Genomic DNA, 144,179 nt, shown 5'->3' with positions numbered 1-144,179 from the left:
TTGAATGTAATTCAGGAGTCTGCAAAAAGACCAACTTCCTCAGCTCATATCTCTAAAAATATCGCGCGAAAGGCTCTAAAATTCGGACCCAAGGTTCAGCGCGATTTCTTCTCAAATGGGTTTTTTCTGTGACTTCCGAAACATCACAGAAAAAACGTTATAGCGAAAATGCGACGATGACCTGTTTGGAGTAGCGAAATCCTAGAATCCAAAACTCTGATACCAAATGTTATGAAACCAGCTCAAGAAAAGATAGAAAAGATAGATAAACGCCTTAGAATTCACCCTCTTCGAGGGGGAAACCTCCTTTACAATACATAAATGAATAATTCTTGGATGATTCAAATGGCAAAACCTCCTTTCTATATATAGGAGTCTAAGGAGTCACAATATAATCCAGCCGACCTAACAATAATAATATAAAGCCACAAAAATAACAATAGAGGGATTCTATGGGGCACAGAAATAACAACATGGAGGTAATAGGGGAACAACAATATAAATAAGGGGTATAACTACAATAGTAATGGGGTAATCACTAGTATTATAGGGAAAACATAAAGCAGTGGTAAGAAGACAGAGAAGGAAGAGGAAGTTAGAAAATACACTCTCTCAGGATGCTGAGCAATTAGACGTCTTATGGAAAGATCCCGCCAATAATCCGACTGAAAACCTCACCAAAATATCTCAGATCGCAGGAGCATATGCCTCTACGACTATTGACAAAGCATCAGAAGTACAAAATTTTTTGAAAGAGCGAGAAGATCAAATACAGGTACTGCAACTACAATTGCAACAAGCCAATGATAATAATGAGGCACTCAAACAGCTTGAAAAGTTGCAGGAAGACTTCCAGCAAATGCAGATAAGTTATCAGAGAAGTTTGGATGAAAAGGGAAAACAGTTATAGGATGTACAAGAAATACATAGGGACGACCCTAAGCTTACAGAGTTTATTTCAGAATCTATTGCTCTGAATGAACAACTACTGCAGCAGCAAGAAGTGTTGGGACAAAAGATGTCACAGTGGAATGATTATTGCGAAATGAGTGATAAGATCACTAATCAAGTGGTCGAATTACGAAGTGAATATGATCTGATGGAGAAGCGAGTGACTGAGTACTTGGCTTGGCAGGATGAGGATGAGGGAAAAAGAGCAGGTGCACCCAGGATAAATGAGAATCATAAAGAGCTTCTCTTTAACAAGTGGGATGATCAAATCAGGGAGGCAGAACAAGCGGCAGAAACAACAGCCACTACAACAAGCATTCTTATTGACTGTGTAAATGAGAATTTTCATAGAGCTAATTTAATCACAGAAACCACCCCGCGGTATTTACCAAAAAAACTACAACTAGAGGCGGAATGGAAGCAGAGAGCGCAAGAAAAGGGAAAGGCAATTCAAGCACTAAACAGGTTAAATTGGGAATGTTACTGGACATACTTGGTGAAGCCGCATAGTCAGTGGATGACTGTGAAGTGCATCATAAATGCGGCCGAAAAGGTGGTACCGGTACTCATCGATTCCGTTTTCTCAGCCCATCTCAAAGCAGAAGTCAGCCAGCCGAATCTCCTTAAACCAATGATGGATACATGCAGTTTTAAAGACTAGATACATAAGTAGTTTAGTTCTGAATTTAATTTTCGCTTTAGATTTTGCTTAGAAAAAGGGCGGTCATTTGAAAACCGCATCCTGAATTTTTGTAAATAAACTATTATTAGAACTAGGAAGTAGTATTTAAACCCTTCTCATGCATTTTGAGAAGGGTCCATAAATTTATCAAAAACTTGTCCTCAGAACATGCACTTTTGCACCCTCAGAGGAGGTTTTGGTGAATGAATGGATCAATATTTGTTGATGTTTGCATTTGATATCTGCTAGTGATATTGCACTTCTGTACTCTTAGTAGATGTTAGAGCAAGGAGAAATAAATCATTGTTGCTTGAAGCTTATGAGTAGGACCAGTCATAAATGGTACTTTTATCTCTTGACCATTTCTGCTTATATGTTAAAGTGATATACAACTTTTAGTTGTTTATATGTTATTTCATGAATACTTGAGTTATCATTTGGCACTTTTGTATGGTGGTAGCTATTTATTTATCTTTAATGTATGAATAGCTTATTATGCGATATGCTGCTCACAATTGTTTTGCCTAACTTTTTATGTGAAATAGTTCATCTTAATTGATTTCCTTTCTTATAATCGCCGAATGATCTTTATTACCAGTTGTTATATGAAATCTCTTTAGATCGCATAATAGAAGAATTACATCTCGGGTTAGTATAGATTAGATGTGCTGTTTTTATTAGATTACCATAGTATAGAATTAGATAAAAGTTTGAATTAGAATAGCTTAGATAGTTACTGTTAGATCATCAACATCCAATTCTACACACACACCCATAGATTGGGAAACTGGTCCCATTATCCCTAGTCGGACCCGCTATACCAAATGGATAAGGAGCTGCCAACCAAGGTCCGGACTGGGCGGGTATCCCCCTTGTTGTCGACCTGATTTTCGGGGCTTCAACATATTTGGCGCTAGAAGGAGGGCCTGAACATGTTGTCTGTTGGAGTTTGTTTGCAATTGTAACATTTGAATTAGGATGGCTTCTCTCAAACTTCCCATTTGGAGTTGTATCCATGTTCGTGCCTCTTCCAACACTCCACCCGAAGTGGTAAGACTCTTGTCTCAGGTAAAATTCAATGGTAAGAGTAATTCTTCTGCTTTTAATCATGCCCTTCAATTTATTCAAAATGTTTCAAATTCAAATTTTCAAGGAATTGATGAAGGCATTTTATGCAGAATTTTTACTCTCACATTCATAGAGGAAGATAGAAACTGGTATAGAACCCTCCCAGTTGCCTCAATTCACAACTGGGACCAATTTGTCACGGCTTTCATTTGTAAATTTGTTTGCTATGATTACGACCAAGTATATGACGAAATTGAATATCTACGAAAAGAAGATGAGTCTGTTAGAGATTTTAATATTCGATTTCATCTTAATTTTTTGAAATATGATGTTGAGAATGAATTCATAAACGAAGAATCATTAGATTGTGTTGAGCATAACTATTCCCTGCCTCCTATCCCTGATCCAATAGAAATTAGTCCCAACTTTGTTCCATTTTCTTCTAATGTGAATGAGAATTACAATTTGGACATGTGAATAAGTCATGATGAAGGGAATTCCCAAAGCTTAGGGGACATGCCTGATCTAATACAAGAAGACGAAAGCGGGAATGCTAGAAGAAAGCCTACCTTGGAACCAGAAAGAAATTTTGAGACAAACTCAGATAATATGATCACAAGTCAACAAATGTAGATGCCAAGGTTAGAAAAGCAAAGTAATCCTCTTTCAAAAAACATAATCACACCAAGGTATGATCTAAATCCTGAAATCTACGATGAATGTGATGAACAAGGGTTTTTCCACGATGATACTTTCAAATGTATTATTTCATAATCTCATTTTTCTCTTTATCCTGATGTTTTTAATGATGATAATCCCCCCCCTCAGTATTAATGATATCTCAGAAAGTACCGAGGATTATCCAAATGAATCACCATTAGGTTTTCAAGATAAAGTGGTAGCTATAGAACACCCTTTTGCCATTAACAAACATGAACAACTTGACCCCCCTTGTTTGAATATACTGGATAAAAAAGAGAGATCTAGGGAATCCTGTAAAGTCATTTATGATAACTACTTTGATGATGAAGATATTGATTTATCTCGAGTAAATCAACAAAAATCTGGGAATGAGGGATATTCTAATTTAAGAATTATTCCAGTTAATCCTCATTCCAGAGTGGCAGATCATTTACATGATTTCACTATCCAAGGGAATATTCCAATCTATGATTCATATCATGAACAAACCTTCATGCCTCTTCCCAATCATAATTTGTTTTCTAATTCACAAGATGGAATTCGAAATTACTCGAATCCCATAATTCTGGAAAATTCTTGTGAAAGAGAAGATATTTCAAATCAATCCCAGTTGTGCTATAACTCTAGTTGTATAGATAGTCATCGCATTCTTTGTCGCTTGCACTCATCTTGTATAAAACCGGATTTTGCTTTAAATTTCAACTTTCATACTCTTGATAGATTGCTATGGGATACTAAGCACCTTACTGACAAACATTGGAGTGATGTTTTACCATTTTGGAAAATTCAATTGTGTCAAGGAAATCTAGAACTTTTTCAATCAATATCAGCTTTTCTTGAAAAACTTATATCCTCTCCAGAACAGCATAAACAAAAGAAGGTATTTCTCGAGAATTGCCCGGGTTAATTGTTAATTGTCTTTTGAGGAGTTTCCATCCATTCTATATTGAATCATTCAGTGAGATATATTTGGAAACTTTCCTTTTATTAGAAAAAGTTGAAGGCCTAACTTTCACGCATAATAAAATGCCGGCTATTAAAACCAAAAACTCATATTGACAACCCAACATGTCATCTTTTTTATTGAATGATTACCAACCCATAATGGCAACTCATCTTGATTTTTATGATCCAATAGATATCCAATTGGAAAAAAGATTTCACGAGAAAGAGATTTCAGACAGAATTCTGCCCACAATTACACCTTCTAATCCCACATTCAACATTTTCAGTCCAAGAAAAAATTTAGTCTTAATACTGATGTTTGAAAGGGACACACATCTAGGAATAAAATGGAAAGATGGTTACACTGGAAGTATCATCATACCTAGTTGATTTTTTTGTGTATAGTTAAAATAGGAGTAGAATTAATTTAGTTAGGTTGTTAGGTGGATAGTTTATTTTTAACAGTTGATAGGCAAAATAAGAGAAGTAATTATCCCTATCGTATACATAATCCAAGGGAATAGTCACCTCTCATTTCCTTTGACATGTTTTTCCCTAATAAAATTTGCTGTCATTGGCAGCATTTGAGATTTACTAAAAGAGGCCAACTCTCTTTCAGATTTTGAATCCTTCGCTTGTATAAATAGCAAATCTTTTGGAAACTTGACCTTTATTATTGGCAGATACAGTTAAAAGCTTTAGCCTAGATATGATACGAGTTTCAACTTCAAAAAATTTGATGAAAGCAACCTTTAGTGAAGAAATTGTTTTATATCAGCACAATTAAAGGTATCAATAACAAAATGAAGATTCTTTATAGAACAACTATTTTCAAAAACTCTATTATTGTCGTCCAGAGCTATCTTAAGGAAACAATGACTTCCTCCCTGCTAAGGAAAATCGTAGCTTTCAGAGGGATAATCCAAGGATGCACTATATCTTGAAGAATAAGAGGTCTCATCACGAGCCGGCTTATCATGATCACATATATCATAACTTGCTGACTTTGCCAATACTGTCTACCAAAACAGGGAAATGACTCAAGATTGTTGCAATCAAAAGACAAGGGGTCTCATCACGAGCCAGCTTGTTCAACAAAGTTATGAATCAAGTGAGTGACTGTGTCATAATTTGTCTACCAAACCAAGACATTGTTCTTTAAGAATAAAAAAGAAAATCAAAGCAATAAGTGTGAATATGGATTTTTCTTTGAAAGTTGTAGGTCACATTAAGTAGGATACAGGATCATTGCTAGGTAACCGGTAACCCTATCGAGGCTATAAACGCCTGCTGGCAGCGGAGGCTCTACCTACAACAAATGAGCATATTTAAAACTGTTATACAAAGGAGAATTTGTTTTATCTTTACAAAACCAAGTAATAGCTGATATAAATGCAAGGACTAGCTTAAGAAAGCCAACAGTTGAAGTAGAGGAAGCTTGAAACAAAATATCATTGACAGGTTAGAGAATAATATGCTTTATCTTTCCATAATGAAGTTTAGATTTTCTGAAAAATTTCCCGTTTTGGAAGTTTGAAAAATTAAACAACAAAACAGAGATAACTGGTTCTCCCAAGTGAATCGCCAATTGTTGTGACCAGCAACAACCCCCCCTTCTCATTTAAGTGTTATCCAAAATACTAAATGTGTGGGGACCCTTAGTTAAAATTTAGGAAAAGCAAGAGTAGGGCTTAGCTTTCTTTTCCTCAAAATAAAGTTACCATCTTAAGCCTAGGAAACTCCTTCGAATACCTAAAACCTAAAGTTTATGATGAGGGAGAAATATTTAAAACGCATCATATAAATGGTAGTAGAACCCCACCATACAAGTACAATCCTGGCATATGCGAGATTATGGTATTAAAGCAACTATCACGTCACAATAAGCAAAGTTTATAAGAAAAAACTTCAAGATTTACCGATCTGCGATGACGCCGATCGCAGGAAAACAGGTTAAATAAATTTGTCACACATAAACTTCTGCGATCTGCGATATTGCGATATCGCGATATAACAATGGTTGCAATGTCAAGCCACACCAGCATTGCGATATTACAATTGTACGATGTTATGATATTGCGATCTGCGATGTTTCGAAGAAAATCACAAAATCGCTCCATCGCAGATCGTTCGGGCACAATATTCAAGAAAAGCCACTTGCATAAGCTGACACATAATTATGCGCTTTAAATGCTAATACAAGAGTTAGTTGCCAGTTATTAATAAAATATGGATGCGTGCTTTTCAAAGAATCATTTCACGTAAGGTGGTGTATTTGGTATGTGTGCGGCATTAAGAACTCTCCCATCACCCGTCCGAGTCATTCATTTCTATTTTACTTGTGAATTGTAGGAACAGAGAATGGGGGATGATCCAAGGCAATACGCAAGTTGAAATGGGGAAGAAAAACAAGGCTGAGAGCTCCGAAGTGAAGGAAATGGCACCTTTATATACAGACACAGCCTGTAACAAAGACGCAGGAATCTCAACATGGGAAGGCATGCACAGACTGCTCGAAGAAGAAAATCCCATAATAATGAAGGTTACTGTTGTCGCGGACTCACAGGGCTCTTCCGAAGCATCCCTAGAAGAGCTTGCATGCTCATTCCTACATCGGATAGCAGCGAGGCCCAAAATTCTCCCATATACAGACATGATCAAGTGGATACTTGATAGCGCAAAAATGAGAAATCGACAGTTCAAGGTTCAAGGTCAAGGGCTCATCGAGTCATTTGCTACGCAAGATTTAAAGCTTATGTATCATCTGCCTGAGCCGCAGGAAACTTATAATATGAAATTCATAGAAAAATTTGTGGAGGAGAACCCGAACCTGTAGGAGACCACCAAAGATTGGTCCAGAGAAGATGAACCACTCAAGAAAGATAAACACGGTATGTACAGTACTGGTTCCCTTACCTCCCCATATTGTTTTGCTGCTGCCATGCTCTGTAGATTATTTGGAATGCCAGATATCAACAAATTTTCATCCGAATGGTTACCACCAGTAGATGCTGCCACAAATGCCACTATTGTAGATTGGGCCAAGATTTTATCTGATAACCTAATCACGACTATTGTCAGTTACCGATCCAAAAGATCTATGTCTCAAAGGATTTATTCTCCTTTTTACCTAGCCGCATATGTTATGGATTCAATATGTTATGTGTCTAAATTCCCTGTTATGGGTTAGAAGTGGACAACTCAAGACCCCTTACCTATCCATGTTTATCATAAGATATTGTGGGACTCTCAGTTCACTCCACATTTCTACTAGATTTGTCATGGACTCATGCTGCCCTTGTATAGAATGTTGTATGATAAAGAATCCCCGAGGTGCTCTCCTGAGGCACAGATAGATATCATCCCCATCAAAAGATGGTTCGGAGAAGAATTGTTTATTTATGTTAGAGTTTTTGGAAGTACTGTACCCCCTCATGTTCTACCTTTGTATATCCCTGATAAGTTCCTAGCTCGAGAAATTGCATATCAAACCTGTTCAGAAGGCGGCCTAACTAAAGACCTAAAGGACAAAAAGAAGGCCATATGGCCACAGTTTCTTGTGGCTTGTGGGGCCTTTTCGTTGTTCGATATAGGTCATGCTGTCACTGAAGTACAGAATATGATGTGTCTACAATTATTTAAATTCCCGGGAAGACCATTTGACCCAAATGAGGTTGCCCAGAATTTCACAACTACAGTCAAGATAAAAGCGTTATTTGGGAAAAAGGATTTATTTGATGATATATTCCAAAGTAAAAGCTCACTTCAATAAATTTTTCGGGAAGCCTAATTGCAATTGTCTCTAGAAGACCTTCAAAAATTCATGGTATACAGGGAAAGAAGACTAGCCAGTGTTCCTCTAGAAAAGCTGCGATTATCTGCCAGAGAACCGACTCCAAGTGTTAGCCTCAGTTGGAATTCAAGCATTAACGGATCTAAGTCTAAATCTGTATAAGAAATGCCTGAACATTCTAAAATATCCAGAAACGACCAAGATAGGAGCGAAGAGTCAGCTAAAGATACCGCTCAGTCAATGGAACTTCCACAATAGCAGGTTATCACATCCTCACAAAAAGATCCTCCCCCTCTCATCATTGAAGCACCACCCGTCACGACAGAATTAGATAAGGAATGGGAAGCCTTCAACGAACTGATCAATCTTGAAGGACAAGCCCCAAAAACACCTGTAAGCAATATACAGGCAGTACAGGAAGTGGTCCCAACCATAGTCAGCCATGTCTCAGAAATAGAGCATATTCCTATCGCTCCGTCTTCTGAGCTTCTACTTAATGTAGAAGAAATTCCCCCTATGGACATATTTTATAGTCCCCAGCATAAAGCAGTGGTAAGAAGACAGAGAAAGAAGAGGAAGTTAGAAAATACACGCTCTCAGGATGCTGAGCAACTAGACATCTTATGGAGAGATCCCGCCAATAATCCGATTGAAAACCTCACCAAACTATCTCAGATCGCAGGAGCATATGCCTCTACGACTATTGACAAAGCATCGGAAGTACAAAAAATGTTGAAAGAGTGAGAAGATCCAATACAGGTACTGCAACTACAATTGCAACAAGCCAATGCTAATAATGAGGCACTCAAACAACTTGAAAAGTTGTAGGAAGACTTCTAGCAAATGCAGATAAGTTATCAGAGAAGTTTGGATGAAAAGGGAAAACAGTTACAGGATGTACAAGAAATGCATAGGGACGACCCTAAGCTTACAGAGTTTATTTCAGAATCTATTGCTCTGAATGAACAACTACTGCAGCAGCAAGAAGTGTTGGGACAAAAGATGTCACAGTGGAATGATTATTGCGAAATGAGTGATAAGATCACTAATCAAGTGGTCGACTTACGAAGTGAATATGATCTGATGGAGAAGCAAGTGACTGAGTACTTGGCTTGGCAGGATGAGGACGAGGGAAAAAGAGCAGGTTCACCCAGGATAAATGAGAATCATAAAGAGCTGCTCTTTAAAAAGTGGGATGATCAAATCAGGGAGGCAGAACAAGCGGCAGAAACAGCAACCACTACAGCAAGTATTCTTATTGACTGTGTAAATGAGAATTTGCACAGAGCTAATTTAATCGCAGAAACCACCTGGGGTATTTACCAAACAAACTACAACTAGAGGCGGAATGGATGCAAAGAGCGCAAGAAAAGGGAAAGGCAATTCAAGCACTAAACATGTTAAATTGGGAATGTTATTGGACATACTTGGTGAAGCCGCATAGTTAGTGGATGACTGTGAAGTGCATCATAAATGTGGCCGAAAAGGTGGTACCAGTACTCATCGATTCCGTTTTCTCAACCCATCTCAAAGTAGAAGTCAGCCAGCCGACTCTCCTTAAACCAATGCTGAATACATGCAGTTTTAAAGACCAGATACAAAAGTAGTTTAGTTCTGAATTTAATTTTCGCTTTAGATTTTGGTTAGAAAAAGGGTGGTCATTTGAAAACTGCATCCTGAATTTTTGTAAATAAACTATTATTAGAACTAGGAAGTAGTATTTAAACTCTCATGCATTTAGAGAAGGGTCCAGAAATTTATCAAAAACTTGTCCTCAGAACATGCACTTTTGCACCTTCAGAGGAGGTTTTGGTGAATGGATGGATCAAGATTTGTTGATGTTTGCATTTGATATCTGCTACTGATGTTTCACTTCTGTACTCTTAGTAGATGTTAGAGCAAGGAGAAATAAATCATTGTTGCTTGAAGCTTATGAGTAGGACCAGTCATAAATGGTACTTTTATCTCTTGACCATTTCTGCTTATATGTTAAAGTGATATACAGTTTTTAGTTGTTTATATGTTATTGCATGAATGCTTGAGTTATCATTTGGCACTTTTGTACGGTGGTAGCTATTTATTTATGTTTAATGTATGAATAACTTATTATGCGATATGCTGCTCACAACTGTTTTGCCTAACTTTTTATGCGAAATAGTTCATCTTAATTGATTTCCTTTCTTATAATCGCTGAATGATCTTTATTACCAGTTGTTATATGAAATCTCTTTAGATCACATAATAGAAGAATTACATCCCAGGTTAGCATAGATTAGATGTGCTGTTTTTATTAGATTACCATAGTATAGAATTAGATAAAAGTTTGAATTAGAATATCTTAGATAGTTACTGTTAGATCAGCAACATCCAATTCTACACACACACACCCATAGATTGGGAAATTGGTCCCATTATCCCCAGTTGGACCCGCTATACCAAATGGATAAGGAGCTACCAACCAAGGTCCGGACCGGGCGGGTATCCCCCTTGTTGTCGACCCGATTTTCGGGGCTTCAACAAGGCCCTAAACGACGTTTTTTGGGAAAACTAGGAGCAACATGGGTCTATGGACCAATGTTGCTCTTCCCAAAGTTGTATTTCTCAAATAGATCTTTATAATGAGATATTGTACGTGTCAAATAGAGATCGTATGCCAAAGTTACGACCCTGGGAAGTTGATGTACCAATTTAACCAAATAGGGCGCACAATTTGGCATTTCATCTTCTAGGGTTAGGTTTTTGAATGTTTAGGGTTTTCCATTGTTTCTCAACAATAAATAGGCCTTCCAACCTCATTGTAACATAGTTCAGAGGCATGTAGCCACCACATCTCTTCTCAGAGATAAGCTACCATCTCCCTAGCTATTTATTTCCATTTTATGTTTGTAAGCATATCTCATTATTTTACATTAATGAAATGAAGTATTATTTCCGTTGCATCTTTGTGTTTATGGTTATCTCCATAATTTGTTGCGTTCTGGTTTAAATCAGGATTAGTGGTATAAAAGCGGTCTGCTTTTCCTCTATTTTTCTTTGCATGTCCCCACCGAAGTCAAGATATAAGGAGTTAGGGCTTGAACTGGTCGAACCTTTGCAAGACCAGCCTCACAAAACCTGACGACCTCCCATGGTGGATGAAAAGAAAGACGAGGGAGCAGGAGATCCTATCAAAATCTTGCTCGATGAATCCCTCGAGCTATAAAGGAACGCGATGATGGAAAACTTTGCCAAGATCCTTCAGCGGCTACCCAGGGGAGATGCATCGGCTTCCCATAGCTACTCTGGAAATGCCACACCATTTAAGGTACAAGTTAATTTTGAAATCCCCATATTCGAGGGTCAGATAGATGGAAATATCGTCAATAAATGTTTAAATCTGCTAGAGGGTTATTTTTCTATTCATGATTTTTCTAGTCGGGAAAAGATTATTTTTGCTCTTCTCAAAGCAACCCCCCACATCAAGGACTGGTGGGAAACCTACTGCGAGCAGAAGGATGAAAGTACCAGCTCACTATTTTCAGCCGCACGCACCTGGAATTCATTTTGGGATGCCATCAAGGAGCATTACTACCTTGTCAGAAGCTATGAGGAACAATACATAAAGTGGACCACACTGCGGTAGGGAAGGGACCAAGACGTGCCATAGTTTACCAATATTTTCCATACCCTTTGCACAAAGTTGGGCATTAAGGATTCGGAGCAGCATTTGATACTCAAATACTACAGCTTCCTGCACAAGTACATCCAGGAAGAAATAGAATTCTTGAACATCTCCTCGCTTGGCATGGCATACCGATATGCCGTCAAGGTCCAACAAAAGTTTATACAGAAGAAGCGAGACTTTGGATCTGCAAATCCAAGTAAGGGAAAGGTGCCCTCAAACCGTAGAACAAAGGACAAAGGCAAGTTGGGGTGGTCCAAGACAACCCACCAAAGTTGCAAGCAAAGAACGACGCCGCGAAGCCGAAAAAGGACACGAGAAAATGGTGTGAGTTCCACAAGAGCTCCACTCTCAACACAAGTGAGTGTTGAGGCAAGCAATCACTAGTGGCTGAGCTAAAGGTTTCAGAATCAGATGCATGTTCTGACTCTGAGTCAGAACCTGACAAGGGGAATGACAAAGGGAAGAAGATTATTGATGTGAAGCCCAACGCCATTGTTGCCACCACGAAGATCCAGAAGGAAGAACCCAAAGATCCAGAGGAGGAGGAGCATCTCTTCCACTCCCAAATGTGGGTAAAGGGATCCCCACTACAGTTCATTATCGACAACGGGAGCCAAAAGAACCTCATTTCAGCAATGGTCATGAAGTGGCTGGGCTTACTGACCACAACACATCCACAATCGTACACCATCAGGTGGCTTCACAAGGGATGGGATCTTCATGTGAGCCAGCAATGTTGCCTTCCATACAACATCAAGCCCTTCACAAATGAGGTATTATGTGACATTGCTCCCCTTGAAGTTTGCGATGTATTATTAGGACAACCATACTTGTGGAAACAACATGTTGTGTATGAATCAAGGCCCCGTGATATTATTATTACTTTGGGAAATAAGTTGTACAGGATACCGGAGGTAGAAATGCCTACCGCCATCTCTTTAGTTACTGCAAAACAATGTAGTAAGATCATTTCCAAAACCGGTAAATTTGTTTTCCTGATGATACGCCCTCAAGGAAAGAATAAGACGATGGCCATGACCTCCAGAAAAGACCCCTCTGCACGAGAACTACAGATCGACAAGATCATGGAGGAGTATGAGGTCATCTTCACCCCCCCCCCCACAAGGGTTCCTCTGCACTGTCAGGTCAAGCACTCCATCAATATGACCCCAAGTGTGCTGCTACCTAATGGACCAATCTATCGGTGCTCCGTTCTTGACAAGGATGAAATCAAGAGGCAGATTCAGGAGCTGCTATAGAAAGGTCACATCCATTCGAGTTCATCACCCTATGGGAGCTCGATCGTGTTGGTACAGAAGAAGGATGAGACTTGGAGACTCTGTATTGACTATCGGGTGCTAAACAAGATCATTGTCCATAATAGGTACCCAATCCCATGGATCGATGACCTCCTGGACCAACTGAAGGGGGGAAAATATTTCAGCAAGATTGATTTGAAGTCAAGATATCACCAGGTACCAATTGAACTCTCCGATGTGTGGAAGACTACCTTCAAATCCAAGGAGGGCCTTTTCAAATGGTTGGTTATGCATTTTGGATTGACGAATGCTCCTGCAACCTTCATGAGGCTAATGGATGACATCTTGTGGCCATTCACCAACTCATTTGTAGTGGTATACTTGGATGACATATTGATCTTCAGCAAGAGTTGGGAAGAGCACCTCCAGCACATCTGAAAGGTTCTCCAAACATTGCGGCAACACAAGTTATGTGATAATTTGGAGAAATGCACTTTTGGCATGACCCATGTTCAGTATCTAGGATACATTATTGATGAACAAGGGGTGCATGTGGATCCAACCAAGATCTAAATCATTCAGGATTAGCCCTCTCCAACCACTCTAATGGAGCTCCACAACTTTCTAGTTCTTGCCAACTTCTACCACAGGTTCGTGTTGAGATTTTCTCATATCACATGGCCCTTGAGTTAAGTCACCAAGGGAGGAGAAAAAGCAAAATTCTTTTAGTCTGAATCTCAACAGAAGGCATTCACAAAGTTGAAATACCGCCTCTGCTCGGCACCAGTGCTCGCATTGCCAGACTTGCAACAACCATTTGAGGTCAAGAGAGATGCCTCTGACTATGCTATTGGGGCAGTCCTTACTCAACACGGGCATCTAGTGGCATATCACAGTGAGACACTTTCAGACACAGTCCAGAAGTATCCCACTTATGAGAAAGAGATGTATTCCATTGTGTAGGCCTGTCGACAATGGAAACATTAAATTTTGGGGAAGGAAATGCTCATCCATGCAGATCACCGACCCCTCCAGTTCATACAGACCTAAGGGAAATTACAAAATGATTGCCATAAGAAGTGGTCCACATACCTGCAACAGTTCCATTTGAATATCAAGTATAAGAAGGGAACACCAATAATGTTGTAGATTTCCTCAGTCAACAACTGATCATGTCATTAACCACCGAAGGCTCTAAAATTTGAGTGCAAGCCAAAATTTTGGAGTCCGTTGCAGTTGCTACAACAACTTTATAGAAATTTTCCATGGAAGATTTCTCTATGTTTAAGCCTCCATCGATGGAAGGGGCTTCATGTGGAGTTTAAGTTTTCTTATAAAATAATGATTGAAATGGTTTCTTATAAGTTTTTTCTAGAGATGCATCTTTAAATTACTTGTTCCATTTGAGAGTTTCTTTACAATCCACTACAAACTTCCCATGTTTCTTGAATCCTTTTCTTTAGTTGTGGTGTTTAGTTTGATTAAGGAAAAAGGTTTCTTTAAGACCAATAATTTCTTTCTCCACATAATTTTTTTTTAAATTTTCTACCATTATGTTCATTCCAATTCTTTTAATAAAGAGTATTGACAAAGTGGATGTATAAAATTCCACTTGAATGATTAATGTTTTCAGGTTTCTTATATAAGCATGGAAGTAAATTTGTTTATTAAAGTCCCTTATCCTTTCCTTGGCATCAATTTCATTTTTTCATCTCTAAATATAGTGAAGAAATTTGTTTCAAATTATTCCCAATTTGTAATAGCCCTTGTAGATAGGATTAAGTAACATGTAAGTGATTAATTTCCAATTGTATATGGAAAAGTGCAACAAAAAAATATTCATATTTGACATTCATTAACTTGAATTCTATCATGAATGTTTTGTTGTGATATTCAAGAAACCTAAATTTCTTCATGATCAAATTTGGCTAGCAGCATTTTAGGACAATTATGGAGATTGTGAAGTTATCCTAACAAAGCCAAAAATTTCGCTATGGTGAATATTAGCTTGGGAGTTAGTTTCATAACATTTTGGGCTCTCATATGGAATCAAGGGAGGAATTTGGTTTAGTGCTTCAATTCTTTCTTCGAAATACAAGGAACGTATATCATACTTCAATAATTTCTTCCAAATATAAGTAAACTATATCATATGAGGTATAGACTATAATTTTTTGCTAAATCAAAATCATTGTTTGGTGAGTTCCAGTGCTTCTACATAACTATTGTAGAAAAAGAAGTTTTCACCAAATTTATCAAGAATATTCTCTAGTGGTGGGTCTTAGAGGCTTGGACATTAGAAAATGGAATTAAAAATGGGGCCTCATATTCATGTTTCAAATTATATTCTAATTAAAGTAGGTGTATACCTTTAGTTTCAAAATCAAGGTCTTGGAAAATTGGTTCAAGGCTAGGATTTTTTTTCACTAATCGAGTGAGATTGTCTACTTCATAATTTTTGTAAAGTGAACACATGGTTGGGAACTGCCACTCCAATCAGTTATAAATGTTGATGCCTAAAAATGTCCTTTTCCCAAATAAGGGATTTTTTCCAAAGTTAAGGCTCGATTATATTTTTCTTTGTGTTATGCAACCAACTCACAAAACAGAAGCGAAGATAGATCAATGACTTAAAAGTTAGCCTCTTTGAAGGGGAATCCTCCTTTACATTACATAAATGAACAATTATTAGATGATACAAATGACAAGACCTCCTTGGTATATATATATATATGAGTTTGAGGGGTCACAATATAATCATATATTACATAAAAATAATAATGTAAGGTCACAACAATAACATCAATGGGATTTTATGGGGCACAAAAAAAACAATATGGAGTCTACATGGGCACAATGATAACAATAGGGGGCTACACTAGTAATATAGGTACATAACATGCTCATATCCTTCAAAAAAAGTGTTGTCCTCAACGGTTGAGTAGTTTTGGATGCTTCTGTATAAAAATTCTCACCCTCCCATGTGGTATCTTCAACAGGTAAGTTCTTCCACTTAATGAGATAATCTGAAATTGATCGATTTCGTAGCTATTAGGTTGTTGTTTCTGTGACTTCTTTAGGATCCAATATGATTGGCATATTTCCTTTTTAAGATTTTCAAGGGTCTTAATTTCTTTTGGAGTCCGGAAAAATTAATATTTCTTTAGTAATGTTGTTAGAGGTGTTGCTATTCTCCCATAATTCTTAACAAACTTGTGATACTACCTGGTCAACCCAAGAAATCCTCAAAGATGCTTTAGTGTTGTGGGTATTTTCCATTCCTTAATGGTTTTAATTTTTTTAGGGTCTACCTCAACATGCTCATGAGATAAAATATGACCCAAATATTCCACCTCTTGTACTCCAAAGAAACATTTGGAGGTTTTTTCATATAATTGTTTCTCCTCCAATAGTTTGAGTACCCTGTCAACATGTTGAACATGATCGTTCCAAGACTTGTTGTAGATTAGTATATAATCAAAAAATATTAACACAATTTTTCAAAGGAAGGGTTTGAAAATGAATTCACCGAACATTGGAATGTGGAAGGTGCATTAGTAAGGCCAAAATGCATGACCAAAAATTCATGATGAATTTCATGTGTTCTGAATGTTTTTTTTCAGAATGTCTTCAGTCTTCATTCTAATTTGATGATATCCTGAACGAATATCCATCTCGGTGAAGTAAATTTCTCCATGTATTTCATTCAATTAATCATCAATGACAAGAATGGGAAATTTATCTTTAATAGTGAGCTTGTTGAGCTCCCTATAGTCCGAACACATACACCATCATCCATGCATCTTGTGCACCAATACTACTAGAGCAAAGAAATAACTTTTACTAGGTTCAATTATACCAGCCTCTAGCATTTCTGCGACCATACATTCAATTTCACTCTTTTGGGAATAGGGATATCTGTAATGCCTGATGTTTGGAGGAACACTGCCTGGAATCAAGTGAATAGCATGTTCATAATCACAAATAGGTGGGAGGCCTTTGGGAGTCTCAAATACATTGGAATGATTGTCCAAGACATTTTGTAGATCTGGGGAAATAGATGTTTTCGATGTTTGAGCTTCTAATGAGAATAATTGTGAAATTAAACCCCTTTATTCTTTATTCAAAATATTTTTCATGCCATTAGAGCTAATAATCTTCCCCGTTTTCCCTTTAATACCCCTTAATTCAATTTATATTCCTTCACAAAAATATTTCAAGAAAAGTTCTTAAAAATTAAAAGCTATTGTCCCTAAAGAATGTAATTATTGGACTCCTAGTACAACATCAGCACCACCCATTGGAATGGAAATAATTGGACTATTCAATACATATCCCCCCATGGTTAGTTCGATATTATGGCACTTTCTAGAGAAATTTATAGTTCCTCCATTTTCAACCATCACTTGGCACTATGGTGTTGTATATAGAAATAAGTTCAATTCCTTGGCTATCTTACAATGAATAAAATTATGGGTAATGAATGAATCAATCAACACTACTACCTTTTTCTCCTTGACATATCATTCTATCTTGAGAGTTTGAGGACTGGTAATTCTCACTAACGCATTACAAGATATGGTCAGATTCATTTCTTCTTTCTCTAATGTTGGTTCCTTTTTCATATCCTCTTCTTTTGATGTTTCTTGTTCCTTTTCTTCCTCTTCTTCACAATATATGTAAAATAATTTCTTCTTAGCACACTTATGACCTTTAGTGTATTTTCTATCACAACTATAACAAAGGCCCTTTTCTATTTTTTCCTTTGATTGCTGTGGTGTCAACCTTGTAGGTTTTTAAAGGCAAGGAGCAAAAACACTTCCATATTTGTAGTTGTGAGTGGAAGAATTTCTTATTGCCATAATTTTTCTTTCAACATTTCTTGCCACCCTGAATACCTTCTCCAACGAATTAGGTTCCTAAAGGCGAACTTCATGTTGGATTTTATCCTTCAAATTCCCTACGAAGATATCAATCATATGCTCCTTTGGAATATCAGTTACCCTAATATTCAATTTTTGGAAGTCCTCAATGTGCTCCACCATTGAACCTTTTTGTTTGAGATTTATCAATTAGCTAAAGGCTTTTCTCTTTGTATCCTCATAATGTGATATCATTTCCTCCATAAAAACTAACCAAGTGGCAAGTGGTTTATGAGAACAAAGTCATTGATACCATATAAACTATTTGGGTTCTAAATATAAAGATGGAGGACATACCTTTTTTGAGGGTTGCACATCATTTAGATCAAAATATTACTCCATTTGTAGTATCCATAATACCATATCCTTGCCATCAAAATTCCTCAAATCGATATTTGGGATGTGGTTGGCATTCAATTCAAAGTTAGAGTTTTTAAAATCATTATTAACATTCCTTTTTTTCTCATCATTAGTTTCATGGAATACATTTTCGCCATTAGGAAGCATTTCATGTAGCAACTTTGTCAAACCTTTCTTCAGACCTTCCATGTCTTCTTTTGAACCAGTCTTCAAACCATCCATCTTAGCTTCCATATCTACTTTTATTCCATCATTTAGACCTTCCATGTCTAGTTTTAGTCCATCGTTAAAAACTTTCATGTCTTCTTTTAAACCATTCTTCAAACCATCCATCTTGGCTCCCATTTCATTTTTGGTTACTCTTTGTGGGAGTGAAATTTGTTGCACTTGGTCGCATAATTTTGATATATCATGTTTCATTTCTTTCTCTTCTTCATGTGTCATAGTAAAGCTTTCTGGTTTCTTACTGGGAGTTTCCATTTTTTTTTGTGAGGCATACTGAAAATAATGATATATATTCTTCACTGTGCCCTTTGAATAACTTCAAACTGATTTTTCAAACAAAAGTTATCCAAATTTAAAGACTACACACTTTTTTGCTTGTTTTTGGGAGCTTGATCTTGAAACTATTTTATCTCTATAATTTATGCTCTCCAAGATATAAAATTTTAGCCTTATGGTATCATTCCAAGTATTCTTTTCAATGCCATAAGTCAGGCCAAGATTGGATTCTTCAATATAAAGTTATACCAAATCTCCTATGATGACCTGATTATGGGATGGTTTAGTAAAGTGATCTGTATGGGATGCCATGTGTCACTGTTTAAACCCTTTTCCCTGATATTGATATACAAGAAACTACAGTCTATGCAATTTTGGTAATGTTTTGTGGAATTCAGATCCGATGATTGAAACAAAAGTTATGACAATTTTCCCTAGGTCACCTATTTGAGACTGAATTCTGAAGCATGCAAAAACCCTAACTTCTTCAAACCATATCTCAGAAAATGTAGCAAACCAAGATCTAAAATTTATACATAAAGCTCACCAAGATTTCAACTCCATGTGGTCAAAAGTTCAACTTCTTAAGCTTCGTAGGAAAAAAAAAGTTATTTTAAATTTTATTATTAAATTTTTTTACAATTTCTGTTAGATTTATTCACAATTCAAATATATATATATATATATATATATATATATATATATATATATATATATATATATATATATATATATATATATATATATATATATATATATATATATATATATATATATATATATCACCAAAATTTCAACTCCACGTGGTCAAAAGTTCAACTTCTTAAGCTTCGTAGGAAAAAAAAGTAATTTTAAATTTTACTATTAGATTTTTTTACATCTACGTTCCTATTTAAATTTAATTAAAAACAAAGCAACAAAAAAAAAAAAAAAAACAAATACATAAAAAAACAAAAAACAAAAAAAAAACAAAAAAAGCGAACAAAATCAATACTTACCTTAAACCCTTCTTTCTGCAAAATTTCACCTTAGGTTCTAACTTCCTCTACCACTTCACAGTTAGGGTTTTCCATTTTCAGAATTTCAGATTTAATGGGCTTATGTACTATATATATATATATATATATATATATATATATATATATATATATATATATATATATATATCTATAGAGAGAGAGAGAGAGAGAGAGAGAGAGAGAGAGAGAGGTCATTTTTCATGCAAAAAGAATCACATATTGAATTATATCCAAACCCCATTTCCCCTCTCTATTTTTTTAAATGACTATATGTTATGCAGTGCACCTTGTGTAATACAACACATTGATACATTATAACATTGTCAATTATGTCCAGTTTGTTTATTGTTGCTCCTAGTGTAATATAAAGCATTGGTGCACCTCTTCCAAATAGAATTACAATCGCATCGTCATAATTTAAAATTATTTTAAAAAATTAACATGACGGCGTCGAACAATTAAATGCCCTGTGTGTTTAATGGGATAAATGCATCAGTGCATTTATTCAAATAAATGCACCGGTTACCAGATCTTTTTTAGATGAAAATTACTTGATTTATTTGTAAAATATATTTAATGGCTTTTATATTGAATGGTACAAGTTGTATATTGATAAAAAATGTCTCATAAGGTGTCAAGTAACAAAATATTGATCGACACAATCATATCACATCAAAAAAAGAAGATAAGGCAAATTCTTTGTAAATTCTTTACAAACTTAATATGTTTGAACTATATGTAAGTTTATCTAATATGTGTTTGTTGTTGTGTGCCATGCAGAGCCACAAAATGAAGAAGGTCGATAAGGTTATTTCTACTCTAAGTGTAGAAGAGCATAAAATCCTTATAGAAAATTACAAAAATATGAACGAGGTGAATGAAAAAATATGATTCAATATGTTTTTTTTTTAGTTTTTTTCATTAATAATATACTTAAGAATATTAGATAACATGTTTCAAACAATCTAGTAAATCATATATGCTTAATGTTCTATAGGGAGCAACAACGAATACGCAGATCAATGTTGTTCGAAGAAAGGAAAAATTATAGAACATATAAATGACGATGAATTGGTTCTTAGCTCATCTGGAGTGGTGCTGGAGGTTAATGAAAGGGGAGATTTTTTTTACAAAACTATGAGGGATCTAGCGGAACCAACATATAGACATACTTTCCACTGACAACACAAAAATAAATCTAATGATTTTAAGAACCAAATTATATATAAACTACATGAACGTGTCCAGAGCAATGGTCAATGAGACATGTTAGACTTGCAATAGAAGAAAAGATACAACAACAAAAAAGAATCAGTGAAAAGGTAATATTCCTAATTAAAATGATTTTCTAGAATTATATGTATATATCACTACAAACCATTTATTTATTAATATTGATTTTTTATTTAGCTTTCATATATCAATATAAAAACAGTTTATTACTTTTTTTAGGAAGATTATGAAAATCCCAAATGATCAACGAGTTGATATGCGGAACATGCCAGTAGTGATCCAGGTGGATACTAGTGGCCACCTTCCAAGTCCACCTGGACCCCCACCATTGTCTTTCTCAGCATTTTCAGTTTCCTTAATTGTAGCACAACTTACTATTTTTAGCAGTTTTTCGAGTCCTGAACTTCCGGAGCCGTTTTGAGGCCCTAAACGACGTTTTTTTGGGAATCTGGGGGCAACATCGGTCCATGTAATGGACCGATGTTGCCCATTCCAACAATGATAGTGCTCGGATAGATATTTCTAATGAGCTATTGTACGCGTCAAACGGAGATCATATGCCAAAGTTACGACCCCGGGAAGTTGATGTACCAATTTACCCCAAACGGGGCCCACAGTTTGGCGTTTCATCTCCTAGGGTTAGGTTTTGGAATGTTAAGGGTTTTCCATTGTTTCTCAACAATAAATAGGCCTTCGAGCCTCATTGTAACACAGTTCAGAGGCATGTAGCCATCACATCTCTTCTCAGAGATAAGCTACCATCGCCCTAGCTGGTTTATTTCCATTTCTGGTTGTAAGCATATTTCAGTATTTTCCATTAATGAAATGAAGTATTATTTCCGCTGCATCTTTGTGTATATGGTTATCTCTGTAATTTGTTGCGTTCCTGTTTAAATCCGGATCAGTGGTATTAGAGCGCTGAACAAGATCACTGTCCGTAATAGGTACCCGATCCCGCAGATTGATGACCTCCTAGACCAACTAAAGGGGGCGAAATATTTCAGCAAGATCGATCTGAAGTCAAGATATCACCAGGTACCAATCGAACCCTCCGATGTGTGGAAGACTGCCTTCAAATCTAAGGAGGGCCTCTTCAAATGGTTGGTCATGCCTTTTGGATTGACGAATGCTCCTGTAACCTTTATGAGGCTAATGGATGACATCTTGCGGCCATTCACCAACTCCTTTGTAGTAGTATACTTGGATGACATTCTGATCTTCAGCCAGAGTTGGGAAGAGCACCTCCACCACATCCGACAGGTTCTCCAAACACTGCGACAACACAAGCTATGTGCCAATTTGGAGAAATGCACTTTTGGCATGACCCAGGTTCAGTATCTGGGATACATCATTGATGGACAGGGGGTGCATGTCGATCTAGCCAAGATCCAAGTCATTCGGGATTGGCCCTCTCCAACCACTCTAACAGAGCTCCACAGCTTTCTAGGTCTTGCCAACTTCTACCGCAGGTTTGTGTTGGGGTTTTCTCATATTTCTTGGCCCTTGAGTCAAGTCACCAAGAGAGGGGCGAAAGCAAAATTCTTTTGGTCTGAATCTCAACAGAAGGCATTCAGGGAGTTGAAGGATCGCCTCTACACGGCACCAGTGCTCGCGTTACCAGATTTACAACAACCATTTGAGGTCGAGACAGATGCCTCTGACTATGCTATTGGGGCAGTCCTTACTCAACATGGACATCCAGTGGCATATCACAGTGAAACACTTTCAGACACAGTCCGGAAGTACCCCACTTATGATAAAGAGATGTATTCCATTGTACAGGCCTGCCGACAATGGAAGCATTACATTTTGCGGAAGGAAACGGGCATCCACACAGACCACCGACCCCTGCAGTTCATACAGACCCAAGGGAAATTGCAGAATGATCGCCATCAGAAGTGGTCTACATACCTGCAACAGTTTCACTTGAATATCAAGTATAAAAAGGGCAACACCAATAATGTTGCAGATTGCCTTAGTCGACCACCGATCATGGCGCTAACCACTGTGCTCAACTCTTGTGGGCACGAGACTTCAGATTGGCCACTTCTCTACAAAAGCGACCCAGAATTCGGCCACACATACCAGACACTCTTGGAGGGTCGGCATGTTGCAGATTTTCACCTCCAGGATGCCCTATTATGCCACCTCAGTCACCTTTGTGTTCCTTCAAGCGAGCGTGCCAAGATGATTTGGGAAGCACACTACAGTCGGGCTGCTGGGCATTTCGGGGTCGAGAAAATAGTGGCAGTACTGCAAAATTATTTCTATTGGCCGAATCTTCGACAGGATGTTGGGAAGTACATCCGATCATGTACTGCCTATGCCATTGCCAAACCGACCATTAAGAAGCACGGCCTATATACCCCGTTGCCTACCCCTAGTCGACCTTGGGAATCCATCTCCATGGATTACATGTCAGGCCTTCCTTCCACTAAGCATGGAAATGACTGTGTTTTTGTGGTCGTCGACAGGTTCTCGAAGATGGCCATTATGGTGGCCTGCAAGAAGAATATCACAGCAGAAGCCATTGCTAAACTCTTCTTTGAACGAGTGTGGGTGCACTTTGGGATCCCACAGTCTATCATCTCAGATCGGGACAGTCGGTTTCTCAGCACATTTTGGTCCAGTCTCTGGTCAATGCTAGACACCAAACTCACGAAGTCCACAGCCTTCCATCCTCAAACTGATGGCCAGACAGAGGTTGTCAATAGGATGATTGTGCACATTCTGCGCATGTATAACTCAAAACATCCATGCACATGGGACGAGAGCCTCCCCTATGTTCAGCACAGCGAAAACCGAGCTCTTCATAGCTCCACTGGCCATAGCCCTTTTCAGGTGGGTTTGGGATTCCAGCCACTATGCCCCATTGATGTGGTCATGCCACTTGCAGCTACTCACATGAATTCAGCTCATGTCCAGTCCGAAACAAATAAGGCCACTAGCTTCATTGAGCGCATCCAACATATTCGCCAGCAGGTCCATGACATTCTTGAGAAATCAAATGCCAAGTACAAGCAGCGACATCATCAACATCGGGTGCCACACAAGTTTTAGGTGGGCGACAAAGTTTGGTTGCAATTGCAAAAGGAACGCCTTACTGGAGCCTATCGGAAATTGAGACCACTCCGATATGGTCCTTACACCATTACTAAGGCTATGGGAGACAATGCATTTGAGCTTAGCATTCCCCCATTCCTTGGCCTGCACCCAGTGTTCAATGTGGACCGCCTTCGGCCATACTTTCCACCATTGCTAGAGACATCCAACATTGCAGAACAGCTCAAACCCACAGAATTAAATCCAGATTGCATGTAACAAGCTGCAATTGATCGGATCATGGACACACAGATCAAGTACACTTGCCAACAGAATATCCAACTGTATCGAGTTGTCAAAGCAGGCCAACTCCTTCAGCAGGGCAAGTGGCTCACCAGGGAACAAGTTCAGCAGAAGTTTCCTCATCTCATGGAGGAGCTCAACGCAATGGGGACCATTGCTTCCTAAGGGGGGAGGAATGATCCAGGTGGATATTGGTGGCCACCTGCCAAGTCCACCTGGACCCCCACCATTGTCTTTCTTAGCATTTTCAGTTTCCTTAATTGTAGCACAACTTACTATTTTTAGCAGTTTTTCAGGTCCTGAACTTCCGGAGCCATTTTGAGGCCCTAAACGACGTTTTTTTGGGATTGCCCGTTCCAACAATGATAGTGCTCGGATAGATCTTTCTAATGAGCTATTGTACGCGTCAAACGGAGAAAATATGCCAAAGTTACGACCCCGGGAATTTGATGTACCAATTTACCCCAAACGGGGCCAACATTTTGGCATTTCATCTCCTAGGGTTAGGTTTTGGAATGTTAAGGGTTTTCCATTGTTTCTCAACAATAAATAGGCCTTCGAGCCTCATTGTAACACAGTTCAGAGGCATGTAGCCATCACATCTCTTCTCAGAGATAAGCTACCATCGCCCTAGCTGGTTTATTTCCATTTTTGGTTGTAAGCATATTTCAGTATTTTCCATTAATGAAATGAAGTATTATTTCCGCTGCATCTTTGTGTATATGGTTATCTCTGTAATTTGTTGCGTTCCTGTTTAAATCCGGATCAAGTAGGAATGTCCAAAAAAGTGTACAAGGAGATGGTCAAAGAAATGGACATAATTGCATAATAGGAGGATCTATCTCAACAAAAATGTGCTTCAAATGTATGTAATATTCCTAAATGGAAATATTAAGTCTAAACAGAACCGTGCACTATGAAAAACAAGTAAATTTAACACACATCCATAAAATTACAATTTTGTGTAAGGAAAAATAAGTGGAAGTCGAGTCATTTTATTAATTCTGGATAAAATTGGGTAGAAAATGAGTTAAACAATGGCACTTGAGCTTTATATATAAAGCAATGACAAACACAGGTGGGAATAATATGCCCACAATGATGGGACCAGCCCAATACTTTACAAACTTTCGCAATTAAAATGATTGTGTGGTGATTATATGCTTGGTTAAATATTTCGGTTGTGATTACACGTGTGAGGAATACACCATCAGATATTTTGGATTTGTGTTATGTGGCATTCAATTACACAATTATGACTGAGTACTTGCCTCGGATTGCATCTTCCCGCTCCTTGCTATGCCAAAACCCTTTGTTCGTCGTTCATTTTGGTCATTTTCTATTGGGCTTGCCGAGGGTTTGTTCTGCTGTGCTCTACGAGTTTGAAAATGCAGCTTTGCTGTGAGTCTTGGGTGCGCCTCTTGGTGATTTTTGTACTGGTTCCTTGATGTATGCGTGGTTGCTCTTAGGCCTGGTTCATTGGACAGGTGTGGTTTTCCCTGTCGTCGCCTGGGTAAGTGGTTCTCTGTTATTGTTTGTTTTTTTGGCTATTGGTTCAACAGGCCGTCATGTACCGAGTTATGTACTGGTATTTCTTGGTCTTGTTGGCAACTCAGTGATTGGCTTGCATCCAGGCTCGAGTCAATGGCGCCCTTTCATCCTCGGTTTCAAATGTAGGTAGCCCTCCTTCCTTGATTCAATTCATGGTTCTCTTTCCTCAGCTTCTAACCTTGTTCGTTCCTTCGTCTCCGTAGTTGGTCGAAAATAGTGGGTAGAAATGGTTGTCCTCGACTCTCACTACAAATTCTCAGGTAAATTGAATGCAAATTCCATTACCTACTTCTTTTCAAGCTATGTAGTTTCACTTCTCTAACGATATATTTCTAACAACTGTGTGTCGTTTGCTATGCAGGTGTTGAGGGTTTACGGTTGGAGGTCTCGGCAATGTATGTCTCGGTCTTGTCCGGTAGGCTCTACTTATTTGAATTTCCTTCAGTACTCATTCTGGTTTTAACTTGGGCCTTTTGGTCATGTGGGTTTGTCACCCTCGTTACTTGTCAATTGTCCCACAATATGAGCAATATCATGTCGTATCTAGAGGTCTGAGCTTCCACTATTTGGTGATTTCTTTGGCTATAATTTCTTGTGTGTGGATGATTTTTTTTTTCGAAACCCTCGCCTAGGGTTTGTCATCCATGGGCTTATGTGTTTATGGCTATGTATGAGATGGTTTTGTTGGAACCCTCACCTAGGGTTTGTCATCCACGCCTTGTGCGTCTATGGTTTTATCTTACAGTGCTACTATGTAATTGTTATACACTTGTCTTTGCAATTTTGAAAAAGAAATTCTTCAGGAAAGAAAAAAAATGGTTTGGTTTACCTGAATGATATTGATGTAATCATGCCATCGTGTTTTTGGTTTACTCTGGTTTCTCAATCTGAACTGTTGTTATGATTCTTCGGTTTTCTTGTGATGTTCTATACAAACATGCGTGAACGCTGTAGGTGGTCCGGTTGTTTTGTCTCACAGTCAATTTGAAAGAATGATGGGAATTTTTGTTTGGCCTATGAGTGCTTGGCCTGCACTAGAATCTGTTTGTATCACCCTTTGTCTGTCTTCACTGTTTACTTCAAAGGAAATATAAGCCCTCGTCTGGCAACTATTCTTCTATCTCACTATTGTGATCGGTTCTTTTTCTTAGGAAAACAAAAGAGTTAAACTCAATAATCTGTGTACAGTAGGTTGTCTGTTCAGATGCTCATTAATTAGAAAACACGATAAAGATACAATAGGACATACAGATGGACTGAATTGGTTTCTCTGTTATTGATATTATTCGAGTGCAAGAAGGACTGAACCTTTTACATGATTTTTGTTGTTACATTTATATGTTTCTTGTTCCAATTAATGAAACTGTACATTTGCTTTTCAGTTGTAGGCTTTACAGTTACATGGTTATTAGTCATTCAGTTTTGTCCTTATGACAAGATTTTTCTTTTAGACACATTTGTCTTTTCCTTTCAAAATAACAAGACAATTATTAATCCATGATTTATTAGTAACAGACAAGCAAATAACCCTAACCGATCAAACTACCCTTGACTAATTTAGAGATTAAGACAAAAAATAAAAATCCTACCTCATATTCTGTCAAACTAACATAAAAGACAAATAAAATGTTAACTCAACTCTTCGACCTGGCAGAGATCGACACCCGGTCATGGTGCCTGAGCTGGATGCTCCTGCATTAGGCTCCCAGGAAAAAGAAAATCATGACTCTGGTCCATGAGCTCCTCAACTGAAGAACTTTTCTGCTCAATCTTCTTGGCATCAAGCCACGAACTGTCCTCAATAGGACGGTTCTTCCACTTGACCAGGTATTACAGATACTCCTTCCGCTGAGTTCATTTGGCCACCTGAGTGTCGAGAATGCGCTCAATCTCGGGAGGCTGAACGTAAGGCATCTATCTCATCCAAGCTTCTCCTCCATCCTGGGTATTCCATGTAGGCCGCGTGGTTCCATCTTCTTCCTTTTCTTTTGGGTCAGTTGTGTAGTGGAATAGGTCTGCTACATTAAAGATAGGTGAAATGCCTATTCTGGGTGGCAACTGCATCTCATAGGCATTCGTCGAAAATTTCCAGAGGACTTTGCAAGGTCTTATCTTCTTATACTTTAATTTATTGTATGTACCCCTAGGGAAGTGTTCCTTGCGCAAATGCACGAGGACTTCATCTCCCATGTTACACTGTACTTCCCTTCTCTTCAAATCTGCTTATTGTTTATACTTTAGGCTGCTGTCCTGCAATTTAATTTTTACCTGCTCATGCAAATCTCTCATCGTGTTAGCAAAATCTTCCCCATCTGCACTTCTCCTTTCCTGCAGTCCAAGATCCCGCAACTCATGCACTCCGCGAGGATGCATGCCGTACAGGATCTGAAATGGGCTGAAGCCTATGCTGTGGTTAGGCGAGTCATTATAAGCGAACTCTGCTTGTGCAAGCACTCGATCCCACATCCGCGAATTCTCTCCAACCAGGCTTTGTAGCAGGTTTCCCAGACTCCTGTTTACCACCTCTGTTTGTCCATTAGTTTGCGGGTGATAAGCAAAGCTGTAACTCAACTATGTATCCATTTTCTTCCACAGGGTTCGCCAAAAGTGTCCCGTGAACTTCACATCCCTGTCTGAAAGGATAGATTTAGGCAACCCATGTAACCTGACAATCTCTGTGAAAAACAAGTGGACCACGTGAGTGGCATCACTTTTCTTTCTACAAGGGATGAAATGCGCCATCTTCGAGAATCTGTCCACCACTACCATCAACAAATCATAACCTTGCTATGTTTTAGGTAGATCCAAGAAAAATTCTAGGCTGACTGAGACCCATGGCCTGCCTGGAACAAGTAACGGTGTGTACAATCCCGTGTTTTGACTGTGACCCTTCACCAACTGGCACACTTTATTCTAGCCACAAATCACTGTACATCCCTCCGCTTCTTTGGCCAAAAGTAGAAATGATTGAGCTACTCGAGTGTCTTGTCGATGCCGAAATGTTCGGCCAGACCTCTACTATGCTTCTCCCGAATAATATTCTCTCTCATCGAGCAGTCAGGTATGCATAGCTATCCTCCCTTAAACGACAATTTCTCCTGTAAGTTGTAGTCCAACCATGGACTGTTATCTCTCACCAAGGGATTTTGACATGCCTCATAGGCCTCCTTAAAATCTCTATCAGTTTGGTATAAGTCTCTTAAGCACTCAAAACCCAGCACTTGCACAGTACTTTCTTGCATAATTAAATCTCTCCTACTTAGTGTATCCGCCACCTTGTTGGCCTACCCGCTAATATGTTTCAACACGAAGTTGAAACTCTGCAAATACTCCACCCATTTGGTGTGTTTGTGGTTCAACTTGTGTTGTTGCATAACATACTGTAGTGTAGAATTATCTGAAAACAACACAAATTCGTTTCCCAATAGATAATGCCTCCAGTGTTTTAATGCCTGTATAACAGCATAGAACTCCTTATCATAAGATGAATATTTTTGTCTACTTTCATTTATCTTCTCACTGAAGAATGCTACAGGCTTATCCTCCTAGCTGAGTACAACTCCAATTGCCGTACCGCTAGCATCACAATGAACCTCAAAAAGCTTCTTGAAATTTGGAAATCTTAGGATCGGCCTCTTAGTGATCTTTCTCTTTAATAGCTAGAAGCTTCTCTCCACTGCCTCTATCCATCGAAAAGGATGACTAGCCTTTTTAATGGTTTCCAACATAGGTGCACAAATTTCGCTAAAATTCCTTATGAATTTTCGGTAAAAACTCGCTAGTCCAAGAAAGCTACGTACCTCGAATAAATTTTTCGAAGATGGCCAATTAACTATCGCCACAACCTTCTCTGGATCCATCTTCAGTTCATTTTCTACTATCACAAAGCCCAAATAAATCAATTCCTTCTGTAGAAAGGTACATTTCTTCAAATTTATTAGCAGTTTATTCTGTTGTAATTTCTCCAACACTTTCCATACGTGTTGAAGGTGCTCCTCCCTTGTCCTGCTGAAAATTAGTATGTCGTCCAGGTACACTATCACAAATTTTCCGATGAACTCCTTTAGCATCTCATTCATTAACCTCATAAATGTACTGGGCGCATTGCTCAGTACAAATGACATGACCAGCCATTTGTACAGTCCCTCATTCGTCTTAAAGGCTATCTTCCATTCGTCCCCCTCTCGTATCCAGATCTGATGATATCTGCTCTTCAAGTCTATCTTAGAGGAATATGTTGCCCCGCTTAAACAGTCCATCATGTCATCCATCCGTGGCAGTGGAAACCTGTACCGAATGGTGATTTTGTTGATGGCCCTTGAGTCTGTGCACATCTGCCACTTTCCTCCCTTCTTGGGATCGAGAACCGTTGGGACTGCGCAAGGGCTCAAACTTTCCCTTATCAATCCCTTGTTTAGCATTTCTTGCACCTACTTCCTAATATCTTCATTGTCCTTGGGGCTGGCTCTGGGTATGAAGTCAATATGATGACTTATGATTCTTTTGGAGGGTAATTTGTCTGGCAAGTCATCCACCACTATATCTGTAAATTCCTGCAACATTTGCTGGATTTCTGTAGGTAAATTTGATACCTCTGTATGCAACAACATTGTTTTTGCTTTCTTTACAACTGCATAACCCATCTCACTATCCTCAATTTGTTTCAGAAACTGTTTTCCGCTAACCAACAATGCTCTTGGTTCACTTGTCCCTGCTGTCCCTTCCTCTTTGATGGGCATAAGCGTATGCTTGATTCCATCCTTGACAAACTTATAACAGTTCGTCAATCCATCATGTACCACCTTCCTGTCATACTACCAAGGCCTGCCTAGCAGTATGTGACATACATCCATCGGCATGATGTCACAAATGACTTTATCCTTATATCTACCTATTTGAAACTCCACCTCGCACTGTTCATCCACCAGCAACTGATGGCCTTTTTGCAACCATGAGACTTTGTAAGGGGTGGGATGTTTCAAGCGCTTCAATTCCAACTTTTCTACCATCTCTGTGGACACCAAGTTATCAGTACTACCACTGTCAATAATTAACTTACAACACTTACCACGTGACTTACAAACTATTCTAAACAAAGCCTTCTGTTGTGTCTATTCGGTGACCTCCTTGACTAGTTTTAACAACACCTTGTGCAGCACTAGGGCTTCCCCTGTCTCTGGAGCATTTTCTGCTTCTTGGGGAGGTGCTGCTGCTTCCTCTGGTTGTGCAACATATGCACCCCTCTGTCTAGCTTGATCTGCTTCTAGACATTCAAATGATTTATGTCCCCATTTATGACACCTGTAACATTGATAACCAACCCCTATACCTCGGCCATTTCCCCTGCCTCGCTGGGATGACCTACCGCCTCTCGCATTTTCACCTCTGTCTGCTAATCCGGAAACTCTGGAACTACTACCTTCCTCATTACTATTAGCCATCTACCCTCTGCCATATGACTGGCCTTTTCCCCTACCGACTCCTCATCCTCTCCGGGCATTTTTCCTTCTAGTATTTTTCTCTTCAACTTTCATCGCACTTTGATACACTTCTTCAGTGTTCTTCAGAGATAAAATACTGATTTCATCTAAAATTTCTAGTCTTAACCCATTTACTTAATGCCTTCCTCATTACTATTAGCAGTCTTTCCTCTGCCATATGATTGGCCTTTTCCCCTGCTGGCTCGTCGTCCTCTCCGGGCATTCTGCCTTCTAGTAATTTTCTCTTCAGCTTTCATTGCACTCTGATACGCTTCTTCAGTGTTCTTCGGAGATAAAATACTGATTTCATCTAAAATTTCTAGTCTTAACCCATTTACCTACATGGCTGTCCTTTCTGCGGTATCCTCTGTATATCCGGCTCTTAAGTTCAATCAATAGAACTCCTCCATGTACTCCCTTACCATCATTCCTTTCTATCTTAGATTCTGCATTTGCCTGTGTAGTGCAATCTAATAGTCTTTTGGCAGAAATCTGCCCTTCAACTTGGCCACCATCCTTAACCTGGTTTTAATCGACAACTTGTTCAATCTCTTCCTCTCCATCTGGACATTATCCCACCACAGGGATGCACGTCCCTTCAATTTCGTCGCAGCGAACCTAACTCTGCGGTCTTCGCTCACTTCCTCACACTTGAAATATTTATCCATCTCGCTGATCCAATCTAATAAAACCTCTATGGATAGGCTGCCGTCATAGGTTGGGAGTTCTGGTTTGGGTTTACTGCTTGCCACTAAAACAAACCTCAAAAATCTCACTTCTGGGGTCTCACCTTCTGGTCCATCTGTTGCTACTTCAGCTTCCTCTTCAGCTTCCTCTTCACTTTCATCGCCTACCTCCGAGTCTCTTCTTCTCCCTATCTCTACTACCTCCAAACGGGCAGTAAGAATTCTCATCTCCTCTCTCAGCCCTTTCTCCGCTATCCTTCAAGCACCTCTACCACGACCTCACCTTCCTCTCTCCATTTCTTCAATCAATTTAACCTGCTCTGATACCACTATGATGGGACCAGCCCAATACTTTACAGACTTTCACAATTAAAATGATTGTGTGGTGATTATATGCTTGGTTAAATATTTCGGTTGTGATTACACGTGTGAGGAATACACCATCGGATATTTTGGATTTGTGTTATGTGGCATTCAATTACACAATTATGACTGGGTACTTGCCTCGGATTGTGTCTTCCCGCTCCTTGCTATGCCAAAACCCTTTGTTCGTCGTTCATTTTGGTCATTTGTTGTTGGGCTTGCCAAGGGTTTGTTTTGCTGTGCTCTGTGAGTTTGAAAATGAAGATTTGCTGTGAGTCTTGGGCATGCCTCTTGGTGATTTCTGTACTATTTCCTTGATGTATGCGTGGTTTCTCTTAGGCCTCGTTCATTGGACAGGTGTGGTTTTCCCTGTCGTCACCTGGGTAAGTGATTTTCTGTTATTGTTTGTTTTTTCGGCTGTTGGTTCAACATGCCATCATGTCCCAAGTTATGTACTGGTATTTCTTGGTCTTGTTGGAAACTCGGTGATTGGCTTGCATCTAGGCTTGAGTCGATGGCGCCCTTTTGTCCTCGGTTTCAAATGCAGGTAGCCCTCCTTCCTTGATTCAATTCGTGGTTCTCTTTCCTCAGCTTCTAACCTTGTTCGCTCCTTCGTCTTCGCAGTTGGTTGAAAATCGTGGGTGGAAATGGTTTTCCTCGGCTCTTACTGCAAATTCTTAGGTAAATTGAATGCAACTTCCATTACTTACTTCTTTTCAGGCTCTGTAATTTCACTTCTGTAACGATATATTTCTAACACCTGTGTGTCATTTGTTGTGCAGGTGTTGAGGGTTTGCAGTTGGAGGTCGAAGAAATGTATGTCTCGGTATTGTCCAGTAGGCTCTGTTTCTTTGAATTTCCTTCAGTCCTCGTTCTGGTTTTAACTTAGGCGTTCTGGTCGTGTGGGTTTGTCATCCTCATTACTTGTCAATTGTCCCACGCTGTGAGCAGTATCCTGTCGTATCTAGAGGTCTGAGCTTCCACTATTTGGTGATTTCTTTGACTGTAATTTCTTGTGTATGGACGCAATTTTTTTTCGAAACCCTCGCCTAGGGTTTGTTGTCCACGGGCTTATGCGTTTATGGCTATGTATGAGACAGTTTTGTTGGAACCATCACCTAGGGTTTCTTGTCCACGCCTTGTGAATCTATGGTTTTATCTTACAGTGCTACTATGTAATTGTTATACACTTGTCTTTGCAAATTTTAAAAATAAATTCTTTAGAAAATAAAAAAAATGGTTTGGTTTAACTGAATGATATTGATGTAATCATGCCATCGTGTTTTTGGTTTACTCTGGCTTCTCAATCTGAACTGTAGTTATGATTCTTCGTTTTGTTTGTGATGTTCTATATGAACATGCGTGAATGCTGTAGGTGGTCCAAACGTTTTGTCTCACAGTCAATTTAAAAGAATGATGGGAATTTTCATTTGGCCTATGAGTGCTTGGCCTGCACCGGAATCTGTCTGTATCACCGTTTGTTTGTCTTCACTATTTACTTCAAAGGAAATATAAGCCCTTGTCTAGTACCTATTCTACTGTCTCACTATTGTGACTGGTTCTTTTTCTCAGGAAAACAAAAGATTTAAACTCAATAATCTATGTATAGTAGGTTGTTTGTTCAGATTCTCATTAATTAGAAAACACGATAAAGATACAGTAGGACATACAGATGGACTGAATTGGTTTCTCTGTTACTGATATTATTCGAGTGTAAGAAGGACTGAACCTTTTACAAGATTTTTTCTGTTACATTTATATGTTTCTTGTTCCAGTTAATGAAACTGTACAATTGCTTTTTAGTTGTAGGCTTTACAGTTACATGGTTATTAGTCATTTGGTTCTGTCCTTATGACAAGATTTTTCTTTTAGACACATTTTTCTTTTCCTTTTAAAATAACAGGACAATTATTAATCCATGATTTATTAGTAACAGACAAGCAAATAACCCTAACTGATCAAACTACCCTTGACTAATTTAGAGATTAAGACAAAAAATAAAAATCCTACCTCATATTCTGTCAAACTAACATAAAAGACAAATAAAATTTTAACTCAACTCTTCGACCTAGTAGAGACCGACACCCGGTCATGGTGCCTCTGCTAGATGCTCCTGCATCACACAAGTTGTAATGACTCAACCCAAGAAATCTTTTCACTGCCCTACCAACTTTGGACATTATTTTTGAAGGGAAATGGATGCACTAGCCTCAAATGTGCTCAGAAAATTCTAAACTTTTAGCTAGCACCTCTCATCAATAAGCCCAAACAAACCCAAAAATATCTCACAGGTCCAAGTGGTGGAAATGGTCCTAGAGTGAACTGCACCCTTCTCTAGTAACTTCCCATAAACTTGTATAAAATTAACCCCGAACTCCTCTCACCAAATCCAAAAAAACCCAAAAAGGGTTTGGGAAAAAATTATCAACTAGTCGGGACTCCTCCCTACAAGATGCCAAATAACTTTGTTTTTTGGGGGCACCAAAACCCCTCCAAAATTTTTGTAAAATTAGGAGAAAACTTCTTGATGTCAGTCCAACAAAACCCAAAAATGTTTTGGGCTAATTTCGATCCTCCTCTACTGGTTCTGCATCCCCCTGAAGTTACTGCTACAAATTTTCCCCTATTTCCACCCTTGAATAGTTGTAGAATACTTTGCAAATTACTCTTGGAAGGTAAGAGGGAAATCCCTTCCTACACCTTGCATAACTCAGCTAGCAAAAACTCCACAAAATTATGCCTACCAAAAGACTGTGCAAACCCTAGGAATGGTGAATTTGGTTCTCACTGGAGTAGAAATATCCAACCCTGAACCTATCCACAAAATCTGGTCAAATATCAAGGGACTTGCACCTAAATTCTCGAGTTGAGTTTTCCCTTGAAGACCCTTCAACAAAGCAAATCAATTTCTACCACTATGTCCTCCTGGAAGTTCAGACTGGCTGAAGTATGGCTAGAAATAACCCACAATATCCAACAATCTCCTCTCTAATAAGATGGAAAATGCTCCCCAATAAGAGTTTATATTTTCACCTGGAAAGCTCCTTGTTCTAAGAAACACTGGTAGTCTTAGCTAAGTAGCTCAAGAGTACTCTAAATCAGAAAATCAATTTGTCAAAAGCCCCCAAGATGATGCCTCCTCCTTCTATTTATCTTGGTTGCCCCCTTTCTCTCCTTGTGGTTCCCACTAATTTGACTTCCTTCCCCCTAGCTTGATTTTTCTAAGAGGTTCGAATTCCACTTTTTGGGCAGCCCCACATTCCACTACCAATTTAATCCTTCTTTTTTTCTAATGTTGGTGGCCTCCATCTCTCCAAAAATTAAGTGGGGAATTCCTCTACCCACTTTTCCTAAGCTTACATACCAAAATATTTCCCAACACCCAATTGAAAAAATAGAAATTCATCTTAGAAAAAATAATTTAATTGGGGACATGTTGATGTCTTGAAAATCACTGCAACAACATGAGGGAAAACCACCCGGTTAGGGACTTGAATATCGTCCCTTATCCATTTGGATTAGTGGCTCCAACTGGTTTAAGTAGGTCCAGTTACCTTCTCTCAATGTCTGATGACTTAAAATATGAATTTCATCCACCAATGGAGAAGAGACATCAGATCAGTGCTCTTGCTGATTAGGCAAGAAAGTGATCCTTAAGCTGATCTGGGGCTCAGCCAAGCCATGACTAAGTTATGACTTACAATTAGCCTAACTTATTCTAACCTAACTAACTTTATGGTATTAAGTTAGTATTAATTGTTAATCCTATATGATACTATGATAATGTTATCACTATAAAACTTGTTAGTTTAATACTATTTATTAATCCTAAAGTAACGCCAAGTTAATATTACACTATCATTAAAGTCATGTTAGGTACTAAAGTATTCCATATTTATCTCATATGCCAAATATAAACTAATATATCATATGATGTTATAGTTATTAACTAATTATACTATATAAAGAAATATATCTTATACTATACTAATACTATTTTATAATAAAATTACTATAATACATTTATTCCTAAATATTAATAATATAGTTCTAACAATAATACTAAATATTTAATCTAGTTTATTATAAGATTATAATATATCTATGATAAACTATAAAATGAATGTCAATTAAACTAAATAATGTTATTATTATTCCAAGGAAACATTAAATTAAAATAATATCTAATTAAATAGGCTACCTAAGTAAAATTAAAATTATTCTAATTCTTTTAGGTTATTATTACTTATTGAAAGTTAATGTTAGAAAACTGATTAATAATTAGTATGCTAAAGTTAACTCTAAAAAAGGAAAAGAAAAGTAATTTCAAATGTTAAGTGTTATTGATTAAAAATAAATTAATATACAATATATTACATTAATCCTTATGATTTATTTTTTAGTGTTTTGAATAAAGATTGAAATCGATCATGGGGTTTGATTAATATCAGGGCTCAATCTTGTCACTGAGGAGGAAGATGTTTGCCTCTAACGAAAGAGGACTTTTATGAAGAATTAATTTACAAATGCAAAACTAATTTAAAATGAAAATCCTATCTTGAACTAGAACGAGATAGCCCTCTCTTAATTCAAGAGCCAATGAAATAAAACAGGGGGAAGGACTGGTTTATGAGTGAATTCACTATGTCATTTCCATTAATCAAAAGAAATAGTTCATATTAATTAATGGAATAAAAAGTAAATACATTTGTGATTAAATGATAAATAGTTATCATTTATCTCATATATACTTCAATGAATTCATTATAGATTCGATCTCGTTCTGCGTCTTGGAGATAGCTCCTGTAAAGCTTCAATAACATATCAAAATTGAATCAACAATAGTGTTAGATATCAACAAGAAATACTATTTAGAATAAAGATCAAAATCAATTACAAAACTTGACAAAAATAAAAAATAAAAAATTCAGCATTCCGGTAATAGTACCAATGAATGGAAATTCATTTAAACAATGCCAAATATTTTTACAAAATATGCAGTCCTTGAGAATTTGAGACCTATGCTCTTACTGCCTGCAATAGTGCTAAGCAATAAAATAGGGCCAAAAACCCTCTTTCAATCTCTACAATCACTCTCTCTGTGCAAAACAGAAGTGCATAAGCACAAATTGAATCATAGTAGAGAATCCCCTCTCCTGAATCGTGATCCTTCCTGTAGCGTAGATACTCTTGTGTCTAGATCCCCCACTGCTGTTGTATCCATGCTTCTTATATAACCATATAAGTTTGTTTCCTTCTCCTTGAGCTTAGGCTTCAAATCCTCCATTCCACCTATAATTCAAACCAACAAATCTTTTATTTTATTTTTTAATAAAAATGATTTAATTAAATCAAATAGAATCCAAATCTGATATATAAACTAAATTTAAATAACTATATTAAATTCTAGAACTAATATAATAATAAGGAAGATAAATTCTAATTTAAAATTAAGTTTAAAAACAAAAACAAAAATAAAAGTCGATTGAAAAGGGTGTATTTGACATGTCGAGCCGCTCGTTTTCATCATTAAATTTACAGCTTTCTTTGAAAAGTATGAAGGCTGCTTCCAAAGCTTGATCTGTTATGCCAAGAATTCACTTTCCAGTGATATATTTGAGTTCTGTTGTGGTTAAATTATCTTCTTGTATCCCAAGATTGAAATTGTTCCTGTAAGAATGCTGAAGGCGTCTTAATTTCATCGCATTGTCACATTTCCATTGGCAGTCATTTGTGCTACTTTCGTTGGGTCAACATCCGTTCCTGCATTCTTTTCTTGCCAATTCCACATCGTTTGGACTTGTAAATGGATTGTTTTGATGCGATGCATATGGAAAACTGATCGATTTTGTTTCCAACTGACAATAGTTGTTGCTTATTTCATTTGATTCGATTATTGGGGTAGATCAGAGATTATATCATACAAATCCTTTCAATTAGTGTTTTGTCAATTAGGCATTCATCATGAGACTCTCGTTCGAGAATGAAACTGGAGTGTGCCATTAATCCTCGTGTTTGCGTGGGTCTTGCATGGTTCTAGGTGGAACATTTGGCATGAATCTGTTTCAAAATCCATAATTGTGTGCCAAATCCCATTCCAAACGACACACACTGCACCTTCCACTGTGTGTTTCTTGTAAGTCTTGAAACTAGAAGTCACCGGAATCTTCATTCTTTGTATGAGGTAGTTTTAATGTATGTGGTGCGATAATTTGCTGCTATGCCTTTTTCATTGGAAAAATTGATTTTATCCTCAAACCTGCAATATAACAAAACTAATCACCATTCAACAGCTTAGAAAACTTTAGCATCACTCAAAATCATGTGGCAATAAATGAATGCAATCGGTATTTAAAATGCATCCCTAAGATCTAGTTTGACAGTAAATTGGAATTTGATGTTATTTGGAATGAATGCATAATTTCCATGTGTGCTGCATAATATGGACTGGGCGATACCTATATGACCTATCATGGGTTAGTTCAGATTGCGCTCCATGCAATTTAATGCGCATTTGCATGAAGAGAAATGCGATGGATAAATGAACGTCGATATTGTTTTGCCAAAATTGTGGTAATTTGTTTTAATGTATGCTTTTAATACGTTCCACAACAAACCTAGATTCGGGTGCTCCCATTGTCATTAAGGATGATTAGATGGAAGGAAGGTGGGAGGCTTGGCCACATGGCCGCCCGCGTCCCCTCCCAGGACAGATTGAAGCGAATTCATGGCAACTTGCAAGCACCATTAATATGGTGCCCAAGTCGATAATTTTGTAACAAGCTTAAGGTAATGGCCTCCACAGACCTCAACACGGTCTTCCTTCCTCTGATCAACAACATTTTCCCTCCTCTGGCTGCGAAGCCTTACTCTCACACTGTCGCTCGCAGGCATTGTTGGATGCTCTATTGCGTGGATGTGGGAAATGGGTACCATTTCTCCCAAACTATGCATTGTAAGTTGATTTCAGCACATAATCCCTTTGTTTTCCCTCTGAACAACCATTCCTTTGATTCCCGAAGTGATAACTTTGCAACGAATTTAGTCATGATGCGCATCTGCCACCGTATGTGCAGGAGAAGAGGGGTAAGTCGTGGCAGAAGCATTCATCCTCCCGCTATGCCCAACCCTAAATATGCTTCCCCCTCCTCTTCTCTGGTCATGCCACATCCCTATAGCACCTTCTCTAGTAGGCATCCAGACACCTGCACTGGCAGAGGGTAGGCTTAGCTCAAGGGTGACTGCAGGATGAACGCAGCCATCCATACTTTCAATTTTCCCCTTCCCCCTCACCCCGCTCCTCACACGACTAAATTTCTCTTCCACAGCACCCTTCACAGGCTTGTCATCACCACCGCTGTTACCATTATCTTCACTGAGGAAATTGACCTATAGGAAGCTCAGCGAGGGAACAACAGTGAGCAGCAGAGGGCCACTCAGTGGAACAGGAATGCCCATGACCTAGGAAAGTAGCAGCTACTTGAAGACTTTGCCACCCCGCATGGACAGGAGCTGGTTGGCAGCTAGCCTGCCACTGAAGGCAGAGTAGGAGACATGAAGGCAACCGGTGGCAGAGCAAGAGACACGTCTAGCAAGCATGCAGCGGAGGGTAGCTCTGCTTGCACTCATCCAACTTGTGGAATACTGCATGACACATCAGCAGAGGAGGAGGAGTGGTACAAGTATGCATGTCGTATCGTGGAAGAGCCTACCACAGACGACCTCCAAGAGTTGCATCCTAATTGACACTAGGCTGCTAGGTGTCTCCCTTCTACCAGTTGGAGTCTCTTATGCTGATTGGTTGATTTTTGTTATGTTGTGTTTTGTGAAAACTTTCCTTTTGGTCAATTTTTGCTATGTTTTGTCTTGTCAAAAGTTGTAACCCCTGCGTGGGTTTTTATCTGGTTTCATGGACTAGATTCCCCCTCAATGGGCAGTCGAGCTTAGGACATGACATATTTTGATAAACTCTGTTTAGCATTGCTGAGGCCAAAGCCTCGTACTTTTATTTTGTTTTATATCAATAGAATAGTATTACTTAGAAAAAAAAAATGTTCCACAACAATGCTTCAGGATTTTTTTTTAAGAGCTTGGTTTTAATTGAGATGGAATTTACCAGCATGCGGGAATGGAAATAGTGTCTTTGCGAACAAACTCTCTTTGACATTACCAAATTTTGATACATACGAAAAAGTCAAACCAAACTTCAAACGAACCATGTTTATAATAAATGTGTTGCGTATTGCCTCCCTTTGGTGGAAATAAAATGTGTGAGAAGCTAATGTATATAAAGAAAATATATAAATATAATACGTTAAGTTAAAGTATGTAAAAAAAGTATAAATTATTTATAAGGTGAATTTAATTGTTTTATTTATTTATTTTAAATATGTGTTTGAATATATATACACTTTAACAATAATTTTGTAATTCTTTATTTTATGTTTGATTTATTATATATATTATATTATAACAAATTCAATTTATATTACTTACAAAAAGCTCTAATTTATTATATATTATATTTACAATATGATGTTTCACATGTTAATATTTACAATGCCATGTGAAGGAGAGAAGCAACCAACATGAAATGTAAGGTGATGTGGCAACTAAAGGTGCCACATTGCCTTCTCATGACCAGTAATAGAATGTTGTCACGATCATAAAATCTAATCACCAATCACACAAGGAGCCTATTGCAACAACCAAGACATGATCGACCCATGCAAAAGCCACAAAGTCAAGTAGTTAGAACACATCCAATCTTCAAACAAGCAATATTCACAAACATCTAATCCAAATGAGCTCAAACATATTTAGCTAGACAGATAAAGACACGTCGAACTCATTTAGGTCATCCACATTCTCAAAATCCAATAATAATATTACCAAATGATCAGTTAAAAGGGTCCCCATGTGAGATTTAAAAGTGAAAATGGGGGGGTTATGTCTTACCACAACAATGGTGACACACGAGAGAAGAACCAGTTATCTCTGATTGAAGGTAATGAACTTTAATTTACCCAAAGGTTAAAAATAATGGAGTTCATGAAATCGTCTAACAATAAAACAACTCCATAGGTCCCACATAAATAGATTAAGTAATATGAGTTTGTAAAGATAAGTACTCATTTGGGAAAATTTGTTTTAAAATTACCTCATATAAAAATAGAAGAAGGTAGAGATAGGAGTTTTTGATAAAACATATATCCATTTTATGATTGTCTCTGACATCGCTTCACTGCCAGCGAGCCTGAACAGTACCCCGACGAAGTTGTCTTTTATGCCATACAAGCCTAGTCTCGCTGCCAGCGAGCGTCCATAGCCCCGACGGGTTTACTTGTATTTCCCATGCTTCCTCTTTAATCACTCTTTTGATAAGCACATTTGCAAGATTTTAGTTTATGATGTATTTGAGTGAAAGAGGTGGGACCCTTTTAAGAGATGTTATTTTGCATCTTGCTGCAAAATAATATCATGTACTATTTCCTTTTTGGGTGGCAGACCTTTAGGTTCTTGAAACAAGATATCATACTCCAAAAAAACCTTTTCTAAATCAACTTGCTGTTTAGCATTATAGCCCTCAAATACACTGGTTTTATCAGGTTTCTTTTCCTTTAAAACCATCAATAACAATTTTTTGCGTGAATTTATCATTCTTTACATCTACCCTGAGTTTATGAGAGTATAATTATTCTTGAGATTATGAGCTCTTACAAAGTATTCAATTCCATCTTTAACAAGTAGATACTTGTTCTCAGCTCTATAGAAAATAGCTTTTCTGTCATACAAGTAAGGACTTCCTAAAACAATTCCACATATATCCAAAGGAATTATGTCTAACTCAACCTCATCTACAAATGCTAACCCAAAAGAAAACTTGAGTTTGCACAGTCTAGTCACTTGTAGTTGTGATTTATCATTCAACCATCCTAATGGGTATGGTTTCTTGTGAGGTGTAGTTGCTAATCCCAATTTCCTTACAATTGCTTCAAAAATTAAATTTACTTGTGAGCCAGTATCAAACAAAGTATCAATCTTTTGATGTTTGGAAATAACTTGAATATGGAAAAGCTCATGTCTTTTTCTCTCATTTTCTTCATCAATAACAAATTGTGAAGAATTACTAGTAGATGCTTCATAATTCTTACCTTTTATACCTGTGGCTACAATGGTCATTTCATCTCCCAATTCTAACCCCAAATCTTTTTGAATAGCTACAAAAATTTTCTTCTTACCCTCGAACTTCTTAGGTCTCAGCTCTAGATGCAGAATCCAACAATGCTCATCATCATGCTCATCCTTTTTACACTGAGTGCATGAAGCCTTGCTTTTCTCTACAGTGTTAGCCTTCCTTGCTTTCCACTTCTACTTTCTTTTCTCCTTGCTCTTGCTTGCAGTGGGTTGGTATGGTCGCCCAACTTCTGGATTTCCATTCTTTCCTCTGGCTTCTAGATGAGTAGCTTGTACAGATACCTCATCTATACTAGTGGGATTGAACATGAGGATGGTATGCCTCATGTAGCTATGTAGACCACCAATGTACTTCAATATAGTCTTTGGTGAGTCTAATGAGATTCCTAGAATCAATGCTCTCTTTCTAAATTCTTGAGTGTACCCTTGCACACTTTGCCCTTTCAACTGCCGAAGAGTTTGCCAACTCATCATGGCTTGTTGCATGTAGGCCAATGGATAGAACTTCTTTTTGATTGCAGACACAAATTCGTTCCAGACAAAGATAGTCTTACCATGTCTTTTCATGTCAACTTGGGTTCTGCCTTCCTCTTTCCCTTTTCCTTTTCCTTTTGAGTGGTCATGGAAATGTGATTCATCTTCTCCTTTGTCTTGTTTAGAGCCTGATGAATCTTCATCCTTGTGTTTTCTAAAGTCCTTATACATTTCTTCTACCATGGATTTTATGGCTAGGAAACTTTCTATGAATTCAGGGTCTAGACCCATAGGAACTTCCTCTGACATTGTCTTCTGAGGATAGACTCTCCCAATTTCAGGATTAGTTTTGACCAACTCTCCTTCTCCTAATTTGAGCTTTGATTTAGTGAGCATTCATAGCTAAACCAACACAAGCTTGTTTAACCTTAACAACCTAAATATCTGATACCACTTGATCTGAAAATCACCCTTGAGTGACCTTAGTTAGTTAATTAATGAATGAAGGTATTACAGACTCATGTGTTGGTGTGTGTCTATGTTATTTTAGGCAATGGATCGATCAGATTGCAAAATACACAGACACTGGAAAATGGAAAACAATAGAGAAACACAGTAAGCAAATACAAGAACACAACAATTAATAAGGAGTTCACCCTATCCTCCAGGGCTACGTCTCTGGTCCAGCTCTCAATGGTGGCCTTATTTTATTGTGTCTTTAAAGTAGAGAATTACAATGAGGAGCTCAATCTGAGTCTCCTGAAACAGAATTGCTTGGCAAGGTGGTTCTTGGATTCCCCAAGCCACTAGAGTGCATAGACTCTTTTCCTTACCAACTCTTGACCTTTCTGGTCTTTAATGGGAGGAGCCCAATATGGTACTCGATTCCCGACAGATCCCCTCAGGGGTGGCTTGAACCTCTCAAGCTCTTTAGTGCTCGACCTTGCCTATGGTCAACTCGGCCCTCTGTCTTTCTGCTTTTTGCTTCACTATCTTTTCTTTTCTCTGTCTCTGTCTTCTTCTCTCTGATTCTTCCTCTTGGAATCCTCTCTCTATGTGTTTTATGTTCTCTGTTCATGGCTTTAAAGCCAATTAATTTCATGACTCTTCAATTCCCCTTCTTCCTCCTTCGGATCACCTGCTGTTGTTCGCTTGGAATTCCCTGTCTCTACGTCATGGTCATTGGCTCACAGGGAGTGGTCACTTGTCCTCTCGCGAACTGCACCAGCTCTTCCTCGTCGGTTCGGTTCTTCGATTACATCAGGAAATGACTCATCTGCCACCTCAGCGGTCAAATCAGACCTCAAATCCTTGTAGATCATGACATTAATCCCCTGTCAAATCTGATTCTTTCATCAGGCGCATGCTCAGCCATTAGATCTGGAGCCTCCAGATTGAACGTCATTCGCACATTTCGCGTGGTTAACTTTCTCAACCGTTAGTGTGCGATGAGCAGTGGTTTTCTCTCTCCTCCGCCTACCATGTGTCGGGTGCTGAATGGAATCTCTAGGTTTCAGTCAAATTCGCTTACCGTCCAAGGGTGCCCCAGATATATACCACCAGTTTTTGGAGCGTAGGTCCCGCATTTATCCTTTTGCGCTTTTCCCCACAGTTTTCCTGGCTTCCATGTGACCAAGCGCTTCGGGGCCTTTCCATTTCGAGGGGTTTTGATTGCGCATTAGAAACTGCCTCCTTTTCCCAAACCAGGATTCCTAGGTGCCAGTTTCACCTCCTGCGCAGTCTCCATGGACCTCGGTCAGCGTGCTTTGATCGAGGTCCTCATCGATCCACGCTGACTTCCAACTGCCACTGTTTAAAGGTTTTTCTGATCACTCTTTGCTCTTGAATTTGAAGTTTGTCCTGATCTGATACAGTCATGGTACTTTGATTATTTTTCAGGATCCAATTCAGATCATATACTTGGATGACATCCCAATCTTCAACAAGAGTTGGGAAGAGCACCTCCAACACATTCGACAGGTTCTCCAAACACTGTGTCAACAAAATTTATGTGCTAATTTGGAGAAATGCACTTTTGGCATGACCCAAGTTCAATATCTGGGATACATTATTGATGAATGGGGGTGCATGTGGATCCAACCAAGATCCAAGTCATTCAAGATTGGCCCTCTCCAACCACTCTAGTGGAGCTCCGCAACTTTTTAGGTCTTTCCAACTTCTACCGCAGGTTCGTGTTGGGATTTTCTCATACACTTGGCCCTTGAGTCAAGTCACCAAGGGAGGAGTGAATGAAAAATTCTCTTGGTCTGAATCTCAACAGAAGGGATTCACAGAGTTGAAATACCGCCTCTCCTCAACACCAGTACTCGCATGGCTAGAATTGCAACAACCATTTGAGGTCAAGACAGATGCCTCTGACTATGCTATTGGGGAAGTCCTTACTCAACACAGGCATCCAGTGGCATATCGCAGTGAGAAACTTTCAGACACAGTCTGGAAGTATACCACTTATGACAAAGAGATGTATTCCATTGTGCAGGCCTGTCGATAATGGAAACATTACATTTTGGGGAAGGAAACGCTCATCCACACAGACCACCAACCCCTCCAGTTCATATAGACCCAAGGGAAATTACAGAATGATCACCATAAGAAGTGGTCCACATACCTGCAACAGTTCCATTTTAATATCAAGTATAAGAAGGGCAGCACCAATAATGTTGCAGATTGCCTCAGTCAACCACCGATCATGTCATTAACCACCGTGGTCAAATCTTGTGGGCACGAGACTTCTGATTGGCCACTTCTCTACAAAAGTGACCCAGACTTTGGCCACACATACCAAACACTCTTGGAGGGTCAGCATGTTCTAGATTTTCACCTCCAGGATGCGCTGTTATGCCACCCGGGTCACCTTTGTGTTCCTTCAAGTGAGCGTGCCAAGATGATTTGGGAAGCACACTACAGTTGGGCTGCTGGGCATTTCGGGGTCAATAAAACAGTGGCAGTATTATAGAAGTATTTCTACTGGCCGAATCTTCAACAAGATGTCAGGAAGTACATCAGATCATGCACTGCCTGCGCCATTGCCAAACTGACAATCAAGAAGCAAGGCCTCTATACCCCGCTGCCTACCCCTAGTCAACCTTGGGAATCCATCTCCATGGATTACATGTCAGGCCTTCCTTCCACTAAGCATGGAAATGACTGTGTTTTTTTGGTCATCGACAGGTTCTTAAAGATGGCCATTATGGCAGCTTGCAAGAAGAATATCACAACAAAAGCCACTGCTAAACTCTTCTTTGAATGAGTGTGGGTGCACTTTGGGATCCCACAATCTATCATCTCGAATTGGGCTAGCAGGTTACTCAGTACATTTTGGTCCAATATTTGGTCGATGCTGGACACTAAACTCACTAAGTCCACAACCTTCCATCCTCAAACTGATGGCCAGACAGAGGTTGTCAACACGATGATTGTACACATTCTGCGCATGTACAACTCAAAGCATCGACACACATGGGACGAGAGCCTCCCCTATGTTCAGCACAGCTACAACTGGTGATTCAGATCTTGGGAGGAGGCCCCAAAGATCTAAAATATTGAAATGGATCTTGGGAGGAGAGACCCCCAAGATCTGAAAAATTGCAATGCCAGAAGAAAAAGAGGAGAATGCCAAAAAAGAAACACCACAAAGAAACTTTTTATTAAAACTGACTGATCTGGATTTAAACAGGAACACAAAAAAATACCGAGATAACCATATACAAAAAGATGCAGTAGAAATAATGCTTCATTTCATTAATGGAAAATACTGAAATATGCTTACAACCAGAAATGGAAATAAACCAGCTAGGGCGATGGTAGCTTATCTCTGAGAAGAGATGTGGCGGCAAATCGAGGGATAGCACTTTCGGTCCCTTTAACGAGCTGGAGAGGCCAATGGCTCGGCAATGTTTTCATATTTTACGAGTCAGTTGAAAAGAGCTTAAAGAAGACTCGTCTTTTGAGGAACGAGTGATAAACTTGGGTAGCAGATGATTCCAGGTAAGGTTTGGAACTTTCCAATCACGACAGTGTTACAAGGATGGCTAGTGGGATCACTCTTCGCAGCTATTCCTCAAAAGGGGTAAACAATCAAATGAAGGTGAATGATCGGCCAATACAGAGTGGAGGTGATGATGAGAACACGACCAAGGCTTTAAAGGCTGAAGTACTACATTCACGATGGTTATTTACAGGGAAATAGTTCATTTTTTAATGAGCTTAAATGTGGGGAGAAACATTTTCTCATGACTTATGTTTATTTTTTAACGAGCTTGAACTATGTGCTAAAACTGCTCGATTAATCCAGTCATAAAATAAGAATGTCTCATATATGAAAATGACAATTTTTTGAGTTTTGCCCCACATCCTTTCTTTATGCAAGTTAGGAAATGACCAATCCTATGAGTTTAAAGGGTTAGAGGACCTACAAATTTAAAAAATAAATGGTCGCTCTTCGCTTGCACACCAAAAGGTTTGCATGCCCCCAGGTATAAAATAAAGCTTCAAGGTCACCTTTCATTCTACTGACAAAACATTTGTTTTATCAGGAAAGGTCTACCTCTTTCAGGTTACCAAAGATTTTTCTATTCACACTGCAAACAAAACACTTCTTCGGCGATGTCTATCGAAATATAAAAAGGTGAGACAATCCACTCACATAACTTTGACGAGGGAATCTTATTCCAGTCTAACCCCCTTTTCCAATCATGGACGGGAGTACAGACTAGTCATATATCTCTCGCGGAAACCTACCCTATACCCGAAGTTTTCCTGCCGAAGCAGACCAGGGTGCATGCCCCCTGGGTTTCAGTCATGTCCCCCAAATCACTCGCGCTCATCAGGTGGATGGACTAGAGATTGATGAGACATTCCTTGTGTGAAAAGACCATTTAGGGATGGTATATGACTATTTGCTATGCGTGATCCGAGAAATGAAAGCTAGTCTACGAGCTTGACCACTCTTCCTTCGTGTGGAAAACACATTACTCTAAAGAGTGATGAGACAATAGCTCCCATGCAATAAATATAGTCTCATCCAAGGAGTAGATTATAATCCAGGGGTCCTTGGACTACCATTACATTCATATGAATGGTTTTCCCTCTCAATGTTATGGGCACATTGGGAAGGATCCCTAATGGTCGACTGGTTCCTTTGTCAAAGCCTGTTAGATTTCTCATCTCAGGCAAAAGCGATGGTGAACCAAGCGCTTTCCAAGTAGTCGAGGAAAGGATACTCACAGAAGCCCCTTCATGTATGATGGTACCAGCCATAACCATTCTCTATATTTGAACAATGATTCGGAATGGTACATTAGCCGGTAAACGGGGTCTACCTAGTTGATTCCAGTCGAAAGAAACAACTAGGTTGCTTGGAGGTGGGACCGAATAGACGGCCGGGTACGACTCTGACGAACTTCCTTCCTGCGGTGAAGGAATGGGTAAATTGCCCCTATGTTCATCGGATTCTGTGCTTACAAAAAGAATTTGGACGGTGTCATCCTTATTCTCTTCTGTGATTGTATCATCTGAAGATGGAACCTCTTATGGCAAGACCGGGTCAACTGCCGCCTCGACCTTTTGAATTTCGTCTGGTATGGGTTCAGATGGTTTATCTTTAATGATAGATGCTTCGGCCAACCACCTGGGTGGGTCAGCCGGATTTTCAGCTAGTGACGGACTCGGCAAGAGTTTTTTTATATCCAGGAGGAAGTCGTAACAGTGAAACCGGACGATCGTCCAAAACTCTTTTACCCTCCTCTAAGAAGGGACAACGGTGGATGGCATGATCGCCTTCGCACATTTTACAAGGAAATCTACATTTTCCTTTTCATCCTGGGGCTTCACTTTCACTAGTCGACGGTGTGTTTTCAACATGATCATCAGAGGTTGACGACACCGAGTTGTGCAAATGAGGAGACCAGTCCCTTAAGATCTGAGGGATGTAGGGACAATCTCTATGATAGTGGTCTCCTTTGCAAATGACACATGGCGATTTAGGGCTAGTCGGTGCAGTGTGTGGATTTTCGCTAGACGATGCTCGGTTGCCCCCTTTCGCTTTTGGCTCCTTCTTCTTCTTCTCTTTCTTCTTCTTTTCCTTCTTCTTCTCAGATACTTGATTTTTGGCTTTACCAGCCCCATCAAGCGAAGAGGAAGGAGGAGAGGAAGAATTGGAGGAAGTAGAGGGTTGAGGGGTAACTCTGGATTCGTCTAGTTGCTTATTCAATTGTTCAAGAATTGTGGTGTTCCGAACAACAGAGGTTGAGAAGAGCCATACGGGCAAACCGATTGTCAGTCCTGGAAGTGACAATGTGGCCATATGGGGTGCACCAACATCTCCCCAAGAGGAGAAGGGACTAGGATTTCCTCCAAGGGGAATTCCTTGGTTGGTGGATTCCATTTTCTCAACCTAAGATCAACGTAGCAAAGGGTGATGATTATTCCGTTAAAAATAAATTTTAGATGCTTTGACACAATTTGTTTTTTCAATTTTAAAGAGACAAGAAAAAAAACAAAAGATGACTCTAGTTGCCTTCAATTTTTAATGAGCCTGAAGTGACAAGTGCTCAGATGGACCTTTTCCGTTAAGGAGTCTGAAAAGGAACGAAAGGGACTGCTCTGGAAATCTAGGTAGAGGGATTACCAAACCAATCACAAAACTGCAGAATACTTTTTACGGTACGGCAATCAATCTTCTCGAATGCTGTGTTCAGTGCATTGCGATCGATAGGGCGGCGGACACAGCATCCTATGGATAAAGGATTAAGCCTATTGTGGTCTCCCAAAATATACTCGATGGTATGTGGGAGCACAAGTCCGTACTGGCACTTATCGTCTCAAAGTGGAGGAATCACCCAACCATCAGTGAGAACAACAGTTACCAAGCTTTACGATGCCGGAATACGTCTCTAGCCTAGACTTCTAGATGTTGTGCGTTAGGTTACAAAGCATTGTTAGATTCATTAAATTTATTTTATAGTTGATCTTGCTTAAGAAATTTGCCTTTCAGGTTCACCACGAGATGTAGATGTACAATTCCTAAAATGCAATCTAAGATGATAAATAGTCTTTTATCTTCTTTGTGCAATGAAAATCCTAGCTACTAAGGAAAGAGAGACAATATTCTTTCACAAAGAGCAAAGAGCACACACTAAATGCACTGTCCTAAATCAAACCAATCAAACAGTATAAATGCAAATGCACATGCATGTATTTGTTTTCGGCTTTCTTAGTATGTGAATGGTAAAAAGAAAGCTAATGCGCAAATCTGAATTACTTTTCAAGCGACAATTACTAACAAGTTTCTTTTCAAAATCAAAATGGAGACAATCACAATACTTTACGATTTGGAAATGAATACTTGCTTTCGACACTAGAAAAGCTACAGATTCAAACCAAATACAATAGTAACAGGGTAATCGACTATCAGTAGCAACCAAACTCTTTCCTATGACTAAAAACGACACTTGCGACACTTTCAAATCAAAGGACGACAGTACAATTACATTACTTTTTGCAAAGGAGAACTAAAAATGACTCAACAAATACACAAATCGTTTACAGTTCTTTGCACATTGGAGGCGGAATAACAGCAAGGAAAAAGGGTTTCAAACAGAGATATACTGATTACAGGCAGCAAAATTCATGAATAGAACTGAAAAGAATGAATCACACAAACCAAAATTGAACAATTCCTAGTTTGATTAGTGCACCTGTAACACAGTGAACTTGAAATGTAGCGCACCTACTACACTCGGGAAGTGCGCTGAATTTCAGATTCACAGAACATAACCTGCTCTGGGCCAGAGATGAGACTTTGCTTCGGTTTCAGGTCACAGTTTGCAGTTCAGTTCATGGGTCTTGGCTGAGCAAATGGTAATCAGTAATGAAACAATCAGGGGTAGATCTAAGTAGGTTCTAAGAGCTACCACGAGGGCAATTAGAGAGTTTGTGAATCAGTTTTTTAAGTCATAAAAAATCCTGGAGATTGACTGAAGCGGAATTTATCTACTTTTCATTTGCATAGCAAATGCAGTTCGAAAGCTACCTGGCTCGACTTCAGGCTCCGTCTGTAAGTTTATAAAATAAACAACAAGGAAGATAAACAAACAAACTAATTCGTCCCCAGTGGAGTCGCCATTTTGTTACAGGGAAAAGTGTCTACACAAAACTGCTTATCCCACTAAGGTGTGGTAGCTACCTTAGAAACAAACAAAGTAAAGCTACTTTCGTTTTTCCTTTACGAAATATAGATGAGAGAAGAACAAAGAAGACTAACCTCTGTCTTGCGCTAATCTCCTAGTTCGATTCCTCTCTCTCTTGATAGTCTTTCGCTACTTTCTCCCTTGTACGCCCAGCTTCACAGAGTACCTGTAGGATCACAGTAGCATAACACTATACAAGAACATGGATCTATAATCATAAACAATCTAGGATCAGATGTAAATGGACCATACAAATGCATAAAACATAAATGACACAAGAGTATGGAGGAAAACTTGAATAGCTTTTATTGATAATCAAGAAAGAGCCAAGGGAGTTACAACCAGTTGTTCTGACCCAACATCATCCTCTCAGCAAGTAAGCCATTCTTCACCTCATACAAAGATTAGATCACCCAACACTATGATGTTTTCTCAAGAAACCAACAACAATTCCTTACAAGATGCAAAATTCCAGCCCCCTAGATCTCTGGGATGAGGGATCCATATATAGATATCTGTAAGGGAGATGAGTTATCTTGTGATTTGATTAGTGTCTTCCCTCTGATAGTTCTTGCTTCCACTTGGAGATTGATGATCTCTTACTCATCCTTGGTCGAATTGAGAGAGGCAAGTGTCATAGGAGAAGTTTCTGGAAGATTCCATGCCTCTCCACCTCGCGGATTGACATTGCCATTTGTCACTTCTCGCCCATCGTACCCCATAGAAGGGCTTTTTGAAATGCAACGCACCCACAGAGTGTACTTAGGTAAGATGCAACGCACTTTTCCTATGGAGCAGCTGAAATGATCTTGTTTTGACCAGTTTTGAGCAGTTTTTCATGGAGAACTTCTGGGAGAAGCTGTAATCAGTTGACCTTGTTCCTTTAGGGGTTAGAACAACACTTTTAGGGACTTAGGAGCCCATGGTTTATGGACATTTCATGCTTGGGGTTGCAGTGCCCAAAAATTTCTATAACACCACTTGCCAAGTCCACTTGGACCCCCACCATTGTTTCTTTTTAGCTTTTCAGTTTCCTTAATTGTAGTAAAGTTTACTATTTTTAGTAGTTTTTTGGGTCCTAAACTTCTGGAGCCGTTTTGAGGCCCTAAACAACATTTTTTGGGAAAACTAGGAGCAACATGGGTCGAAACACCCATGGACCGATGTTGCTCTTCCCAAAGTTGTAGTTCTTGGATAGATCATTCTAACAAGATATTGTGCACGTTAAACGGAGATCGTATGCCAAAGTTACAACCTAGAGAAGTTGATGTACCAATGATCCAAAATGGATTTTGGATAGATTCCTAAGTCTAAGTGTTCCTCACAGAGGAAAATGAAATTCCAAGGAAGTTCCTAGAAATAGCCCATTGCAGAGATTGTCTCATTCTAAATCTACTGCAACTTAAATGGGAAAAAATGGACTTAGGATGTAGATGTTATTATAGAAATAACATGCCCTTGGTTCTTTAGAAAAAGAGGCAAAATCCCATTAAAATGTAAAAAAAAAAAACCTTAAAAAGGGAAATTGCATCAGAGGAGGTCCAAAGGCGGACTTAAGTGGAAAGGGGAGAAACCCTCTATTGCCGATATTCAATATATCGGGTCGGAGATGTTGAAAATAGCAACAAGAAATGCTAAAAATAGCAGTTTGGGTACCAGTGGTGGATTGGGCAACAGGGAATGAAAAATGGAAGTGCTAAAAATAGAATTTTTATTTTTAGCAGTTCAGAATGGATTCCTATTTTTAGTCAGTCCCTGGACTAAAATAGGAAGTAAAATTCAAATTTGATACTAATAGCAGTTTGTAAATTAATTAATTAATTCAGTTTGAGTTAATTAGTTAAGGAATTATGAACTTGAAGTCTATGTGAGGACATGCAATAGTTTCTCCTTTGATTGAGGGATTTAACCATCAGTTAAAGGATGAGGATGAGTTGTAATTAATTGGCTCAGTTAACTAAGTCAATTCCAGTTAGATTAATTTAACAAGTTGTTAAATTAATGAGATTCAATTTGTTAATGCTTGCATGCATGTAACAATTGGTATTTTCAGATAACTGAATATTCTCTCATAAATAACTCATGCATGCCAGTGTAGAGAAAGACCCAGTTGAGAGCAGAGGAGGGATAGTGTACTATCAGTTGGATGGATTTTTCCTATAAAGGAAAATCATCTAAGCAAAAGGATCAATGTTCCTTGAGGATTGTGCAGTTTTATAGGGTGTGAGATAAGTGTGAGAGATCATTGTTACACTTCGTAATAGGAGGATCACCCAGGAAAACTGCGCAAGGAAATAGGAGGCTTGGAGGGCATAGGAGAAGGCTTAGGAGAAGTCTTGATTGCCTATGAGCATCCAGGAGGATTGCACTAAGAGCTGGCTAGCTATGAGAGCTAAGGCTTTGTGTAATCTTGATGTATTTCCACCTTCATCTGTGAGGATTGTACTGAGAGCTTGCTAGCTGTGTAAGAGCTAAGGTTGTGTATAAACCCTATGTATGATAATACAGAGAGTGAGGTTTTAGGCAGAGGCTTTCCTCAGGTTATATCTTCTGCGTTATGTGTGATTGATTTCTCATTCTCAGTTATATGTGTTCTCATTGATCGTGCTCAATTTGATTAAGCTTCTACAAAGTGTTGTAGAAGTATATCTTGTATTGTGTTTTAGTATATTGCATAATCTATTGATCTACAATGGCAATTTCTACATGGTATGGGAGCTAGCTAATTTGTAGAAAACGTTCTACATGGTATTAGAGCACAACTGATCAAGGAAGTTCAGTACTTTGGAGGAGAAATATTTCCAGATACTCATAGCGATGGGTAATGATGAAAATTATAGTGTCTCAAGTGAAGGCACGGTTATTTTTTAGAGGGAGCATGGAGCTCACCTTACCTTAACCGATGTCAAGTATGTACCAGGACTGAAGAGAAACTTGGTGTCGATCACAATGCTGGAAGACAGAGGATATGATGTAGTCTTCAGTGAGGGAAAGGTTTTCCTTAGACACATCATCACTAGACAGGTGAAGCATATTGGTTCACAAGTCAAGAACCTGTATGCTCTTGAGGTTCAAGATGCATGCAAAGCCTTGAGCAGCAAGGAAACTGATGGAGACTTGGTGGTTGAGAGGGAGAGTATATTACCTCTCAACATGTAGCACCAGAAGAAGTCTCAGACGATTGTGGAGGAGCCATGATTGGTGCAGCAACTTCAAGAGGTTGTGGAGTAGCTACAACAAGGGACGCTGAGAGGAGATTGAATAGAGACATATACTCATGAAAATACCTCTAGTAGGGGGAAACTTTGAGCCAGGTGGGCAGAGGGATCACATGCAGCCATACCTCCAGGTAGGAGGTGGGGTGATGTGGAGTGATCGTCCCAAGGAGACGGGGTAGGATCCTTGAGGTACCCAACATATTTGATTCGACTTTGCTACGAGAGCCCCAATGAGGAATAGCAGAACTGACTGATTGGGTAGAGACATAAGCATATGGAGCAGTAGAGAGAGCTATAGTGTAGGGAATCCTAGGACAACGTAGAGCTAGGAGGCTACAGAAATGCGAGAGGCACAAGTGTGTTTCACCAGTGCAGGGTAGCACAGAGAGGTGTGCAATGGTGTGAGATGCATAGAGATGTTGCAGTAGTGTAGAGGTCAGAGAGGGAGCACTTGTCAGTAGCAGGTAGAGCTTCAGCATCAGAGTATGTTTCTAGCCCAACAGAGAGGTTAGTTGGGAGTTTTTTGTTTCGAGAGTTGCTAGAGAAACCACACATGGTAGAAGTGTTGCATGCAGAACATTCCAAAGGTAAAGGATCAAGTGTGAGTTGAAGCCTTTCTTGTTGGGAGGGAGTTTTGAAAATAACAAAAAGAAATGCTAAAAACGGAAGTGCTAAAAATAGCACTTTGGGTACCAGTGCTAGATTAGGCAATAAGGAATGAAAAATGGAAGTGCTAAAAATAGAAGTTCTATTTTTAGTAGTTCAAGATGGATTCCTATTTTTAGTCAGTCCTTGGACTAAAATAGGAAGTAAAATTAGAATTTGATATTAACAACAATTTTTAAATTAATTAATTAATTCAATTTGAGTTAATTAGTTAAGGAATTATGAACTTGAATTCTATGTGAGGACATGCAACAGTTTCTCCTTTGATTGAGGGATTTAACCATCAGTTAAAGGATGAGGATTGTGGAGTACTAAAGAAGGTATGTTTTTGGTAATTATTTCAACATCTTTTCATTAGAACTTATAAACCTTTTGCATCATGAACTAGGAAAATGATAAGGAATTATAATAAAACCTGTGAGATTAATGTGCAAAGTGGAAACACTGATAATTGTCATTTTTTTATGCAGAAAGACGGGAAAATGAAAGACTGCCATTCTGAAGGAAAGAACAATGCCGGGTTAACTGTTGTTCCTTTGACGGGGAACCATATGCAAACAAGGCAAAACAGATCAAAGCGAATCAGCCCTAGGAAGGAAGTGGAGATGTCGGCTCGGTGCAAGAAGAAAAAGAGATAACTGAGAACTAATGATTTGGCGAATCCCTCAGGAGGGATCGCTGCTTTAACTATTTTTGCACCTAGACATCTCCGCCTTCATCATTATAAAAGGGGCAACACTGTTAGCTCGAGGGTTAGTCGAATCCTTATGTTTTATGTAATTTCTCTGAAGATTGAAACTTTGATCATCGAGTCTTGTTGAGAATTGATCTACTGTAATTCCATTTTATGCATTAATACAAACTCGGTTGCTATTTCATCTCTGAGTCTGGAATAACTTCAAGCGGTGTACCCCTAGAGGCTAAAGGCCCAGGCCTAGAGGACACTTGCTCCTGTATTATTACGTTTGGTTTATGCGTGGTTTGCTTATCAGCGTTCTTTGGTAATCTGATGTGTTTTGTTAGTTTACATCACATACTCTGTTATGTTTACTTTACTGAGACAGAACTATTGCATTAACTCTGCAACGACTATTTATTGTTGATATAATACTGTCAGTCTTTACAGAATATTGTTGTTGTTCAATTACAGAGCCTCTGTGTTGTGCACTTATTCATTGATATTACAGAATTCATCTTAGCGATTACGTTTTTTGCGATTGTTTAGTATATAGACATCGTTGTTCCTTTTTGAAACATAGTCGTAATCTTTATAACTAAGATTGATAACTGGTTTACCAAGATCAGGTTACTATTAAAGTGTGTCGTGTGCATATATGGTTTTCAAGCGCTGTTCTATAATGATTCATTAATTAGTGTTGTTCCATTTTGGTGTGTTGTTCAATTCGTCCTTAAGAGTGAAGGATTGCCATTTGATTCCTGTAGGTCATGATTCATGCATTTGATCTTGTAGACTAAGGTGTTACTACTTGTTAGACTTAGTTGCTGTTACAATTTCCTATTTGTTGTTCCATTCCAGGTTTGTTGTTCCATTTCAGATTTGTTGTTCTATTTCTTGTTTTGTTGTTCCATTTCTTATATGTCGTTCCATTTCCTGTCCTTTGTTATTTTGATGTGAAGAACGATCCAGGGCTGTAGTGAGCACTGAAATTTACTGCCTGGCTCCCAGATCCACGATCTGTTCTCTGATTTACCTTAGTTCCATCAGTTTACAAAGGGATGAGTTACTACTACTGAACCCTTGACTGATAAATTGCTTAGTTTTTTGAATGTGTAGTTTAATCTTTTGAAGTAGTTTGCTGTAAACAAGCATCTGTTTACTCTTGTATTTTTAAGCACTGTACTACTAGCATTACTCTGGCAAATGATAGCCTCAGACTGAGACACTCTTTGAAATAAAAAAACATTCCTGGATTGAAAAACTAATGTGAGGTAATTAGAGGTGAAAGAGACCCTTTTTATAGCTCGACATTTTGGCGCCGTTGCCGGGGAAAGAGTGTAGCCATTTGTTTCTTTCCAGAGTAGTGTAAGAACCTGTTAGGGAAGAATTGGGTTTTAAAAACGGAAGGTAAGAACCTACGTGTGGAGCATGTAACATCCCTGCTCCCTTGCTCGCTTTCCTATAGATTTGCTGCTGTTTTGTTTAGGTAGAATCTAGCAATTGATTTGTCTGCATGACTAAGCAAAAAAATCCAGAAAAGAATTCCAAACCTCTACCCAAGCCATAAAAAGCTAAGGGGGCGGTGACCCTTGGCCGATCAACCTTCATAGACGAAATCTTCAAGAAATAAAAATCTCAGCCTTCAGTAGGACCCAGAAAAGTTATTTCTAGACAGCCTACTAGTTCCCTTCAGGCCACAGGATCACCATCTATAGCCTTTGCTAAGGTGCATAGTCAAACTGAAGAGCAAGACTTTCAAGAAATTGAAAATTCTACTCCAGAACTATTGCAAGAAGGGAATTTCAACAATCTTTGTGAAGGAGGAGGAGAAACAGGGGAAACTGAGGAACCAAGGTCTCCTCTTGGGACAACTCAACCATTAAATAGCCCAGACAAGGGAAGTGCTGCAAAAATCATTGTTGAAGAAACTCAATCCCCTCAGACATTAGGCACTCTCATTATCCCAGACAGAGGAAGTGTTATTAAAACAATTCATGTTAAAGCCATTCCTTCTCAACCTATGAATACCCTCCTAGATATCCCAGAAGGTTATTGGCATATATTTGACCAAATGGCTCAAAATTAGCCAAACACCCAAACCACTACATTTTCAATACCCCATAGTGGATACTGCAGCAAATGCGCCCATGAAAGCAATCCCTCTTCAACATATCCCTACATTCCACGGTCTTACATCAGAAGATTCGGATGCATTTCTATTTGAGTTCGATGTGCTGTGTAGGGGATATGATTACACCACCGACCCCCAGAAACTAAAATTATTTCCCTCTACATTAAAAGGGGCTGCCTTAATATGGCTTATGGGATTAGGTGGCGGCGTTATAAATAACTGGGATCAAATGAAATAATCTTTTCTAAAGAAATATCAGGACTATTGCAGGTCTAGAGAACTGAAAGATGAAATATTCCAGATGGTAACTAGATGAAATGAAATATTAGAGGAGTATGTGGAACGTTTTCAATATAATCTTCAAAGATATCCTTATGCATCACTACCTTTACCTGATAATGTGTTAAAAACAACATTGATTAGGGGCATGAAGGAACAATGGATTGAAACATTAAACATTATGGAAAAAGGAGATATTTATCAGGAAAATTTTGCTGACATTATTGACTTATGTATCAGGAGCTCGAGAGGCGGAACAAGATTAAAATCGGCAGAACATGATCAGTTTGTAAGAGATAATAAAATTTCAACAAAAGGAGTAACGCGTGCAGAAATTGGAAATTTATTGGAAAATTTTAAAACTGATATACTAGGGATGCTAACTACACAACTTGATGTTATGCAGGCCAAGCAAAAGCAAATGGAGGCAGAGCAGAATTTGGCAATATTCTGTCCCCAATGCAGGAAGAAACATAGCCATAAGGAGTGTCCACTAGATGCAGTCTAAACATGCGCCATCTGCACAAAAGATCACCTTACGGAAAGCTGTCCCTCACTTCCCAGATTAAAAGAAGTATATAAGGAAGCAGAAGAAGAGCCAGAATGGGTATATTTGCTCAACCAGCGCCATCAGTGGCAGCCGCGAAAATCTGGTATGTTTTCAAACCCCACCTCTTCTTTTCATTCTCTGCAGTATAATTCTCAACAATATAATATGTGGCAAAGTCAATCCCAACCCCTATTTTCAAACTGGTCACCATAGTCGTTTCCTTCATCAACCCCATGGCTGAATCAGGCAAGCCAATCTAGTTGGCCGAATTTTCCCTATGCCCCACCATATTGGCAAAGTAACGCATACCCACCACAATGGACTCCCCTTACTTCACAAAGTTCAGCCTGGCAGACAAACTGGAAAATATCGATGCATCAGCCAGTAGGAACCATGCCGCTCCCTCAACCTACACTGCCAGCCTTACAACAAAACCCCTAGTCTAATCTGAGACCGCAACTCCCAGCCCAACCCAGCCCCAATCCAAATAACAGACCAGTTCAATCTGTCCAAATAATAGAAACATCAGAAATAGGAGTTGATCTGAGGGAGTGTAATGATCTTCAGTTAAGATCTGGGCGTATTATTGACACTGAGGGAGATAATACAGCCCATTTTGAAAATCAGTTACCCAGAGAACATCTGTCACAAGAAGAAGATGTGAACAAACAACAAACTCATAACCAAACAAACACATCCTCTCCCCGTTCCCAGAACGATTAATCATACCTCGACCTACACAATATCTTGATTTTGACATTCTGGGAGAATTACAAAATTTGTACATAAAAATTCCATTCCTCCAAGCCATTCAAGACATTCTGATATATGCAAAGACTATCAAAGAATTGTGTGTAAAGAAACCAAGGAGGAATGCAGCAAATAATCCAAGAGTCCAAGTAGTTGGCACTCTATCTGACTTATTATTAGGAAAAGAAACACCCATTAAATACGAAGACCCAGGAAATCCAATAGTCACCGTACAGATTTATGGTCAAACCTTCCCTAATGCCTTAGTTGATCTAGGAACTGCAATCAACATCTTAACAACTACTACTTGCCAAAAGCTAGGCATTACATCTGTAGAACCCACCTCTACCTTGTTAGCACTGGTTGACCAATCTGTGGTTAGGCCAGAGGGCACACTACATGATGTCATGGTATCTTTTGACTCCTGGGAATATCTGACTGATTTTCTGATAATAAATCCCAAAATCCAACTTGATGGACACCCATTGATTTTAGGTAGACCTTGGCTTGCAACTGTCGATGCCTATATTGGCTGCCGACAAGACAATATGACCATAATGAGGGGAGCGAATATCAAGAACTTAGCCTTATATCCTCCAACACAGCCCAAGTGTCACAATGATCAAAACTAATAAGCACCCTGTATCATACCTTACTGAAAACATTAGATCTCCATTAACTATACAAGAGGCACTTGATTTTAAAGATCAGACAGAGGACGATGCCATTAATAAATTTATTAGTCAAACTGAATTCAGATTCCGCACACAGTGTCACATGATAGAGGCACCATTCGATAACGAATTAGAAGAATATCCTCTTAAAGATACACATGAACAAACGATACCTGTTACCTCTGTTTCAAATAGTAAAATTTTGGAAATCGAACCGGGAAAAACCTTAAACATTAATGCCAACCTCACCTCCAAACAAGAAACGAAGCTCATCCATCTGTTGAGGAAATATAAAGAAGCATTTGCATGGGACTATCCTGATATGAAAGGAATTGATCCCCAATTATGTACCCACCACATTTACATAGAAAAAGATGCGAGACTTGTTCGCCAGCCTCAAAGGAGACTTAATCCTCATCTAAAAGATGTGGTAAAAACTGAACTTCAAAAACCTTTAGATGTCAACTTCATCTATCCTATCTCTGATAGTAAATGAGTCTCTCCGCTTGTGGTGGTATCAAAAAAGAATGGGAAATGGAGAATTTGTGTGGACTACAGAGAACTAAATAAAGAAACACAAAAATACCACTTCCCTCTCCCATCCATCGACCAAGTATTAGACACTTTGGCAGGAAAGAAATTCTTTTCTTTCCTGGATGGCTTCAGTGGATACAATCAGATCTAGATTGCCCCTGAAGACCAAGACAAAACCACTTTTACTTGTCCTTGGGGAACATTTGCCTACAGAGTTCTACCTTTTGGCTTATGCAATGCTCCTACCACATTCCAAAGGGCTATCCTCAGCATTTTTGCAGACTTAATAAATGAAGGACTTGAAGTATACATGGATGACTTTACACCATATGGAGACGATTTCGATCCAGCATTGGATACACTGGAAAAAGTCCTACAATGCTACATTGCTACCAAGCTTTGTTTAAGCCATGAAAAATGCTATATGATGATGACTGAAGGACTTATTCTCGGACACTATATTTCAGCAGCTGGCATTCAGGTAGACCTAGCCAAAATCCAAATAATTTTGCTTATTCCCACTCCTACCACTCAAACAAAGGTACACAATTTTCTTGGATTTTCTGGTTATTATAGGAGGTTTATAGAACATTTTTCGCATATTGTTGCACCTCTGTATGCACTAACTGGTAACATTGATTTTCTTTGGACAGAAAAATGTGAACGTGCTTTCCAGGATCTAAAGAAGCTTGTGTCCACAACCCCAGTCCTTCGAGGACCAAATTGGGATTTTCCATTTCAGATATTATCTGATGCCTTAGATACAGCCATTGGAGCAGTCCTTGGGCAGGAAGAGGATAAAAAACCATATGCAATTTATTATATTAGCAAAAATTTATCCCCAGCTGAATTAAATTACACTGTTACTGGGAAAGAATTTTTAGTTGTAATACATGCTGTCAATAAGTTTAGACATTAAATTACTAGATACCCTGTTATCTTATATACAGATCATTCTGCCATCAAATATTTAGCAAACAAGCCTATCACAAATGGCAGAATAACTAGATGGCTGATTTTATTGCAGGAATTTGATATTACAATCAAGGATCGACTTGGAAAAGAAAATCCTGTAGCCGATTTTCTCTCAAGAATGCCAAAGCCAATCGATGCAGCAGCAGTTGAAGATCAATTTCCGGACGAGCATCTATTTTCTATTGTTATTCAAACACCCTGGTATGCTGATGTTGCCAATTACCTAGCAGTAGGTAAACTACCAAAAAATCTAACCCCTAATGAGCAGAAACAGATTATTCAGAGGAGTGCTCGATTCTCGTGGGTTGGAGGCTACCTGTTCCACACAGGGGCAGATATGCATATCAGAATATGCGTTCGAGAGGATGAAATCTTCAACATTTTAAAAGCTTGCCATGACGGACCATGTGGCGGACATTTCGCTGATTGCAAAACTGGACATAATGTGTTGCAAACAGGGTATTATTAGCCTACAATTTTCAAAGATGCAAAGAAATTCATCCAAGATTGTGACAGTTGCCAAAGAGCAGGATGCCCTAGTCAGTTCGATGAGATGCCCTTGAACCCATAGTTAGTCATTGAACCATTCGAACGATGGGCCCTTGATTTCGTCAGACCAATTAACCCACCCTCAAACTAGAAAACATATATTTTGGTGGCAACAGAATATGTCACCAAATGGGTTGAGGTAGAGGCGTTGTCGAGAGCTATAGAAGATTCTGTCATACAGTTCTTGTTCCATATATTTGTGTGTTATGGCCTTCCAAGAGATATAATTACAGATGGTGGACCACAGTTTGCTGGGAATAAAATAGCTGCAACACTAAAAAACTATCATGCCTAGCATAAAATCACTACTCCATACCACCCACAGGAAAATGCTCAGGTAGAAAGTAGCAATAAAATAATAGAAGCAATCCTAACAAAAACAATCGCCTCACATAGATGTGATTAGACTGCCAGAGTACCAGAGGCACTGTGGGCTTACAGAACAACATGGAGAAGTACCACTAGTTACTCACCTTATCAATTAGTGTTTGGCAAGCAACCCAATTATCCCATAGAATTCGAAATCCAAACACTACGAACAACACAGGAAGTTGGCTTAGATTTAACTGAGGCACAGATTAATCAATTGCAGCAGATTAATGAGCTCGATGAAATCAGGCTCTCTGCACTCCAAAATACTACACTTATCCAATAGCAGCGAGCTAAATGGCATGATGCTCTCATTAAAAATAAAGTCTTCCACGAAGGAGACTGGGCACTTTTGTACGATTCCAAGTTTCAGGACTTTCCCGGAAACTCCAGACTCGTTGGTTGGGACCATACGAAATCCAGAAGGTACATGACAATGGTACTCTTACTCTAATCACTATTGACGGTTCTGGATATGCCTTCAAGGCAAATGGTCACCTAGTTCGCCTTTATCACAAACCACTCACTCGGGAGTCCTTCTGTCAGCAGCTATGCCAAGACTATGATATGGAAATTTTGGGGGAGTGAGAGAAGTCTTCCTCACCTGTGATTCATTAAGTAATTTATCTCTTTTCACAGTTTGTACATAATTTGTTTTGTTTTGTTTTTGTACATATTTTTGAATCAAATGCTTTGCCATTACTTTTCGAAGCAGCAGCAATATTATTATTTTACTGTTCCTTTTCTCAAAGGGACAACATTTTTCATTCTGCTGTTCCTTTTTCAAAAGAACAACACCTGTTGGATCAACCATCATTCTGCTTTAATTTTGTTCTTTTTCTTTATTTTTTCTTTCTGTTGTTCCTTTTCTAAAGGAACAACACTTTTGCTTTTTGCTGTTCCTTTTTCATAGGAACGACATTTGTGTGTTTCGCTGTTCCTTTTCCAAAGGAACAACATTTTCGATTTTTGTTGTTCCTTTTCCAAAGGAACGACACTTGGGTGTCTTGCTGTTCCTTTTCCAAAGGAACAACATTTTCGATTTTTGTTGTTCCTTTTCCAAAGGAATGACATTTCTGCATTTTGCTGTTCCTTTTCTAAAGGAACAACATTTTCTATTTTTGTTGTTCCTTTTCCAAAGAAACGACATTTGTGTGTTTTATTGTTCCTTTTCCAAAGGAACAACATTTTTTATTTTTGTTGTTCCTTTTCCAAAGGAACAGAATTTGTGTGTTTTGCTGTTCCTTTTCCAAAGGAACATCATTTTCGATTTTTGTTTTTCCTTTTCCAAAGAAACGACATTTGTGCATTTTGTTGTTCCTTTTCTAAAGGAACAACATTTCCAATTTTCGTTGTTCCTTTTCCAAAGGAATGGCATTTGTGCATTTTGTTGTTCCTTTTCCAAAGGAACAACATTTTCGATTTTTTCTATTCCTTTCCAAAGGAACGACATTTGTGTGTTTTGCTGTTCCTTTTCCAAAGAAACAGTGTTTCCGATTATTTCTGTCCTTTTCTAAAGGAACGACATTTGTGTTTTCTGTTGTTCCTTTTCCAAAGGAACAACATTTTTTATCTTTGTTGTTCCTTTTTCCAAAAGGAACACCACTTGTATTCTTTTGCTCTTCCTCTTTGAAGCAGCAACATCCTCGTATTCTGCTTGCTCCCCTTGCTGTTTTAAATTGAGGATGCTTACTGTTCCTGTTCTTTCAAGTATTTTGGAATACAGCTATGCACTTATGCAATGGATACAAAATCACAACATACTCAAATCAGGTGAATTATAAAATCGTTATTTTTATAAATAATTTCTCTGAATTGGTAAAAGGACAGATGGAAGGACACACTTACATTATCTTTTGCTGTCATTGCTTCACTAACTCTGCTCTGATTGGTTATCTTTATCATGTTGGTTCCTTTTAAATCCTCTTTGATTATTATTCAGGAATAGGAGAAAAGGGTTTATATCTTCCTATTGAGATGTTAAGACTTCTTCCACCATTCCTACTCTTAAGGAGTGCTGAACCACCCTTTGTGTATAAATGGGAAAATACTTTATAAAAAAAAAAAAGAAAAAAAAAAAGAAAGAAAAAAGAGCAAACTGACTTGTTTATATAAAGATGTCAAATGCAGGATAGGGGGTCTCATCAAGAGCCAGCCTACCATGATCATGAGGAAGAAAGTGAAGTGGCATTCCCACTATGGCCACCACACCAGGGATATGGTCCAAAAGGTATATCAAATAAAGAACCCTTGGAACAGGAGGTCTCATCACGAGCCGACCTGCCCACCTTTCGCTCCTTCCTCGTGAATGGCATTATGGCTAACTGGTCACCAAGCCAGCATAATGGCCTACATTTTGACATCACACAACATTTCCTAAGCATACACAAAGGATCATGGTTCCATGGGTGAAATAAACAACTCTGCCAAGGTTATGGACACCTGCCGGCACCAGAGCACTATTAATGGTATTGAAGTCACAGTATTTACACCAATAGGTAGTTATTAGCACCCTTCTGTTTCTTATACCTTAGTAATCAATCACATAACACAAATGCATATTATTTTCCGAACCATACAATGCATGTAAATCTATTATCACCAATCATGATAGAGTAGTTGACAATGACCGCATTAGACTCAGTATGTACGGCAGATGTCCTATCCTCCTAGCCTCGCATCATATCACAACAGTCTCTTACGTATTAAGCGATCCAACTTGACACCTCGATTTCGGTAATCTGATACCTTTGTAAACATGGCATATTGCCATACGTCATTCCTTTATGACTCTGCTTCAGAATAGACCGGCAAGCCGCTCCTTTATTTGACGGCCGGGACAACCTATCACATTGCGGGGGGGGGGAGGTTAACCTCATCATTCCTTGGATGATGTGTCAGAACGCTATTCGGGAAACTGAGTACTTGGGAATAGCACGGCTCAACGGTATACTATTTTTTTAATTTTTGCATGACTTGTTGTTCTTAAGCCATTTCCATTGTATATCCCACAACATTAGACTTTGAGTGAGTCTTGCATCTATCAGCCTCTCTGTGTTTTAACAGCGTGAAAAACTGTCGTTCCTGTTAGACTCAATCTCGTCAATCCTTTGTCAAAATCAAATTCACCAAGGAAACTTCATTAAATAAGGGAGTCTGTCTAATTTCAGAGAATCATTTCTGCCTTTTACTATTGGGAAGTCATGCGGAAAGATTCTGTTCCAAAGTCATGAAAACGGTTTTCATACCTCTTGTTAGATGAAGGGGAGTTCTATATCCAAGACTGGATAGCAACCTGCAGGCAGGGTTCATTGGATGGTTTGCAGAAAATTCAACCGCTATCTTGGCAGCTACACCAAATGAAGGGACGCTTGCGTTTGTGTTCTAAATCAATATTCTTTGAGCCTGATAACTTTTCAGTGCCAATCATCAGGTTCTCTATGAACAAAGTTAAAAGGGTTGAGGCGTTAACAGAAACACCCAGCTCATCTAACTTTGTGAATGGGAAATGGTTGGGGACACAAGAAGGTTTTGTTTTAGAGGCAGCTCTACATGTGAAAATGAAGGAGAATGGAATTGATGCTCCATATGTTTTTGAGAAGCAAGATAGTATATGGTGGTTTGCCTTAGAATTTTCACCTGTAGAATAGTTTCTCAAACAGGCTAAATCCTTCATTTCAATAAATCTTCTTCCAAGCATAGAAAGAGACATGGTATTGTACAATACAAGAGCTCAAAAAGAAGCTCAAGCTCATTTTGATACTACCAGCTTAGTGGATTTAAATGAGAAGATTTCCCTTGATCTTCCTGCAGCACAGGTGATGCCTTGGATTTTGAGATATTATAAAAGCAAGACTCCAGATTTGTCTGATCCTAAATGCTTTCGCGACCTCTCCAAGCCAATAGGAGCTCTTAATCCTGACCGACTTGCTATATTCAAGGATCGCTACTCGCAGATGATTGAAAGTGGTACCTCTGAGCCACCATTTTTGTATGGGACACACTATTCGACTCCTGGCTATGTGCTATATTGGCTTGTCCGTTCTGCCCCTGCTCACATGCTTCATTTGCAGAATGGACGCTTTGACACACCAGATCGACTTTTTGTTAGCATGGAAGAACCTTGGCAAAATGTCCTAAATAATACTGCTAACCTGAAGGAGCTTATTCCAGAATTTTTCAGTTTACCATCTGATTTTCTTAGAATAAGGGATAACTTGAAATTTGGAACACGACAGAGAGGAGACATTGTCGGGGATGTAATATTGCCACCATGGGCAAATGATGCAGATGATTTCATTATTAAACATAGAGAAGCTCTGGAATGTGAGCATGTTTCTCAACATCTGCATGAATGGATAGACCTCATTTTTGGTTATAAGCAGCGTGGAATGGCTGCTTTGGTGGCAGATAACTTATTTCATTTTCTATCATATGAGGGTACAGTTGATTTGGAGAAGATAGACGATCCCATCAAACGTGCTGGGCTTGAAGTTCAGATTCATGAATTTGGGCAAGTGCCACAACAAATTTTTGAGGAACCTCACCCCACACAGTTTCCTCATGAGAAAAATGTTGGAGTTGCTTCATTTTCATCAATGTGTCAGCGGAGCACTTGAATTGGCTTTGCTTACTAGTTCCTATGCACATGAAAGATACACAGGACCTCAGACACAGAAATTATATCAGACACAAAAGGATGTCTATGATAACACTGAAAGAATTTCTCTTGTAAGTTCTTATGATCGTGTTCAAGTGTTAAAGGGCGAAAAAACTGTGTTTGCATACCCGTGGAAGTGTTATAGGAGGTGCGCACTACGCGTTGAGGCTACGTGCTACATGTTGAGTCTCAGAGCCAAAGAAATTTTGCTAATGCGCCCAGTCTCGTATCAAAACGCCTCAATCGACTTGCAACAGGAAATGTCTTTGATATTCAACCACAGGGGACTCTGCACTGGTTCCAGTTTTGATTGAATACTCCGGCTATCGCTCAACAAGAAGTATCTACGGGGACAAATTTTCTTTGTAATACATTTGAAGAGGTTGCTCTACAAGGCAGATATTCTGGTCACATGGACTACTGTCTGGAAGACTCATGCGCATGGATGATAAAAAACAAATGCATTGCCTCCATCACGCAACTTGCCTACCTAGAGACTTTTGTATCAGTTGGTTGTGTCTGTATAAATCACAAAGGCCTTGATTTGCTCAAGAATGGTTGCAAAACATTGCAGAGGCTTGATGTTTTGAAATGTCAGAGCATGATTTCGACTGGTATAATTTCCCTTGCAAATGGATGTATAGTCTTGAGGCAACTAAGCTTAGCCTATTGCGTCCCTGTCACAAATTCTCTTCTTGCAAGCTTCGACGAGTATGACAGCCTGCAGTCGATACAATTTGATGGCTGTGAAGTTTCTAGCTCAGGTTTGAAGTCTTTTGGGAAAAACCGCAAGTCTCTGATGGAATTGAGCTTAAGCAAGTGTTCTGGGTGACAGATGAAGGAATCTCAACACTTGTGGGAGGATTCGAATGTGGTGACATCGATGGAATCTTCAGTGCAACGAAATCCAACTATTCAGTATGGGTTTCTGGATTTGTTCCTCTACTAATTGGCATGGATGAACCATATCTGGTAAAGGAATTCAGTAGTAAATTGATAAATATGAAGCCGGAAATCGAACTTGTGTTGCAAAAGCCATCTTCCAGAGTGATATGCGATGTGAAGACCTCGTGTAACATCATCCAGACCAAGAAGGACATAACGGTTCCATTGAGCGTGCCATATTACATGCAGTACAGCCTTGGAGGAGAGAAGAATTTGGCGCACATCCTTGACACCTGGCCCTTCACTTCATAATATCTTGCGAGCTAAGTTGTTAAATTTCCTCCTTGTAATAATAAAAGGGTGAAGGAAAGTGAAAAGTCAGAACACTAAAGCCAAAAATAAACGAAGACATCGACCACAACAGAAAAATAGGAACCGATCTCCTACTAATGACTTCAGTTAATAATCCAAATGGATCTGCGCTCCAATTTTTAGTCTTTTTGGTTAGTCATTAGAGAATTTCAAGGAGAAGGTTGTTCTCTGTTCTATTTTTGTAACTTCAGGAGAAACAGCGCCCTTGTTTTGGGTCGTTCTATTTTCTTCTAGTTTAGTTTATTTATTGTATGGCAAATGATTTGTAAGGGTTGAGTTAGAAAAATTCTGAGAGCTGGTGGAGAAAAACAGAGCTTCTATTGTACAGTTTTTACAGAGATTTTAATAAAAAATATAGCTCTGGACCCTGAGATTCCTGTGGTATGAAATTTAACATTTGTCTCATCCTTTGTTTCATATGTAGCCTGTTATGTTTTAGTTTCATTTCATAATCATTTCTGTTGAATACTTTTAAGTGAGAAAGGCAGAATTCAATTTATTTGCTCTGTCTTGAGGAAGTATTCATAGTTAATGTTTTCTTCTGTTTGACAAGGATCCATCTTCTATGCCCTTGTCGACTTCTCAGCAGTCTTGCCATTCCATTTATCTCAATTTAATTGTTAAATTTCTTGCCTACCTTGCCTCAGGAGATAATCTGTGTTTTTGATTATATTTCTTTGTTCAAGCTGTTTCTTTGCCCCATGCAGCCCAGAAAACCCCATCATCCATTAAAACCCCTTTTCTTATCAATTTACTAGCCTAAAATCAGTATTCCTTATTGGTCATCTCAGCCCCTTTGAAGACTTTTCTGCCGAGATAGACCCGGAGAGAGCCCTCTCCTGTCCTCGTAGGGCTAGCTACGAGGCTGAGCGTGGTATGATGTTGCCTCGAGTTTTGCCTTCCTCAGCCTGAGGCAGATTTGAGCGCTAACATAGTGGCGACCATACTGGGGAAGATGGTTTGTTGTTGATGTGACATTCGACTTGTAGATTGTCTTGTCCCAGCACATGATTTCAAATTGCAGATCTGATGCTGATGGTGGACAGCAGTCAGACACATATGAAGGCTGAAGCATTCGCCTGGTGACTCCAACTCGATCCAGACATTCCAGTGCTCACTCATCCATCTATGCAATGGTAGGGTATGTGGCAAACCCTGCCCTGTGTGAAGCTGTAGAAGAGGTTAGAAATTGGTTAGCAGATATTGAAATTAATGATGAAGGATTTTTCATTGCTATGTTTCAATGTTTGAAATCTCCAAAGTTCCCTCTTGAAACTAAAACTAGATTTTGTGAGTTAGTTGATGAAAGAGTTGAGAAGGAGATTCAATGTTTAGATGAGCAGATCCAGTCATATGATTTCCAAGACCCTAAAAAGTTCTTGGAAATCCTTCCTCCTTCGAAACAAGAAATAATAGAATTGCCTACAGATGTTTGCATTGACAGTGTGCAGCTGGAGGTATGTATTGCAGAGTTGGGGCAGCAAACAGAGTTTGGCTATTGCGATCCTATTGCAGCATACATGGAAATGTTTTTCAGTTTGACTGATAGATCAAGCTGTCTTATACATAGCCAGATTCATTACGTGCATGAAGGGCTGCCAGCAATTACATCTGTGTCCTGGTGGAAGCATTCTCAAGTGGCATCATTCTCAGGTTTACTTGAATGGTTGTTCTGGCACTTCAGTATTACTTGATCTATTGTTTGTACCACAAAGTAGGGTAGATTTTGTAAATAAATAAGCAGCTAACGGGCAGTATCTTGTTCTAGTTTCATTATAGCTTTAGTTTGAAGTTTGTTAAGTCAGTTTTTCTGTTACTTTAGTCTTGAGATCGAATCAGTTTCAGTTCAGTTTCAGTTTAAAAATTCAGTCAAGAGTCGTGTTGGTTTGTTGGAATAATGGACTCCATAGCCCAAATGGATGAAGGCACTGTCTGCTCACCCAAAGATCTGTAGTTCTGTTGAGGGCCCCGAAGTCGGGTCGACAACAAGGGGGATACCCACCCGGTCCGGAACCTGGTTGGCGGCTCCTTGCCCGTTTGGAGTAGCGGGTCCGACTGGGGGTAATGGGACCAGTTTCCCAATGTGAAGGGTGTGCGTGTGTGTGTAGAGTTTGATGGTATTAATCTAAAGGTTTCTCTAAACTAGTCTTAATCTTAACTGCTAAACTAACTCTATGCTAATGTAATCTAATGAAGAGAAACAGTACATCTAGTCTACGCTAACCCGGGGTGTTTTCTTTTGTTATGCGATCTAGAAAGATTTCAAACAACAGCTGGTAATAAAGATCATTCAACTGTTATCAGAATATAAATCGATAAAGATAAACCATTCTGCATAAGAAGTTAGGCAGAGTAGTTGTGAACAGCATATCGCATAATCAGTTTTCTATATGTCAAGCATAAATAAATGACCCCACCGTACAGAAGTGCCAAATGGTAATACGGACATTCATACAGTAACATATAAAGAACTCAGCTGTGTATTACTTTAGGGATACTAGCAGAATTTAGTCAAGAGATAAAAGTACCATTTATGACTGATTTCACTAATAAACTTCAAGCAATAATGATTTATTCGTACTTGTTCTAATATCTGCTAAGAGTACAGAAGTGCAACATCAGTAACAGACATTAAAATGCAAACATAAATAAATCTCGATCCATCCATTCATCAAAAACCTCCTCTGAGGGTGCAGAAGTGCATGTTCTGAGGACAAGTTTTTTGACAGATTTCCGGACCCTTCTCCAAATGCCATGAGAAGGGTTAAATACTACTAACTAATTAATATTAATTACACGAAATTAGGGAATCGGCTTCAAATGACCGCCCTTTACTAAAAGCAAATTTATTTCTAAAACTTTAAATCTAATTTCTGACCGTTTCTGTATATTCTCTTTAGTGTTGTCAACAGTGCAACGTTTTGCTGGGAACAGTCGGCTGGCCGCCTTCTTCTTTCGCTCGGGAGATAAAAGTGGAAATAACAAGAGCTGGCACTTCTTTCTGACATACCAGAAGATATTTTCGAAAACCTTTCTCTAGCTGGGTGTATTCGCCGCGTGTATACTTAGCACAACCCAGGTTCTTCTCGAACTGATTTTGCTGTTGCTATTCCGGTTTCCGGTCGTGCGAATGACTGAGTGGGTTAGGAGTCGCGCTGTATGGACAATCCCCTATTTCGAGAATTGTTTCCGCTCTTTGTTCCAGGCTTTTCTGGAGCGTCTTCCTTCTCATGCGCTTCTTCCTCTGCTTTACCAAGTCTGAGCTTCAGGATCTTTTGTGAACACGCTACTTTTGTGCGCCTTTGACTCTGAGTCCTGGATAGTCTAATTTCATCAGTGCCGGTTGGCTTATAGTCTGGAATCCGCGGTCCTGCTGCATGCGGCATCCATTTGTGGAGGCATCTTCTCTCTGCTGTCTGATTGGCGCTTTCCCTTTTCCTTTAGATATTTCCTGCATATAGATTTATATTAGTTGCGTGTCTTGCAGTCTACGCAAAGAAGAAGGGAAATGAAAAGATTGACATGAAAGCATTAAACTCTAATGAATGCATAATCCTGACATTCATCATGACTTGACTCTTCGAAAAATGCGATGCAATCATTCCTTGATACTCAAGCATGCGGTCATTAATTTCCTTTAAGGCGCGCGCTTAATCTTGGGTCTATCGGGTATGTCGGAGAATTCGTGCGATGAGTCTTTTCATATCGCAGATCGCGGTTCGCCGATATCGCAAATCGCAGATCGTTGTCATCGCAGATCGCTGATCGCAGATTTTATTCAATGGTTTATGCCGCCTAGTGCGACGTTTGCGATGTGCGATGTCGCATATCGGCGATCGGCATTTCTTGAAGATCTTCTTTTTAGAGAGCGCTTGGGATGCATGCGATGCGATGAATTTCGCATCACTCTTTCGCAGTTTTGTTTTCCGCGCTTGGGTAATGCTTCAGCCTTCCCTTGTGATGCGATTTAAGCCTTAGGGAGAAAAATACAAAAATTTAAAAAATATTTTTGGGATTTTTCTTTCAAGGTCCCCCCTTTGCTCGATGTTATTGCTAATATCAAGCAAAGAGGGGGGGTTGTTGGTGACCACAACAATGGCGATTCACTGTGAAGAACCAGTTATCTCTGCTTTTTCTATTGCATTTTCACTTCCAAAACAGAAAAATTTTTCTTATGCCTAAATTTTGTTATGGACAGATAGAGTATTACCCCTTATCCCGTCAATGATGTTCCGTCACAACTTTTATTTCATTCCGATTGTTTTCTCCCTCTGGGTTATTTCTTGTATTCACACCTAGACATTACTCAGTGCTTTTCAAAGACAAAATAAGGTCTTCTCTGCATACTGGCTTTGTAAAATATGCTCATTTGTCATAGGTAGAGCCTCTGCTGCCCGCAAGCGTCCATAGCCTCGACAGGGTTACCATGTTATCCAACAATGATCCTTTTTCCTGTTTAAGGTTATTTACAACATACCAGAGAAAAATCCTTTTGACACTTTTTCTTTCTTTTTTGATTTTTTTATTCTCTAAAGAACAGTGTCTTGGTTTGGTGGCCAAATTATGACACAGTCATTCACTTGATTTACACTTTTGCTGAACAAGCTGGCTCGTGATGAGACCCCTTGTCTTTTGATTGCAACAATCTTGAGTCGTTGCCCTGTTTTGGTAGACAGTAGTGGCAAAGTCAACAAGTTATAATATCTGTGATCATGATAAGCCGGCTCGTGATGAGACCTCTCATTCTTTGAGATATAGTGTTTTCTTGGATTGTTTCTCTGGATGCTGCGATTTCCTTAACAGGGAGGAAGTCATTGTTTTTCCTTAAGAAAGCTCTGGACGACAATAATAGAGTTTAAGAACAGCAGTTTTGCAGAGAATAATTATTTTTCTATTGATGATACTTTTCATTGCGTTGGCATAAAACAATTTTTTGCCAAAAGTTACTTTCATCCCAGATTTCTTTGTGAAGTTGAAACTAACATCATATTCAGGCTAAAGTTAACTCTATCTGTCAATAATAAAAGGCATATTTTTTCCGAAAAGTTTTACTATTTATACAAGTGAAATCAAAATCTGATAGAGAAATGGTATGTTTCTTCATGAATATAATTTATGATCATTCACAACCAACCTTATTTATAAGAAATAAAAACTAAAAAAAAAAAAAAAGAAACTAAAATTATCCTACAAAAATAGAAGGATGACCTTCTATGGAAAATACATTTTGAGGATTTGTCCATTCACAGGCAGAGAATCTCTCCTGCCTGTCAAGTCCTGCAACACAAAAGTCGACGGGCCTATGACCTCTACGATCTGAAAAGGACCAAGCCATAGCTTCTGGAATTTTGTATGTTTGCCCTTTTCTTCGTGAGCCTTATCCCATTTCAAAACTAAATCTCCCATCTGAAAGTTTTTTCTGGTCATTATGTTCGAATCAAAAGAGGATTTTATCAGCGCTTGGTGGTGAGCATGGGTTTTCTTGGCCTGTTCTCGTTGTTCTTCTAGCTTGATTATTTCCATTTGCCTTAGCTGTAAGGGAGAAGTAGATACTTCATCAATGTATTGTACTAAGGACAAGGAGGGAATGACTAAGTGAGTAGGAAGCACTGCTTCTCTCCCGTAAACTAAATTAAAGGGAGAAGTGCCGATAGAGGCTTTCTTTGTAATTCTGTCTGCCCATAAGGCGTTTACCAGCGCTTTATGCCAATTCTTTTGGTTTTGGTCGACTGTCTTTTTGATAATCCTGATTAGGTTCTTGTTCGTTGATTCAACCAGCCCATTACCTTGCGGATAGTAGTTGGCAGAATACTTCAGTTTGAACCCTCTTTTGAGCGCGAACTCAGTCATGGTATTTCCAGAAAAATATGAAGCATTATCAAATATTAAGGTCGTTGGCAATCCAAACCTAGTAATGATAAACTGATCTATGAATTCAATAATGTTTTCAGAATTAGCTGCCTTGAGAGGAACTGCCTCTACCCATTTAGTAAAATAGTCAGTTGCCGTGAGGATATACCTATGCTGTTTAGAGGAGTGAGGAATGATCTCACCTATTATGTCCAGGCCCCATTGGCTGAACGGCTGTTCGATGTTAACCGGCTGGAGTGGCATGGATGACTTCTTTTGTTTTCCTGCAGTAGTTTGGCAGACTTGGCATTTCCTTACGTGATGGTACGAGTCTTTGAACAGCGTGGGCCAGTGGTATCCTGCACGTAAGATTTTGTGTGTGGTGGCTTCTCTAGCATAGTGTCCACCTGCTGGTCCATCGTGGAGTTCCTGCAAAACCTTTTTGGCTTCAGTTTTCTCAAGACATCTAAGAAGCACAGAATCATAATTCCTTTTAAACAGGACATCATTTACGAGCTGGTATTGTTTAGCTTTTAATCTCAGGGCTCTCTTCTTGATGTGATCCAGGTGAAATGGAGCATGCCCGTTTTTCAGGAAATAAATGGTGTCAGCATATAATGATTGTGCGTCGTTTAGGCTTACCTCATACGCGTGTACCTCTTCAAATGATTTTTCGGGGATTTGCGATGCCCCAGCTAACATCTTGCAGAAGCCTTGGCCTCTTACGATGTGTGCCGACTTGATCTCCAGGTCGTATTCTTGCAAGGCGGTGATCCAATTCGCTCTCTTTTCACCCACATCTTTTTGTATTAGGAGGTTTCTTACCGCTGGGAATGGTACTATGACCTTGGTATGGGCCTTTAGCAAGAAAGGTCTGAAATATTTGATTGCTTTGAAAACGGCGTATGCCTGTTTCTCTACATCTGAATATTTCAGCTCAGCACCTTGTAAGTTTGAGCTAAAGAATGCGATCAAAGCTTCTACCTTTTCTTGATTCGCTTGAGTCAAGATCCTAGCATAAGAATTCTCTGAGGCAAACGTGTATAAGACAAAGGGCTCTGAAAAATTTGGGGTTGCTAGAGATGGAGCGTTGATGATGGCTTGTTTGATTAAGTTAAATGCTTCGTGCTCGTCTAGACCCCATTTAAAGTTTGAATTCTTTTTTATCATTTTTTGTAAAGGAGAAATAATACATGAAAAATCTGGGACAAATCTTTTCACAAAATTGATCTGTCCTAGGAAAGATTGCATGGTCTTTTTGTTATGAGGCATGGATATCTCGGAAATTTCTTTGATTCTGTCAGGTTCAATGTGAATGCCAGATTTGGACACTATGAATCCTAGCAATTTTCCTTCACTCAACGCGAAAAAAGATTTCTTAGGGTTAAGCGAGATCCCATACCTTAAACATCTTTGAAAGATTTGCTTCAAATCTTTGAGGTGGTCGTTTCAGTTCTTGGAGTATACAGTTATATCATCCAGGTAGATCACTACCGATTTATTGACTAAACCTTTAAACGCAATGTCCATGGCTCTCTGAAAAGTGGCGCCGGTGTTGATCAGACTGAACGGCATTTTCCGATACGCGTAGGTACCCCATTTAGTTCGGAAGGTGGTTTTTAACTGATCATCTGGGTGTACCAACACTTGATTATATCCTGAAAATCCATCCAGGAAAGACATTAACTCTGAGCCTACGACTGCCTGTAATATTTGCTCCATAGGTGGGAGGGGAAAATTGTCTTTCTGACAGGCTTTGTTGAGATTCCGGAAGTCGATGTAGATTCTAATATCTTCGTTTTTCTTCCTAACAGGTACCATGTTGGATACCCATTTGGAATGTCTGACCGGGAAGATTATTCTGGCTCTCAACAATTTATTAAGCTCAGTTTTTATCTGATTTTCCAAGTTGGGGTGGATTTTTCTGAGCTTCTGTTGGACAGGTTTCTCGTTGTCAATCATAGGGATAGTGTGTTGAATGATAGAAGTGTTGTAAGTCTTCAGCTCATCGTAATTCCAGGCAAAGACGTTTTTGTACTGTCGTAGAAGACGGATATATGCTGATTTTTCTTCAGGAGCTAGGCCTTGACCTAGATTAACGTTTTGCGGCTTCTCATCGGTTCCTAGGTTCACTGATTCGTAGTTCAGATTTGAACTGTAGAGTTTGGCGTTAGCTGACCTTTTGAACCAACTTTTCAAGTCGTATAAGTCTTCTAGTTTGACCACCAATTTGGGTATAGCATTATCAGTGCTATTTTGTTGTATCTGGTGATCATGACAGTCTTCGTCGATTATCTGGTTTGAGTAGGATCCTTCGGAGGTGAGGAAACTTACGATGTCTGGGTCGTCGTTGAATACTCTCCAGTTGGTGATGTTGTCAGGATAGATGGTTTAAAAATCAATTCTATCGAAAACCTATCTGGACTAAAGTCTTCGGAGGGGATGAGTCTGGAGGCTACGTTAGCTAACAGGTCTGCGTTTGCATTGTGAAGTCTCGGGATTGACGAAATATTGAATGCTGTAAAATGTGCAGTGAGATCTTGTACTAAAGATTGATAGTGCTTTAAATGATTAGACAGGCAGTGTATGGTGTTACGTACCTGTTTGACGACGATCTCAGAATCTCCAAAGACTTGAAGATATTTGACGTTGCAGCCGATTGCTTTGTATAGGCCTTGCACCAAGGCTTCGTATTCCGCTGTGTTGTTCGTGCAATCGAACTCCAGTCTGCATGTGAGCATGGTCTTATTTCCGTCTGGGCTAATCAAAATGCATCCTGCTCCCGCTCCCTCATTTGATTTAGAGCCATCAAAATATAATTTCCAAAATAAAGAAGTATTTACAGGGTTATCTAAGAAACTAACACATTTTGAATCATCAGTCTGGGAAAAGTTTTCAACTTGGGACAAAACTAAATTTTCTAAATATGGTGATATGTGAGCATTGAAATTTCCGAGGAAAGAGTCTACCGAGTAGTTGCCTATGATGCTGTTGTTGTATGCTATGGCTTCGTTCTCTCCTTCCAAATCCGTCACTATGTATTTTTGGTGCAATTCCCGTTCAATCTTTATTTGATTTGGTTTCCCGTTGAAGGGTAACCACATGTGCGACCAGTCGGTTGAAAAGTATCCGTGGAGTTTCTCGGACCAGTCCCTGCTAAGAATCAGACCATAAAATTCAGGGATGTCAACCACTAGAATGTCGATAACCTGACATACCTTGGGGTTAGACGACAGTCTTATGGTCACTTGATTAAGTTCGCCTATCACTTCGACTTGCGATCGATCAAGTTGAACTATGCGCATTGCGGATTTTTGCGGTTGAACATTAAGTTTGGCACATATTGACTTGGGTAGAATATTGGTTGAAGCACCAGAATCGACCAAGCAGTTGTTCACGTTTCTGTTAAAGATTTCATAAGTGAGAAGGAAAGGAGGAGTATGAGATCTAGATCTCCCTCCAATCAGAGCGATGTCATTTGGATCAATTTTATTGATCGTGTTGATTGGAGGTCTTCCTTCATTATGGGAAGCTACAGCTGTAGGTAAAGGTGTAGTAGGTACGGCGTGTAACTCTTTTATCATGATTTTCTGTTGGTGTTTCAATTTGCTCAACTCGTACAGAGTAATATTAGCCCTAGTCTTTTTCATGTCATCGATGATGTTATACTCCATTTCATCCGACACTATTAGTGTCTTTGATGGAGGTGATTGCTCTGATTGGACTGGGCTAAATGAGGTCGTTTTAGCAATTGTTTTCTTTGGTGCAACCTTTTCTTTTGCTGCAGGGCTTGCGCCCTTCTGTTTTGGGGTATTCTGGGGAGGATCAAGTTGATTTCTGCTTCGTGTGCTAACCGGAAGTGCTTCTTGATCTTCCTCTTGTGGGAGGATGAAATCCCACATTCCTTGCAGTTCCACCACTTCTTCATCGTCGGTCTGCGTTTCGATGGTGCTCTCCTCTTCTACTTCTTCAGATTCCACATTTGAGACCACGTTGGGTGGCTTCGTCTCCATGGGAGGGTTTCTTTTGAAATTCCTAAAAGGCTTTCTTGGGGACGATTCTGCTACTTGTTTTCTTATGTCAATCATCTCGTTAGACATGGCTTTTAATAGCTTTTGTAGTCCTTCCATGTCAAAAGGATCTTTCGTTTGCTTCTTCTTGGTGTCTTCTTTGAAAGAGATTTTCTTAGATTTACGCTCTTCGATTGTAGATCTCTTTTCTAGGGCTACTACGCGTCTTTCAACTGCTAACGCCTCAGCCAAATTTTCGACTAAGGTTGTCTTGCTCGCCCTATCTACGAAGATGGCCAAATTTGAAGGTAAGGCCGTGATGTACCACTCACATCTTACTTCCTCGCTGGGTTGAGAAGAAGCGGGGATTTTGTTGAGGATCTTGTTGAATCGTAAGTTAAAATCCTTAATGGGTTCCCTATCCTCAGCTTTAAGATTGGATAAATCGTTGATCAGTGTCGTTGTCGATCTATCATCGTCGAATTTGGTGAGAAATTGATTTTGAAAAATGTCCCAGCTGGTGATAGATCCGGAGGGCAGTGAAAAGTACCATGACCCGACTGTTCCTTGCATTGTATAGGGGAAAAGTCGGACCACGGCATCTTCGTTGGTAACTCCGTTGAGATTAACAGAAAGCATGAAGTTATTGATATGTTCTTCAACTAGCATTCCTGTTTCTGGATTGAACTTTGGTAGCCATTTCTCGGGATGGGCAGGTATTGGACTTAGGGGTGGAGGCATTAAAACCGCCCCAGGATTGTTCCATGGAGATTGGGCCATCGCTGAGTTGCTAGTCAACAAAAGTGTAGGAGATGGTCTTTGATGTTGAGAAGATGGAGATGTTATGATCTTCGACGATTGCGGAGGAAGGGTTGTGGAAGATGGATGAGTGACTTGAGGTGGAGATGTGGGTGGTTGACTTCGCGGAGAGGGAGTTGAAATGGACGAAGTGGATGAAAGAGTCTCTCTGTCAGACTCTGGGAGTGCTTTCCTTGCTCTTTTCCTAGTGGGGAGAGGGATTTCAATTGGCTGGATGCCAAACTTTTCACTCTTCAATCGGGTCAGGGGATGAGCAGGATTGTACTGCGAAGTCAGGCTGCCTTTAGATTTATCAGACTTCTGGGTAAAAATAGAGAATCCCTGGAGTTTATGGATCAAAGTTTGAACTTCAGGGGGATCGATAATAAGTTGGTCTGATGTATCAGTATGTATAGCAGCGGTGGATGTCCGAGCGACTTCTAGTTCTGAGATTAGTCGTACCGGGGAAGTCGGGGAAGTTGGTGAGGGTAATTTGCTCTCAGAATGGTATTTGGATTTTGAATTATGCATCATTCATAGCTAGGCCCTCCTTCTAGCGCCAGAAATGTTGAGGGCCCCGAAGTCGGGTCGACAACAAGGGGGATACCCACCCGGTCCGGAACCTGGTTGGCGGCTCCTTGCCCATTTGGAGTAGTGGGTCCGACTGGGGGTAATGGGACCAGTTTCCCAATGTGAAGGGTGTGCGTGTGTGTGTAGAGTTTGATGGTATTAATCTAAAGGTTTCTCTAAACTAGTCTTAATCTTAACTGCTAAACTAACTTTATGCTAATGTAATCTAATGAAGAGAAACAGTACATCTAGTCTACGCTAACCCGGGGTGTTTTCTTTTGTTATGCGATCTAGAAAGATTTCAAACAATAGCTGGTAATAAAGATCATTCAACTGTTATCAGAATATAAATCGATAAAGATAAACCATTCTGCATAAGAAGTTAGGCAGAGTAGTTGTGAACAGCATATCGCATAATCAGTTTTCTATATGTCAAGAATAAATAAATGACCCCACTGTACAGAAGTGCCAAATGGTAATACAGATATTCATACAGTAACATATAAAGAACTCAGCTGTGTATTACTTTAGGGATACTAGCAGAATTTAGTCAAGAGATAAAAGTACCATTTATGACTGATTTCACTAATAAACTTCAAGCAATAATGATTTATTCGTACTTGTTCTAATATCTGCTAAGAGTACAGAAGTGCAACATCAGTAACAGACATTAAAATGCAAACATAAATAAATCTCGATCCATCCATTCATCAAAAACCTCCTCTGAGGGTGCAGAAGTGCATGTTCTGAGGACAAGTTTTTTGACAGATTTCCGGACCCTTCACCAAATGCCATGAGAAGGGTTAAATACTACTAACTAATTAATCTTAATTACACGAAATTAGGAAATCGGCTTCAAATGACCGCCCTTTACTAAAAGCAAATTTATTTCTAAAACTTTAAATCTAATTTCTGACTGTTTCTGTATATTCTCTTTAGTGCTGTCAACAGCGCAACGTTTTCCTGGGAACAGTCGGCTGGCCGCCTTCTTCTTTCGCTCGGGAGATAAAAGTGGAAATAACAAGAGCTGGCACTTCTTTCTGACAGACCAGAAGATATTTTTGAAAACCTTTCTCTAGCTGGGTTTATTCGCCGCGTGTATACTTAGCACAACCCAGGTTCTTCTCGAACTGATTTTGCTGTTGCTATTCCGGTTTCCGGTCGTGCGAATGACTAAGTGGGTTAGGAGTCGCGCTGTATGGACAATCCCCTGTTTCGAGAATTGTTTCCGCTCTTTGTTCCAGGCTTTTCTAGAGCGTCTTCCTTCTCATGCGCTTCTTCCTCTGCTTTACCAAGTCTGAGCTTCAGGATCTTTTGTGAACACACTGCTTTTGTGCGCCTTTGACTCTGAGTCCTGGATAGTCTAATTTCATCAGTGTCGGTTGGCTTATAGTCCGGAATCCGCCGTCCTGCTGCATGCGTCATCCATTTGTGGAGGCATCTTCTCTCTGTTGTCTGATTGGCGCTTTCCCTTTTCCTGTAGATATTTCCTGCATATAGATTTATATTAGTTGCGTGTCTTGCAGTCTACGCAAAGAAGAAGGGAAATGAAAAGATTGACATGAAAGCATTAAACTCTAATGAATGCATAATCCTGACATTCATCATGACTTGACTCTTCGAAAAATGCGATGCAATCATTCCTTGATACTCAAGCATGCGGTCATTAATTTCCTTTAAGGCGCGCGCTTAATCTTGGGTCTATCAGGTATGTCGGAGAATTCGTGCGATGAGTCTTTTCATATCGCAGATCGCGGTTCGATGATATCGCAAATCGCAGATCGCTGTCATCGCAGATCGCTGATCGCAGATTTTATTCAATGGTTTATGCCGCCTAGTGCGACGTTTGCGATGTGCGATGTCGCATATCGGCGATCGGCATTTCTTGAAGATCTTCTTTTTAGAGAGCGCTTGGGATGCATGCGATGCGATGCATTTCACATCGCTCTTTCGCAGTTTTGTTTTCCGCGCTTGGGTAATGCTTCAGCCTTCCCTTGCGATGCGATTTAAGCCTTAGGGAGAAAAATACAAAAATTTAAAAAATATTTTTGGGATTTTTCTTTCAGGGTCCCCCCTTTGCTCGATGTTATTGCTAATATCGAGCAAAGAGGGGGGGTTGTTGGTGACCACAACAAGTTCTTGGCACCTCCATGAAGCGGCAGCTGCCATCCCAATTGGAGCCAATGTTAGACTCAGTCTCGTCAATCCTCTGTCAAAATCAAATTCACCAAGGAAACTTCATTAAATAAGGGAGTCCGTCTAATTTCAGAGTATCATTTCTGCCTTTTACTGTTGGGAAGTCATGCGGAAAGATTCTGTTCCAAAGTCATGAAAACGGTTTTCATACCTCTTCTTAGATGAAGGGGAGTTCTATATCCAAGACTGGATAGCAACCTGCAGGCAGGGTTCATTGGATGGTTTGCAGAAAATTCAACCGCTATCTTGGCAGCTACATCAAATGAAGAGACGCTTGCGTTTGTGTTCTAAGTCAATATTCTTTGAGCCTGATAACTTTTCAGTGCCAATCATCGGGTTCTCTATGAACAAAGTTAAAAGGTTTGAGGCGTTAACAGAAACACCCAGCTCATCTAACTTTGTGAATGGGAAATGGTTGGGAACACAAGAAGGTTTTATTTTAGAGGCAGCTCTACATGTGAAAATGAAGGAGAATGGAATTGATGCTCCATATGTTTTTGAGAAGCAAGATAGTATATGGTGGTTTGCCTTAGAATTTTCACCTATAGAATAGTTTCTCAAACAGGCTAAATCCTTCATTTCAATAAATCTTCTTCCAAGCATAGAAAGAGACATGGTATTGTACAATACAAGAGCTCAAAAAGAAGCTCAAGCTCATTTTGATACTACCAGCTTAGTGGATTTAAATGAGAAGATTTCCCTTGATCTTCCTGCAGCACAGGTGATGCCTTGGATTTTGAGATATTATAAAAGCAAGACTCCAGATTTGTATGATCCTAAATGCTTTCGTGACCTCTCCAAGCCAATAGGAGCACTTAATCCTGACCGACTTGCTATATTCAAGGATCGCTACTCGCAGATGATTGAAAGTGGTACCTCTGAGCCACCATTTTTGTATGGGACACACTATTTGACTACTGGCTATGTGCTATATTGGCTTGTCCGTTCTGCCCCTGCTCACATGCTTCATTTGCATAATGGACTCTTTGACACTCCAGATCGAATTTTTGTTAGCATGGAAGAACCTTGGAAAAATGTCCTAAATAATACTGCTAACCTGAAGGAGCTTATTCCAGAATTTTTTAGTTTACCATCTGATGTTTTTAGATTAAGGGATAACTTGAAAAGTTGGAACATGACAGAGAGGAGACAATGTCGGGGATGTAATATTGCCACCATGGGCAAATGATGCAGATGATTTCATTATTAAACATAGAGAAGCTCTGGAATGTGAGCATGTTTCTCAACATCTGCATGAATGGATAGACCTCATTTTTGGTTATAAGCAGCGTGGAATGGCTGCTTTGGTGGCAGATAACTTATTTCATTTTCTATCATATGAGGGTACAGTTGATTTGGAGAAGATAGACGATCCCATCAAACATGCTTGGCTTGAAGTTCAGATTCATGAATTTGGGCAATTGCCACAACAAATTTTTGAGGAACCTCACCCCACACAGTTTCCTCATGAGAAAAATGTTGGAGTTGCTTCATTTTTCATCAATGTGTCAGCGGAGCACTTGAATTGGCTTTGCTTACTGGTTCTTGTGCACATGAAAGATACACAGGACCTCAGATACGGAAATTATATCAAACAAAAAAGGATGCCTATGATAACACTGAAACAATTTCTCTTGTAAGTTCTTATGATCGTGTTCAAGTGTTAGAGGGCGAAAAAACTGTGTTTACATACCCGTGGCAGTGTTATAGGAGGTGCGCGTTGCGCATTGAGGCTACGCGCTGTGCGTTGAGTCTCAGAGCCAAAGAAATTTTGCTAATGCACCCAGTCTCATATCAAAACGCCTCAATCGACTTGCAACAGGAAATGTCTTTGATATTCAACCACAGGGGACTCTGCACTGGTTCCAGTTTTGATTGAATACTCTGGCTATCGCTCAACAAGAAGTATCTACGGGGACAAATTTTCTTTGTAATACATTTGAAGAGGTTGCTCTACAGGGCAGATATTCTGGTCACGTGGACTACTGTCTGGAAGACTCATGCGCATGGATGATAACAAACAAATGCATTGCCTCCATCACGCAACTTGCCTACCTAGAGAATTTTGTATCAGTTGGTTGTGTCTGTATAGATGACAAAGGCCTTGATTTGCTCAAGAATGGTTGCAAAACATTGCAGAGGCTTGATGTTTTGAAATGTCAGAGCATGATTTCGATTGGTATAATTTCCCTTGCAAATGGATGTATAGTCTTGAGGCAACTAAGCTTAGCCTATTGCATCCCTGTCACAAATGCTCTTCTTGCAAGCTTTGATGAGTATGACAGCCTGCAGTAGATACAATTTGATGGCTATAAAGTCCCTAGCTCAGGTTTGAAGTCTTTTGGGAAAAGCCGCAAGTCTCTGATGGAATTGAGCTTAAGCAAGTGTTCTGGGTGACAGATGAAGGAATCTCAACACTTGTGGGAGGATTCGAATGTGGTGACATTGATGGAATCTTCAGTGCAACGAAATCCAACTATTCAGTATGGGTTTCAGGATTTGTTCCTCTACTAATTGGCATGGATGAACCATCTCTGGTAAAGGAATTCAGTAGTAAATTGATAAATATGAAGCCGGAAATCGAACTTGTGTTGCAAAAGCCATCTTCCAGAGTGATATGCGATGTGAAGACCTCGTGTAACATCATCCAGACCAAGAAGGACATAACGGTTCCATTGAGCGTGCCATATTACATGCAGTGCAGCCTTGGAGGAGAGAAGAATTTGGCGCACATCCTTGACACCTGGCCCTTCACTTCATAATATCTTGCGAGCGAAGTTGTTAAATTTCCTCCTTGTAATAATAAAAGGGCGAAGGAAAGTGAAAAGTCAGAACACTAAAGCCAAAAATAAACGAAGACATCGACCACAACAGAAAAATAGGAACCGATCTCCTACTAATGACTTCAGTTAATAATCCAAATGGATCTGCGCTCCAATTTTTAGTCTTTTTGGTTAGTCATTAGAGAATTTCGAGGAGAAGGTTGTTCTCTGTTCTATTTTTGTAACTTCAAGAGAAACAACGCCCTTGTTTTGGGTCGTTCTGTTTTCTTCTAGTATAGTTTATTTATTGTATGGAAAATGATTTGTAAGGGTTGAGTTAGAAAAATTATGAGAGCTGGTGGAGAAAAACAGAGCTTCTATTGTACAGTTTTGACAGAGATTTTAATAAAAAATGCAGCTCTGACCCCTGAGATTCCTATGGTATGAAATTTAACATTTGTCTCATCCTTTGTTTCATATGTAGCCTGTTATGTTTTAGTTTCATTTCATAATCATTTCTGTTGAATACTTTTAAGTGAGAAAGGCAGAATTCAATTTATTTGCTCTGTCTTGAGGAAGTATTCATAGTTAATGTTTTCTTCTGTTTGACAAGGATCCATCTTCTATGCCCTTGTCGACTTCTCAGCAGTCTTGCCATTCCGTTTATCTCAATTTAATTGTTAAATTTCTTGCCTACCTTGCCTCAGGAGATAATGTGTGCTTTTGATTATATTTCTCTGTTCAAGCTGTTTCTTTGCCCCATGCAGCCCAGAAAACCCGATCATCCATTAAAACCCCTTTTATTATCAATTTACTAGCCTAAAATCAGTATTCCTTATTGGTCATCTCAGCCCCTTTGAAGACTTTTCTGCCGAGATAGACCCGGAGAGAGCCCTCTCCTGTCCTCGTAAGGCTAGCTACGAGGCTGAGCGTGGTATGATGTTGCCTCGAGTTTTTCCTTCCTCAGCCTGAGGCAGATTTGAGCGCTAACAGTTCCATTGTCAAAACTCTGAGATTTCACAGCAAAACCATAAACATGGGAGGTAGATCGATTCGGAGAGAACCACTGGTGTTAACAGTCTCTGATGCTGCACGGGAAATCCTAGCAAGAGCCAGGTGGCTAACTTATCTCAATCGCTTACAGGAATCCAATGAGACTGTAGCAATTGAATTCTTGCAGAACTTGCAAGAGGATCACTCCACAGTGAGGGGGAGACACATAGCAGTCACTGATGACATAATTGCAGAGGTCTCGGGACTGCCAGCCACTGGACCTGTATGGACGCTAAAGAAGGAGAGATTGCAGAAGATTATAGAAACCTTCCAGGAGGAAGGCCAGAGCCTGACAATTAGAGGAAAGGGGGTTCTGCCAGCAGCATTAGGAGAACCGTGGGTGGAATTGGCAAAGACCATTCAAAGCTACATCACCTGTGAAGGAAGAAAAGACGTGGTAAGACCACGACACCTTAAACTTTTAGCTGTGTTAAAACAAAAATGCTCTGTAAATTTACCTGCATTTTTGAATTCATTACTGCATGATGTTGCACGGAGCATGAAAAAGGCACAACATGTAGAATCAGTTGTTAGTCATCATGGGTTGATACGATTAATAGTCATCCATAGCCTTACCCAGTAGCAGAGCAGCTGGGAAGAGCTAATTGCCATGATAGATGGAGGATTGACCACACCATCCCCAAAATGTAAACATGCCACCAGTACACCTGAGCGTCCAGAAAAACGAAGGAAATCGGTTTGACTAGCATGGCTACGAGGGAGGCTGGAGAAGCCCCAAGGAAATACCAGCCAACCGGTAGAGATAGAAGATACAGAGGATGAGCAACCCCCACGATTAGAAGGAGAAGACAATGAGAAAGAAATGCAGGAAAATGATGAAGGAGAAAATGAGGAAGAAACCGAGCAATCTGAGCAAAAGGAGGAAATGGAACAGCAGGAAGGTAGCACAGTGTAGGATCCATTGAGAGAAGATGAATTGGCCAAAGTTTTGGCAAATATGGGCGAATATGGCCAATCTTCCAGCCCATCAGACCTCCATGCTGAAGAAGAACCAAAAGAACACGGTGCTCAGGAGGGAAATGCACCTGAAGAATCACATGCAGAGGAAGTAGAAGAGGCGAGTTAGCCCATTCATGATGAAAACATGACGGGAGATGCAGAACAGGAACAATCCGTTCCTAGCCAGACGACACCAGAAGAAACTCCAGAGGCAGGGGGGGCAGAAAAAGAAGTCACCCAAGAAATAACAGAACTAGCTAGGGTTCTTGCCCCAGAGCAGCCAGAGCAGAGAAACAAAGAAGCACCCCAGAGAGAAAATCAGGGAATTGATCACAGTCCAAGCCGCAGTGAGCAATATTCTATTCCTTCTAAGGAAAGTGACGAAATTAAGAAATTACGTAAAGAACAGCAAAGGCTACTGAATGTAATAGTTCAACTTCGACAACAAATCAGGATTTTGAAAGCAAGAAAAAGGGTGAAAAGGACTTCGAGATGGAAACATGCAATTGCTCCAGCAAAACCCCTCAAGACAAAGGATCAGAGGACCAGAGTCCACCATACTGTTCAAAACCCTGTCGAAAAGCGGGCTGCTATTCCAAGTGTTGTTGAGAAGCAGACTATTGTTCAAATTAAAAAGGAACAGCATTTGACTGATATCCACGTTAAGATAGAAATGGATGATAGATTGACCTGCAATAAGGAAATTCAGACAGAGGCACCACCCTCAGGAGTGATAAGGGTCATGAACGCAAGACAACGCAATAGGAAAATTCAGGTAAAACTCCCGGTCTCCACCGTCGCATGGGAAAGAGATCCAAGAACAAAAACCCTACGGAAGGGTTTGATGCAAGCTCAACAAGCAGCAGAAAAGCTCATAGAGCAAACGGTCCCTCGAGAAAGGTATGAAGAGCTACAGAAACAGCTTAGGAACGTCAATTTATCCGAAAGCCAGGCCTTTGAAGGGTGGCGAAGGGAAAAAGAAAAAGTCGCAAAGGTAACTCGTAGGTTAGATATAGTTATCAAGCAAATGGATACCTTATGTTCTTTGTACAATGACGTCCTAGCATGTAGAGCCCCTGCTAAGAATTATGCCTTGTTTTTAATGGAACGATATTTGCAATTGAAAATAAAGGCTGTTAAAGTAGGTGCTCCCATACAAATTAATACCCTCGATGATTTTATAAACTGCTATAAGCACTATGTGGTAAAAGTTCAAAGACTACTGTGTGAGTTTTATTTACATAACCTTGTATTAGACCAGGAGACCGAGCTGAACCCTAGTCCTTTTGTTGGGGATATCCAATTACAGGCATTTATTTCATTTGGGGTTAATCAAATTAAATGGCTTAAAGCCTATAATGCTTTCCAAAGGCAAGAAAACGGATTAGATTTGTGGGTAAGAGCTGAATATAGGAATCCAGTACAGTTGTGGAGAGAACATAGGAACCTCATGAAGACTCTAGGTGTAATTGAAGCATTAGGACCCATTCACACAACAATCAATCAGCAAGGAATATAATACTTTTTCACTATTAAAGACCTTGCCATTGATGCGACTAAATTTCGATATCAGATCTCTAATCTGAATATCCAACTTAGGGAGCCATTTAAGTATGAAAATTTTAAGTTAGCCGCCAACCGTTTGCACCTCTATGGCGAAGTCATTTTGAGGGCAGGGCCATCCTGGTTAGGATATAGGTTCCAGAGTCCAATTATTTGGCACCCACCACCTGGGTACTAATCCTTCTATGAGATGCCTGTGGGTCAGACAGGCCATTTCTTTGAACACCTAGTTATGCATCATGGTTGTAGACCTCCACATGAGATTCCATCTCCAGCCTACTCTCTCACTGCCTTACATGTCAACTACAATGTTTTCATGAGGGCATGAAAAAGGGTAAGCAGGGGGGTGTGTGGAGTACTAAAGAAGGTATGTTTTTGGTAATTATTTCAGCATCTTTTCATTAGAACTTACAAACCTTTTGCATCATGAACTAGGAAAATGATAAGGAATTGTAATAAAACCTGTGAGATTAATGTGCAAAGCGGAAACACTGACAATTGTCATTTTCTTATGCAGAAAGAAGGGAAAACGAAAGACTGTCGTTCTGAAGGAAAGAACAAGGCCGGGTTAACCGCTGTCCCTTTGATGGGGAACCATATGCAAACAAGGCAAAACAGATCAAAGCGAATCAGCCCTGGAAAGGAAGTGGAGATGTTGGCTCAGCGCAAGAAGGAAAAGAGATAACTGAGAACTAAAGGTTCGGTGAATCCCTAAGGAGGGATCGTTGCTTTAACTATTTTTGCACCTAGACATCTCCACCTTCATCATTATAAAAGGGGCAGCACTGTTAGCTCGAGGGTCGGTTGAATCCTTATGTTTTATGTAATTTCTCTGAAGATTGAAACTTTGATCATCGAGTCTCGTTGAGAACTGATCTACTGTAATTCCATTTTATGCATTAATACAAACTCGGTTTCTATTTCATCTCTAAGTCTGGAATAACTTCAAGTGGTGTACCCCTGGAGGCTAAGGGCTCGACCCTGGAGGACACTTGCTCCTGTATTATTACATTTGGTTTATGCGTGGTTTTCTTATCAGCATTATTTGGTAATCTGATGTGTTTTGTTAGTTTACATCACATGCTCTGTTATGTTTACTTTACTGAGACAGAACTATTGCATTAACTCTGCAACGTATCACTGTTATTTTAAGTGTTGATATAATACCATCAGTCTTTATAGAATATTGTTGCTATTCAATTACAGAGCCTTTGTGTTGTGCACTTATTCATTGATATTACAGAATTCATCTTAGCAATTATGTTATTTGCGATTGTTGATTATATAGACATTTTTGTTCCATTCTGAAACACAATCGTAATCTTTATAACTGATATTGATAACTGGTTTGCCAAGATCAGGTTACTATTAAAGTGTGCCATGTGCATATATGGTTTTCAAGCGCTGTTCTATAATGATTCATTAATTAGTGCTGTTCCATTTTGGTGTGTTGTTCAATTCATCCTTAAGAGTGAAGGATTGCCATTTGATTCCTGTAGGTCACGATTCATGCATTTGATCTTGTAGACTAAGGTGTTACTACTTGTTAGACTTAGTTGCTGTTACAATTTCTTGTTTGCTATTCCATTTCAGATTTGCTATTCCATTTCAGATTTGCTATTCTATTTCTTATTTCGTTGTTCCATTTCTTATATGCCGTTCCATTTCCTGTCCTTTGTTATTTTGGTGTGAAGAACGATCCAGGGCTGTAGTGAGCACTGAAATTTACTGCCTGGCTCCCAGATCCACGATCTATTCTCTGATTTACCTTAGTTCCATCAGTTTACAAAGGGATGAGTTACCGCTATTGAACCCTTGACTGATAAATTGCTTAGTTTTCTGAATGTGTAGTTTAATCTTTTGAAGTAGTTTGCTGTAAACAAATATCCGTTTACTCTTGTATTTCTAAGCACTGTACTAGTAGCATTACTCTCGAAAATGATAGCCTCAAACTGAGACACTCTTTGAAATAACAAAACGTTCCTGGATTGACAAACTAATGTGAGGTAATTAGAGGTGAAAGAGACCCTTTTTATAGCTCGACAAGGATGAGTTGTAATTAGTTTTCTCAGTTAACTGAGTCAAGTCCAGTTAGATTAATTTAACAAGTTGTTAAATTAATGAGATTCGGTTTGTTAATGCTTGCATGCATGTAACAACTGGAATTTTCAAATAACTAAATATTATCTCATAAATAAATCATGCATGTCAGTTCAGAGAAAAATCCAGTTGAGATCAGAGGAGGGATAGTGTCCTATCAGTTGGATGGATTTTTCCTATAAAGGAAAATCATCCAAGCAGAAAGATCAAGGTTCCTTGAGGATTGTGTAGTTTTACAGGGTGTGAGATCAGTGTGAGAGATCAATGTTACACTTGGTAACAGGAGGATCACCCAAGAAAAAATTTGCAAGGAAATAGGATGCTTGGAGGGCAGAGGAGAAGGTTTAGGAGAGGTCTTGATTGCCTGTGAGCATCTAGGAGGATTGCACTGAGAGCTGGCTAGCTGTGAGAGCTAAGGCTTTGTGTAATCTTGATGTATTTCCACCTTCATCTGTGAGGATTGTACTGAGAGCTGGCTAGTTGTGTGAGAGCTAAGGCTTTGTATAAATCCTATGTATGATAATACAGAGAGTGGGGTTTTAGGCTGAGGCTTTCCCAGGTTATATCTTCTGTGTTATGTGTGATTGATTTATCATTCTCAATTATATGTGTTCTCATTGATCATGCTCAATTTGATTAAGCTTCCGCAAAGTGTTGTAGAAGTAGATCTTGTACTGTGTTTTAGTATATTGCATAATCTATTGATCTATAGTGGGAATTTCTACATGGAAATAGGCCTGATGGCGGGACTCCTAGCCAAGTGATATTGCGATTGCCGATATTGGTAGATCGGCGTTGCAGATGCCACGAGTAAAGGGACGGACGCCCAGGCCAATGCGACTTGCGATTGCAATATATCGCATCACAATGTTGCCTCACAGCATTGTAAGAGGGGTGATAATGCCAGACCCGATGGATTTTATATGCGGGACAAAATAAATTTTGAGATCCGATATCTATTGGGTATCTGTGTATTAATGATTTTCGGTGTGAAAACTGAAATACGAAGGAAAAACTCCTAAAGTGATAAAGTGGGCCCGAAAGGGAATTATAAATGTGGCACATGATATTTGAGTTCTGTAAAGGTGGGATTTCGGGCAGGCCAAAGGTGGAAAGCGATTTTGGGCTGGCTCCACCTGAGCCCACACACTAGTTGACACATGGCTGGCAAAGGAGAGAGGAAAATCGCCTTTTTGGGTGGGTAACCCTCGTACTCCTAAGTCGCCTGAAATGGGATATCGACCATTAATCATAGATCCCCTAGATCTACGATGTGGATTGCAATAGCAGCCAAAGGCAAACCTGATGCAATTTTAGGGTGATTTCATATATAATTTGAAGTCCGATAGGACGAATTTTGTTGGGTTTTTCATCGTTTTCCCGTGTATTTGGGATTTTTCTCCAATACACTAATGCAATGCGATATAATGCCTAATGGCAGACCCGATAGGGATTTAGGGGCAATTGAATGGGATTTCACGTCCAGAAATCACGCCTGATAGTGTATTTTGCAGAGATTCTCTGTGTAATGGATTTTTCTCAGTTTTCAGGTTTTTGCCTATGAAAAAGCTCTGATTCCTTCTGTAACTACTCCTGATCATCATGCCATGCTACAAGAGGCCCTTTTTACAGGAAATGATGCACTTTGAAGCCATGAAGCCGTAGAGCCACAAAGGGATAATGCAGCGTATAGAAATAGCTGAGGCAACCGAAATGCCAAAAACAGTATCTCAAAGGAGGCAGAGAGCTCAATTGAGAGGAGCAGAAGCAAAAGAGGAAGAGAGTGCGAAAAGCTAATGTGCAGAGCAGTCGAGGGAGTCACTTGGAGGTCAAGTGAAAAGCCAGAAGCTGTAAGTTGCAGAAAGTGAGAACCAAAGAAGCCAGAGCCAGAGCCAGAGCCAGAGCTAGAGCCGAGAGCGAGAAAGCCAAGAGCTTCAAGATCCAGGGATAAAATGGTGTCTAAACCCATTGTTTCTATGTAAAACAGTGGAGTTGAGCCAAGGGATTGTAAAAAGGACTTTGCCATAATCCCAGAGGGCCTAGTTGAATTGAATAGAGCTCACAGAGACGTAGCCCAAGAGTTTTGGGTGACCTCCTAATTAAATTGTCGTCTTATGTGTTTGTTTTACTGCTGCATTATTTACTGTTATATGTATTTATATATCAGTTTAAGCACATCAACTTACAACACATAAATAGTTCTAAAATAGACATAAGCATACACCTATATTGTCAAGCACTTATTAATTCCGCATTTGGTTAATCATAAAGACTTGGGAATAATTTAAAGCTTTGGAAGTGGGAGAGGTTCTTGTAAGCTAGACAAGAAGCCTATATGCCCCATTTTCAGATACACTAGTTTACCCAAACGGGGCCCACAATTTGTCGTTTCATCTTCTAGGGTTAGGTTTTTGGATGTTTAGGGTTTTCCATTGTTTTGAAACAATAAATAGGCCTTCAAACCTCATGGTAACATAGTTCAGAGGCATGTAGCCGCCACACCTCTTCTCAGAGATAAGCTACCATCGCCCTAGTTGGTTTATTTCGATTTGTTTTTGGTAAGCATATTTCAGTATTTTACATTAATGAAATGGAGTATTATTTCCGTTGCATCTCCGTGTTTATAGTTATCTCTGTAATTTGCCGCATTCCTATTTAAATTCGAGTCAGTCGTATTAGAGCAGTCTACTTTTTCTCTGTTTTCCTCTGCATGTCCCCAATGAGGTCGAGATATAAGGAGTTAGGGCTTGAATTGGTTGAACCTTTGTAAGACTAGCCTCGCAAATCTTGATGGCCTCCCATGGCGAATGAAAAGAAAGACGACGGGGCAAGAGATCCTATCAAAATCTTGCTTGAAGAAGCCCTCGAGCAACAAAGGAACGTGATGATGGAAAACTTTACCCAGATCCTTTAGAGGCTACCTAAGGGTGACGCATCAGCTTCCAACAGCTACTCTGGAAACACCACATCATTTAAGGTACAAGTTAACTTTGAAATCCCCATATTCGAAGGTTAGATAGACGTAGATGTCATTGACAAATGGTTAAATCTACTAGAGGGTTATTTTTTTGTTCATGATTTTTCTAGTCGAGAAAACATTATTTTCGCTCTTCTCAAAGCAGACCCCCACATCAAAGATTGATGGGAAACCTACTCCAAGCAAAAGAATGAAAGTACAAGCTCACTATTTTCAGCTGCACTCACTTGGAATTCATTCCTAGATACCATCAAGGAGCAGTACTACCCTGTCGGAAGCTATGAGGATCAATACAGAAATTGGACCATGCTATGGTAGGGAAGGGACCAAGACGTGCCAGAGTTTACCAACATTTTCCATACCCTTCACACAAAGTTGGGTATCAAGGATATGGAGCAGCATTTGGTACTCAAATAGAACTCCTAGACATCCCCTCACTCGGCACGACACACTGATATGCCATCAAGGTCGAGCAAAAGTTTAAACATAAGAAGCGAGACTTTGGATCTGCGAATGTGAAGTAAGGGAAAGGTGCCCCCAAACTACAGAACAAAGTACAAGACCAAGGCGGGGTGGCCCAAGACAACCCACCAAAGCTGCAAGCAAAGAACAACACCATGAAGCCGAAAAAGGACACGGGGAAGTGGTGTGAGTTCCATAAGAGCTCCACTCATAGCACAAGTGAGTTTCGAGCCAAGCAGTCACTGGTGGCCAAGATAAAGGTTTCAGAATCATATGCATGTTCTGAATCTGAGTTAGAACCCAGCAAGGGGAATGAGAAAGGGAAACAGATTATTAATGTGGAGCCCAATGCCACCATTGCAATCACAAAGATCTAGAAGGAGGAACCATAAGATCTATAGGAGGAGGAGCATCTCTTCCACTCCCTGATGTGGGTAAAGGGCTCCCCACTACAGTTCATTGTCGATAGAGGGAGCCAAAAGAACCTCATTTCGGAAGAGGTCATGAAGCGACTAGGCTTATCGACCACAGCACATCCACAACCATACACCATCAGGTGCCTTCACCCAAGGACGAGATCTTCGCATGAGTCAGTAGTGTCACATTCCATACAACATCAAGCCCTTAACATATGAGGTATTATGTGACATTGCTCCCCTTAAAGTTTGTGATTTATTATTAGGACAACCATACTTGTGGAAGTGGCATGCTATGTACGAATCAAGGCCCTGTGATGTTATTGTTACTTTGGGAAATAAGTTGTACAGGATACCAGAGGTAGCACCACCTACCACCATCTCTTTGGTTACTACAAAACAATGCAGTAAGCTCATTTCCAAAACTGAGAAATTTGTTTTCCCTATGATATGCCCTTAAGGAAAGAAGAAGACAGTGGCCATGACCTCCAGATAGGGGCCCCACGCACGAAAACTACAGATGGACAAGGTCGTGGAGGAGTACGAGGACATCTTCACCTCCCCCACAGGGGTTTCTCTACACTATCAGGTCAAGCACTCCATCGATCTGACCCCAGGTGTGCCACTGCCCAATGTACCAATCTATCGACACTCCATTTTGGAGAACAATGAAATCAAGAGGCAGATTCAGGAGCTGCTGGAGAAAGGTCACATCCGTCTGAGTTCATCGCCCTCTGGGAGCCCGATCATGTTGGTACATAAGAAGGATGGGACTTGGAGACTCTGTATTGACTTTCGAGCATTGAACAAGATCATTGTCCATAACAGGTACCCGATCCCACGGATTGATGACCTTGTGGATGAAATGAAGGGGGGAAAATATTTCAACAAGATCGATTTGAAGTCAGGATATCACCAGGTACCAATTGAACCCTCTGATGTGTGGAAGACTGCCTTCAAAGCAAAGGAGGGCCTTTTCGAATGGTTGGTTATACCTTTCGGATTGATGAATGCTCCTGCAACCTTCATGAGGCTAATGGATGACATATTGCGGCCATTCACTAAATCATTTGTAGTGGTATACTTGGATGACATCCTGATCTTTAGATAGAGTTGGGAAGAGCACCTCCACCACATCTGACAGGTTCTCCAAACACTGTGGCAACACAAGTTATGTGCCAATTTGGAGAAATGCACTTTTGGCATGACCCAAGTTCAGTATCTGGGATACATTATTAATGAACAGGGGGTGCATGTGGATCCAACCAAGATCCCATTCATTCGAGATTGGCCATCTCCAACCACTCTGACAGAGCTCCACAACTTTCTAGGTCTTGCCAACTTCTATCGTAGGTTCGTGTTGGGATTTTCTCATATCACTTGGCCCTTGAGTCAAGTCACCAAGGTAGGAGCGAAAGCAAAATTATTTTGGTCCGAATATTAACAGAAGGCATTCATAGAGTTGAAATATCGCCTCTGCATGACATCAATTCTCGCATTACCAGACTTGCAACAACCATTTGAGGTTGAGACAGATGCCTTTGACTATGCTATTAGGGCAGTCCTTAATCAACATGAGCATCTAGTGGCATATTGTTGTTGGGAAAAGTATCCATTCAGAATGCCCCTATCCCACTCTAAGGTGTGATAGTGCCTTAGCAACAAACAAGGAAAACTAATTGAGTATTCTTCTTTATGAAATGTAAATGAGGAGGAAGGATGTAACTAACCTGTGTCTTCCGCTAGTTTGTTGATCCAAATCACTCCTCTCTTCAGTAGCTCCCAGCTCCTTGCTCCTTCACTGGCCCAGCTTCACCGAATTCCTACAAGATCACAAGAGAGAGAAACTACACAAAGATACAGATATACATTCATAAAAAGCTCAAGATCAGATTAAGCTAAACATGTAAGTATAACAAAACATCATTGATACACAGCATGTAGGAGAAACTCAAATAGTTTATTGATAGAATAAGAAAGTCCAAGAGGAGATACAACCAAGTGAGTTCCGATCCAGCATCTACCTCCCAGCAAAGGAATCCCTTCCTCTCCTCCAACAAAGCATAAATCACGCAATGTACTAATCTCAATCTCAAACCAACAACAATTCTCTGCAAAGTACAAAATTCCAGCCTCTGGATCTCTGGGATGAGGGATCCATATATAGATGTAAGAAGAGAGGATGAGTCAGCTTATGTTTTGACTTTTGGCTTCTCTCTGTCAGTTCTTGCTTCCACTTGGAGACTGAGAGCCTCTTACTCATCACTTGGTCGAATTCAGTGAGGCAAGTGTCGTTGGAGAAGATTCTGGAAGCTTCCATGGTCTTTCCACCTCGTTGAATGACTCTACCACTTGTCCTGTCCCGCTCAACGCACCTGGGTAGTGCATTCAAGGGCGTTGCAACGCACCTAGACAGTGTACTGGGGTGCTTTGCAACGCAGGCAGCTAGTGGAGCACTTGAATTGATCCTGAATTGACTGTTTCTGAGTGGTTTTTGGTGGAGAAATTCTGGGAGAAGCTGTCATTGGTTGACCTTGTTCCTTTAGGAGCTGTAACAACATCTTTAGGGACTTTGGATCCCTTGGATTATGGACATTTCATGCTTATAGCTATAAGGCATAAAAATGTCTATAACAGTTGCCCCCTAAAGTATGAGGCCGTTTATCGGGTGAAATGCTTTATTAGGAGGATCCAAAGTTCATTCAATGCTGGGAGGAGATTTGTAATAAGATACAATACAATACATTATTTTTCATACTGCTTTCATGATCTAGCTGAGGCGGGCATTCCCATGCTCAGCTTTATAAATTCATTTTTATGTACATAGGGCAGACAATCGTCTGATGGTACACTGATGATTCTGATGAAATCATCATCCTTTTGGTAGGATGATTATCTGTTCTGTAGTGCTGTACATGTCAATGTCTTTATCTTTCCTGAATATATATCGCAGCCTGGATGGATGAAACTAGATCCGGGGTCTTCAATCTCGTCCGATCTTCACTCTAAGTACAAGTCGATCCATGTGAGAAATGTTTTGAAGTCGAACATGGAAAGACATCGCTTGATTACCAGTCAATGATGTAAACTGTTAACAAGCGCGAGAGGAATCACCGATAATGATAATGACCCTCAAGGTACTGCAGTACAATTCACGTGGTGTGAATAAAGGACTTGGCGTCGAACACCACGCAAAATCTTTCGGTCGAAGGTCATTGATGTATACCTGTCGCCGGAAATGAGAAACTTGCCATTGAGGCATGCAAGCTTCAAAGTACTGAAGGGGGTGTTCCTAGATCAACTTCTTGGATAATGAGCTGATGTCGACAAGAAGCGATCCATCAGAGGAGGGCCTTAATGTATCCCACATCAGTGACACAGAACGGAGCAAATGATTTTGATGGAGGTGAAAACGATCTGATGATATATGGTTCAGGGTGGCGGTCATGAAAGAATGAAATATAATGTATGGTAGTGGATGGGACACGGTTGACTTCTCTGGGTGACTTCTCTTGAACATATCGGTGACACTTGTGTGATGGATCGGTAGCATTTACCCCAAAGGTGGATGGTATGGCGAGACCATGGTGATGTGACCGGTGAATGAAACAACCCAACCCGACTCAGGCATGGAGTGGAAGTGTCATGTTCAAGAGCGACTTGCTACCAATAAAGGTTCTTTGAGTTTCTTCCCAATTTTTCCCCAGTCATTGCTAACCAGTACCTCTTTATTTTTGTCAAGCTTGAGGAGGATAACATATGCTTGTTCTATAATTTTCCCTTCGGGCAAACCCATCGCTATGTTTTAACGAGCCTAGCGATAGTGAAACTCGTTCTCGTCTAAAGGCAAGTTTGTCGCTATTAATCTTTTTAACGAGTCTAACGACAAAGATAACTCGGTCCTTTTCATTTTTAGAGAGTCTGAAAAGGTACGTAAAGTTAACTCCGAAAGTCCTTTTTCGTCATCTAATCCCTTAAGTCCGAAAAAGTATAAAAAAATACAGAAGGGATGAAATTTCGATAGTTTTAACGAGCCAAACAAAACAAGCTCTTGATCTTTTTGTGCAATAATCCCTCAGGTCCAAAAATATTAAAATCTAGAGGAGGGATAGCTCTTCTGGTCGCTTTAACAAGCTGGAAGGCCAAAACTCGGCAATCTTTTCATATTTTATGAGTCAGATGAAAAGAGCTTAAAGAAGACTCGTCTTTTGAGGAACGAGTGATAAAATGGGTAGCAGCTGATTCTAGGTAAGGGTTGGAATTTTCCAAGCACGGTAGTGTCACAAGGATGGCTAGTGAAATCACTCTTCGCAGCTGTTCCTCAAAATGGGTAAACAATCAAATGGAGGTGAATGATCGGCCAATGGAAAAGTGGAGGTGACGATGCAAACACGACCAAGGCTTTAATGGCTGATAATGTTACATTCACGGTGGTTATTTACTGGAGGGTAGTTCATTTTTTTAACGAGCTTAAACGTGGGTTGAAACACTTGCTCGATCCTATGTTTATTTTTTAACGAGCATGAACTATGCGCTAAAACTGCTCGATAATCCAGTCATATGATAAGAATGTCTCATGTAAGATGCCATTTTTTATGGAGCTTGCGCCTTACAAAGCTATGCCCCGCATCCTTTCGTTATGTAAGTTCGGAAATGACTAATCGTACGAGTTTAAAGGGTTAGACCTACAGGTTTAAATGGAGGACCTAAAAATTTAAAAAATAAATAGCCGCCCCTTGCTTGCACTCCAAAAGGTTTGCATGCCCCCAGGTATAAAGTACGATTTCAAGGTTACCTCTACTTCACTTCCACCGAAACATTTGTTTTACCGAGAGAGGCCTACCTCTTTCAGGTTACCAAAGATTTGTCTCATTCGCGTAGCGAACAAAAAATTTCTTCGGCAATGTCCACCGAGATGAACAAAGGTGAGTGACTCTGTTCTGTCAAACACATAACTTTGACAAAAGAATCTTATTCTAGAACAACCCCTCTTCCAATCACGGATGGGGTACGGACTAGTCATATTCTCCCGCGGAAACCTACCCTATACCCAAAGTTTTCCTGCCAAAGTAGACCAGGACGCATGCCCCCTGGGTTCCAGTCATATCCTTCCGAATCACTCGCGCTCATCGGGAGGACGGACCGTGGGTTGAGACATTTCTTGCGTGAAGAGACCATTTAGGGATGGTATATGACTATTTGCGATGCGTGATCCGGGAAATGAAAGTTGGTCCACGAGCTTGACCACTCTTCCTTCGTGCGGAAAACACATTACTCTAAAGAGTGAGGAGACGATGGCTCCCATGCAATATATATAGTCTCGTCCAAGGAGTAGGTTATAATCCAAGGGTCCTTGAACGACCATCACGTTCATTTGAACGGTCTTCCCTTTCAATGTTATGGGCACATTGGGGAGGATCCCTAAAGGTCGACTGGTTCCTTTATCAAAGCCTGTCAGATTTCTCATTTCAGGCAAAAGCGCTAGCGAACCAAGCGCTTTCCAAGAATAGAGGAAAGGATACTCACAGATGCCCCCTCATCAATGATGGTGCCAGCCATGACCATTCTATATATTTGGACGATAATTCTGAATGGTATGCTTGTTGGCAAACGGGGTCTGCCTAGTTGGTTCCAGTCGAAGGATACAACTAGGTTGCTTGGTGGTGGGACCAAGTAAATGGCCGTGTATCGCTCTGATGAACTTCCTTCCTGCGATAAAGGAATGGGTGGATTGCCCCCGTGTTCGTCTGAGTCTGTTTTGATGAAGAGAATTTGGACGGTGTCATCCTTATTCTCCTTAGTGACTGTATCATTCGAAGATAAAACCTCTGAAGGAAAGACCGGGTCAACTGCCGCCTCGACCTTTTGACTTTCGTCGGGTATGGATTCAGCTGGTTCATCTTCAATGACCGACGCTTCAGCTGGCCACTTGAGCGGGCCAGCTGGATTTTCAACTAACGAAGGACTCGGCAAGAGTTTTTTATATCCAGGAGGAAGTCGTAACGGTGAAACCGGACGATCATCCAAAACTCTTTTCGCTTTGTCTAAGAAGAGACAACGGTGCATGGCGTGGTTGCCTTCGCACAGTCTACAGGGAGATCTATCTCTCCCTTTTTGTCCTGGGACTTCACTTTCGCTAGTTGACGGTGTGCTTTCAACATGGCTATCAGAGGTTGATGCCACCGGATTGTGCAAACGGGGAGACCAGTCCCTTAGTATCCGAGGGATGCAGGGACAATCTCTGTGAAAGTGGTCTCCCTTGCATATGACACATGGCGATTTAGGCCTGGTCAGTGCAGTGTGTGGATTTTTGTTAGACGACACTTGTTTGCCCCCAGTCGCTTTTGGCTCCTTCTTCTTCTTCTCTTTCTTCTTCTTTTCCTTCTTCTCCTTAGGAACTTGGTTTTTATCTTTACCAGTCCCGTCAAGCGAAGAGGAAGGAGGAGAGGAAGAATTAGAGGAAGTAGAAGGTTGGTGGGTAACTCTGGACTGGTCTAACTGCTGATTTGACTGTTCAGGAATAGTGGTGTTCTGAACGACATTGGTTGAGAAGAGCCAGACCGGCAAGCCAATTGTCAGTCCTAGAAGCGACAATGTGGCCATATGGGGCGCACCAACATCTCCCCAAGAGGAGAAGGGACTAGGATTTCCACCAAGGGGAATTCCTTGGTTGGTAGGCTCCATTTTCTCAACCTAAAGATCAACGCAGGAAGAAGGGTATGAATATTCCGTTTAAAATAAATTTTAACGATGCTTAGACACAACTTGCTTTTTCAATTTTAAAGAGTCGAGAAAAAGCAAAAGATGACTCTAGTCTCCTTCGATGTTTTAACGAGCTCGAAGTGACAAATGCTCGGAGGGACTTTTTCCGTTATAGAGTCTGAAAGAGGCCAAAAGGAACTGCTCTGGAGTTCTAGGTAGAGGTTGTGCCAAACTTTTCGCAAAACCGCAGAATACTTTTTAAGGTACGGGTGGTCAATCTTCCCGAATGCTGTGTTCAGTGCATTGCGATCAGTAGGGCGGCCGACACGGCTTCCTATGGATAAAGGTTTTATTCCTATAGGGGTCTCCCGATATATACTCGACGGTACGTGGGAGCACAATCCGTACTGGCGCTTATCGTCTCTCAGGAGGAATCACCCAACCATCAGCGAGATCGACAGTCACCAGGTTTTACGACGCCGGAACATGTCTCTAGCCTAGACCTCTATGTTGTGCGTTAAGTTACAAAGCGTTGTTAAGTTCATTCAATTTATTTTAGGTTGATCTTTCTTAGAATTTTTCCTTTTTGGATCACCACGAGATGTATGATACAACTCCTAAATGCAGTCTAAAGATGATAAGCAAGCTTTTATATCTTTTCAACAATGAAAATCCTAGCTACAAGGGGAAAATAAAGACACAATCTTTTCTCAAAGAGCAAAGAGCACACTATAAATGCACTTTTCCTAAATCAACATACAAACTGTCAAAATGCAAATGCACAAATGCATGTATTTGTTTTTCACTTTCTTAATATTGATGCCTAAAAAGAAAGCTGTTGTACAAATTTGAATTCGATTTCAAGTGAAAACAAAAACAAGTTTTTTTTTTAACTCAAAAAGACGATTACGACACTTTATGATTTTGAAGTAAACACTTGTTTCGACACTAGAAATTCATGAATTCAAACCAAAAGACAAAAGTAAAAGCGCAATCAACTGTCAACAGCAATAAACTTACTCCTAAGATCGAAACGACACTTATGACAGGTCTAGATCTAAGGGCGACAGTATGACTAGTTTACTTTTGTAATGGGAAACTGCAAATGATGTAACAAATACAAAAAGAACAAATACAGTTTCTTTATACAACTGAGGTGGAATTGAGGCAGAGAAAAGGGGTTTTCAGATAGGTACACACACTGATAACGGGCTGCAAAAAACAGAGATCAAACTGAACACAAGGATGCAAAGAACCACAACTGCACAGGGCAAAGGCTGATCAGCGCACCCCCAGCACAAAGAATCTGAACTTCAGTGCAGGTAGCCCTCTCGGGACCTGCGTTGAAATGCAGAACCTCTTCACAGAGCCTGCGCTGAAGCAGAAACGAGAATTGTCTCTGGGTTCTGGGTCACCGTTTGCAGTTTAATCTACAGTTTTTGGCCGGATAAAAGCTATCAATTAGGTACAATTAGGAGGATGATTTAAAGGAGGACTAAGATCTATCACAAAGGGCTGTTAGAGCACTTGCGGATCAGCTGTTCAGATCATAAAAACAGGCCCAATGAATGGACTAGAGTAGCAGATCTCTACTTTGCATTTGTAAATGGAAAATGCAGTTCGATTCAGCACTCCTAAGTTTATGAGAAGAACAACAATAGAAACACAAATAAACTAACTAGATACGATCCCCAGCGGAGTCGCAAATTTGTTGTTGGGAAAAGTATCCATTCAGAATGCCCCTATCCCACTCTAAGGTGTGATAGTGCCTTAGCAACAAACAAGGAAAACTAATTGAGTATTCTTCTTTATGAAATGTAAATGAGGAGGAAGGATGTAACTAACCTGTGTCTTCCGCTAGTTTGTTGATCCAAATCACTCCTCTCTTCAGTAGCTCCCAGCTCCTTGCTCCTTCACCGGCCCAGCTTCACCGGATTCCTGCAAGATCACAAGAGAGAGAAACTACACAAAGATACAGATATACATTCATAAAAAGCTCAAGATCATATTAAGCTAAACATGTAAGTATAACAAAACATCATTGATAAACAGCATGTAGGAGAAACTCAAATAGTTTATTGATAGAATAAGAAAGTCCAAGAGGAGATACAACCAAGTGAGTTCCGATCCAGCATCTACCTCCTAGCAAAGGAATCCCTTCCTCTCCTCCAACAAAGCATAAATCACGCAATGTACTAATCTCAATCTCAAACCAACAACAATTCTCTGCAAAGTACAAAATTCCAGCCTCTGGATCTCTGGGATGAGGGATCCATATATAGATGTAAGCAGAGATGATGAGTTAGCTTATGTTTTGACTTGTGGCTTCTCTCTGTCAGTTCTTGCTTCCACTTGGAGACTGAGAGCCTCTTACTCATCACTTGGTCGAATTCAGTGAGGCAAGTGTCATTGGAGAAGATTCTGGAAGCTTCCATGGTCTTTCCACCTCGTTGAATGACTCTGCCACTTGTCCTTTCCCACTCAACGCACCTGGGTAGTGCATTCAAGTGCGTTGCAACGCACCTAGACAGTGTACTGGGGTGCTTTGCAACACAGACAGCTAGTGGAGCACTTGAATTGATCCTAAATTGACTGTTTCTGAGTGGTTTTTGGTGGAGAACTTCTGGGAGAAGCTGTCATTGGTTGACCTTGTTCCTTTAGGAGCTGTAACAACATCTTTAGGGACTTTGGATCCCTTGGATTATGGACATTTCATGCTTATAGCTGTAAGGCACAAAAATTTCTATAACACATATCTCAGTGAGACACTTTTAGACACAGTCCAGAAGTATCCCACTAATGATAAATAGATGTATTCCATTATGCAGGCTTGCCGACAATGGAAGCATTACATTTTGGGGAAGGAAACTGTCATCCACACAGACCATCAACCCCTGCAGTTCATATAGCCCCAAGCGAAATTGTAGAATGATCACCATCAGAAGTGGTCCACATACCTGCAATAGTTCCATTTGAATATCAAGTATAAGAAGGGCAACACCAATAATGTTGCAGATTGCCTCAGTCGAACACCAATCATGGCGTTAACCACCGTGCTCAAATCATGTGGGCAGAAGACTTCTGATTGGCCACATCTCTACAAAAGCGACCCAAAATTCGACCACACATACCAGACACTCTTGGAGGGTTAGCATGTTCCATATTTTCACCTCTAGGATGCCCTATTATGCCACCTGGGTCACCTTTATGTTACTTCAAGCGAGCGTGCCAAGATGATTTGGGAAGCACACTATAGTCGGGTTGCTGGGCATTTCGGGGTCGAGAAAATGGTGGCAGTTCTACAGAAGTATTTCTATTGGCTAAATCTTCGATAGGATGTCGGGAAGTACATCAAATCATGCACTGCCTATGCCATTTCCAAACCGACCATCAAGAAGCAAGGCCTCAATACCTCACTGCCTACCCCTAGTCGACCTTGGGAATCCATCTCCATGGATTACGTGTCAGGCCATCCTTGGTCGTCGATAGGTTCTCAAATATGGCCATTATGGTGGCCTGTAAGAAGAATATTATAGCAGAAGCCACTGATAAACTCTTCTTTGAATGAGTGTGGGTACACTTTGGGATCCCACAGTCTATCATCTCATATCGGGATAGTAGGTTCCTTAGTACATTTTGGTCCAGTATCTGGTCGATGCTAGACACCAAACTCACTAAGTCCACAACCTTCCATCCTCAAACTGATGGCCAGACAGAGGTTGTCAACAAGATGATCATACACATTATGTGCATGTACAACTCAAATCATCCACACACATGGGATGAGAGCCTCCCCTATGTTCAACATAGTTACAACCAGGCTCTCCATAGCTCAACTGGCCACAACCCTTTTCAGGTGGGCATGGGATTCCAGCCACTATGTCCCATTGATGTGGCCCTGCCATTTGCAGCTACTCACACAGATTTGGCTCATTCCAGTCTAAAACAGATAAGGCAAATAGCTTCATTGAGCACATCCAACATATTCGCCAATAGGTCCATGACATTCTAGAGAAATCAAATTCCAAGTACAAGCAGCGACATGATCAACATCAGGTGCCACACAAGTTTCAGGTGGGTGACAGAGTCTGGTTGCATTTGCAAAAGGAATGCCTTACCGGAGCCTATCGGAAACTTAGACCACTCTGATATGGTCCTTACACCATTACTAAGGCTATGGAAGACAATGAATTTGAGCTCAGCATTCCCCCATTCCTTGGCCTACACCCAGTGTTCAATGTGGACTACCTTCAGCCATACTTTCCACCATTACTAGGCACATCCGACATTGCAGAACAACTCACAACCACAGAGTTAAATCCAGATTCCATGGAACAAGATGCAACTGATCAGATCATGGACACACATATCAAGCACACTCGCCAGTAGAATATCTAATTGTATCGAGTTGTCAAAGTAGGCCAACTCCTTCACTAGGGCAAGTGGCTCACTAAGGACCATGTTGAGCAGAAGTTTCCTCATCTCATGGAGGAACTCAACGCAATGGGGACCATTTCTTCCTAAGCGTGGAGGAATTATCCAGGTGGATATTGGTGGCCACCTACCAAGTCCACTTGGACCCCCACCATCGTTTCTTTCAGCTTTTTAGTTTCCTTAATTGTAACATAGTTTACTATTTTTAGCAATTTTTCGAGTCCTGAACTTTTGGAGCCGTTTTGAGGCCCTAAATGACTTTTTTTGGGAAATTTTGGAGCAACATGGGTCTATGGACGAATGTTTCTCTTCTCAAAGTTTTAGTTCTCGGATAGATCTTTCTAACGAGATATTGTGCACGTCAAACGGAGACCGTATGCCAAAATTATGACCCCGGGAAGTTGATGTACCAATTTACCCAAACGGAGCCCACAGTTTGGCGTTTCATCTTCTAGGGTTAGTTTTTTAGATGTTTAGGGTTTTCCATTGTTTCACAACAATAAATAGGCCTTCGAGCCTCATGGTAACACAGTTCAGAGGCATGTAGCCACCACATCTCTTCGCAGAGATAAGCTACCATCACCCTAGCTAGTTTATTTCCATTTGTTGTTTGTAAGCATATTTCAATATTTTACATTAATGAAATAAAGTATTATTTCCACCGCATCTCATTTTTTATGGTTATCTCTGTAATTTGTTGCGTTCTGGTTTAATTCTGGATAATCACTCTTCCTAACTAGCTACCAAATTACTTTGTTGTTTTGTGGCACCAAAACTCCTCCAAAAATTCTACATAATTAGGAGCGAACTCTATGATGCTAGTCCAACAAAACCCAAGATTTTTTTGGGATAATTCCGATCTCCTGAAATTACCAAAATTTGGTGCTATGCTCTCATCCATTGGTTCTACATCCCCCTCAAGCTACTTTAACAAATTTGGCCCTATTTCCACCTTTGAATGGTTGTAGAATTCTCTGCAAATTATTCCTGGAAAGTAAAGGGGGGGAATCCCTTCCTCAACCTTGCCCAACTCAGCTAGTAACAAGTTACAACTCCACGAAATTATCCCCAACAAAAGAATATGTAGGCCCTAGGAATGTTGAATTTGTTTCTCACTAGAGCAGCAATATCCAGCCCTGAAACTCTCCATGAAATCTAGTCTAATATCAAGGGACTTCCTCCTAAATTCTCCAGCTGAATTTCCCTTGAAGACACCTCAACCAAAAAAATCAATTTTTGCCACTACATCCTCCTAGAAGTTCGGTCTAGCTGAAGTATGGCTAGAAATAACCCACAATATCCAATAATATCCTCTCCAATAAGCATTAAAATTCTCTCCTAGGGTGGCACTCTAATTCCACCAGAAAAAGAGATGGTATTTCCACCTAAAAATATCCTAGTGTTAGGAAACACTGGTAGTCTTTGCTAAGGAGCTCAAGAGTACTCCAAATCAGAAATTCAACTTGTCAAAATCCCCCAAAATGATGCCTCATCCTTCTATTTATCTTGGCTGTCCCCTTTCTCTCCTTGTGGATCCCACCAATTCGATTTCCTTCGACCCAGCTTGATTTTTCTAAGGGGTTTGAATTCCCCTTTTTGGGCGACCCCACATCCCACTACTAGTTTAATCTTTCATTTTCTCTAATGTTGGTGGTTTCCATTTCTTCAAAAATTAAGTGGGACTCCCTCCACCCACTTTTTTTAAGTTTACATGCCAAAATATTTCCCAACACCCAATTGCAAAAATAGAAATTCATCTTAGCAAAATTAATTTAATTGGGGACATTATAATGTATGTAATCATGATTGACTTTGTACATATAAAAAAATAATTTAGCATTAAATATTAATTTTCAAGTATTTTCTTACAGAAAAAAAAAACAAAATGGAACTCATTCGACACACAAAAGAAGACGACAATGAAGAAAGGGGTTGATTTCAGAGTTTCTGAGTAATTGTTAGTATTTCATTATAACAACTCAAGGTTTCATTTTTGCATATTTTAGGTTGTTTTACAACAATCATCCTTGAATGTCTTCAAATAGGTGCTAACATAGAAAGAAGAGCCATCAGAAGAATTGACTGACATTAGGTTAAATAAGGGTTGTGAGTATATGTTGGCAAATCAAAAATTAATTGTGGAAATTGTAAGTATCTATGTTGTTTTACTTCTTTGAGTTTATAATTAATAGAATAAAAAAATCCTTTATATTAAATCTATGATTTATAATGAGGTTTAAAACATGCAAGAAACAAAGTATGGAACTACAGAAGACTTGTTGCAACAAGGCATGAGACTTGGTTTTGAAACCATGTGCACAGTTTATAAGTCACTTCTTGCTATGGTTCATTTATGTTCAATTTCATTGTTGTATATTATTTATTTCAATTTCCATTATTTTCACCAATGTAGATACACTCATTACACTTTAGTTTCGTGTTTGCAGATGGAACTTGAAGAAGACAAAAACAATTAATGCAATCAAAAAATGATTCCTCCAAATGACCCAAGTCATGGAAGTAGCTCGAGCACTGAAAACATTTCCAACGATGAATGATGATCTATTTGGATATCAATGTAACATATTGTATTATTTGAAACAATTATCTGTGAAAATCAAACATTTTGGTTAATTTAATGGATATAGTGTCTCAATTGAAATATAAGGGGTTACCAATAACAATCTCATTTTGTATGACAAAGAGTCTTTTATTGATAAATAATAAATAAATTTTAATTTATTTTTTTGTGTTATCCAATGTTGGTGTGAAATGTTACACCACTGGTTAAATATATAGATGAATAAATATTATAATGAAGAGATGTAAAATATGATAATATAATAAATTAATCCAAACATCATATACAAATGCACTAATCAAATTTTAATTTATATGAATAATGTTATAAGATATATGTCAATTTTTTGATGAATAATGAATTTTAAAAGTTACAATAATTGCACTATCATAGGTCGATGTTTCTAAAAAAAGAGAAAATATCTTTAAAAAAATTGGTGCATCCATAACATAAAAACGCACCGGTGTATTCTTTTATACAAAAGCACCATGACAATATCATTTTGCATGATCAATGCCTTTTTGGAAAAAGACAGCACTAGGGCATTTATTTCTTCAATCATCGGTATTGTTTGCAATTAATGCCCCATTGCATTGTAATTCTTAATGCACTAGTGCTTTCATGGACATAACACCCCATTCCTACAAAATATTATTACCAGCTTCAGTGCAAAATTAACAACATCAGTCGTTTTATATAATAAAAAAAAATACACCAGTGCGTTTATACAAACGATGTGCATCGACACTGCGAGTTTAAATAAAAGCATCGAAACTGCAATTATGTTTGTGTGCCCCAGTGTCCTTCCTTACATGAATGCCCTGGGTTTTTTTTTTTTTATATTAGCACTAGTTCATTATGAAATGTAACAACACTGGTCCTTTTATATAACTAAAACATCGGGGCGTTTATACAAACTATATGCATCAGCGTTGCATGTTTAAACAAAAGCACCAACACAACAATTATTTTTGTGTGCTTCAATTTCATTCCTTACACGAATGCCCTAGATATTTTTTTATCTATTAGCACTAGTGTGATCTATATTACACAACGATTTTCTTTGGATTCAATGCCTCAATGCTTTTAGTTATGTATGTAGTCCGGTGCATTTATATATGTAGTGTATTGTTGCTACTTGTTCCATGAAGTGCACTAAAAAAAAGATCTGCTAAAACATCCGACTACCTAGATATTTTAGTTGCGATGAAGATTCATTAAAATCTTGTTAAAACATTTATTATCGAAAACAGATGTTTTAGCAGATTTGACAATTTTTACTAATTTCATAACACTAAAAAAGTCCATTTTAACTTACGCTAAAAAATGTTTTCTTTATAATGTGAAATTATCTAATTCATAATTTTCCTTTTTTTTAAAATAAACACATGGTTAGAAATTGTTACTCCAATTAACTATAAATATTAATGCCCAAAAATGTACTTTTCCGAGCTAAAGAAGTTTTCCCAAAATTAAACCCCAATTATATTTTTTTGTGGTCGGTATAAAATCATTCACCAATATATTGGATTGATTACCAAAGGATTGCATGCGATTTTGATTTGAGTGACTACAAGAAAATGAAATCCTAAAACTAATTACACAATGAAAGGAAGCGCCTAACCAGCCATACATAGAGTATTCAATGCGCCGGGAGATGCACGGGAGATAGCCCGCTAACACGCGAATTCGGAAACTCGCCACTAAATAAGAAAGGGCAATTCGCGTGTTAGCGGGCTATGTCCCGTGCATCTCCCGACGCATTGAATACTCTATATATGGCTGGTTAAGCGCTGCCCACAATGAAATCCTAATATAGACACCTAGCTGTGATTTCATTGAAAAAAAATGAACATGAAATAAGTAACCGTTCCATCCATTAAAGCCAAAAATATTTTATTATATAAATAATGATTAAAATAATAAAAAACTTACGGGCCATAGAATCAGGTCACCCTATTTTTTAATGACAAGCAACTACTTCAAATTCACAAGCAAGAAATTAATTAAAACATAATAGAAAGAGGTAATCACTATTGCATGAGAAGAGTTTATAATAAAATAAATAATATCATAGCATGGAAGTAGCCACACACCACAAATATGTTAGAATGAATTTCCAAGCAATGTGAGCTTAATTATTTTTGTTCTTCCACGTGGTTATTTTTTCTCATTCGTGACGCTTTAATTTTTTTTATCGAATTGTCCATTTCTTCCTTCCAAAGCTTAGATTCCATTTGTTAGTTCGAATTGCATTTTTTATTGTCCATATTTTCTTGGTTGTTAAATTTCATCATCAACTTATTTTTACTTATAGGGTTTGATTGTTATTATTAGTCCTTGTTGTCCTGGCATGGCACTAGTAATCAGAAACAACATTTTTAGTATTATTTGAGTTGTTTGTTAGTGCTGGGTCATCGAGTATAAACAAAGTTTTTAGGTACATATTGATTTATCATCTTATTTGGCCTTTTCGCAACGCTGGAAGGAAAAAGAATATGTTATAATTATTTGTTTTTTTTATATTTTCAAACTCGTAGATACTACCTAAAATAATGTTGACATTAGTCGAGGGAATTAAATGCTAGCTCAGCTTAGGAACATGCTTGTATATACCAACATCTCTGATAAGCAGCAACAACTTGACATAGCACGTTATTGGCTACACCACATGGCGGTTGCACAACACATCCATAATCGTATTTCTGCCATCTGTGAGTGCATGTTTGTGCCTTGGCGTGGTATGGGAGGTAAGTTACGATGGGCTGGTCATGCTTCCATTACTATGGCAAATTCACAGGTTCTGCATCACCTAGAACTTACACTCATCTAATTCTAAAAGTGAAACTACAATCATTTCAAAGAACTACAGTCATGAACATGCTTGTATATACCAAAATCTTTGATAAGCAACATGACATAGCACGTCATTGGCTACACCACATGGAAGTTGTACAACACATCTATAGTCATATTTTTTCCATCTGTGAGTGCATGTTTGTGTCGTGGTGTGGCATGGGCAGGCAGGTTATGGTGGGCTAGACATGCTTCCATTACTACGGCAGGTTCACAGGATCTGCATCACCTGGAACTTACACTCATCTAAATCTAAAACTGAAACTACAGTGATTTCAAAGAACTACAATCGTTTCTTTGACGGGACAAAATCCATCAGTTGAATCCACAGTGTCTTTGATGGGAGAAACTCCATCAACTGAATCCATAGTGGGCTGACAATTCCTGTCTCCAGCCCCTGATCCCAGCAACTCAGATATGGATGGCTGGAAAACTGTAATGGATTGGCTGCCACTGATATTGTAGTGAAACTCCATAGGTATTGAGGGTTTTTGATATATATTCCATTCAAGAGAAGCTCTCCAGTTCGACCAGTAGTTGGACTTGAGGGTTTCTGATATCTATTCCATCCAAGCAAAGCTCTCGGGTTCGGTTGGGAATTGGACTTGTCATAGCTGGTGGACTTGGTAAAAGGTTACATGTATTTGTGGAAGCTGGCTTGAACAACAAACTATGACTCTCTAACATGCAATGACTCGAAATGGCTCTGTAGTTAGTCCATGCCTTGGTTCGATTGCCTTCCTTACAACTTTCATAGGCTTCGATAACACTTGCTTGAAGATGGATGGATTCAAGAATTAGAACTCAATCATTCTAGGATAGACCTAGTTTAAGTTGCTTCATTTGACCATCTTTCAGGGAGAGTGACTACAGCTAAGTCGCACGCATAGAAAACAACAACAAAAAACACTCGGCCACAAATTGTAGGGTTTTGGAGAAACATAAGAGGGCCCAAAGCAAGCAAAAGAGCAAAGAAGAATAATCCAGGACTGCAAAAATGCTATGAAACCAGCTCACAAAAATATAGAAAAGATAGATAAACGCCTTCAAAATAAGCCTCTTCAAAGAAGCAACCTCCTTTACATTACACAAATGAATAATTCTTGGATGATACAAATGACAAGACCTCCTTTTTATATATAGCAGTCTAAGGGGTCATAATATAATCAGAGCCGACATAACAATAATAATGTAAGGGCACAATAATAACAATAGTGGGCTTCTATGGGGCACAATAATAACAATATGGGGACTACATGGGCACAACAATATAATAAGGGGGTTGTACTAATAACAATAAGGGGTTACACTAGTAGTATAGGGACCTAACATGCCCCTCTCCTTTAAAAAGTGTTGTCCTCAATGCTTGAGTAGTTCTTGATGCTTCTGTATAACATTATTGTCCTCCCATGTGGAATCTTCAACGGGTAAGTTCTTCCACTTGATGAGATACTTTGAAATTGATCGATCCCATAGTTGTCGGATTCTTGTTTCTGTGACTGCTCCAAGCTCCAATATGATTTTTCCTTCCTCTTCAAGTTCTGGCAATATTGTTTGAACTGGGATCTTCTGTAACTTTTGAATGAGTGGCCACACTTCTTCATCCTTCTTTCATTCATCCCTTGCTTCATTTATCCAATTTGGTTGGATAATAGAAATAGCACAAAACAATGCTTCCACATCTTACCCTTTCTTGATAGTGCATTTGCAACAACATTTTGCTTTTCTTTTTTGTAGATGGTTTCAAAGTCATAACCCAACATATTTGTGACCCATTTTTTCTATTCTTCTAAAGATAATATTTGTTCTAAAATGTATTTAAGACTATCATGATCCATTTTTACCTTTAAATGTCTTCCCATTAGGTAAAGTTGCCATTTCTTAAGTGCATGTAGTATTGCCAACATTTCCTTCTCATAAATAGCTTGCTTGAGATGTAGATGTAAAAATACCAAATCTCCTACATCAAAACTTCTTTCACTGCGATGTTGATCTACCTGTTGTTTCATTCAAATTTGCGCCAAAGTGCTGTTATCGTTTAAAATTTGGAGAACTTGTTGTTGATGCTCGATGTGATCTTCCGATGCTTGAATCTTTTTCTTCTTGATATGCCCTTCTATCTTGAGAGTTTGAGGAGTGGTAATTTATTCCAATGCATTACAAGATATGGTCAGATTCATTTCTTGATGCTCGATGTGATCTTTCACTTCTTGAACATTTTTCTTCTTGATATGTCCATCTATCTTGATAGTTTGAGGAATGGTAATTCCATCCAACGCATTACAAGATATCGTTGGATTCATTTCTTCTTTCTCTATGTGATCTTTCACTTCTTGAGCATTTTTCTTCTTGATATGTCCTTCTATCTTAAGAGTTTGAGGAGTGGTAATTCTTTCCAATGCTTTACAAGATATGGTTGGATTCATTTCTTCTTTCTCTGGGGTTGGTTCCTGGTGTATATCCTCTTCTTTTGATGTTTCTTGTTCCTTTTATTCCTCCTCTTCAGAATCAATGTAAATTAATTTCTTCTCATCAAACTTATTACTTTTAATGTATTTGTTATCACAATTGTAACACAGCCCTTTTGCTCTCTTTTTTTCCAATTGTTGTGGTGTCAACCTTGTAGGTTGTGGAAGGCTAGGAGAAACAACACTTCCATATTTATAGTTGTGAGGAGTATACTTCCTTGTTTCCATAATTTTGTTTTCTACTTTTCTTGCCAACCTGAATGCCCTCTCCAATGAATCTGGTTCCCAAAGACGAACCTCATGTTGAATGTTATCCTTTAAAGTCCCTATGGAGACATCAATCCTCTGCTTCGCCGGAATTTCATTTTCCCTTATATTCAATTTTTGAAAGTCCTCAATGTACTATACCATTGAACACTTTTGTTTCAGATTTATCAATTGGCTAAAGAAGGTGTTTCTCTTAGTATCCTCATAATGTGCTAGCATTACCTCCATGAAATTTGACCATGTAACAAGTGGTTTACAAGAACAAAGCCCTTTATACCATAAAAATTGATCCAATTCTAAATATGAAGATGCAATACATACCTTTTGTAACAGTTGCAACTCATGTAGATCAAAATATTGCTCCATCTGTAGTATCCAATTTAACAGATCCTTGCCATCAAACTTCCTCATATCACCTTTTCTTGATTTTAGGAGCTGGATCTTGAAAGGACTGTAACTCTGTACTTTCAGATCTCCAAGTTCTGAAATTGCATCTCGATGTAGCCCTTTGAGTCATATTTCTAACCCTTCAAGTCTGATCAAGATTGGATTATGAAATGAAGAGTTATGTCAAATCTCCCACGACAACCTGATTATAGACTAGTTTAGTAGAGAGAACTTGTACGAAGTGCCACTTGTCACTATTTCAACCTTAGGACATGAAACCGATGCACATAAAACTGCAGTCTGTTCTATTTCTGTAACTTCTTACGAAATTTCAATATGATGCTCGCAGAGACAGTTATGACGATTTTCCCAAGGTCACCTACTTGGAATGTAATTAAGGAGTTTATAAAAAACCTAATTTCCTCAGATCATATCTCTGAAAATATAACGAGACAAGATCAGAAATTCGGACCTGAGGTTCAAAACGATTTCTTCTCAAATGGCTTTTGTTTTTTTCTTCTGCAACTTTGTAGTGAAAAAATTCCACAATGACCTGTTTGAGGTGGAATTCTGGAGATTGCAAAAAGCGTAATTTCCTCAGATCATATCTCCAAAAATATAGCAAGGCAAGACCAGAAATTTAGACCCAAGGTGCAGAATGATTTCTTCTCAAATGGGTTTTTTGTTTTAGCTTCTGAAACTTTGTAGCGAAAGCATTATAGCAAAAATTCCTCGATGACCTGTTTGGAGCAGTGAAACCCTAGAATCCAAAGCTCTGATACCGAATGTTATGAAACCAACTCACAAAAATATAGAAAATATAGATAAACGCCTTCAAAATAAGCCTCTTCGAGGGGGAAACCTCCTTTACATTACACAAATGAATAATTCTTGGATGATACAAATGACAAGACCTCCTTTTTATATATAACAGTCTAAGGGGTCATAATATAATCAGAGCCGACATAACAATAAAATGTAAGGGCACAATAATAACAATAGTGGGATTCCATGGGGCACAATAATAACAATATGGGGACTACATGGGCACAACAATATAATAAGGGGGTTTTACTAATAACAATAAGGGGTTACACTAGTAGTATAGGGACCTAACAAAAAATGTTAAGAAACTAGCTTAGAAAAAGATAGAAAAGATAGATCAATGACTTCAGAATCAGCCTCTTCGAGGGGGAAACCTCCTTTACATTACACAAATGAACAATTCTTAGACGATACAAATGAAAAATCCTCCTTTCTATATATAAGAGTCTAAGGGGTCACAATATAATCAAAGTCGACATAATAATAATAATATATGGTCACAACAATAACAATAGTGGGCTTCTATGGGGGCACAATAATAACAATATGGGAACAATAGGGGCACAACAGTAACATAAAGGCTACAATGACAATAGTAATGGGGGAATTACTAGTATTATAGGGACCTAACATGCCCCTCTCCTTCAAAACAATGTTTTCCTCAACGCTTGAGTATTTTTAGATTCTTCGGTATAAAATTATCATCCTCTCATGTGGAATCTTCAGCAAGTAAGTTCTTCCATTTGACGAGATACTCTTAAATTGATCAATTTAGTAGTTATCGAGTTCTTGTTTCTATGACTGCTTCAGGTTCCAATATGATTTTTCCTTCCTTGTCAAGTTCTGGAAATATTGTTTGAACTGGGACCTTGTCACCAATAACCTTCTTTAAGCATGAAACACAGAAAACTAGGTGCACTCAAGAAGCTATAGGAAGCTCCAATTTGTATGTCATAGTACTAGTCTTTTGCAACACCTTGTACAGACCATAATACTTTGGTGATAATTTATTATCCTTCTTAGCTTACTTGAGGGACATTTATTTATATGGTTTTAATCGTAGAAATACCCAATCACCTACATCAAAACGTATTTCGCTGCGATGTTGATATGCCTATTATTTCATTATATTTTGTGCCAAATTTAGGTTATCCTTTAAGAGTTGGAGAACTTGTTGTTGATGCTCAATGCGATCTTCCACTACTTGAATGTTAGAATTTTCTCTTAAATATGATGTGATGGACGGTGGGTGATATCCATAAAGTGCCATAAATGGGGTCATTTTTGCTACACTATGGAAGGAAGTGTTATACCACCATTCAACTAGAGGCAACCATTTGACCCATTGTGTTCGTTTATTAGATACAAAGCAACAAAGATATCCTTCCAAATATTGGTTTACTATCTCAGTTTTCCCATCAGATTGAGCATGATAAGATGAGCTATTAGCTAACTGAGTACCAAGACAAGAAATAATTTTTTCAAAAAAATTCCAGTGAAAAGGGATCTCTGACACTTACAATAATATTTGGGTTTCAATGTATCTTTTGAATTGTTTCCATAAATGCAATTGAAACTGTACTGGCTTTAAATGGATGAGATAATTCACAAAAGTTTGCATACTTGGTAAATCTGTCAACTACCACCATGATGACACTCTTTCCTTCAAACTTGGGTAAACCTGTGATAAAATCCATTGAAACCTCCTCACAACGTTGACTTGGAATGGATAAAGGTTCTAATAGACCCGGGGTCTTAATTGTTTAAACTTTATTTTTTTGGAAAACCAAACATTCTGTCAGAAACTTTCGAATATCAGATTTAAGGCCATCCCAAAAAATTTCCTTCTAACCCTGTGGTAAGTCTTTAAAAATCCCATGTGCCCTCCTAAGGGAGAGGTGTGCAATTCCATAAGAATCTTTTGTTTGAGTTTGAAATTCTAACATAGGTGTAAGTGATCTTTGTACCATAACGAATCATTTTTCCAGCTAAATGTATCAGATGTACTCGGATCTTGTTGTAACTTTTGAATGAGTGCCCACACTTCTTCATCATTTTTCCATTCATCCCTTGCTTCTTTTATCCAATCTAGTTGGATAATAGAAATGGCACAGAGAAATGCTTCCACATCCTCATCCTTTCTTGAGAGTGCATCTGCCACAACATTTTTCTTCCCTTTTTTGTAGATAATTTCAAAGTCATAACCCAACATCTTTATGACCAATTTTTTCTACTCTTCTGAAGATAATATTTGTTCTAAAAAGTATTTAAGACTCTCATGATCCGTTTCTACCTTGAAGTGTCTTCCCATTAGGTAGGGTCGCCATTTCTTAAGTGCATGTAGTATTTCCAACATTTCCTTCCCATAAATAGCTTTGTGTAAATACTTTCCTTTGATTGGACGACTTTCGAAAGCAATGTGTCTTTCTTATTTCATTAAAACAACACCAATTCCATTTCATGAGGCATCACATTCCACAAGAAAGGTTTTTGTGAATTTTGGTGTAGCTAAGACCGATGCTTGGCACATTGTCTCTTTAAGATGTTCAAAGGCCTTCGTTGCTTCTGGAGTCCATAAAAATGCATATTTCTTCAATAATGTTGTTAGAGCTGCTGCTATTATACCATAATTCTTAAAAAAATTGTGATAATACCCTATCAACTTGAGAAATTCTCACATATGTTGTATGTATGTGGGGATTTTCCATTCCTTAATGGCTTTAATTTTGCTAGGATCTACCTTAAGACCTTCATGAGATACAATATGACCCAGATATTCCACCTCTTGTAATCCAAAGAAACATTTGGAGATTTTTTCACATAATTGTTTCTCCTCCAATAGTTTGAGCACCCTGTCAACAAGTTGAACATGATCCTTCCAAGACTTGCTATAGATTATTATATCATCAAAAAATACTAACACAAAATTTCTAAGGAAGGGTTTGAAAATGTAATTCATCAAACCTTGAAATGTAGAAGGTGCATTGGTAAGGCCAAAAGGCATGAACAAAAATTCATAATGGCCCTCATGAGTTCTAAATGTTGCTTTCAGGATGTCTTCAGTTTTCATTATGATTTGATGATATCTTGAATGAAGATCCAACTTGCTAAAGTAAATTGATCCACACAATTCATCCAATAGTTCATCAATGATAGGAATGGGACATTTATCTTTAATAGTGAGCTGTTTGAGCTCCCTATAATCCGGACACATGCACCATGATCCATCCTTATTGTGAACCAATAACACTGGAGCAGAGAAATAACTTTGACTAGGTTGAATTATACCAGCCTCTAGCATTTCTGCAACCATATGTTCAATTTTACTCTTTTGGGCATAGGTATATTTATAAGGGCTAATGTTTGGAGGAACACTTCCTGGAATCAAATGAATTGCATGATCATGATCATGAATAGGTGGGAGACCTTTGGGAGTCTCAAATACCTTGGAATGATTGTCCAAGGCTTTTTGAAGATCTGGAGAAATATATGATTTCGATGTGGGAACCTCTAGCAAACATAATTGTGCAATTACACCTCATTGTTATTTCTTTAGAAGCTTTGTCATTTCATTAGAGTTGATTATGTTTCTTGGTTTCCCTGTGATACCTCTTAATTCAACTTCCTTTCCTTTCGAATAAAATTTCATGAAATGTTCTTGAAAATTAAAAGCTATTGTGCCCAAGGATTGTAGCCATTGGACTCCTAGTAAAATATTAGCACCACCCATTGGAATGGAAAGAATTGGGATATTCAATACGTATTCTCCCATATATAGCTTAATATTATGGCACTTTCCAAAGAAATTTATGGTTCCTCCACTTTCAACCATCACTTGACACTTTGGTGCTAGATATAGGAAGCAATTCAATTCCTTGGTTATCTTACAATGAATAAAATTGTGAGTATTGCCTCAATCAATCAACACTATTACCTTTTTCATCTTGATATGTCCTTCTATCTTGACAGTTTGAGGAGTGGTAATTCAAACCAATGCATTACAAGACATGGTTGGGTTCATTTCTTCTTTCTCTAGGGTTTGTTCCTAGTATATATCCTCTTCTTTCGACGTTTCTTGTTCCTTTTCTTCCTCCTCTTCACAATCTATGTAAAATAATTTCTTCTCAACACACTTATGGCATTTAGTGTATTCGCTATCACAACTATAAAAAAACCCTTTTTCTCTTTTTTCTTCTAATTGTTGGGGTGTCAACCTTGTAGGTTGTAGAAGGCTAGGGGAAACAACACTTCCATCCTTATAGTTGTTAGGGGTAGGCTTCCTTGTTTCCATAATTCTGTTTTCCACTTTTCTTGCCAACCTGAATGCCTTCTCCAATGAGTCAGGTTCCCAAAGGAGAACCTCATCTTGGGTGTTATCATTTAAAGTCCCTATGAAGACATCAATCCTATGCTCCTCTGAAACATATTTTACCCTTATATTCAATTTTTGTAAGTCCTCAATGTGCTCCATCATTGAACCCTTTTGTTTGAGGTTTATCAATTAGCTAAAAAAGTGTTTCTTTTTGTATCCTCATCATGTGCTATCATTTATTCTGTAAAAATTTCCCAAGTGACAATTTGTTTACAAGATAAAATCCATCGATACCATACAAATTGATTTGGCTCCAAATATAAAGTTGCAATGCATACCTTTTATGTGTTTTGCACATTATGGAGATAAAAATATTGCTCCATCTGTAGTATCCCTATTAATGGATCGTTGCAATCAAACTTCCTCATATCGATATTTGGAACATGGTGGGTCTTCAATCCAATGTTAGAGTTTATGAAATCATGATTAAAATTTCTTTTGTTATCATCATGAGTTTCCTTTACTACCCTTTCACCATTAGCAAGCATTTCTTGTAGAAACTTAGTCAAATATATCTGCAAATCTTCCATTTCACCTTTCAGGTTTTCTTCTATCCCATCCATCTTAGCATCCATGCCATTCATCATAGCTTCCACGCCATCAATCTTAGCTTCCACACCATACATATTAACTTCCCACCATTCATATTAGCTTCCACGCCATTTATCTTAGATTCCATGCCTTTCGTTAAACCATCAATATTATCTTTTGTTACCTTTTGTAAGAGTGAAATTTGTTGTACTTGGTCTCACAATTTCGATATATCATGTTGCATTTCTTCCTCTTCTTCATGGGTCAAGCTAGGGATTTCAGGTTTCTTACTAGGTGTTTCTGTTTTCTTTCTTCAGGGCATGAATTAATGATAATTATGCTTCACTATGCCCTTTGAATTTCAAACTAATTTTTCAACCCAAACTTATGAAAAAATTTAAAAAGACTACACGCCTTTTTTCACTTTGCAGAAGCTCAATATTGAATGTGTTGTATCTCTGGAATTGCAGATCCCCAAGGTCTGAAATTTCTTCTTACAGTAGCCCTCTAAGTCCTCTTTCCAATGCCACCTGTCTCATCAAAATTGGATTCTCTAAGAAAGAATTATGCCCAATCTCCCAAAATCACCAGACTATATAATTGTTCAGTAGATAAAACTTGTATGATGTCCCACATGTCACTGTTTCAACCCTCAGATTTAAACAAGACATACATAAAACTATAGTCCGTCCTCTTTCTGCAACTTCTTACAAAATTTCAATCTGATTCTCAGAGATGAAGTTATGAAGATTTTCCCAAGGTCACCTATTTTGAATGTAATTAGGGAGTCTACCCGAACCATAACTTCCTCAGATCATATATCCGCAAATATAGTGCGAAAAGATCTAAAATCGAGACCCAAGGTTCAAATCACTTTCGGCTCAATTGGGTTTTTTCTTTAGGTTCTAAAACATCGTAGAGAAAAAATTATAGCGAAAATTCCACGATGACCTATTTGGAGCAGTGAAACCCTAGAATCCAAACCTCTAATACCAAATGTCAGCTCACAAAAAGATAGAAAATATAGATCAACGACTTTAGGATTAGCCTCTTCGAGGGGGAAACCTCCTTTACATTACACAAATGAACAATTCTTGGATGATACAAATGAAGAAACCTCCTTTCTATATATATGAGTCTAAGGGGTCACAATATAATCAAAGTCGACATAACAATAATAATATAAGGGCACAAAAATAACAATTGTGGGCTTTTATGGGGCACAAGAATAACAATATGGGGATAAGAGGGGCACAATAATAAAGTAAGGGCTACAATGAAAATAGTAATAGCAGAATCACTATTATTATAGGGACCTAACAAAAAAGAATATTCTAACAGTGCAAAAACATCAAAATGCAAAAAATGATCCATGTCAAATGCTTTCGAGGATCAATCCCGGCAACCACCAAAGAAGTTGAAGATCAAGAAGTGCTTGGCACATTACGTGGCTCATGCCAACATATCTATCTCCGAGAGAATAGGGCGAGTGTTTCAGCACCACCTGTACATGATAGACAAGAAGCCTGTGGTGGGTGACAACCCCGACTGCCTCTTAGCTTGTGAGTTCTTCATCCTGAGCACCACAGGGAATGTGTACTCTGTGCGACTTGCATCTTGAAACTTCCAGAGCTATGAGCTATGGAGGACATTGTTTCAAAGACATGACATATGTTTAGTTAATTGAAACACATATGTTCAGCTAATTGAAATAGCTGAAAATTGAAACACATAAGAAGGCATATGTTCAGCTAATTGAAACATAGATGGTTAAGGCGATTTGATTTTAAATTCAAATGATTTTAATCTACAAATACGTGTCTTTTGTGGTGTTTAAGATATGGGTAATTGTTAACATTCCAAAATCTCATGAATTTTAGTTGTGAGGCCTATATAGTCCTATCACTCGAAAGTATTAGATAGCTAGTTAAATGTCATATGTGTATGTTGTTGTTATTATATAGTATAGAGGAATGGGTCATATTCTTAATATTTCTGAAGCATTGGGAGATCTGATTGGAGAAGGCACACCTGTATGGCCTCATGAAATCCATGGCCACTATGCAGATGCAGGGGATGTTGCTTGCCTTCTTTCTGGTGCTCTGAACATTCCAATGGTTTTGACAGGCCATTCTCTAGGTTGAAATAAACTAGAACAATTATTGAAACAAGGATTGCATTCCAAGGAAGATATCAATGCAACGTACAAGATCATGCATAGGATTGAAACTGAAGAATTGTGCCTTGATTTCACTGAGCTTGTGGTCACAAGTACAAGGCAAGAAATTGAAGAACAATGGGGCTTGTATGATGGTTTTGATTTGGAACTGAATAGAAAGCTCAGACATCGAGCAAAGTGTGTTGTCCATTTACCTCGGGCTTTACCCATCTGCTTATTTAACTTTGTAGGAACTTGGAAGTGTATTTCATTCTTTGATGTGGAAATCCTATTCTGCATTGATAATTATTCCATGACTTCTTAGGTCAAAGGAGTACATGACATTTAAGTGGTGGAGTTTTTTTGACATATATATTCTTTGTTGTAGGTTATACCTCCTGGAATGGACTTCAACAATGTTGTAGTGCATGACGAGAATTCAGAAAATGATTTAGATAATGATTCTGTTCAATTTCCTGAGTCTCCTTTATGGGGTGAAGTAAGCAGCAGGGCAAGGTTTAATTCCTTTCCACCATTTAAGATTTCACATACTTGAAAAATTATAGTCCTCATGCCACATACGAGGGGCATAATAATAGTTTTTATTTTTAGATCCCATGGTTTTTGAACAATCCTTCGAAGCCCATTATTTTGGCTCTTTCTCGACCTGATCCCAAGAAGAACATGACCACTTTAGTCAAGGATTTTGGTGAATGTATCAAATTGAGGAAGCTGGAAAACTTGGTATGTCTTTTCTTGGTTCCTAAAATTTTCTTTTTCTTTAGAGGTATGTTTCACCCTTGTTTGATAAGTTGATAACTGATATTTTAGTTATCCATTTCAAAATTGTAGATGTTAATCGAGATGATATTGATCAAATGCCTGCAGCAAGTTCCAATGTGTTGACCATTGTCCTGAAGCTTATTGACAAATATGATCTATATGGAGAAGTGGCATATCCTAAACATCACAAACAATCAGAAGTTGTTGATATATATAGGATTGCAGAAAAGAATAAGGTTTTAAAAAACTTCATGTCAAACTATAAAAGAAACTATCCATTATTGCACTTCTAATTGACAGAAAATTTGAACTACAATTGGTGTAGGTGAAACAAAAAGAAGAAAAAAACTTGTCGATGTAATTTTGAAATGATGATGTTCATGTGTGTAGGGTGTTTTTATCAATCGACCCTTGTGGAACCCTTTGGTTTGACTCTCATTGAGGTAGCTTGACCAACCTTTGTTTTTAATTATGATCGTCAAGATGAAACATTTTCAAGGTTGCAACGTTATTTAGAAGAAAATATATGAATCATAGAAGTAGTCTTTCACATATCACATGCTTAAATGAAAAAGAAATGATATTATTTTAAATCCAGAAGATACATATGTATCAAGTTTTAATATTATGACCATTTTGTTTAGTTCTGGAGTATTTTGAGTAGAATCATTCAATTTATATATTAGCTCTCAAGGTACTCGAGAACTAACCAATTTTAAATTTAAAGTATAGAAATTACATAGTTTACATGCATAGGTGCCACCACTAACCAAAACTTGCTATTATAATGTAAATTTCCATTATAAGTAACAGTAATGGGAGAGTAAATAAACCAATGATCTAAAACTAAATTTGATTTTGTAGTAGGATACAAGTCCTGTATGGTGTATAGGCTGGCAGAAGAGTGGACAACAAGCAACGGATAGCTCAAAAATGACAATATTGGGAGGTTAATTGGCATGCCCCTTTCTCCCCTTCCTCTAATTTGTTTCCTCATCCCACTAGAAGGATTCCATGTTGAATTTCTATTTTATGCCAATGCTCTTTATTTCATAGATCTTGGTTGTGTCATTGCTGGTGGATGCAATGTTATAACTTATAAGCTAACCCATCTTTATTTTTCTTTGTTTTTTGAACATGTGTTGTAATTGACAACCTTCTTTGATTCTCTAAATTGACTCATTGGTTGTTTTTAGATAATCCTTATTGTTATCCAATCATCTACTTTGAGATATATGTGATAATTTAGTATGGTTAAATTTATCTAATGTGCAAGAATTTTTAGCAGATTGATAACTTCTTTGCATGCTTTCTTGAAACGGATATGTAATGACCTTTTCCCAATTTTGTCTATTCATTGCGAGTTCACTTAATATGAACTTCATAGTCTCTCTTGTAGAATCATAGTTAGGATGTCACATCAAACAATTGAATGTTTTAATTTGATAAACTGCAATTAAATAGTCAACATATGTTTGTCTAGTAAAAAGTCTAAAACTATGTTTCTTTTTTGGTTATTATTTTATTTTTAATCTTTTTATTTTTGGTAGAAAATAATTTATATTACTGTAACGTTTATAGCTAATAATATTTACATTACACACAGGTTCTGAGGCTTTGGAGGGTCACCTCATTCTTAAATTTCGACATCCTTATTTACGAAGGTTTGAATTTGAAGCCCATAATATCTGGAGTACTTATGATATGCCAAATATTTGAATGTTCATAACAAAATGTTGTTGTTGTAGGGCTACAGCTTTGAAAACCATTCCTGAGCTCTGGACTGATTTAACATTAAGCCCAAATGCAAATAAATCATTTGGCTTGTAGTGTTGAATTTTAGGCTGAAATAAGTGACTCTAACTTTGACGCGGTTGGTCTCCAAAATTAAGATAAGTCTATTTATATATCTCCATCTGTTTGTATATGTGTGTGTCTGTGTGTATTCTTTGTCATGCATTTTTTGGGCATTTCTAGGAAATCCCACCAAGCACTTCCATCTCTCTCTCTCTCTCTCTCTCTCTCTCTCTCTACACACACACACACACACACACATATAGATATTATTCATCATGCATTTCTTGGGAAAACCCACCCAACACTTCCCCTCATTCCAGGGATGGTACCTAGGGTAAACCATATTATGTAGAAGCTTGAAACTTTGGTCAACAATACATGTCAACTATGGGAATTGAACCTAGGTAGGGAGTATAACACTCCTCTCAACTTCCTGGGCTAGGCCGAATTGAAAATACACACGCTCACACACTTTGTTTGTAGTCTTCCCTTTACATTTCTGACACCACTTTTGCCATGGCTAACCAAACACCAAAGAATAATTTGGAATTAAGCACTCATGGGGTTAGAAGGAAAATAATTTGGTTATGCTTCAAGTGGTGGATTGGGACCTTGCCATTAAGGATAATCCAATTGTGGTTGCGGGCACTATGGAATCCCCAAGAATAAGCTCCAACTCGATATTTATAGAAGAACCAGGAGCAGACTTGAAAGGAGAGCTTGAGATGCATGAGATATCCAACCAAGCTAGCCTAGCTAGAACACCTCCTATTTAACTTTGTTGGATTCAGTTGCTTTCTAATTTTACATGTTAGTATTGTTGTTTCTATAGTATAGGGATGGTTTCAAAAGGTCTTAAGTTATAGTAGATACACTTTGACTTTCCCAGGGAGCATAGTGTTCAGCTTTAAAAACTGTCTGAGGCCTAGTTTTTTCTTTGACAGGCCCTTGATAGCCATGAATGTAACCATTTTTCTAATATATTAATACAGGGGTATACTAGATTACAAAAGAAACCCCATAAAACTGGAACCCTACTCTCAGCTCTATTATATACATTTGTGAGATTTGGGTTTAGAAATAAGCTCTAGCAGACACTTGATCCATTAATAGTGCAACCCAAAGTGAGACATTTTTTGTGCAGTAATGATAAGAATTCTTGCCACACAAGGCTTCATCAAAACACTTCAGAACTTGAACGTTTAGTCTTGAAGCATGTAGAGATCATAGATTATATATTTTTGTTAATGATATGAGGATGATAGAGTTTATTTTTATGTGATAGATTTGTTCTTACTCCATAGCTTAGGTTCTTCAAGGAAACTAATTCTCAGGAGAATAAAGCGTTTATTTGTGATTAAGTGGATGCCCTGATTAGTAGAAAAGTTATCATCATCTAAGAGATTATGAATGTAGTTCGTTCTGCTGGAAACTTTTCATATCCTGGATTCATTTTATCTACTGCATTAACAGTTCTAGAAACAATTCCTATGCTTTAGTATATTGGAATCAAAGTGTCTGTATTTGATGCTCTAATTTGCAGCAGTGGGAGCCAACTTTTATATACAGCTAGTGACAATCCAAATTCACCCATATATCTAGATCCAGACTATGATTCTCATATTGATTATCGCTAGGGTGCAAAAGGTCTCAGAAAAAGCATGAAAAAATTGAGAGGTCGAGAGAAATCTCGGTTCCTAGTGGAAGATGTTGAAGCATCTAACTTCCATTGCTTGGCATATCAAGTCAAGAACATATCCACTGTAAGTGTCAATTCTAGATATCATTTTCAGCGACTAGTATATGTTCTATGAGTGGGATTTAGCGTCATGAAAATCCAAAAAAACATTGGTTTTTGATTTAAGCACTTATTTATTGGTTCCAATTGCATGACATTAAGATCCCATTGCAAATAATTAGAATGGAGTACAAGAACCAGCTTTATTTATGCTAGTTATTAGGGAGCCATGACAACTCTTAGTAGGATAAAAACAGGGTTCAGGACTATCATTGAATGTTAGCTAGTCTTGTTAGCTTTTTAACATTTTACTTGGGTATTGTTTTTCTAGGCTCCCAAAGAAGATGAGTTTATGAAATGTATCCATAAAAACTGCAGCATATAATGTTCAAAAATATGAGATAGATCTGAACTTTTTTTTCACATTTTAAATGGGGAGATGTGCATCTCATTATTTTACATGTTTTGTATTTTCTTTTAATTTTAATGAGGTCATGGAGGCATTATAAAAATTGAATTCAGTATTGGATGTGGGCTTACCGGAATGTAGTCCTAGACATCTTGAAATTATTTTCAGAATATACCTTGACATGTGTGCCTCGTGTTCAAAACAACATTGTTGATGCTCTTGCTAAGGCAGCTAGTAGTTTGAAGATTCCAATGAACTCCAGTAATAAATTTGAAATCCATGTCAAGCATCGTCCGACTATCCCCAACAATCAGAGGTATTGGCAAGTCTTCCAAGATGATGAGGAGATTGATGATTTTCTGCAAAACAAAGGTAAGTTCAAAGAGACCTCAATTGATGAAGAAAATGTTGATGGAAAAGATGAGGTGCAGATCAATCAAATGGACGTATTGCAGCTGAAGGATAACATCATCCCTAAAGGCTTAATACCTTTAGAAGAACTCTTTGATCAAGATGACGTAGCCCACAAACCAACATTGCAACCAATAGAGAAAGGTATTGAAGAGGTCAATATCGGAACAACTGCTAATCCTAAAATGGTAAAACTGTCTAAAGAATTGCCACAAAAGATGAAAGCCAAATATATCAGTTTGTTGTCTTCATTTGCTAACGTGTTTGCTTGGGATTATTCTGACTTGAAGACATACGGTACTAATATCATTCAACACATTATACCCATGAAGCCTAATTAGAAACATTTTAGACAGAAGTTGAGAAGGATAAATCCAAAACTGCTGTCATCCATTGAAAAGGAGATAAACAGGTTGTACAAATCAGGAATCATCGTTCCCATCAGATTTTCGGATTGGATGTCCAATTTGGTGCCCGTGCAGAAGAAGACAGGTGAGATTTGCTTGTGCATTGATTTTAGGAATCTCAATAAATTTTCCTTGAAAGATGACTATCCACTGCCTAAAATGGACCATATACTTCAGCGAGTAGTAGGGGAATCTCGTATGTCACTACTTGATGGTTATTCGGGATATAAACAAATTTCTGTCCATGAAGATGACCGAGACAAGACAACGTTCACCACTCCGTGGGGATCTTTTAATTACGCTAAAATACCTTTCGGTTTGAAGAACGCGGGTGCCACCTTTCAACGGGCAATGGACTTGGCTTTCGCAAATGAGAAGGATGTCTTTCTGGTTGTATACCTTGATGATCTGATGGTGTTTTCCAAGTTTGATGAAGAACACATGTATCATCTTAAAATTGTCTTTCAAAAGTGCAGAAAATATGGTCTATCGCTGAATCCGGAAAAGAGTATGTTTGCCATGGAGGAGGGCAAATTACTTGGGCACATTATCTTAAAACATGGCATTCATATTGATCCAGCATGTGTACAAGCAATTCAGCAAATTGATACGCCTTGGAATAAGAAGGAAATTCAATTGTTCAATGGTAAAATGAATTTTTTACACCGCTTTGTACCTAATCTTGCTGAACACCTAAGAGAGATCACAAACATGCTTAAGAAGGACAGCCAAGTGAAGTGGACAGAAGAGGCTGTAAAATCTTTCAATTTAGTCAAATTGGCTCTTTCCTCAGCCCCAGTTATAATTAGCCTAGAATACACTCAGGATTTTATATTGTTTTCATTTGCTTCGGAGCATACTATGTCAGCGGTATTGATGCAGAAAATAGATGATCATGAAAGACCCATCGCTTGCTTCAGCCGAACTATAAGAGATGTAGTCTTAAAGTACAATATCATTGAGAAGCAAGATCTCTCACTTGTGAAAGCATTGAAAGATTTTCGGGTATACATTCTGCATTCTCATATTTTGGCTTATGTTCCTAACACTGTTATCAAAGATGTTTTAGTGCAGACCAATCCGGAAGGAAGACGAGGCAAGTGGATCGCAGCTTTGTTAGAATATGATGTGGAGATAAAGCCCACAAAGCTAGTTAAAGGACAGTGATTAGCTAAGTTAATGGCCGAATCAAACTTGCACGCCTTAGACATAAATCTGATCGCTGCTATGTCCGATGAGAATGAGGAAGGTTCGTCAATTCAGGTATCTGAAATGTTTGTTCTTTCTTCGTGGTATTCAGACATCATATATGTGCTTCGAAATTTGTCACCACCACCCAGCATGACTAGAAACAAAGCTAGAACTCTCAAATTAAAGGCTGCCAAGTTTTGCATTCTAAATTCTGCACTTTATTGGAAAGATCCCAATGGTGTTCTTTTGAATTGTTTGGTGGAAGAAGAAGCAGAGCAGGTCATGGAGGATTTCCATGAAGGGGATTGTGGTGGTCAACTTTTTTGGAAAACAACAGCAAATAATGTTTTGAGAGCGGGATACTATTAGCCGAAATTGTTTGCTGATGTATATAAGGTTGTCAAGAGCTATCATAAATGCCAAATTTTTGAAGGAAGGCAGAAATTATAGTCTTTTCCGCTTAAGCCCATTGAGGTGAGTGCCCCTTTTCAGCATTGGGGGTTGGATTTCATTGGTGAAATTCATCCCGCTTCTTCCAATCAGCTTCGATGGATTCTCACGGCAACAGATTACTTCACGAAATGGATCGAAGAAATTCCCACCAGACAAGCTACAGATACAGTAATTATTTCATTCCTTGAAAATAACATCTTGTCTCGCTTTGGTTGCTCGAATAAATTAATCACTGATAACGCAGTAGCTTTCAAATTGAAAAGGACGGTAGAGTTTTGTCATAAATATCACATCATTTTGGGTCACTCAAGTACCTATCATCCGCAAGGAAATGGATTGGCAGAGTCCTCTAACAAATCTTTAGTCAATATCATTAAGAAGTTGCTAGAAATCAATAAGAAGAGCTAGCAAAGAAGTTGGTAAATGCACTTTGGGCAGATCGGGTCAGTAAGAAGAAATCCATTGGTATGTCACCCTTTGAGCTTGTGTATGGAGTTGATGCCTTGTTTCCTACCTCTCTTGCAGCCGTGATAGTCAAACTTCTTCAGGAAGCCGGCAGTGAAGATGATCCTATGCAGAGAAGATTGAATCAAATGATCCAGCAGATCAGAGAAGAAGTTTTCCAAAACACATCCAAGTTACATGAGAAAATTAAGAAAATTTATGACAGAAAAGCAAAGGTGACCAAATTTCAACTAGATGATGTAGTACTGAAGTGGAATGCAAGGAATGGGGAAAAGGGTAAGCACGGTAAATTCGAGAATCTTTGGAAAGGTCCCTTCAAGATTGCAACATATCGGGGTCAAAATGCCTTTCTTCTGAAGGAAATGAACAGGGAAGATTGTCTAGGAGGGCCAATCAATGGTCGGCTGCTCAAGCGATACCACTTCTGAGATGTTTCTACTATTTCCATTGTCACTGTAAATATCATTTTATTTCAGTTTTGGTTTGAGTTTGTTTAGTTAGTCTTTGAGTCATTTTAAGTCCAAATTTGAGTCAGTCTGAGTCAAGTTTCAGTCAATAAATGAGTCAAGAGTTGCATGTCGTTTGTCGAAATGATGACTCCATAGCCCAATGGACGAAGGCACTGTCTACTTTCCCAAAGATCTACCATTCTTGGCACCTCCAAGGAGCTACCATCCCCCATTGGAGCCAATGTTAGAGTCGGTCTTATCAGTCCTCCGTCAAAGATAAAAACTCTTTCTGCATTTCATTTTTAGGTGTCTTGCTCCATTCACTCAGCTGCATTCTGCTAGGGGCATGCCATAACCTGATGGAAGGGCCTTACCATTCATTCCACTCATGTCTTGTACCAGCTGGCTTAGGTCTTTTCATCAATGTTTATTAAAGTCCATGACAGTCAAGGTTTGATTTTTTTAATCGACGAAAATCATTTAGGTCATTAATTCTAAGGATTAGTCATTAGGTCTTCAAACAATATCCAATAAAGCCAGCAAGGCCAGAGGGAGGCTCTCATAAAGTTGTGATTCATAGATTTTCATCGTCATGTTGATTGAATACGACTGTTCTTCAAAACTATGTTTTGAAGAAAAGTCAACAGTTTGTCATTTGTAAAAAATTTCAAAAGTTTCTCACTGGATTTCTCCAAGCACAACCCTGGTCTCCTTAGCCAAATCCCATGTTGGCTAGCCCTACAAAAATTGCCAAAAAAAATCATCATTTTAGTAAAAGAAATCAAAAGGAAGTGTGAAAAGCAGAGTTGTATTAATTGTGAAAAAGTGTCAAAGTGAAAACATTACAAAATGGGTTTTGGAGTAAGGAAAAAAAAATCAAATCCAACTCTTGCAACATATTTCTCCAAGTTATATAAATCGTTTGTGACAAGTTACATTCAAGAAATCTTATTGCAAAGTCGAATTTGGAGGTTGGAGAGCAAACTGTCGTTTAGAAAGGCCGTGACTGTGTTAAGAATTGGAGTGCGGCGCATAGGTGGAGTAGCGTGGCAAACATAGACCGTGCGGTGCACTGGGGATATCCACCCAGTTTTAATTTGAATTGGCGCGACGCACACAGAGAGCGCGACACACTGGGTTCTTGGCGCGGCGCATATACACAAAAGCCAGATTTTGCTCAGAATTTGCAAGCAATCGCCTTCAATCCCTTGAATTTGCTAGGTGGTGTCAATCTCTTAGTGTTTCATCCATTTTTATGTTGGTATGATGATAGTAAATGATGGCTTATGTTTGCACAAAAACTCTTAAATCCTACCACCTAAAATCATCAAAGAAAATGATGTTAGGGTTACAAACTCATTGTGTTGGTGCCAAGGTTCTTCCCCCATTTCATTTTTCCTTCTTGCCCTCATTCCCTTCTTCCCTATTCCACTTTTTCCATTTCTCCCTATCCTAAAATGCTACTAAAGTCCTATTCCCTATCCCCTTCCTCACATTTTTCAAAGGTAAAACCCCAAACCCTACCCCATATAAATTTTCCTTAACACCCCAAACCCTACCCTATATAAAATCTCCTAAACTCCCTACTCCCTAAATAAAATTCCTCTTCATAGTCCCTAATCCCTTCATATTATCCCCCTTCTTAACAGTCCCTTGTTGCATTTTCCCCTTGGTGGCAAATTTCAGCACATAAAAAAGAGCAGTTCAAGCACAGATCATACACAACAGCCATCTTGTCTTCAGGGTATTTTGTATAGCAGTCATGGCATCTGAGCATTCATTGGACTATGATGTGGAAACCCAAAGTGACTCTCCCTTGGAAGAACAGGAACCCCAGAGGCCTCATAAAAGTGGCAGACATGTGGGAGAGGAACCGACCACCCTTACAGAATTGCAGGCTTGTCCTCTTGCTGTGTCATGCTTTCAGCATCAGTCATGTTATGAGTTTTGTCAAAAGGTAGCTAGTGTCCAATTTCATCATGAGTTGGCTCATCTTTTTGTGCTGCACTTGCACCGAGATCAAGCTATCTTGGCTGGTGTCACCTTCACACTTAAACCAGAATCCGTCTCGTTGGCAACCAGTATACCGAACATTGGTGAACCATGGCACAAGAAAAAGAAGATTAACCGGCAGCATTATGAGCCATACATAAAAACAAGTTTCTCAAGGCATCTCAAGAGAGTGTTCCCATTCTGATATCTAAAGGATGAATATGGTCCACTGATGAGATTGATCATGAAATATTTCAGCTGTGAGGGAAGGTTCTCACATCTTTATGTTTACCACATCAGGTTTCTCATACATTTCACCAGGGTACGGATGATGAACATTCCGTATTTCATTTTCCGGAACATAGAGAGGATGACCACCTTTATACAATGCAAAACACCTCAGCAGCAACTTAACAGTGTCTATCATTTTGCTCTTATCAAGATTTTGGTGGTTCATCAGCTTGGATTGCAGGGCATCACTTGGGATGATGTCATCTCGCATGATTTCTTCATAGCTTCATGGAGAGTAACAGAGCTTAAGCATTAGGGTGAACCTTCTCATTGGTATGAGCACCATGAGACTACTAGTGTGCCGGTTTTCATCACATATCAGAAGGGCACCAGACGTTTGTTTGCAGCGGCAAAGCGAGTGTTATCTCCACCTGGGTGGAAGGGGCCTCGCTTCCTCCATCAGCATCACAGGAACAAGATAGAGGCAAGGAGCCAATGCAGGATGAGGGGCCTTCAGGTGAACGAGAGACCAAATTCGTTCTCCTTCATGATGATGATACAGATACAGATCCGCCAAGTGCATAGCTTAAAGAGATCATCCAGGAGTAGCAAGCAGAGATTCAAGCCTTGTCCCTTGATTTGGAAAGAGCCAAATGGAACATGAAATATCTAGAGCAGAGGAACAAACAACTTGAGGATCAACAAGCGATCATGGACCTACAGAACATTCGTGAGAATGCATTCCTAGACATCCTGAAATTATTTTCAGAATATACCTTGACATGTGTGCCTCGTGTTCAAAACAGCATTGCTGATGCTCTTGCTAAGGCAGCCAGTAGTTTGAAGATTCCAATGTACTCCAGTAATAAATTCAAAATCCATGTCAAGCATCGTCCGATTGTCCCCGACAATCAAAGGTATTGGCAAGTCTTCCAAGATGATGAGGAGATTGATGATTTTCTGCAAAACAAAGGTAAGTTCAAAGAGACCTCAATTGATGACGAAAATGATGATGGCAAAGATGAGGTGCAGATCAATCAAATGGACGTATTACAGCTGAAGGATAACATCATCCCTGAAGGCTTGATACCTTTAGAAGAACTCTTTAATCAAGATGACGTAGCCCGCAAACCAACATTACAACCAACAAAGAAGGGTGTTGAAGAGGTCAATATCGGAACAGCTGCTAATCCTAAAATGGTAAAGTTGTCTAAAGCATTGCCACAAAAGATGAAAGCCAAATATATCAGTTTGTTGTCTTCATTTGCTAACATGTTTTCTTGGGATTATTCTGACTTGAAGACATACGATACTAATATCATTCAGCACACTATACCCATTAAGCCTAATCAGAAACCTTTTAGACAGAAGTTGAGAAGGCTAAATCCAAAACTGCTGCCATCCATTGAAAAGGAGATAAACAGGTTGTACAAATTAGGAATCATCATTCCCATCAGATTTTCGAATTGGATCTCCAATTTGGTGCCCGTGCGGAAGAAGACAGGTGAGATTCGCTTGTGCATTGATTTTAGGAATCTCAATAAAGTTTCATTGAAAGATAACTATCCACTGCCCAAAATGGACCATATACTTCAGCGAGTAGTAGGGGCATCTCGTATGTCACTACTTGATGGTTATTCGGGATATAACCAAATTTTTTTCCATGAAGATGACCGAGACAAGACAGCCTTCGCCACTCCGTGGGGAACTTTTCATTACGCTAAAATGCCTTTCGGTTTGAAGAACGCGGGTGCCACCTTTCAATTGGAAATGGACTTGGCTTTCGCAAATGAGAAGGATGTCTTTCTGGTTGTATGCCTTGATGATTTGACAATGTTTTCCAAATCTGATGAAGAACACATGTATCATCTAAAAACTGTCTTTCAAAAGTGCAGAAAATATGGTCTATCGCTGAATCTGAAAAAGAGCTTGTTTGCCATGGAGAAGGGAAAATTACTTGGGCACATTATCTCAAAAGATGGCATTCATATTGATCCAACACGTGTACAAGCAATTCAACAAATTGATCTGCCCCGGAATAAGAAGGAAATTCAATCGTTCAATGGTAAAATGATTTTTTTACGCTGCTTTGTACCTAATCTTGCTGAGCACCTAAGAGAGATCACAAACATGCTTAAGAATGACAGCCAAGTGAAGTGGATGGAAGAGGCTGTAAAATCTTTCAATTTAGTCAAATTGGCTCTTTCCTCAGCCCAGTTCTAATCAGCCCGGAATACACTCAGGATTTTATATTGTTTTCATTCGCTTTGGAGCATACTATGGCAGCGGTATTGATGCAGAAAAGAGATGATCATGAAAGACCCATCGATTTCTTCAGCCAAACTATAAGAGATGCAGCCTTATAGTACAATATCATTGAGAAGCAAGATCTCGCACTTGTGAAAGCATTGAAAGATTTTCGGGTATACATTCTGCATCCTCATATTTTGGCTTATGTTCCTAATGCTGCTGTCAAAGATGTTTTAGTGCAGACCGATCTGGGAGGAAGACGAGGCAAGTGGATCGCAACTTTATTAGAATATGATGTGGAGATAAAGCCCACAAATCTGGTTAAAGGACAGGGATTAGCAAAGTTAATGGCCGAATCAAACTTGCACGCCTTAGACATAAATCTTATCGTTGTTATGTCTGATGAGAATGAGGAAGGTTCACCAATTCAGGTATCTGAAATGTTTGCTCTTTCTTCGTGGTATTCAGACATCATATATGTGCTTCGAAATTTGTCACCACCACCCGACATGACTAGAAACAAAGCTAGAACTCTCAAATTAAAGGCTGCCAAGTTTTGCATTCTAAATTCTGCACTTTATTGGAAAGATCCCGGTGGTGTTCCTTTGAATTGTTTGGTGGAAGAAGAAGCAAAGTAGGTCATGGATGATTTCCACGAGGGGGATTGTGGTGGTCACCATTTTTGGAAAACAACAGCAAATAAAGTTTTGAGAGCGGGATACTATTGGCCAACGTTGATTGCTGATGTATATAAGGTTGTCAAGAGCTGTCATAAATGCCAGATTTTTGAAGGAAGGCAAAAATTACAACCTTTTCCACTTAAGCCCAATGAGGTGAGTGCCCCTTTTCAGCAATGGGTGTTGGATTTCATCGGTAAAATTCATCCCGCTTCTTCCGGTCAGCATCGATGGATTCTCACCGTAACAGATTACTTCATGAAATGGAACAAAGCAATTCCCACCAGATAAGCTACAGATACAGTAATTATTTCATTCCTTGAAAATAATATCTTGTCTCGTTTTGGTTGCCTGAATAAATTAATCACTGATAATGTAGCAGCTTTCAAATTGAAAAGGATGGTAGAGTTTTGTCATAAATATCACATCATTTTGGGTCACTCAACTGCCTATCATCCACAAGGCAATGGATTGGCAGAGTCCTCTAACAAATATTTGGTCAATATCATTAAGAAGGTGCTGGACCAACAAGAAGAGCTGGCATAAGAAGTTGGTAAATGCACTTTGGGCAGATCGGGTCAGTCAGAAGAAATCCATTGGTATGTCCCCCTTTGAGCTTTTGTATGGAGTTGATGCCTTATTTCTTACCTCTCTTGCAGCCCCGATAGTCAAACTTCTTTAGGAAGCCAGCAGTGAAGATGATCCTATGCAGAGAAGATTGAATCAAATGATCCATTTGTAGCAGACCAGAGAAGAAGTTTTCCAAAACACATCCAAGTTGCAGGAGAAAATTAAGAAAATTTATGACAGAAAAGCAAAGGAAGACAAAATTCAGCTGGATGATGTAGTACTGAAGTGGGATGCAAGGAATGGGGAAAAGGGTAAGCATGGTAAATTCGAGAATCTCTGGAAAGGTCCCTTCAAGATTACATCATATCGGGGTCAAAATGCCTTTCTTCTGAAGGAAATGAACGGGGAAGATTGTCCAGGAGGGCCGATCAATGGTCGGCTGCTCAAGTGGTACCACTTCTGAGTTGTTTCTACTATTTCCATTGTCACTGTAAATACCATTTTATTTCAGTTTTGGTTTGAGTTTGTTTAGTTAGTCTCTGAGTCATTTTAAGTCCAAATTTGAGTCAGTCTGAGTCAAGTTTCAGTCAATAAATGAGTCAAAAGTTGCGTGTCGTTTGTTGAAATGATGAATCCATAGCCCAATGGACGAAGGCACTATCTGCTCTCCCAAAGGTCTGCCATTCTTGGCACCCCCAAGGAGTTACCATCCCCCATTGGAGCCAATGTTAGAGTCGGTCTTGTCAGTCCTCCGTCAGAGATCAAAAATCTTTCTGCATTTCATTTTTAGGTGTCTCACTCCATTCACTCAGCTGCATTCTGCTAGGGGCTTGCCATAAGCTGACTGAAGGGACTTACCATTCATTCCACTCATGTCTTGTACCCGCTGGCTTAGGTCTTTTCATCAATGTTTATTAAAGTCCATGACAGTCAAGGTTTGATTTTTTTAATGGACGAAAGTCATTTCGGTCATTAAGTCTAAGGATTAGTCATTGGGTCTTCAAACAATATCCAATAAAGCCAACAAGGCCAGAGGGAGGCTCTCATAAAGTTGTGATTCACAGATTTTCATCGTCATGTTGATTGAATACTACTGTTCTTCAAAACTCTGTTTTGAGGAAAAGTCAATAGTTTGTCATTTGTAAAAATTTTCAAAAGTTTCTCAGTGGATTTCTCCAAGCACAGCCCTGGTCTCCTTAGCCAAATCCCATGTCGGCTAGCCCTGCAAAAATCACCAAAAAATTTCATCAATTTAGTCAAAGAAATCAAAAGGAAGTGTGAAAAGCAGAATTGTATTAATTGTGAAAAAGTGTCAAAGTGAAAACATTACAAAATGGGTTTTGGAGGAAGAAAAAATCAAATCCAACTCTTGCAACATATTTCTCCAAGTTATATAAATCATTTGTGTCAAGTTACATTCAAGAAATCTTATTTCAAAGTCGAATTTGGAGGTTGGAGAGCAAACTGCCATTTGGAAAGGTCGTGACTGTGTTAAGAATTGGAGCGCGGTGCACAGGTGGAGTAGAGCGGTGCACATAAAGCACATGGCGCACTACAGATATCTACCCAGTGTTAATTTGAACTGGTGCGATGCACACAGAGAGTGCGGCGCACAAGGTTCTTGGCGCGACGCATATACATAGAAGCCTGATTTTTCTCAGAATTTGCAATCAATCGCCTTCAATCCCTTGAATTTGCCAGGTGGGGTCAATCTCTCAGTGTTTCATCCATTTTTATGTTGATATGATGATAGTAAATGATGGCTTATGGTTGCACAAAAACTCTTAAACCCTACCACCTAAAATCATCAAAGCAAATGCTATTAGGGTTACAAACTCATTGTGTTGGTGCCAAGGTTCTTCCCCCATTTCATTTTTCCTTCTTGCCCTCATTCCCTTCTTCCCTATTCCACTTTTTCCATTTCTCCCTATCCTAAAATGCTACTAAAATCCTATTCCCTATCCCCTCCTCACATTTTTCAAAGGTAAAACCCCAAACCCTACCCCATATAAATTTTCCTAACACCCCAAACCCTACCCTATATAAAATCTCCTAAACTCCCTACTCCCTAAATAAAATTCCTCCTCATAGTCCCTAATCCCTTCATACTATTCCCCTTCCTAATAGTCCCTTGTTGCATTTTCCCCTTGGTGGCAGATTTCAGCACATAAAAAGGAGCAGTTCAAGCACAGTTCATACACAGCAGCCATCTTGTCTTCAGGGTATTTTGTATAGCAGTCATGGCATCTGAGCATTCATTGGACTATGAGGTGGAAACCCAAAGTGACTCTCCCTTAGAAGAACAGGCACCCGGAGGCCTCATAAAAGTGGTAGACATGTGAGAGAGGAACCGACCACCCTTACAGAATTGCAGGCCTATCCTCGTGCTATGTCATGTTTTCAGCATCAGTCATGTTATGAGTTTTGTCAAAAGGTAGCTAGTGTCCAATTTCATCATGAGTTGGCTCGTCTTTTTGTGCTTCACTTTCACGGACATCAAGCTATCTTGGTTGGTGTCACCTTCACACTTACACCAGAATCCGTCTCATTGGCAACGGGTATACCGAACATTGGTGAACCATGGCACAAGAAAAAGAAGATTGACTGGCAGCATTATGAGCCATACATCAAAACCAGTTTCTTAAGGTATCTCAAGAGAGTGTTCCCGTTCCGATATCTAAAGGATGAATATGCTCCACTAATGAGATTGATCATGAAATATTTCAGCTGTGAGGGACAGTTGTCACGTCTTTATGCTTACCATATCAGGTTGCTCATGCATTTCACCAGGGTACAGATGATGAACATTCCGTATTTCATTTGCTAGAACATAGAGAGGATGACCACCTTTATACAACGCAAAACACCTCAACAGCAACTTAACAGTGTCTATCATTTTTATCTTATCAATATTTTGGTGGTTCATCAGCTTGGATTGCAGGGCATCACTTGGGATGATTTCATCTCGCGTGATTTATTCAGAGCTTCACAGAGAGTAACAAAGGTTAAGCATGAGGGTGAACCTTCTCATCGGTATGAGCGCCATGAGACTACTAGTGTGCTGGTTTTCATCACATATCAGAAGGGCACCAGACATTTGTTTGCAGCGGCAAAGCGAGTGTTATCTCCACCTGGGGTGGAAGGGGCCTCGCTTCCTCCATCAGCATCACAGGAACATGACAGAGGCAAGGAGCCAATGCAGGATGAGGGGCCTTCAGGTGAGCCATCAGGTGAACGAGAGACCGAATTCGTTCTCCTTCATGATGATGATACAGATACAGATCCGCCAAGTGCACAACTTAAAGAGATCATCCAGGAGTAGCAAGCAGAGATTCAAGCCTTGTCCCTTGATTTGGAAAGAGCCAAATGGAACATGAAATATCTGGAGCAGAGGAAAAAATAGCTTGAGGATCAGCAAGCGATCATGGAGCTACAAAACATTCGCAAGAATCGTGAAGCTGCGCAAAGGAGAAGAGTTGAGCTCATGTCATTGGAGCAAGAGATTAACGAGGATCGGGAGGCTAATCTCGAGAGAGTTAACATGCACTTAGAAAGGCTGCTGGACAAGGCCAACAAGGACCATGCATTGCTGAGACACATGGCTGTTACACAAGAACCAACAGGGTCTTCAAGAATTTCAGAAGAAGAAGCAGAACCACCCTGGGCTACCCAAGTTATTGATGAGCAGAAACCAGAATCAAAATCTTTTACAACTGTGCATATACAAACTAAACCTCCCTGTGTTAGAAATGCTCATGCACAGACTTCTAGTTTTCAAGAATTAAGCAACACATGGAAAGAAGAATACGAGGTCTCCCAAGGAAAGGCATTTCAACAATAGAAGTCATTATGGCTTAACTATGCCTATAGGAATTGGGAAGCAATGGAACAGTCTCGTGCACAACACAAAGAAAATAAGCAATTAAAAGCCAGACTGTCCCTTATCTTCGATTTGGTCCAGCGCTTACTGGCTACAAGAAAGCCTTCTTTTAATTATTTTGTATTCTTGAGAGAACGCTTAGCGTTCCTCCAATTAAAAGCAATAAAGGATGGAAGACCACACCAGGTCTCTACACCACAACAATTCATTGAAACTTTTGCAGAAGCACCAAACAATGACCAGAATTTGCTATGTGAACTCTATCTTCACAATGAGGCTATGGCAGAAGATAGAAAGATTAATTTACTTCCTATTTGTGGTGATATTCAAATAAGAGCTTTTATTTCCTTTTTGGCCAACCAGCTTACTTGGCAGAATGCTTTCATGTCTGCAAAACACAATGAGGAGAACTGTCTTCTCTGGATTCGTCCGGAACCACAGAATGCAGCCATCTTCCTTATGGAACATCAATGGAATCTACGAGAACTAGGGATGACCGATCACATTAGGAATCTGCAAGCCGCAGTCTTGGAAGATTGCCAACATTATGTCAAAACTAAAGGACCTTTGGCCATAAAAGAAAATGAATTATTCTGGGAACACTGTCCCAAAGAAAGACGGGAATATCATCCCTACAATCCCCTCAATCTTCAGGCGGCAGTCTCACGAATACCTGATTATGTAAAATGCATGAGACAATGTGCTGAATGGTGGATTGGTTACTGTTTTCATTTCCCTCTCTTATGGCTTCATGGAGAACAATACAAGGCTCAATTTACATTGACTAAAAAGGAAGAATTGGTAGCATGGAAAAGACTTCAAAATGCCCAAGGGTTTAGAGACATGGTTGACAGCACTTTCTACACTTACTGCATAAGCAATCTACAATGTTCAGCCCAGTATTCTGATTCCGATTCAAAGTAGACGTTGCATGCGGACATGCAACATTTTCAGTTGGGGGGGATGTTAGGCTCCCATATTGTCTATTTTTGACTGTATATTTTGCCATTATATTACCCTCTTCAACCCTTAGTTTAAAGCCTTTGCTAGTGTTTTCACTTAATCACTCCAAAAGGTACATAGTAACTTTCCTCATTGCTATATGTTTAATTATTCAACACATAATCATGCTATCTTTATAATTGTTCCCTGAAGTTGATTAAAGTGCTGACCAATTGCTGAAACTACCTAACTGGCAGGATCACAATTTGTCGTTGCTGAAACAGCGCAAACCGTGAAGCTGAAACAGCAAGAACAACATGAACCTCGAACCTGAAACAGCACGAACAGCATGCGCACTTTGAGGAACAGTTGAGATTTGCGTAACAAATCTGCATCGGCGAAGGAGTCTGACCGATTACTATATTGGTCGTAATGATCATGATCCTCATGATTGTAACAATATTTCGTTATCAAGAACTGACTTTCCAATTTTTGATACAAAAGGGTTGAATCAGAATGTATGAAAATATTTTATAATAGATGTCTCCTCTATAAAGAGGAGACATCTACATTAGAGAGAGGGACAGAAAGGAGGGGAACAAGCTGTAACACAGAAACTGTAGTGAAGGGATGAGACTGAATCTCTTTTTGTAATATGGTTTATTGGCAGATGAATACAATTATGTTCTGAGTATTTTATCTTAATTCCTGCGTTCTGGGGAATCTTGTGAGAAGGACAGGGCCCACCTTCATCACAAGATTCACCCATCTTCTTTCTGTTGTGTGGTGTGTGTGTGATTTCTGTTTATATCACAAGTACTGCTTCTAATGATATTTACTTTTGCTGAAACTCTGTTTTCCTTTTCAACTGATTGATGTTGTATATGAGTGCCTCACCGATGATTAGGATTTAAATAGTGTATTGGTGAACTGGACAACAGAGGCAGGTGATGAAAGTCCTTACTCTGAGGATAGGGTCCTGATCCTTTGTTGCAGGATAGCCATCACTTCCTTTTGCAGATTTGTTTCCTTTAAGTTATTTGTTCTTACTTCATTTCTGCAATAAGCTGTAACTACTGTAACTGCTGTAACACAGAGTAGGGATTTAATAGATAGTAGACTGTTTTTACTATAGATTTTAATACCATTAAGATTGAGTACATACAGTACGTAGTCACCTTTGGAATAATCAGACTTTCCCGGGTTGACAATTTATGTGGCACTCGACTGTTTTATTAATAAACAATTAAAGTGACCAACAGCTACATGCCTCTGAATTGTCTTACAATGAGGGTCGGAGGCCTATTTATTGTTGTGAAATAATGGAAAACCCTAAACATCCAAAAACCTAACCCTAGGAGATGAAGCACCAAACTATGGGCCACATTTGGGTAAATTAGTAAATTAACTTCTCAGTTCGTAATTTTGGCATATGATCTTCGTTTGACACACACAATACCTCATTAGAAAGATCTATATGAGGACTACAACTTTCGAGTGAGAAACATCAATCCATGGAACCATGTTGCTCCTAGTTTTCCCAAAAAATGTTGTTTAGGGCCTCAAAATGGATCTGGAAGTTCAGGACTCGAAAAACTACCGAAAATAGTAAATTGTGCTACAAATAAGGAAATTGAAAAACTAAAAGAAACAATGGTGGAGGTCCAAGAAGAATAGGCGGGTGGCCACAAATATCCACCTGGATCATTCCTCCCCCCTTAGGAAGTAATGGTCCCAATTCCGTTCATTTCCTCAATAAGATGAGGAAACTTCTACTGAACTTGGTCCCTAGTGAGCCACTAGCCCTGGTGAAGGAGTTGGCTTGCGTTTACAGCTTGATATTGTTGGATCCTTTGCTATCAGGTGTTCTTAATCTACGTGTCCATGATCAGATCAGTTGTGGCCTATTCCATGCAGTCTGGATTTAACTCTGTAGGTGTGAGTTGTTTTGCAATGTCTTATGCATCTAGCAATGGTGGGAAGTATGGTCGAAGGCGGTCCACATTGAACACTATGTGTAGGCCAAGGAATGGGGGAATGTTGAGTTTAAATGCATTATCTCCCATAGCCTTGGTAATGGTGTAAGGACCATATCGAAGTGGTCTAAGTTTCTGATAGGCTCTGGTAAGGCGTTCCTTCTGCAAATGCAACCAAACTTTGTCACCCACCTAAAAATTGTGTGGTACCCAATGTTGATCATGTCGCTGCTTGTACTTGGCATTTTATTTCTCCATAATGTCATGTACCTACTGGAAAATATGTTGGATGTGCTCAATGAAGTTGTTTTCCTTATCAGTGTTAGACTGGACATGAGCCAAATATTCCTGACTTGCTACAAAATGGCATGGTCACATGAATGGGACATAGTGGCTGGAATCCCAAGCCCACCTGAAAGGGGCTATGGCCAATCAAGCTGTGGAGAGCTCGGTTATAGTTGTGCTAGACATAGGGGAGGTTCTCATCCCATGTACATGGATGCTTTGAGTTGTACATGAGCAGAATGTTTACGATCATCATGTTGACGACCTATATCTGGCCATCAGTTTGGAGATGGAAAGATGTGGACGTAGTGAGCTTGGTGTCCAGCATCAAACAGAGACTGGACCAAAATGAATTGAGGAATCTACTGTCCTGATTTGAGATGATAGATTGTGGGATCCCAAAGTGTACCCACACTCATTCAAAGAAGAGTTTAGCAGTGGCTTCTGCTATGATATTATTCTTATAGGCCTCCATAATGGGCATCTTCGGTAATCTATCGATGACCACAAAAACACAGTCGTTTCTATGCTTAGTATAAGGAAGGCTTGACATGTGCTCCGTGGAGATGGATTCCCAAGGTCAACTAGGTGTAGGTAGCAGAGTATAAAGGCCTTTATTCTTGATGGTTGGTTTGGCAATGACGCAGACGGTGCATGATATGATGTACTTCCCAACATCCTATCGAAGATTCAGCCAATAGAAATACTTCTACAGTACTGCCACCATCTCGACCCCAAAATACCCAATAGCCCAACTATAGTGCACTTCCCAAATCATCTTGGCACGCTCGCTTGAAGGAACACAAAGGTGACCTAGGTGGCATAACTGAGCATCCTAGAGGTGAAAATATGGAACATGCTGACCCTCCAAGGGCGTCTGGTATGTGTGGCCAAATTTTGGGTCGCTTTTGTAGAGAAGTGGCCAATCAGAAGTCTGGTTCGCACAAGAGTTGATCACCGTGGTTAACACCATGAACAGTGGTCGGTTGAGACAATTTGCAACATTGTTGGTGCTTCCCTTCTTATACTTGATATTCAAATGGAACTATTGCAGGTATGTGGACAACTTCTGATAGTGATCATTCTGCAACTTCCCTTGTGTCTATATGAACTACAGGGGCCGGTGCTCTGTGTGGATGACCGTTTCCTTCCCCAAAATGTAATTCTTCCATTATTAGCAGGCTTGCACAATGGAATACATCTCTTTATCATAAGTGGGATACTTCTGGACTGTCTCTGAAAGTGTCTCACTATGATATGCCACTGGATGCCCGTGTTG

At 39.2% G+C, this 144,179-nt stretch overlaps 4 pseudogenes; all 4 read left to right on the top strand.

The window, feature by feature from the left end:
• The first annotated feature begins 65,982 nt into the window (after positions 1-65,982).
• Positions 65,983-67,398, top strand: LOC149211395 (uncharacterized; annotated as a pseudogene).
• Positions 67,399-82,226: 14,828 nt separating this feature from the next.
• On the top strand, positions 82,227-83,760 carry LOC149211394 (uncharacterized; annotated as a pseudogene).
• Positions 83,761-121,809: 38,049 nt separating this feature from the next.
• Positions 121,810-123,229, top strand: LOC149211393 (putative sucrose-phosphate synthase 2; annotated as a pseudogene).
• Positions 123,230-123,592: 363 nt separating this feature from the next.
• Positions 123,593-126,388, top strand: LOC149211392 (putative sucrose-phosphate synthase 2; annotated as a pseudogene).
• Positions 126,389-144,179: the final 17,791 nt, after the last annotated feature.

This window comes from Pinus tabuliformis, chromosome 1_1 (assembly GCF_031772625.1).
Source record: "Pinus tabuliformis cultivar Carrire ecotype Pingquan chromosome 1_1, CPIR1, whole genome shotgun sequence".
NCBI lineage: Eukaryota > Viridiplantae > Streptophyta > Pinopsida > Pinales > Pinaceae > Pinus > Pinus tabuliformis.
The sequence above is the reverse complement of the archived record's forward strand: the minus strand, read 5'-3'. Positions and strand labels throughout refer to the sequence as shown.